This window comes from Thamnophis elegans, chromosome 2 (assembly GCF_009769535.1).
Source record: "Thamnophis elegans isolate rThaEle1 chromosome 2, rThaEle1.pri, whole genome shotgun sequence".
In the NCBI taxonomy this organism is placed as follows: domain Eukaryota; kingdom Metazoa; phylum Chordata; class Lepidosauria; order Squamata; family Colubridae; genus Thamnophis; species Thamnophis elegans.
In genome coordinates this window covers 28,089,756-28,233,934 of record NC_045542.1, presented here as the reverse complement: position 1 = coordinate 28,233,934, position 144,179 = coordinate 28,089,756, and the positions used below count along the sequence as shown (strand labels likewise).

At 42.7% G+C, this 144,179-nt stretch overlaps 3 protein-coding genes and 2 non-coding genes across 9 annotated transcripts; all 5 read left to right on the top strand.

Annotated features, from left to right (window-relative positions):
• The first annotated feature begins 37,835 nt into the window (after window positions 1-37,835).
• ATG101 (autophagy related 101) lies at window positions 37,836-45,065 on the top strand. 2 transcript variants are annotated; one of them, XM_032211531.1, is made up of 3 exons: window positions 37,836-38,117; window positions 40,032-40,291; window positions 44,308-45,065. In XM_032211531.1, exons 1-3 carry the CDS (start codon window positions 38,024-38,026, stop codon window positions 44,710-44,712), a joined length of 759 nt encoding a protein of 252 aa, XP_032067422.1. In that variant the 5' UTR covers window positions 37,836-38,023; the 3' UTR covers window positions 44,713-45,065. The 2 variants fall into 2 exon arrangements, with proteins under 2 accessions (XP_032067422.1, XP_032067423.1); XM_032211532.1 differs by lacking the exon at window positions 37,836-38,117 and adding an exon at window positions 39,046-39,140.
• A 2,395-nt stretch (window positions 45,066-47,460) lies between these two features.
• ATP5F1B (ATP synthase F1 subunit beta) lies at window positions 47,461-54,816 on the top strand. Its single transcript, XM_032210247.1, has 10 exons — window positions 47,461-47,664; window positions 49,258-49,440; window positions 49,993-50,167; window positions 50,632-50,753; window positions 51,013-51,197; window positions 51,676-51,834; window positions 52,000-52,122; window positions 52,354-52,566; window positions 52,812-53,013; window positions 54,003-54,816. The coding sequence occupies exons 1-10, from the start codon at window positions 47,532-47,534 to the stop codon at window positions 54,098-54,100; spliced, it is 1,593 nt and encodes a 530-aa protein (XP_032066138.1). The 5' UTR covers window positions 47,461-47,531; the 3' UTR covers window positions 54,101-54,816.
• Window positions 49,483-49,554, top strand: LOC116505122. The gene has a single exon (XR_004254904.1). It is a non-coding gene; the product is annotated as a small nucleolar RNA SNORD59 (small nucleolar RNA).
• On the top strand, window positions 50,873-50,945 carry LOC116505120. The gene has a single exon (XR_004254903.1). It is a non-coding gene; the product is annotated as a small nucleolar RNA SNORD59 (small nucleolar RNA).
• A 19,004-nt stretch (window positions 54,817-73,820) lies between the features above and the next one.
• BAZ2A (bromodomain adjacent to zinc finger domain 2A) lies at window positions 73,821-141,389 on the top strand. 4 transcript variants are annotated; one of them, XM_032211332.1, is made up of 29 exons: window positions 73,821-73,954; window positions 104,706-104,843; window positions 107,645-108,187; window positions 108,914-109,078; window positions 111,358-111,579; window positions 112,303-112,488; window positions 112,585-112,645; window positions 112,759-112,867; window positions 114,353-114,454; window positions 115,568-115,778; window positions 117,812-117,873; window positions 118,542-118,622; window positions 118,728-118,970; window positions 120,187-120,441; window positions 122,571-122,785; window positions 123,501-123,575; window positions 124,149-124,314; window positions 124,789-124,848; window positions 125,041-125,185; window positions 126,498-127,078; window positions 128,136-128,361; window positions 128,904-129,059; window positions 129,143-129,306; window positions 130,094-130,377; window positions 132,512-132,644; window positions 133,048-133,194; window positions 136,245-136,492; window positions 136,732-136,875; window positions 137,582-141,389. In XM_032211332.1, the coding sequence occupies exons 2-29, from the start codon at window positions 104,708-104,710 to the stop codon at window positions 137,748-137,750; spliced, it is 5,289 nt and encodes a 1,762-aa protein (XP_032067223.1). In that variant the 5' UTR covers window positions 73,821-73,954; window positions 104,706-104,707; the 3' UTR covers window positions 137,751-141,389. The 4 variants fall into 4 exon arrangements, with proteins under 4 accessions (XP_032067223.1, XP_032067222.1, XP_032067221.1 ...); XM_032211331.1 differs by lacking the exon at window positions 73,821-73,954 and adding an exon at window positions 92,338-92,731; XM_032211330.1 differs by lacking the exon at window positions 73,821-73,954 and adding an exon at window positions 92,439-92,521 and having other exon boundaries at window positions 126,501-127,078.
• Window positions 141,390-144,179: the final 2,790 nt, after the last annotated feature.

The window sequence follows — 144,179 nt, the reverse complement described above, 5'->3', positions numbered from 1 at the left end:
CTGGGGCTTCCCGCCCCCCCCCCAGCCCTCTGAGGCATCCCAAGCTCTAATGACTGCAACGAGAAGAACTGAGATTGCACGGGTGCCTTGCTTAACAACAGCAACACATTATTGCTATAATTCTGGGCTCAATTGTGGTTGTACGTTGAGGACTACCTGTACGTGCAGAGGCTAAGGGGCATTCTCCTCCCTCTCCCACAACCTTCAGCATCGTGTTCCTGATGACTGCCTGCAAGCATTGGTTAGAATGCAGTTCCCTTCCCGCCACCCCAGCAACAGGCAACCATGGCGACAGCTGGGTGGGAAAAGCACCTGGCAGCAAGATTGCTGGCCTGCTATCCTTTTCACCAAAACTGCTAGCAAGAACCTTTTAGTTCTTTGCTGTGTTATTGCATTTCTATCTTCTCATCCTCCCCCCAGCCCCAATTTCTCCAAGAAATAAAAGTGTGGCATATGGGGGAGGGGGTTTCTAGTCTCCCACCATTTTATTTCCCCAACCATCCTATTCAGGAAATGGGGCTTCTAAATAGAGCAATGTGACAGAGGAATGCTGAATAGGTAGGTAGGTAGGTAGTGATGGGTAGATGGATGGATGGATGGATGGATGGATGGATGGATGGATGGATGGATGATAGATGGATGGATGATGGATGGATGGATGGATGGATGGATGGATGGATGGATGATAGATGGATGGATGATGGATGGATGGATGAATGGATGGATGGATGGATGGATGGACGGACGGACGGACGGACGGATGGACAGACAGACAGACAGACAGACAGACAGACAGAAAAAATTCTTTATTGGCCAAGTGTGATTAAACACACAAGGAATTTATCTTTGGTGCACAAAATAAAAGATACATTTGTCATGAATCATAAGGTACTACACTTAATGATAGTCATAGGGTATAAATAAGCAATCAAATCATGCTAGGAAAAAATCAGTGTAAATCGTAAGGATACAAGCAACAAAGCTACAGTCCTGCAGTCATAAGTGGGAGGAGATGGGTGATAGGAACGATGAGAAGACTAATAGTAAGAGCAATGCAGCCTTAGTGAATGGTTTGACAGAGGTGAGGGAATTATTGGTTTAGCAGAGTGATGGCGTTTGGAGAAAAACTGTCCTTGTGTCTAGCTTTTCTGGTGTGCAGTGCTCTATAGCATCATAAATTTGAAATAACTTATGTTCAGGATGTGAGGAGTCAGTAAATATTTTCACGGCTCCCTTTTTGACTCTTTTTGATTGCCCCTTTATAGCAATTACTTAAATATCTTTTCTTCTGCTCCTCAAATAACCAGACATTCACTAAAATGCATTGGGAACATGGTGGGATGGGTGGGTTGCCTTTTATTTCCTGCCTCCACAGTGAGGGCGGGGGTGGTTTTTATTGCTTCCAGGACCTGCAGTAGTTAAAGTGGCAAATCATGGATATAATTCAGGGTTGAAATCAACTTGCCTTCACTACCAGTTCACAAATGTGAGTGTGCACGCATGCATAGGACCTTTCGCACATATGCAGAGCATCAAAAATGGGATGTGATGATGTCTAAGTTGGTGGGCAGAGCCTCCCACCACCACTGCTAGAGGTTCACCCAAACCAGATAGAACCAGCTGAATTGCACCACTGATATAATTCTTATGGAGTCTCCTATTGGTTGACTGGACAAAGAGCATTGATTGGCTTGTAGACCTGTCTGTTTTTACCTTCCATGGTAAGTTCATAAGCTGTCTTCAGGCTGACATGTGAGGATTAAGGGAAATGTCATAGTATGAGAACACCCCAAACCATGGTTTATTCAAGTAGCCCAAATAATACAGTGCTCCAATAATTACACATGGACTGAGCCTTTACAGCAGGCTATCTAAGATTATGTCTGGCTAATTGTGGTTCAGTGTATGATACAAACCGAAGAATTTCAAATCTGTTGAAGAGATTAGTAAAACGTGATTGATGGGTGATCCCTAATGAAGCCATTCTTAATTCATTGAATGTTAATTGTTGATAGGCAGTATTAACGAACGTGCACATTAGTCATAAATTTCTGAAGCAAAACACGTTTCTTATTAGGTGACACAAGCGTATGCATATTATTGCAGGCATAAGTATCGGAGCAGCAGAAGAAAAAATGCTCTTTTTACTTGCCAGTTACAAGTACTGTATTTACTTACTTAAATTAAATTAAGAAAAATCAGCTGCTTGGGTAATTGGGGACACATTTTTGGTCAATTGAATTTTGGGCCGGCAGCTGTCCTTTGGGATGGTGTCCAAAATTTCTACTCCAAAATACTCTGCCACCAGCGCTCTGAAGGCAATTAGGGTAGGAAGCATCCGAGGGTGGAAACTCTGGATTCACTACATCCTTTCCTTTCCTGGGTAAGAGAAAAACAGGTGGAAAATATAATCAGCCCTAGGGTTGGCAGCTAAACTGAGAAGGATATAACATGATGTTATAGCATTGTAGGCCACCCGGAGTTGCACATGGGCACCAAGAGGACAAAAATGTAATCAGCTCCTTTCTACAATCACTTGCATAAGGGTTTTAAAAGTTATAGTTCTTCTGCCATGGACTAACACACATGCGCACCCCAAATTAATCTGATTCTGATTAGAAAATAAGATTTGCCATTATAATTTTATGGAAGGTCCTACTTATCACTTAATCTAATACAAGGAAACCCATACATTTGGCCCGAAAGATACATCTGCAAGTGTGTGAATATAAGCATCCTCATAAAATGGTTATCGTAGGAGGGAGGGAGCACTCACAAAATGCGCAGATAATTATGAAGTGGAATGGGCTGTGAGAATAACCCTGAGGAAGAGCCAAGAGTCAAGGCAACCGTCGGATAAGAGAAATCCTAATCCAAAGTAGGAATGGAATTGGAAAAAGCCTCTCAGGCTGAACCTTTCCAAGATCTCTTTAGGATAAAGGCAGGGAGGGGAGAGACACATTCAGGGTTGCAAGATTCTGCACTGCCGCCCTGTAATAAAAGTAGTTTTAGTATTCATGACTTTGGTCTTCAAAGGTCCACTTTGAAAGGCTGACACTAAGCTCAGTTTCTATACTTTCTGTACAAGAGTCGGCTGCTACAGGTTCGCCCGGGTTCAGGAGAACCCGTAGCTAATATTATGGCCGGTTTGGAGAACCTCCAAATCCCACCCCTGGCTGTCCCCCCAGCCCCACCCCTCCCAGGAGTCTCCACTCGGCCTGTTTTGGATGCGAGGTAAGTGCAGAGCACACACAGAAGCTCAGGGAGAAAGAAAAATGGGCCTCTGGAAGTTCCGGAAGCCCAGAAATGGGACTGTTTCCGGCCTTCAGAGCTTAGGGAAAGCAGTTTTCACCCTCCCAGAGGTTTGAGGAAAGCCTCCAGAGGCTGGGGAAGGCAAGAAAGAGGCCTACCAGAAGTTCCAGAAGGCTAGAAATGGGGCTGTTTCTGGCCTCTGGAGGTCCTCTGGAGCTTGGGGGAAGCAATTTTCGCCCTCCCAGAGGCTCCAGAGCTTAAGGAAGGAGAAAAAGCCTGTTGTGATGCAGGAGGCCAACTTGGCCACGCCCACCATGGCCACGCCAACCCAGCAATTGGGCAGAGAACCCCTTGCTGAAATTTTTGATGCCCATCCCCTCTTCTGTACTTCCTTTCAATATGTCCTCCAGTTTCCTTTTTTATAGAGTTCTTCCATTCAACCATTCTTCAACCATTCTTAATTTTTACACTTAAACAATGTTTTTCTAGTCTGGAGGACCCAGAGGTATTCTTAGGTATAGGGTTATTTGTTTCACTCTTTTAAAAAGAAAAATCTAAAATAAATGCATACTAGTGCACTCCAAAAGAGGTGTCACTGGACATACTGATACAGTACCCAAGATCTAGTAGCAGACTCAAGATCATCACAACTAAAACCAGAAGCGCTTTATATTGAGAAGGTAGTAGGATATTTTAGTGAGTTCTGGTGTTTACAAAGCAATGCATCATTTATTTTTTAAAAAATCTAGCCCAGGTATTACTGAGCAGGTTGTGCTAGAATGCACAGTGGCAGCTGAAAAAGCAACAGGAAAATGAGAAAGGAGGAGTATTCCAAGAGAGGAATGGGGTGGTGGTGGTAGTTAGAATGCTGATCAGAAAGTACTTCTATTGGGAGGGAAGATACTGTGTAATATTTAGTTGAAGGACGGGTTTTCAATTTTGCAGTGTTTAATAGCAAACTCACGGGACGCGGTGGCTCGGTGGCTAAGATGCTGAGCTTGTCGATCAGAAAGGTCGGCAGTTCGTTGGTTCGAATCCCTAGTGCTGCGTAACAGAGTGAGCTCCCGTTACTTGTCCCAGCTTCTGCCAACCTAGCAGTCCGAAAGCACATAAAAAATGCAAGTAGAAAAATAGGAACCACCTTTGGTGGGAAGGCAACAGCGTTCTGTGCGTCTTCGGCATTTAGTCATGCTGGCCACATGACCATGGAGACGTCTTCGGACAGCACTGGCTCTTCGGCTTTGAAATGGGAATGATCACTGCCCCCTAGAGTCAGGAATGACTAGCACATATGTGCGAGGGGAACCTTTACCTTTACAATAGCAAACTCAAGGAGTGTCAGGACTTAGATGTAGAATAACTTTATTGTCACTTTAAATGTACACTAATCAGCATACATTAAAATGAAATTTCCTTGCATATGGAGAAAGAGAAGCAAAGCAGAATCATTGGTATAAGGAATGTACCCACCTGGATGTGAAATTCAGACAAAAACTTTCCCATGTGTTCTTCATGTTAGGGTCCATGGGGAAGCATTGCCATTACCCTTTTGGGCTTTTGAGGTGCAGAAGAAAAGCTAATCATGGTCGGAGCCCATAGATACGTTTAAGCCATTTGGTTCCCAGCTTCAGAACTGAAGGTGACCTAAGACTAGCATGAAAGAAGCATCTGCATGTTCAAAAGTGATGCAATCAGCAGGTTATTATTTTGAGCCTAAGATATTAGTCACTCACGGTGTTGCTTTACTCTGCCCGGCAAAATGACGAATGGTGCCCAGAGGTAGTCATAGCTGCAATCAAACGTTTGATCCATGCAAACTATACTGTCAGGTGTAAAGTCTACCACCCGAGTCAGCAGATTTTGGGGACAAATTTCCTCTAGAGGGGTGTCACCGGGAGGCGCTCTATGGCTTTGAGAGGGAGCAGTCGGATGCCTTGCAGGAGAAATGGGCTTAAATTACAGGAAGGCGGATTCCAACTGAACATGAGCCAAGACTTCCTAAGGGGAGAGCAGCTTGACGGCCTAACCAGTTATCCAGGGAGATGGTGGACTCCCATTCACTGGATGCAGTCAAATGGAAGGTAGTCAAGGCATTTGTTGCAGAAGCTTTTATTTGGCTTACCGTCCTGAGTGGGAAGTTGAGTCCGATGACCTCAGCGGTCCCTTCCAACTCAGTAATTCTGTGATTCAGAATTGCTCAGTGGTTAGCATTGGTTGTAGCACAGGGTGAGTACCCATGGTACTCACTTACAATGGTTTCTCTGCAAGCACCACTGACGCCTAGGAAGCTGTAAAAGCCTCCTCTTTGCTTCTCCTCGTCTCCTGATGTTCAACACAGAACAGCAGGGGCAGTGCCGAAATCACACCAAAGGGAGAGGGCGCCTGCCCTCCGCTGGCTGGAATGGCACATTTCTTTCTCCCCTGCCGTGTGTCTGCAAGATAATCATATAGGGAAGGGAATGATTCTTCCTGAAGCCACATTCCACACGTTTTGGGAAATCCATTGTTGTTTCTCCATCCTCCAAAGATGGCTTTTAATATTTGTGGGGCAGACTTAAGGGGGAAAATAAGATGGGCTTTAAGGAGCCCTGCTGGAATAGCCAGCAGTACAGTTTGTGTTAACCACCCTGCCTCTCCTGCCATCCTTGGGCACAGTGGGTTATATTTAGCACCAGGAAATTATCTGGGTGTGAAACCTAGGTTACAAGTGTGCATCGAGCAGTGTATTTCACCCTCTGTGCTAAAAAAGTAACACAGAGAAAATAACGCTAAGAAAGCAAGCCAAGGCAACACTAAAGAGAGGAAGGAAGGGAAAATATTATCAGAGAGTTTCACTTAATTTAAGAAGGAGGGTATTTCTGCTCCAGCTCGTCTATGAAGTCAGGCGCCAACTTTGGCTACATTTTTCTCACTCTTTCAATCTTTGGCACAGAGCAAGTGAAACTCATACCTTGGCACATGCTTGAAATCTAGATTTCACACCCAGTCTTGCCATGGCTATTTATAGTGTGGTATGCCCACAGAGAGTATCAACCAGCAGTTTCTGCATTCAGTTGCTATCTTGCTGTCTTTTTATCCACCCCATAGGTTAAGTTAACAATTTATTTACTTTTAACACTCCGGAAAATTGGAACTTAGGAATTGCAAATCATTCAGGGTGGGTGAGATAGACATGCACCCTTCTTGCCAAACCCTACTTGAGTTTTTTAAAACAGATTGGTCACAGATAAGAGATGAATATAATTCTTTTAATGAAGAGTAGAGACCTTTATTCATCTACGGTGAATAAAAATAAAATATGGGCAGACAGATGGACAAACCAAAAACAATTCATTTTTCTATTTCTTCAGCCATTTAGCAATGTTCATTTGGAAGAACAAATGCAGGATGGATTGATGTACCAAAATGAAACCATGGAAGCTAATTTCATCTCCCACTTACAGAATATGCATTCATTAAAAATGAAGCCTTTCATCTGTTGTGAAATAACCATCCCTGTTATGGTCGGTCATGAGATAAGTTGTATGAAGATGATGGGAAATATAGTCCAAAATCTAAAGGAAGAAAGTTCTCCATTATGTTGTACACATTAATTTATTAGCACATATGCTTACTTTTCAAAGTTGAATATAGGTAAGGGCGAAGACCAGACGTTTTTTCTAGCTGCTGCTTTCTCACATGTCAATATGTATGCTTCTTCTATCCATATTTAATATTGATGAGCAGCTTTTGTCTACCAAAAATTGGTAATCTAAAAATAAAACGGCTACTTAGAAGTTTGGGCAGGCCAGTACTTTTATGGAATCAAGTGCATTTTGATTTTCTTTGAATAAAAAGGAGGAAGGTAATAAATGTGGCATGTATTCAAATTATGTAACATAAGCAGTGGTGGGATTCAGCCAATGCGCAGCTATTCGGGAGAACTGGTTGTTAACTTTCTAAGCAGTTTGGAGAACCACTTGTTGGAAGAAATCTCATTTTGGTTTTTTTCCACTTTTCAGGGCTAATCCTGTAAGGAAGGCAGGAAGGAAACATTCTGGAGTTGATTGTAGCCTAATCTTTATTGCCCTGATTACAGAAACTGCCTCTCCAGTTAACCCTTACTACATTGTAACAGCTAAGGCGAAGCGCCCAACTACGTGAATGATGTTGAGTTGGCCACGCCCATCCAGTCACATGACCACTGAGCCACACCCACCTAGCTGGTCATTAGGGCAGAGAACCGGTTGTTAAATTATTTGAATCCCACCACTGAACATAAGGTACTTTAGATAGATAGATAGATAGATAGATAGATAGATAGATAGATAGATAGATAGATAGATAGATAGATAGATAGATAGATAGAAGTTTATTTATATGCCGCCCTTTTCCCTGGGGGGACTCAGGGCGGCTCACAATCCAAGAGGGAGGGGGAGACAAACTTTTTAACATATAAGACAATACATAATTAAAAAACACAACATTCATACCATTCGGGCGGGTTACAGTCTTAGCCGCAGGCCTGACGGGATAGCCAGATTCTGAGGGCTGTGTGGAAGGTCTGGAGGGTGGTGAGGGTACGAATCTCCACGGGGAGATCGTTCCATAGGGTCGGAGCTACCACCGAGAAGGCTCTCCTCTGCGTAGTTGCCAGTCGGCATTGACCAGCAGATGGAACTCGGAGGAGGCCTAATCGATGAGATCTAATAGGTCGCGTGGAGGTAATTGGCAGTAGGCGGTCTCTCAAGTACCCAGATCCACTACCATGTAGGGCTTTATGGGTGACAAGTAGCACCTTGAAGCGCACCCGGAGATCGACAGGTAGCCAGTGCAGCTCGCGGAGGATAGGTGTTATGTGGGTGAAGCGAGGTGTATCCACAATCGCTCGCGCGGCCGCATTCTGGACTAGCTGAAGTCTTATATATTTTATTTGTTTACATATCATGTAAAAAATCATCCATCTCCCCCATACAGCAGTGTACAAATAGACATAAAAACAACATATAAGTATTGTAACAAAAACAATTAAAAGAGAAATATAAATAATTAAAGTTCATGATTAAAAGGTGGAGGAGGGCCTTAAGGATGCTAACCAGCCCCATGGCTATGTGCGCTTCTATGGGCCCCAAGCAAGTCGACAGAGCCAGATCTTCAAGCATTTACAAAAAGTCTGTCTTTCTCAAATCAAATCAAATCAAACCTTTACTGTCAATGCACAACATGTGTACAATGACATTAGATGAGCCTTCCTTGGTGCAGCACACACACACCCCCAAAAAAACACAGAATACATAATAAAGAAAAAAGCCGAGGTGGCGCAGTGGTTAGGGTCCAGTACTGCAGGCCACTTCAGCTGACTGTTATCTGCAATTCAGCGGTTCAAATCTCACTGGCTCAAGGTTGACTCAGCCTTCCATCCTTCGTAAGTGGGTGAAATGAGGACCCAGACTGTGGGGGCGATATGCTGACTCTGTAAACCGCTTAGAGAGGGCTGAAAGCCCTATGAAGCGGTATATAAGTCTAACTGCTATTGCTATTGCTAAAAAAAAATCCCTAAACCCAAATAAGTAATAATTAGCACACATTCCCATATACATATACGTATATAACATTATGTTACACTGATATAAATATACTGTACATTGAGCTGGCCCTGCAAGTCTATCATATTAAATAGTGGTGGGATTCAAAAAATTTGACTACCGGTTCTGTGGGCGTGGCTTGGTGGGCGTGGCATGGCATGGTTTGGGGAAGGATACTGCAAAATCCCCATTTCCTTCCTCTCAGCTGGGACTCAAGAGGCAGAGAATAGATGGGGGCGGGGCCAGTCAGAGGTGGCATTTACCAGTTCTCTGAACTACTCAAAATTTCTGCTACCTGTCCTCCAAAACTGATCAGAATCTGCTGAATTACCACCTCTGATATTAAACCTGATTACGGTGTTACGTTGCATTCAGAAGTCTGACGGCCCACGCATAAAAGCTATTTCTCAGCCTATTCATCCAGCTGGCTATGGTTCTATATCTCCTTCCCGATGTTAGGAGAATAAAGAAGTGCTGACGAGGGTGTGAATCATCCCTGAGGATTTTTCTCACTCTGCTAAGGCAGTGGGTCCTGGCGATTTCTTATGATTTACAAGTGGGAGCCTGTCTCATGTGGGAGAAGTATGTTCCACATGGCGGAAAAGGCTCTTTTCGTGGACTCCGCAGCTGGAATTTTTTAACTGACGAGGCCCATGACATACCCTCCCTCCCTGACCAAGTGGTACGGGCTGATGTAATGGGGTGAAAATGGCTCTCAGGGGAATCTGGCCCCATGCCACGTGGGGCTTTAAAGGACATAACCTTGAACTGGACTTGAAAACAAACCAGCACCCAATGCACCTCATGTAGCAGTGGTGTTAAACGTGCCATCCTTGAGGTACCCAGGATTAGCATTCTATACCTCCTGAAGCTTCCATATATTTTTCCAGAATAGCCTCGTGTAGAGCATATATACCTTGTTTCCCCAAAAATAAGACATGGTCTTATTTTATTTTGACCCCCGAAATAAGTGCTTAGCCTTATTTTCGGGGAGGTCTTATTATTTTTGAGGTGCAGGAGGCGGCGAGCGTGGTCACCTCATGAAGAGCTGAGGTGGCGCAGTGGTTAAATGCAGCACTGCAGGCTACTTCAGCTGACTGCAGTTCTGCAGTTCGGCTGTTCAAATTTCACCGGCTCAGGGTTGACTCAGCCTTCCATCCTTCCGAGGTGGGTAAAATGAGAACCCGGATTGTTGTTGGGGGCAATATGCTGACTCTGTAAACCGCTTAGAGAGGGCTGAAAGCCCTATGAAGCGGTATATAAGTCTAACTGCTATTGCTATTGCTATTACTATTGCTATTGCTATTGCTATTGCTATTGCTATTGCTATTGCTATTGCTATTGCTATGGCTGCTGCTGTGTTGCAATATTTTCGGGGGAAGGCTTATTTTAGCACATGCGCCCAAAAGCGCGATTGGGCGTATTATCCAGGGAGGGCTTATTTTTAGAGAAAGAGAATAACACATTCCAGTAATAAAACGCTCCACAAATATGTTTCCATATTTTGTAGTGTTTTTAGTTTTTAACAAAACAAAGAAAGAAGAACTGCTACTAAGCAAGGGACAATCCTGCCGTTATTAAAGAAAAGTCATCTATTGCTTCCTGCGTGGCCTAGTTTTGTGATTATAGCATAACAACTTGCTTTTTACGTGTGTTGTATTGGAACTCCCATTACTTCCAACCAGTGTATACCTTCTGGTCATGCCACCTGGGGAATGGTAGCAATTGTAATCCAAAACATGCTGAGTGTGCCAGGGGAAGGCTATTCAGATGGGATTCCACAATTCTTCCCATTATGACGATCCAATGAAAAGCCAGCATACTCTCTTCTGTTAAAATGAATGGGTATTACTCTGATAGCTCGATTTTTTTTTCTTTAGTTGCCAGGTGAATTCACTAGAGCTTTAAGCAGTAGTTTTAGTTTTATGGTGGTGTAGGAAGTTAGCACCCACCCCTCCCCATGAAAGTGAAATATTCTAGGAAATATTAAAAAGGAAAAACATTGTATTTTCTTTAAAGGAGAAAGGTGTTTCTAACAACATATACTCAGAGCATCAGCTCCCTGCCCCCCCCCCCCAAGCAGATATTTTGGTGCCAACCTATCTACAAGACAAAGGCTGGGCCAGCTTATCTACAAAACATAAGACCTTCACCCTCAGGGCATGATAGGATTAGCCCTCACTCAAGATCCAAATCAGGACAAAATAATAGGAATTGCCCAAAGCCCCTTCTTTACATCATCACCCAGCAAGATTCGACCAGGCCTGGGACTCAAGACAACCTACAAAGTTACCCCTGCATGGCCCCATGGGAGTCTGACAACCAATCAGAGTACATTTCTTACACAGGAACAGGAAGCTCCAAGGCAGGGCCCAAGAGAGGGTATAAATCCCATCTCCCATCTCTCACCCTTTATTGCCCAGGACGTCAAACCATGTGGTCCTGTCCACCATTAAACCATCTTTCCAAGCAGCCTCCACGTTTCCAGTATCTTTCTTCCCACTTGGAGCTGAACCCAGATGGACATTTCTTCCAACAGTGGTTTACTGAATAAACAAATTGATAAGAATTTTTATTTTTAAAAAACCAAGTCAGTCATATTATAGTGCACCGTGTATGAAACCAGTTATGATAAAGCATTCTAAATCATCTAGTTATTCCTTGGAAGGAAACATGATATAGATGGGAATGGGGGCTCAGAGCAAATTATCTGAATATACTGAAAAAATAGCTTCTGACTGGAGAAAGAGAACGCCATCATCCTGTGGTGCAAGACATGAGCTCATATCATCAGGTGACACCGGCCAACCCAAATATATAGTTTCCCCTGTTTAATAATTGCCAAAACTGCAGCGCAAAGTCTGAAGTGCTAGCTCCCTCTGCTGGCCAGCTTCTAACTATGACTGGCTTGCAATCACAAGAAGGCAGGAAAAGATGAGTTTGTCCTACCTATTGTAAATAGGTATAACCTGGATGACCACGTAAGTACAGGAGAAAACAGAAAAATTAGTTGTACAGAAGGAGGCGTTTAACCAGAAATCCTTATCCTAACGGAGCAGTGCAGTTGAGCATTGCCTTTTTTTAAAAATCCACATTTTCTCTTCAACCTTGTAGAAAAGGTACGTATGGTTTCCTCAAGCACTGACTTTAGATGTGACAAATCAGCTTTTCTTTTAGGAAATACGATCTCTTCCAGTACGATGGTTAGAGATCCTTGCAAGCTGTTCTTTGAAATGTTCGTTCCCACTTTGATTTAGCAGTGTGACAGAGCAAACCAGTAGGCAGGAGATCAATTTTCAATTTGTAGCATGAATTTCCAGCTCACATTTCAGTGGCTCAATAATTCAATGCAAGTGATGAGATCTGATTCCACCGAAAGAAATTCAGGAGTATTTCTGAACGTAACTTTCTCAAGCTTTCTTTAGCTGGAGCCACAGGTGACGCCCCAGGCTATGTCTGATCTGCTGCCCATGTCTCCACAGCAGTCATATCCTATATAATTCAATGGGCAAACTAGTCTCATCAAAAGCCTTCTTAGCTGCATGTTCTGCAGCTCTGTAGTCAAGACCGAGAGACCCTTCTTAGTCCCCCCAAAAAATGGTTGGGATTGGATGGGGTGGTTGGGATTGGATGGGGTTAGATCTCATGTAAGATCATGAATGTTTGAATGTTTGTTTGAGTGTTTATTCAATTTGTATGCCGCCCTATTCCCGAGAGACTCAGGGCAGCTAACAACCAGGGGGGAAGGGGGGATACAAACAGTAAAACAAAAGACGGACAGATTAAAACACAGCAACAGTCGCAACAATTCAAGTGGGGCTGCAAATTCATCAGCCCCAGGCCTGCCGGAACAACCAGGTTTTAGTGGTTTTGCGGAAAGCCGGAAGGGTGGTGAGGGTCCGGATCTCAACGGGGAGATCGTTCCATCATACATGATCAACTGCAACTGAATTTTACATATTTATCACTGCAAATTTAATTTTACATTTTTAATTGCACCTGAGACTTTGAAAATATTTTTATGGATCACTTTGTAAGCAACGTGTACATAGTCTATATAACCTGGTTTGAAAAAATACTATTTACTAATAAAATACTCTCACTGAATGAAACCAAGGTTAAAGTGTTCAAAAATGGAAACATACAAAATAATTATGTCTGATTTCAGATATATTGATGTAATATTATGTTAATTTTCATACTCAAGCCACAATAGTTACATGAAGTTTATTCTCAGATACCAGTAGCTTTAGAAGTACTAATTTTATTTTCTGTGCACTTATAATAAAGCACAGTACAGAAACAAAAGAAACAATTGGAGCAACAATACATGACACACAAAGTCTTAAGAAGATGCATGTTTGATATAATGCACTCTGTTTTGAAACATTCTAATCAGTTTCAATTAATAAACACTAAACAAAATGTGACTCCATACAAACTCAGAAAACTTACTTAATTGGTGCATGACATAAAGCTCACTAACATAGTACCGATGTATCAATGGTGGGTTCTGGCAGGCACTACTGCCAGTTTGCTCGTGTGCGTGCTTTACACGCATGTGTGTGCTTGATGCATGCTGTGCACGCATGTGCTATGCAATTAAAATTGCTCTGCACATGTGCAGAATTGAAAAACAAGATGGCGGCCCCAGGGCCTCTTCCCAGGGAACCAGTTTGGGGAGTGGCAGGCCGCCAAATCACTACCAGTTCGGCCGAACCGGTCTGAACCCCCCACTGCCATGTTTCCCTGAAATAAGTCTGGGTCTCATGTTCTTTTGTGACCTCAAATAAGTAATAGGGCTTATTTGTGGAGGTTATTTTTCCCCCATGTCCAGGAGCTCCACTTCTGCTTGTTCACAGCGGAGGAGGAGACCTTGTGGTGCACCAGTGCTTCTGCTGCAAGGCTGGAGGGTGGAGCTGCCCCACACACTCCACACTGGCTTACCTCAGGGCCCTTGCAGCCAGGCCACTCATGCCCCGACACCTGTCTTTCCTAACGGCGGTAGCTCCAATAGCCCCATCCAGCAGGACTCCTGCGTGGCCACCAGCCCACTTCTTCTTCTTGCTCATGGTCCCAATGGAGCAGGAGGCCAAGCAACATGCTGGTGCCGCTGCCACAAGGTGAGGCAGGGGAATGCTGCCCCATCCGCCCCGCACTGCCTTACCTCAGGGCCCCCCGCAGCCAGGCCATCCACACCCACCTGCCTCGCCTTGCAGCCATGGCGCCAACACACCACTTGGCATCCTGCTCCATTGCCGCCACGACCAAGCAGGAAAAGTGGACCGTCAGTCATGTGGGCTTCTGCTGCACATGGCTGCCGGTGCTGCAGCCTTGAAGTAGGTGTCAGGGAATGGATGGCCTGACTGGAGAGCCCTCTGGTAAGCCAGTGTGGGCTTTGTGGGACAGCTCCATCACCACCACCCCTCACCTCACGGCCATGGCACCACAAGCAATCAGACAGAATGGGCGGGTGGGCGGCCAGCTATGCAGGCTCTTAAATAGGGTTTATTTTGGGGGTAAGGCTTATATTAGGCTCACATGTGGAAAAACATGCTAGGGCTTATTTTGGGATAGGTCTTGTTTTCAGGGTAACAAGGTATATGCTAAAATGGTGCATTGTTTTAAATTATATTTAAATAATCATATCAAACTTTGGTTATTCAAAAGTAAATACTGTTGAATTATTTGATTTCTCCCCTAATAAACATACTAATAAAGGAGAATATTTGTAGCTCAGAGCTGAAATGCAGGGTCCTTGGTGCTCTCTGAGCTTTCTTTCTTTCTTGCAGATGTTTCATTAAGTAGGTAACGTCATCAATGCTAGTAAACATATTAATTTTGTAATCTGCAAGTCTAATCCCGAACTTGTTTTTCAAAGAATAACCTCCCATGAATTTTCAAGTATACGCTAATTTGTAAACCTAGCCAATTCAAACCATATTCCAGCCTGCCATAAAATGTACTACAATATTTATAGTTGATCATAATGTACAGCATTTAAAATTGTCCAAACAGATGCATATGGTTATCGCATACAATATTTCAATGTCTTATAGAGAACTATCATATATTCAACCGTGACCCGTCAAAACCGCGCTCGACTAAGCCGCGCCCGATTAAACCGCGTCGCTGACGTCATCAACAGGGCGACAACAGCCAGCGTGGAGAAAGAAGGGCGCTTTAAATAGCGCTTTGAAAGCAAGCCGATTCAACTTAAGGTAAGGGTTAGGTTTAGGGTTAGCTTTAGGGTTAGCTTTAGGGTTAGGTTAAGGGTTAGGGTTAGGTTTAGGGTTAGGTTAAGGGTTAGAGTTAGGGTTAGGTTTAGGGTTAGGTTAAGGGTTAGGATTAGGTTTAGGGTTAGGTTAAGGGTTAGGATTAGGTTTAGGGTTAGGTTAAGGGTTAGGTTTAGGGTTAGGTTTAGGATTAGGATTAGGTTTAGGGGGGTTAGGTTTAGGTTTAGGGGTTAATTTTAGGTTTAGCGTTTACAGCGTGCTTCTGTCTCGGCGCTGTTGTCGCCCTGTTGATGACGTCAGCTACGCAGTTTCGTCGAGCGCGGTTTAGTCGAGCACGATTTTGTGGTGGAACAATATTCAACATGCCTTCCGTACGTTACCTTTATCACTCGGAATTTTTCAATGAATCTAGGAAAGATAAAATGCAAAGCAATGCTTACATTTTGTTGTCCAAGTGGCCATTTTTGGCACCTGGTGTGCGAGCAAGATCTTTCTTACAGACTACAACAGGCGGGAAAAGAGAGGTGTCAATATTGGGTGCTTGTCTATTCATTTTGTTTCAGTCACATTAGATTTCAAAATGTCCTTGACTTTCAAGAATCTTTGTCAGAAAAGAAATAGTTTAGCAAAGCATCACTACTGAAGAAGCAGGGAGGGAAAGCACTCCCATACAGTACACACATGCTTATAAATTATACAGAATGCAATAGGATATGCTTCAGGGGGCACACAGCACAGGGTGGTGCTACAAGTCAGTGGTTGGCTTAGGTTCCTTCCAGGAATTTTCCAGGAAAAGTGAAAATGCTACCAAATGGATTGTTGAGATGTTCTATCGATAGTCATGGAATCCAGTACCCCCAAAGAGAAAACCATCTAGGACAGTGTTTCTCAACCTTGGCAATTTGAAGATGTCTGGACTTCAACTCCCAGAATTCCCCAGCCAGCATTCGCTGGCTGGGGAATTCTGGGAGTTGAAGTCCAGACATCTTCAAGTTGCCAAGGTTGAGAAACACTGATCTAGGATGCAACAAAGCATGTCCCAAAGCAGCCTGGGTGGTAACTAAGCAACCCAGTTGTCTCCTATGTAAGGACTGAAAGTGGGCCAAGAGGAAAACTAATTGATGTCGCAAGAATGGCAGAGCCCTTGTCACAATGATGTTTAATGGCTCTGCAATCAACCACATCGCATTTTTCAGTTAAGAAGCCTGTGAAAAATTAACAAGTGGACAGAGTCGACAAAGCCCGGCCTTGGAAGATTCCTTTAGTACGTCTACATTAGGCAGCCTAGTAACAATTTGGCACGGGCAGAAAGCTGCTCACAGCCCAATTTCTTTCTTTCTTTTTTTTGAAAGGTTAGGCATTGATCAGTGTTTTATCTGCTACTGCTGTAAGTGAAAGACACAGGAGTGGTATTTTTCCCCCCCAGAAACATTAAAACCTGCCTAAGATCAGGGGTGGGATTGAAAATTTTTAGCAACCGGTTCTCTGCCCGGTTGCTGGGTGGGTGCAGCCATGGGGGGCGTGGCCTACACCTGCACCACAGCAGGGGGGAGGTGTTTTCGCCCATTCCCAAGCTCCAGAAGCTTTTCTTGAGCCCCCAGAAGGGCGAAAACAGCCACCCCCGGGCTCCGGAGGCCAGAAACAGGTTCATTTCCAGAGTTCCTGAACTGTTGGGACGCCCGGTTTTTGCCCTCCCCAGGTTCCGGAGGCTCTCTGGAGGCCAGAAAAAGGCCCATTTCCAGGCTTCCATAAATTCCGGGAGGCCTGTTTTTTGGCCTCCCAGAGCCTCCATGCGGGCCCTGCACTTACTTGGCATGATGAACAGGCTGCATGGAGACTCCTGGGAAGTGCGGGTGGGTGGGAGGGGTGGGACAGGGTGGGCATGGCCAGCCAGTCTTTCCAACTTATGGGTCAAGCCGACCAGATGCACAATTAGCATCCAATTCACCCAAACCTGCCCAAACCGGCTGAATCCCACCCTTGCATAAGATGCAGGCAGGGAATTCAAATTCTGTCAGTAGAGAAGACACGTGTTGAACAGATAAACATACAATACATATATACAGGGAGGGAGGGAGGGAGAAAGAGACCCTGACTTCCCTCTTAGGTTACATGTATTTTTCTGTCCACTTCCTAGTTGGGCTGTTTGGTTAAGAGGTCTCTAGTTTTGCATGCTCTGCCTAAGGCTGGAACACAGGAATTGACACACAGCTTTACTGGATTTGCAGAGGGATCTCTCTCACACACAAATATAGCTGTGGACATCCAAGAATGACATCATATGATGCTGCCAGTTGTTATATATATTTTACACGGAATACCCAGTGCTGCAATCTGTTACTTTTTTTTTAAAAAAATGTAGTACAGTCCCAACCAAACAAGCTTGGAAGTACAAATTATGGAAGCAAAACTACAGTATGATCATATTTAACAGCGTGTTAAGAGCCCAGCTGTAGCTGATGGGGGTGATGAGAAATTGGACTATACTCCCAAAGCTTCATCGAAGAAGAAGAATTTCTAAAATTCCAGATGCCCATCCAAGAGCCTGTTATGTAATTTGTAAGACTCTTTTCTCCAATCTGGTGCCCTCCAGATGGTGGTGTTCTGGCTACGTTTCAACAACTATTCCCAAGGGAGCATCTGTCTTAGCTTCTTTACATGTGCTTTTTGAATGGGCCTTTCATATACAATGCCAAAAGCCTGTTGTTATTTTTAAATAGCTCCTGGAAAGTCATTCTTCTTCTTGCCCAAACCTCCTTTTTTTTCCTCAATCTGACTGCAAGGGATAGTTGTGCAATTAAGGAAACCAAAGATGGCAACTGGAGATCTAAAATCTGCAGCAATCACTGTGTAGTTTATTCCTGTACAGGCACTTGTTCAAGTGACACAAAGACACATGTATATCCTTGCAACACCCCTATATTTATCAATAATCACATGCTACCTAAGCCGGGGAGCCCAAGGCAATTTTTGTGAGCATGAGATAGGGATGTTCCCTGAGTCCAGTTTTGGCTGGACGCCCAGCTGCACGGAAAGATTGGAACAGACACCTCTCTGCTGTCATAGCTACTGGCACACACAACACCCTGGCGCTGTTGCAGATCAGCAGTTTGGGGTGAAAAGAGGGCCAGCTCTTTTTTAATCTGTTCTTGCTCCTGGGCTTTTAGGGGAAGTCTAAAACAGGGAAAGAAAAGTAGCCTTTTCCTACCCCATGTTAAAAGGTGGCCTAGATGCTGAGCTTGTCGATCAGAAAGGTTGGCAGTTTGGCGGTTCAAATCCCTAGTTCCGCAAAACGGAGTGAGCTCCCATCACTTGTCCCAGCTTCTGCCAATCTAGCAGTTCTAAAGCACATAAAAATGCAAGTATAAAAATAAGGACCACCTTTGGAGGGAAGGAAACAGTGTACCGTGCGCCTTCGGCATTTAGTCATGCCGGCCACATGACCACAGAGACGTCTTCGGACAGTGCTGGCTCTTTGGCTTTGAAATGGAGATGAGCACCGCCCCCTAGAGTCGGGAACAACTAGCACATATGTACGATGGAAACCTTTACTTTTACTTTACCCCATGTTACTATGTCAGAAAAGATTTCACATGTTAAAGTCCTGTGTGCTTAAAGTTTGAATTCATAGGACAGATGCCCATCAATTAGCCACAAAGAAGCTATAGCTCCTGCGGGGACTTTTGTAATATGGAAGACAATCACTAGATGCTCAATTAACAAGGAAAGAAAACAGCTCAGGCTGTGATTTTATGTACAGCAGTCCAGAAAAATCAAATCAGTGATCCCTGTGGTGTACAGATTAAAAAGCTTATGCTGAAAAACATTGGCATATGCTGCAATGGTAATGCCTGCAGAGTTTAAAACAGAAAAGGGATTTTGACTGAAAAATCAGTGCATCGTTGTGTGGAAGCAATGTAGCCTGGCAAAAAGAGACAAGAGATTGCTTGATCTCTGAGGAGGAGAAGTGTGTCAGTGTAAAGTGGCAAAAAGTCAGGAGGAGCCTGGTAGCACTTTTCCAACTAACACATTTTCTTAAAAAGCAGAAGCTTTCGTGAGTTCGCTTCATCAGATGGATCCTGAACTGATCCTTCAGCAGAATTTCACCTGCTAAAACGGAAAGAGTTCATTATTTCACTGATGTGCTATAACCATGATGGCGAACCTATGGCATACGTGCCAGAGGTGGCACGCAGACTGCAATGTTCATTCCTGTAAGCCGCCCGGAGTCCTCCGGGATTGGGCAGCATAGAAATTTAATAAATGAAATGAAATAAATGAAATGTTCCCTCTAATTTTTTTTCAATGTGAGCAGAAATGTATAGTGTTTGAGCAGCACATTTTCATGCCTGAGTACCTGATTTTTTTTTCACAGATGTCACCTAAGACAACAACGAAATCAGTATTATTTGAAACTCAAAGTTATGTTTATTCAAGTTACCCGCTTAATTAAAAGTGTTATATAATATCAGTATCACTTAACAACGCTCCTGCTTAGCAACCAAAATGTTGGCTCAGAAACTCTGGCATTTGAAGCACGCAAGTCTTAAAGCTGTCAAGTTACAAGACCCTTGCACCCCTAACCCTTTAGAAAGAAAAAACAGGGGTGTTCAAACTTGACAACTTTAAGACTTGTGGACTTCAACTCCCAGAATTCCTCCTCCAGTCATGTAGCTCTTTTGCCTCGGCACCGCTCTGGCTACCTCCGTCCGGACCTGGCAGCTGCTCCATCTTCAGGCCGCCACTGAAGACGCTGACGAGCCCCCGCCTCCACTAGAATAACTGCTGCTGCCTCCTCCTCTTCCTCCAACAGCACCGCCGCATTTGCCGCCTGGCGCTGCGGCTGAGGTGAAGCTGCCAAAGCTCCCCCTGGCGCCCCTGCCTGTGGCAGCGGCGCCTCCCCCTACTCTCAGAGCACCTGAGCTGGGCACCGCGTTACCCTGCCACCTCCTCCTCCTCTGCCGTGCTTTTGAGAAGCCATGAGGCCTTTTTTTCCCTGCTCCCGCCCCCTCCACTGCCTTCCTATTGGCTCCCATGATGGGACCGCCATCAGGTTCCTCCTCGCCACCTCACCTTTGCTAGCGCTCCAGCGCCCTTTTTCCCTCCCACGGTCAGTCCACACCTGCCGTCCAGCTCCCGTCCGGCAGGAGAAAAAGGCATCATGGCTCCTCAAAAGCACGGCGGAGAGGGGGGGAAGGGGTAATGCGGGGCCCAGTTCAGGTGCTCCAAGCAGAGCAGGAGGCACCGCTGCCATGGGAGGGGCACTGGTGGGAGCTTTGGTGGCTTCACCTCAGCCGCAGCGCAGCGCAGCAAATCTGGCAGTGCTGTTGGAGGAGGAAGCAGTTATTCCGGTGGCGGGGGGGCTTTGGGGCTTCACTTCAGCTGCAGCACCGGGCGCAAGCAGCTAGGACTGACCACCCACAAAGGACCTCTGTTACATATGTGTTGTGTGAGGGATAGACGCAGGAGCCATGGAATCAGAGAGTAGATGTTTATTGCGAGATGACAGCGATTCAGAATGTGTTACAACTGTCACAGTATTTATACTCCCAGGTACCAACTGTCATTTAACTGTCATTACAACCACCAATCACAGGCTGTGCTTCGCCCGACCAATTAGAATGCAGCACAGGCTGTTGTTGGGCTATAACACTCCTTCCCCCCAGTTATTTGCATACGTGTATTTTATTTGCGGCTATAACACTCCTTCCCCCCAGTTATTTGCATACGTGTATTTTATTTGCATTTTCCGTATTGTCAATTTGCGTGTTATTTGTTTGCATTTTTGTGTTATCTGTTTATTTATTTGCATTTTTGTGTTCATGTTCAACATTTACAAGTATTTGCATTTTTTGTTTTTGTTTTATGTTCAACATTTACAAACTCTTTTACAAACTTTCCTTCCCCCCAGTTATTTGGCACATTTTCATATTCACATTTGCATATTCACATTTGCATATTTACATTTGCATATTCATATTTGCATATTTAAATTTGCATATTCAAGCTCTGCGCATGCTCACAAATCATGGAGGCTGGAGAGCCTACACGGAGGGAAACCCAAAGAAGTCCTGTTGGTAACTTTTCTGTTGGGCTTTGTTCGATCGGCATGCAGGCAGGGTTCCGCTGTTGCTGGAAGGTTTAGCTGACAGGATTTCTGCTGACTTTTGCTGCAGAGAATGGTAGGCTTCTGAAACGGCTGTGGAGGCTTCTGTTAGAGAGCGGAGACCGGCCCTGGAGGCAGCTGAGTTGTTCCTGGCTCATTAGGAAGGCAGCAGGCAGGCTTTTGAGTGGCCAGAGTTGCTCCTTGGGAGGCAGGCAGCTTTGTAATGCATGTAGCAGGCTTCTGACAGGCTGGTAGTAGGCTGCTGGCTTTGGAGGAAGAGCAGGCTTGTCGGAAGCTGCTTCTTTGGAAAGCTGTATGAAGAGTCAGAGGCTTCTTAGGCAACAGTATCCGTGTATTGCAACACTAATGTTTGTAACAGTAGCAAACAGTGGACCGGATAGACTCTAGAGTTGTGTCTGGTAGATCTTCGCAGCAGAGAGGCAGGCAGACAGGCAGCTTCAGCCACGGTTGAGCCAACGCGATTCGTAGCTCGTCCCTGAGCAGAGGCGACGGCTCCAGCCAAGGTTAAGCATAGGTTGCCCGTCCCTTTGACTGAAGGAGTCCGTGCCTGTGGATCTACTCAGGTTGGCTTGATCGGAGGCGAAACCTGAGGCAGTGGCAACTGCTGCTGCAGCTCTGACAGGTCTTCAAAGTATTTTCTGTTCGCGTTTGCTTGGTTGCGTTGCGACTGGCTTATTGTTTAGTTTATTCTTATTCCAGGCTCTGCGGAATCGCGATCCCATCCTCGTCGCCAGTGTTACATATGTGTTGTGTGAGGGATAGACGCAGGAGCCATGGAATCAGAGAGTAGATGTTTATTGCGAGATGACAGCGATTCAGAATGTGTTACAACTGTCACAGTATTTATACTCTCAGGTACCAACTGTCATTTAACTGTCATTACAACCACCAATCACAGGCTGTGCTTCGCCCAACCAATTAGAACGCAGCACAGGCTGTTGCTGGGCTATAACAACCTCCCCGGGTTGCTTTGCTGAACACGGGGCGACTGATGGTAGTTTGAGTGGGTGCGGCCGGCACCTAGGAGGTCCTAGGAGACCGGCCGTGCTGCGTAAGCTCCTGCCGCCGTCCCCACCCCCCTGCGCCCATGCTAACCCTAACCAGAACAGAAAATCTGAGGCCCCTCAGCTTCCGGAGCCTGTGACATTAGAAATCACTGCACAGCAGTTGGAAACTGCTGCACGGTGTTTTCTTGCCATGTGTGCGGCCAAGCAGCCGCGCACCTTAGAGGGAACATTGACGCAGAGCCCTCTCTGTGGGCACACGTGCAGTCGCCAGCTGCTGTTCTGGTTTCCGGCGCAGCCAATTGGTCTTTGCAGGCGCTGGCATGGCAGAAAACGGCCTGAACACGGCTCAAAAAATGGCCTGTTCTTTGGGCATTTTTAGGCCTTTTCTGGCCTAAAAATGCCCCAAAAATGGCTTGAAAACAGTCTGAAAACCAGCCAAAAAAAGAGGCACGCACACTGGCCAGCTGGTCTTCGGGTTTCCGGCACTCCAGCGCGTGCACGCACGAAAATTCATGCTCATTCCAGTTTGGGCACTTGTGCTGAAAAGGTTCACCATTACTGTCCTAGAAGGCTAAGTGAAACTGAGTCCAATCGCCTGCCATAACACATGGCAGCACCAAATGGTCATCCTGTGTTTTTCTACCACTTATTACAAATTTTTCCCTTAACCACAAAATAAATCATGGGAATGTTAGAATATCTATTTCTTTACTGTATTTGTATACAGGTAGTTCTCAACTTACGTCCACAATGGAGCCCAGAATTTATGTTGCCAAGTGAAAATTTTGAATTTTGCCTTCATTTTAGGACTCTTCTTGCTACATTTGTTCCAAGTGAATCACTGCAGTTGTTAAATCAGCAACACAGTTGTTAAGTGAAACTGGCTTCATAAAAAATGGTCCCATGATCCTGGGACACAACAACGGTCATAAATACAAACCAGCAGTCAAGCATCCGAATGTAAGTCAGGTGACCATGGGGATGATGCAAAGGTCACATGTGTGAAAAATGGTCATAACTCACTTTTTTCAGTATCATTGTAACTTCAAATGGTCACTAAACAAACTGTTGAAATTCAAGGACTACCTGTACTGTCTTTATATATTTGTATAGTGTCGTGCCTTTTTCTGAGCTCTCCATAGGCTAATGTGAGACCCAGAGAGTAGTAGCCTTTGGACTACTAGCAACAGACCATTTTGAAGCATACTAAATCCCACCCTGCGTTAGTGTGTGCAGGAGATTTAATTTTAAAACCACTAGTGTAATCACACACGCCTGGGATTAAATAGGCCAGGAATAAACTGAATAAACTCCTTTCAGAGTAGATTTCTAAATGTTTCAGCAATTGCATTTTTAGTCTCTAACAATTTTCAGGGGTGTCAAACTGGCAGCCCGCAGGCTGGATGCGTCATGTGCAAGCCACGCCCACCCCAGCTGCCAAAATGGGGAAAACATTGCGAAATGTCACGTGATGGCAACGTGACACTGTGAGTTTGACACCTGTACCTAACATCTTATTTAAGGTCTTTAGCCTTGAGGAGACAAGAGAATATTACATGGCACTCAGACACATGAAAGAGGGTTGGCCTACATGTAAGGTGACCAGACGTCCCGCTTTTGGTGGGACAGTCCCGATTTTTAATAATTTGTCCCACGTCCCATGGCGTTTTTAAAAAGTCCCGATTTTTGTAGAAAGGGTGCCCCGCCCCTTTTTTGGCTCCACCACGTGGCTTCCTCTTGCAAATATTTTCACTCATTTTTCCAGGTCTATCTTTGTCTATAGTGGCTGCGCACCGGGAGGGCGGCCTGCGGGGCTGGAGGCTGTACAGCGGCTGCACACTGCCAACCACTAGCAGGAGTCATGGGACGGGCTGGCCGAGCGGCCTCGCACGCAGCTCGCCTCACCGCCCAATGGAGGCTGCCCGGCTGCTGGCGTTGCTGTGCTTGTGCTCCACCACCGAAGATGCCACCGCCACCCCTTGCCGGCCCTTCCCGCCCGGACGTCTGCTGCCCAGGAGCCGCCCGAAGCCTTCCAGCCCACCCGGGGCAAATCAGACACGGTGCAGCCGGTGGTAGGCATCAGCCAGAGGATGAAGATGAGGCCAGGCGAAAAGAAGGACCTGGGCACGCTGGGCTACGTGTTGGGCACCCCTTCGATTCCCCCCTCCCACTTTTCTCCTTGAATATTGAACTAGGTGGTGAGTATTTTAACTTCTTGGGCCTAGAATGTCCTATCAACTTCCATAGACCAAATTTTTAATCAAGAAACCCCCCCCCCAGTCAATGGTGTCCCGCTTTACCAATTTTAAAATCTGGTCACTTTACCTACATGGCCCTATCCAATCTGCTTCTAATTAGGAAAAGCACCATTTTATATCTCAATAAGGGACGCGGTGGCTCAGTGGCTAAGACGCTGAGCTTGTCGATCAGAAACATAGGTAGTTCAGTGGTTCAAATCCCTAATGCTGCATAACGGAGTGAGCTCTCATTACTTGTCCCAGCTTCTGCCAACCTAGCAGTTCTAAAGAATGTAAAAATGCAAGTAGAAAAATAGGGACCACCTTTGGTTGGGAAGGTAACCGCATTCCGTGCGTTTAATCATGCCAGCCACATGACCACGGAGACGTCTTCGGACAGCACTTTGAAACAGAGATGAGCACTGCCCCCATAGTTGGGAACGACTGGCACATATGTGCAAGGGGAACCTTTACCTTAATTACAATTATTTAGTTTTAGCAAAAAGCTTAGCAACTGAGACTTCTTGAGGGTTTTTTACTGTAGTAAGTAACCCAGCTTACTGCAGGAAGTGTTCTGTATCTTCCATTAACATTGTTGACCAGAAGGAAGAATTGAGCAACCAAGGTACTCAGTAAGGCTCTCTCCGAACCATGCAAAATTAGATCTATTTTAAAAAGGATCCCTGAGCCTCTACCGCCCTCTGTGTATGATAAGTCATCTGCTTAAGAGGGGCCGGAGCTCAATGGAAAAGCCCCGTGTGGAAAGAGCCCTGTGTCATGGGAAAGGCATCCAGAGTGAATTGACACATTTCCTTGCTGCAAGTTTCTCGGGGAAGGACTTGGCAAACATGCCGGCCAAGTGGAATAATAACCTGGTCTGGATTTAGCAGTGTCCTTGACTGTAAAAAGAGTAGGCGAGTAACCCATACCATAAATGTCCAGACACAAAGTCATTTTGGACCACAGGCAAGACATCTGAGATGCTGCAAGCTCACTCACACTTATTATGCCCCTCTTTGAACCCTGTTCAAGTTCAGGCGGTAGCTGACAAGAAGGGTGTGTGCACCTCTAGTGGGGAGGGAAGAGGGATCAATAACACAGGAGATCCACTTTTCACTTTTGGAAAGGATAGCACATTGTCAGCTGATGCTGGCTTAGATCTTGTTAACAGGGCAATTCTGTACGTGTTTTCTCAGAAAGCTCCAATGAATCAGTGTAATTCACTCTGCCCGAGGTAAACACATAAAGGATTACAGGTAGTCCTTTGCTTGACATCCATCCGTTCAGTGACCATTTAAAATTATGGTGGCGCTGAACCAATTATATTTATGACTGATCCTTGAAATCCTCACCTCCACTTCACCTCCCTAGATCACGTAATCAAAATTCAGATGCTTAGCTTCGAAACGCATACCCTGTTCCCCTGAAAATAAGACCTCCTTGGATAATAAGTCCAATCGAGCTTTTGAATGCATGCGCTAAAATAAGCCCTCCTCGAAAATATTGCAACACAGCAGCAGCCCTGAGGTGACCACGCTCGCTGCCTCCTGCACCTCAAAAATAATAGGACCGCCCTGAAAATAAGGCCAAGTGCTTATTTCGTGGGTCAAAAGAAAATAAGACCCGGTCTTATTTCAGGGGAAACACGGTAGACGGGCTTCAACTCCCCTCATCCATCTTTCTCCCCTTATCTCTGGCCTTTTGGCTCTCCTGCACTTCGCTGTATTCCCCTGCTGCCCTCCACCACTTCTGCCCCCAGCTGAATTTCACCATTTTCTTTCTCCTGATCCTGGACTTAGAATCTAAGCACTGGGTTAGAGGGGGTGCAGCTCTGTGACATGTAAAGAGAGACGCAGCACAGCCTTGTTTGCTGAAGGAAGCACCTATCCCCACTTACAAAACCAAACTTCTCTGCTCTCTGGGCCAAGGGAGCTGCAGTTAAACGAAGCAATGCTATTGATATGCTTTTATCTCTATTAGTGCAATTGTCTTTAACAGACTCGCCAAGGTTCCTCACTGCTTTTGTCTTGGGCTTCAAAGAATCCTGCTAAGTTTCCTGTAATTTCTGTAATTTCTTTGTTATATAAATTAGCCAACCTTTTCTCTTTTCCTGCCTTCGTTTAGACGTTGTAGCATTTCTGTGCTCTGTTGTTGTTTTGTTGCAAAAGTTATGCAAATAGTCCTCATGCAGCATAATTGGAACTGTTGAAATTGCTGTCACTAAGCAGGGCAATCACACAATGTTTTGCCAATGACCCCTTTGCTTAGTGATGCAAATTTGGGTCATTAAGTCTGTTCCATTGTCGAAGGAGGACCTCACACTTCTCCTGCCTTGGTGTGCTCACCTCCACTTCAATTCTCCCACCCCCCCATGTCTGCCCATTTGTCCACACTGTACTCTGTAGGTTACCCCTGTCACCCCCAGCTGACTTTGCCATCCTTTTTCCTCCTGCCACTGGGCTGGGACCAGGAGTGAAATCCAGCAGGTTCTGACAGGTTCTGGAGAACCAGTAGCGGAAACTTTGAGTAGTTCAGAGAGCCGGCAAATGCCACCTCTGGCTGGCCCAGAATAGGGTGGGAAGGCAGATTTTGCAGTATTCTTCCCCTGGAGTAGAATGGGAATGGAGATTTTGCAGTATCCTTCCCCTGGAGTAGGGTGGGAAGGGAGATTTTGCAGTATTCTTCCCTGGAGTAGGGTGGGAAGGGAGATTTTGCAGTATCCTTCCCCTGGAGTAAGGTGGGAAGAGAGATTTTGCAGTATCCTTCCCCTGGAGTAGGGTGGGAAGGGAGATTTTGTAGTATCCTTCCTCTGGAGTAGGCTGGGAAGGGAGATTTTGCAGTATCCTTCCCCTGCCCCGCCCACCAAGCCACACCACAACCACCAAGCCACGCCCACAGAACCGGTAGTAAAAAAAATGAATTTCACCACTGGCTGGGGGCCCGGCACTAGGTGAGGGTGCAGCTTTGAGATGAATGTGACAAGCAGTGTAGGGGCGGCAAAGACCTGTCCATTGAAGGGAGTTTGCCAGGCCCAACTGAGGAGGAGGTGAGATGGGATACTGAGATATAATGTGGTGCACTTCATCCCAGAGTGAGATAGGAAAGGCGGCACCTCCAAGTGAAGGTGGAGTCTGTGAGGAAGACACTGTTTGAATTGGCAATAGAACTGAAGGAAGCAGAAAGAGAATGGCTTCCTAGGGTCACAGTGCACGCTCTGCAGCTCATGTTGGTAATACACCTAGAGACTTGGCCTAAAGGCTTCAGGAGAAGTAGAGGCAAGCTCAGCACCGCACCAAGAGAACCTAACCAAAGGCCCTCGGCTTCCTCTCAGTCCAGCCTTCCTTTTGCAAAACCTCAAAAAGGGAAATCTAATATTCTGCCTTTTTGTTTGTTTGATGTTTATTAACATTTGTAGGCCGCCCTTTTCCCTGAGGGGACTCAGGGCGGCTCACATGAAATCAGGGAGGGGAAGTACAAACAGTGACATAGACACATATAATAAAAGTAATAAGCAACATACATTCATCATTCAGGAGGGGCAACTATCCTTGTCCACAGGCCTGACGGGCTAGCCAGTTCTTGAGGGCTGTGCGGAAGGCCTGGATGGTGGTGAGGGTACGAATCTCCACGGGGAGTTCGTTCCAAAGGGTCGGGGCTACTACTGAGAAGGCCCTCCTCCTTGTAGTTGCCAGCCGGCACTGGCTGGCCGATGGAATACGGAGGAGGCCCAATCTGTGAGATCTAATTGGTCGCAGGGAGGTAATTGGCAGGAGGCGGTCTCTCAAGTATCCAGATCCACTACCATGCAGGGCTTTATGAGTGACTAATAGCACCTTGAGGCGCATCCGGAGATCGACAGGTAGCCAACGCAGCTCGCGGAGGATAGGTGTTATGTGGGTGAACCGCGGTGCACCCACAATCACTCGCGCGGCCGCGTTCTGTACCAGCTGAAGTCGCCGGATGCTCTTCAAGGGCAGCCCCATGTAGAGCACATTGCAGTATTCCAGCCTAGAGGTCACAAGGGCCCGAGTGACTGTTGTGAGTGCCTCCCGATTCAGGTAGGATCGCAACTGGCGCACCAGGCGAACCTGGGCGAATGCCCCCCTAGTCACAGCCGTCAGGTGGTGGTCAAACGATAGCTGTGGATCCAGGAGGACTCCCAAGTTGCGAACCCTCTCTGAGGGGTATAAAATTTGACCCCCCAGCCTGAGTGATGGAATATTGGTCGAATCTTTGGGAGGGAAACACAACAGCCACTCGGTCTTTTCTGGGTTGAGCACAAGCTTGTTAACCCTCATCCAGTCCATAACGGCCTCAAGGCCTCGGTTCATCACGTCTGCCGCTTCATTGAGTTGGCACGGGGCGGACAGATACAACTGGGTATCGTCCGCATATTGATGGTATCTGATCCCGTGCCTACGGATGATCTCTCCCAGCGGTTTCATGTAGATGTTGAATAGTAGGGGGGATAAGACCGAGCCCTGAGGCACCCCATATGTTAGGGGCCTAGGGGACGATCTCTGCCCCCCCACTAACACCGACTGCGACCTGTCCGAGAGGTAGGAGGAGAACCACCGCAACACGGTGCCTCCCACTCCCACCTCCCGCAGTCGTCACAGAAGGATACCATGGTCGATGGTATCGAAAGCCGCTGAGAGGTCAAGGAGGACCAGGATGGAGGAATGTCCTCCATCTCTGGCCCTCCAGAGATCATCGGTCAATGCGACCAAAGCGGTTTCTGTGCTGTAACCGGGTCTGAAGCCTGACTGGAAGGGGTCGAGATAGTTTGCTTCCTCCAAGGACCGTTGGAGCTGAAAGGCCACCACCTTCTCAACAACCTTCCCAAGGAAGGGAAGGTTGGAGACTGGGCGATAGTTATTAAGAACAGCTGGATCCAAAGATGGCTTCTTTAGGAGGGGTCTCACCACCGCCGCTTTCAGTGCGGCGGGGAAGTTCCCCTCCCGAAGAGAGGCGGTCACAACCGCCTGGATCCAGCCTCGTGTCACCTCACTGCTGTTAGTAACCAGCCATGAGGGACACGGGTCCAGTACGCAGGTGGAGGCACTTACAGCCCTCATGGCCTTGTCCACATCCCCGGGGGTAACATCCTGAAACTCAACCCAGAGATGTTCCACCTGATCCTCTTGTGCCTCGGCTGGAACTGCGGGGATGGAGTCCAAGTCCGACCGAAACCGAGCAATTTTGTCCGCTAAGAATTGGGCATAATCCTCAGCTCTGCCCTGCAAGGGTTCCCCCGCTTCCCTTTTATTTAATAGGGAGCGGGTTATCTTAAACAGGGCGGCTTTTTAATATTTCCTAGAATATTTGATTCGTCTAGGAGAGAGATGGGTGCTAACCTCCTACAGGTTCAGCAGCTTCCAGTGTGCTGAAGCCCATAGATCAGTTCTTTAGGGACCTTCTGGTGCATGCCCTGCCGGTCACATTGGAAGCTGCTGGCTCTCCTCCACTTCCTCTGGTGATACAAGTTTGGCTCCAGTCTTCACTCATCTTAGTGCACAGGTCTAAAAGCAATCTTTAATCAGGAAACATTACAACTCCTATAAGGTTAATGATCTCTTAAAGTACAGGAATATATTTCCTCCCAGAAGGATATAATTTAGAAGTTCAAGTTGCTTTCCTCAATTGATGCTCTCCAGATGTATTTAATGAGAATTCCCATTCTCTTCCCCCCCCCCCCCGCTCCCCCAATAAATATATCAGTTGGAGCCAGGGATGAGTTGTTTCCGGTTTCACTACCAGCTCGCAACCCGCCCACCTGCCAGACATGCACTGCACACGCGTGCGCTGTTCAATGTAAATTGTTCTTCACGCATGTGCAGAACAATTTACAGGGAACTGCGCACCCGCAGTCACTAAAAATCAAAATGGCAGCGGCCCAGCAGCAGTAAGGGAACCGGTTCGGGGCCATGGCAGGCCTGGGTTGCTGCTGGTTCTGCGACCTAGGCCTGAATTCCACTACCGTTTCGGCCAAACTGGGAGCAACCTACCTCTGGTTGGAGATAAGCCAGCATATTGAAATGCAAAACATCATATTGATAGTTGATGCTTTTAGGGAGGCAGTAGTCTCCCCCCCCCAAAAAAATATCACATATACCTTAATTTAAAAAAAAACTGAGCACTAATGCTGTTTATTAATAGTATTTATAAATCAATTTGTACTTACTAAAATAGTGTCAATTTATTCATTAATATAAGTTAATTGTTTTATATAAAATTCCAATATTTTCTCACCATATTGATTGCTTTATAGATCTCACTTTGGAGACCATTTCTTTAGAATGAGACCACATTATTTTCTAGGAAACGCAGTACATTTTCACAGCCAAATCAAGTCCAATGCATTTGAAAAAGCAAATTTAAAATACAATAAAACCTATGTTAGTTAGCCAGTCAATAGGACCACAAAAACCATATTGCAAATATTACAAAGTCTATCCTGTGTGATTCTCAGTATATATAGAAATACTTGCAACAGGTAGCCAACCTCTCTGGTGCTGAGTACCTTTGCAAATATTCTTTTATATATTGATTGCATTTTTAAAAAAATTTAAAAAATATTTTGAAGTTCAGAACTGTCCTGAGTTCAGCAATGTCTGATTTCTGCAGAAGCAGAAATATTGCAAGTTCAAAGAAGGTAAATATAGTTCCCAACAGCAATATAAACATTCCTTTTTTTCCTTATAGCTTTTTCTTTCCGGTTCTCAAAATACTGAATTCTATCCTATTCTCATTTTCTTGTTTACAAAAATGCAACTGCAGAATCTATCAGTTCTAAAGCTTGGAATTTTCCCTTACACATCAGCCCACACTGCACAAAATAAGCCTTTTGGTTTCAACCAATTTCCTGTGCCTCTCTGGCTACACAAGCAGACTTATCTGCTATGGGCTGAGCCGTTTCCATACATTCCTTGTTTCTAATTGATGGTCCTAACTCGTTCCAATATTAACAGTCATTTATTTTGCTCTACTTATCACAAGAGTAGATCATGCTGGTTTAAAAGACAGAGAACTTTCTGTATTTCTTGCACCACCACTATCCACGGCTGACCCTTCTGATCAGAGCTGAGCCAGAGTCAGAGTATATTGGCTACATTATTATAATAAGGGACTATATTCTAATGAACCTTGAAGAAGCAACTATAAGCTTATTTAACCATGAATTAAACCCAACAGCTGGGCATTCAGATTGATGGTATATAGGACCATGCCATTTATATTTTAAATTTACACGTGTTTATTGAGGAATATGTTCAGTGAGGCAACCTAGCAGTTGCTGATAAAATATGGAAGCCAGCGAAGTCGTTAATCAGACTACATACACAAGATCAATGGTTGCTCTATTTCCAAGTTTCAGTCATGAATAACATGCTTGATTTGTGAAGAGTCTTTTCATAGAAATCATTGCTGTATAAATCAAGTGCACAACCACACACACAAAGAAGTATTGGACTTTTAATACACTTAATATAACATGTCACAAGCACTTATTTCCAGAATGGTACATGATCAGCATGTTTTGTGGATGGGTCTAAGTGATGATAAATCCATCCTTGGTGAAAGGGATGTTTCAAGCTTCTTTTAAGGAGACACTGGTATACCCCCTCCTCAAGAAGCCATTGCTGGATCCTATCATTCTGGACAATTTTTGCCCAGTCTCCCACCTCCCCTTTTTAGGGAAGGTGATTGAGGAGGTGGGGGAGTGGCAACTCCAAAAGATCCTGGAAGAAATGAATTATCTGGATCCTTTTCCGTCAGGTTTCAGGCCCGGATATGGGACTGAAATGGCATTGGTCATATTCATGGATGATTTCTAGAGGTAGAGCATCCATCCCTGCTCTTTTTGACCTCTCTAGTTTTCCTTTGTTATCCTTTGGGGCCAACTTAGAGTTAGAAGTGAGTGGCATAAATCTGTGCTGATTCACCTCTTTCCTCCGACATCAATCCCAATCAATATTGACAGAGAGTGAGAGGAACACCTCTCACTACATTGCTTTGTGTGGTGGCACAGGTATAGGTGCTCTCTCTGCTATTTAATATCCGCATGATACTACCGGGCAAGATCATTTGCCACCATGAGTTGAGGTATCACCAGTACGCTGATGATACCCTGTTTATATATATTGACAGATGATGGAAGCAGTTAGCTTCCTCCCATAATTGGGGCTTACCAGGGGTTGTGACACTAAATATATACCTTCTTCCCTAGCTTCAGCTGATAAGGAGGAGACCTGTGGCATAATGGCTAAGACGTTTGCCTAAGATGCAATACAGCACAGGTTCGAATCCCAGTAAGGGTATGGCTAGCTGATGAAGAGCTAAATAGCTTGAAATAGATCTATACTAGTCCCCCTTTATTTATTTATCAGCACAAATTATATATATATATATATATATATATATATATATATATATATACACACATACATACATACATACATACATACATACATACATACATACATACATACATATATATATATATATATATATATATATATATCCCATGTGCAGTCAGTGACGTTCTTTCATGGTGCCTGGAGGCTACGGGGGCCTGGCTGGGGAACAACAGACTTCAGCTGACACCTGACAAGACAGAGTGGATGTGAGTGGGTTCCTCTGTACCCAGGAGTTATCACCTGTGGTCTTGGATGGGGTTGTACTAACCCAGACAGACCCAGTGTATAACCTGGAGGTCCTCCTGGATTCACAGTTCCTGCTCAAAGAGCAGAAGGCATCTGTGGCTAGGAGGGCCCTTTGCTGTGCACCAGTTGTGTTGTACACCAGTTATGCTCTTTCCAGGATAGGGAGGCTCTCCACTCAGTCACTCATGCTCTGGTCATTTCCTGCTTGAACTACTGCAATGCGCTTTAATGGGGCTATCCTTGAAAAGTTCCTGGAAGCCTCAACTGGTACATAATGTGGCCACACATTAGATACCCCAAAAAGGGCGCATGTAACACCTATGTTCTTCAAACTGCATTCAGTGCCAGTTTATTTTTAGATCCAATTCAAGATGCTGATTGCGACCTTTACAGGGCGTAGGGCCAGGCTACCTACAGTATTGTCGTTGCCCTGTTACATCAGCCCGTCCCACTTACCCAGGCAAGGAAGGAATGTTGAGGACCCCTTTAGATGAAACAGGCCCTCACTCTCCTGGCCTTCCGAAAAAGAGTTAAGACATGGCTCTGTGGCCTTGCATGGAGCACCGCCAGGAGCAGGCAGCCATGGGGCTGGTTAGTCCCCTGAAAGCCCATCCTTCTGATCTTAATTAATTTTAATCTCTTGCCTCTTTTTAATCTTTTTAAAATTTGAGAGAGGGGGTGGGGAGAGAGAGGTTTTAAATTTTTATTCTACACTACCTAGAGCAGTGATGGCGAATCTATATGGGCACCTGCACTGTCGCCAACTGCCCTTCTGGTTTCCGGCGCACCAGTTGATCTTCGTACACCAGAATGCCGGAAACCCAAAGACCACCTGGCTGGCACTCGCATGCACACCGGCCAGCTGAATTTCAGGTTTCCAGCACTCCGGCAGGCACACGTTCTGGTTTGGGCACTTGGTGCCGAAAAGGTTTGCCATCACTGGCCTAGAGTCTATTTTTGAGAAAAATGAAAAGATCAAAGAAAAAGAAAGACATGAGCAAAGCACCAATATTTTCTGTTGGCAAGCATTTGTCTATGGAAATTTGTGTATGTATTTGTCAAGGCAAGTGGGTAAAACACGGATCACTTCACCTTAATTCTCAAGTTTATGTTTATGTCTGCACATATGTATGTACAGTATATAGAATGTTAATTTGGAAACTGTTTAGAGCTGGAGAGAAAAAATTAAAAGCGATGTGGGTCTATCCTGTGAAAACTAAATCTCCCCATAATTGGAAGCAGGCTGTGGCCATGCCATGTATTCAGATATTTGTATTCCCTTTGTGTAAGGTTGAATGCATAATAGAAATTAGGAAATCTCTTGTTTGCTATCTGCCATTTACTCTTCTTTGTTTGAAGTCTGTGTCCAATAAGTGAACAACTTCTTTTTTGCCCACCCACCTAAAAAAAAGCTTTGTGGGTATGCGTTTAAGACCTGCACATGCCCCACTGGGCTGGGCTTTTGGGATCCTCAGTAAAAGAATGAGCATTGTTCTATTTAGCCTGAGATTCTATGTATTCTTTTGTTATTGAACACATTAAGAAAATCCTGAGTAAAACATATTGCTGTTGAATTGAATAAAACTAATCAATGTTACACTAAATCTTTTTGTGGTCCTTCAGAAAGTGTGGGTTCCTATGATCTGTTAAGAATGCTGTCACTCCAGAGAAGCTTCATCTCTGAGCACTCAGAAAGATGAGATTTATTGCTATCTGGCTTCATGATCCATGTTTTCCTGTAGCTCAAACATACCCTCTTCTGACATTAAAAGGGGAGGTGGGGAAGGATAGGAACCAAAGTAGCAGAAGCAATTACAAGCATGGAAAGATTCCTTTCAACATTTGAGCAGTTTTTTAAAAATCTGAGGAAAAAAGTTACTGTTTTTATTATTAAAGAGGACAGTCTTTACAGCTGCAAATTCTGGGATTAACTCAGTTAAATTCAGTTGTGGCCTTGGATCAGTAATATACTGAATATTTAGCATGTAATGTACACCCAACTATGGGTAAACATAATTTATTCAGTAAACCATATTTAAACAAGCAATGTTGTATGAGATCAGCCACTTTTCCTCAGCCTGAAGTAGAATGAAAGGAATCATATACACTGCCTGCACATTTGGAGAAAGAGTAGCCTAAAACAGAATACAAGAGATACTATATAGAAGTTCTTAATGCATTTGTTCAGCATTTCCATAGCAATTCAGACAAATAGAAATGAAGTAACCCTATGACTAATCAAGTTTTCATAAATGTCAGAAACAAGTAAGCTACATTTATAGCTATCAGCAGCAGAGACAATTTTAAAATCTGTATGCTATCATGAGTCATTTACCTTTTCAATAATTTTACTGAAATACATTCCATAAAAGAGACAATTAGAAATACCATCAGTAGAATAGTTCCATTCTCTAATTGCCTAAGGGAGGAAAAATGTCTCGCAGGAAGGCATGAGAACAAGCCCCCTCAAACATTTTGTGGGGGAGACACTTTGGATCAGCCATTAGAAAGGGGGTGGGGGGAGAAAAGAATCCAAAATCTCAAGAACTGAGCTGAAAAATAAAAGCTGGATCAATTATCACTTTTAGTGGTTCACTTCCACTAGACTCAGGGTAGGATTTTTTTTTATTTTAGTCTCTAATAATTTGTTTTAGGCTGCCTTTTAAGATTGTGGAATTGAATCCTTATATATGCATGTTCTTATGTCTTCTGGGGGCAAAGATATGTGCATATAAAAACACCTTTCAAGTCTCTTTGATAGTCTTTTTAATTCTATTTTGTAATTAGATCAACCTTTGATGGCTGATAAGAATTACATTTCTACAAATGTTAAAATTTATGTAAATTGTGACAACCAGACATGAAGCTTCCTAAACAACTGGACTGAACAAAATTATTTTGCCAGCAAAAAAATAAGACACATTACTGTAACTTTTATTACCAAAAAGAAAAAGAAACATGAATAACACGGGCTACAATGCAAAGGCACCTTATTTGTAATAAGTTGGTTTAGCTTCTTTGTATTTATATATTGACCGCTTGTAAATAATTAATTAATAATAATTTTTCTTTATTTTATATTTATACAGGTAGCCCTCAACTTACAACAGAATAAAGCCCAACATTTCGATTGCTAAGTGAAACATTTGTTAAGTGAATTTTGCCCCATTTTATGACTTTCCTTGCCACAGTTAAGTGAATCATCACAGCTATTAAGGTAGTAACATGATAGTTAAGTGAATCTGGCTTCCCCATTGACCAGGTGGTCACATGATCCAGGACATTGCAACTGTCATAAATGAGTCAATTGCCAAGCATCCAAATTTTGATCGTGTGACCTTGGGGATTCTGCAACGGTGGTGAAAAATAGTCATAAGTCACTTTTTTCAGTGCCGTTGTAACTTTGAACTGTTACTAAATGAAGTGTTGCAAGTGGAGAACTACTTGTATTGTAGGCTGCTCAGAGTAATACTTCTTTGAGTTGGGAGACCTTGTAAAACTTGAAATGAAGGCAGATGGAATCGAGATACGCTAAAGACAATCTCGCAAAGCATTGCTGCAAAAAAGAAAGAAACGGGAGAAGGGCAAATGAACAGCAAAATTGGGATTGAAATAACACGGCAACCGCCGTTTTTATTCAAAGAGATTTAACCACCGTGCGACCCTTCACCCTCCCCCATATCGTCGCTCCACCGACTTCAGGATTCCCGCTTCGCGTCACTCATCCGCTTTTTGCCCGCCTCTTCCGGTACGCTGCGCTTGAATGATGTATAATGGCCTGAATAGGCGAGGAGCATGCGCACTTGCGGCCGCGGCCTACATAGTTTCGGTTAGCATAAATTACCGATCGGTATTGTGCTCAAATGTTGTTGATGATGTAACGAGGGACGTAAAATTATGCCAAATCAGCTGTTGACTCTGCAGTAATAAGACTGAAGATGTTCCGAGAAATAACTTAATTTGCCGTGTGTCTGCCGTACTAGAGTCCTGTTAATAAACAACGCCTTCTCAACAGTCAGTTTGAACCATCAGTTTACAAGGTGTGGGGGGAAATGCAAATCCTTTGCCGGTGGAGTAAATCGGTCCAGGGAAATTAAAGGGAGATTAAAAGGGACGATCGGGCTTTATTAATGTAGAATAAACACGCAGATGCAGCTTTTTTTCCCCTTCCCCTGCTTCTCCGCTAATTTTATTTTTTAAAAGATATTTCGGGACTATTCTGGAATTTTCTGGACGGAAAGGGGAAACCGGTTACATCTTCAAACTCCCCAAAAATTTACCTTAAACTGTCTACCGTCGACCTCACCCCATTCCTAAGAGGTCTGTATGGGGGCATGCATAAGCGCACCAGAGTGCCTACCGTCCCTGTCCTAACAACCCCATTTATTCGTACCCACTTCATTCATACTCATGTTTATTCTTATACCTGTTATCTTGTAAAACGATTGACAAATCAAATAAATAAATAATCTGCATCTTGTTGCGCAATCTCTCAAGGTGCGAAACAAAAACAAACACACCCCCACAAGCATCTCGTGCTTTTTAAACCAATGAAATAAAACGCCATTTCAAAAAAAAAATGAAATAAGCTTTCTTTTTTAACCAGTAAAAAGCCATCGCCAAACTTTCAAACCTTTCACTGCATAGCGCCCCCTTTAAGCCTCGCCTCTCCAATTTGCCAGAGGGGGGCAGCAAAGGGCGAAACCGGTTCTCTGAAACCCGGAAGTTTGACCCTTTTTTGCGATTGCGTCGGTGGTTTGCTTTCTTGGACCGTACCAAGAGCGGCGAGAGGGAGGACAAGGCTACCCGCAATTTCTATTTTAGAAGCCTTGGAAAGGGTTAAAAGCCTTTATGTAAATGAAATTTAGGCGTTTTTCCCAACGGGCGGGCAGACGAGACCTTGACCAAGAATTATTACTTCGGGGTCGCCCTTGAGGATGGTTTTTCAAATCCCTCTCTCCCATGTTGCCTTAGTTGGGCCGGTCCGAAGATTAAGTTGCCTGTGTAGGGAAGCACCCAGATCCGGGACAGGTGAGTTGCCAGCTGTTATTCCCACCGGGCACCCCCTCTGCCTCTTTATGGGCCCCCCTCCCACTTCTCAGGAGGCGCGAGCCCTTGTCCGGTCGGTTGTCTTAGTTACCGAGGGCTTCCTCCTCCGCCCCCCCCCCCGAAGAAAGCCTAAGGAGTGTTTTGGTCACAGCACTGCGGAAGTCGCAAGAGGTTTACCACCTCACCACCACCACCACTCTCGGGGCTGCGACCTGCGTTAGGAACAAAACATGTTCTTTCCCTTGGTGGGGTTCAAAAGCCAGCGTGGTGTATTGGTGAAAAGACTGAAATATATGGGTTTAAATGTCCCAACCAATCGGATCATTCGGAAGTAATTCAAAAATAAAAAAGTGATCTCATGTAGGTCACTCTCTACAGATTAACAGAGTTGGAAGGGACTTTACATTTACAGGTCATCTAGTCCAACACCAACACCACCCCGCTCAAGCAGGAGACCCTACACTATTTCTTACAAATGGTAGTCCAATCTCTTCTTGAAAGTCTCAAGTGATGAAGCTCCCAGACTTCCGAAGGCAACTTCTATTCAATTGGTGTGCTTTGGAAAATAGCATGACCCCCCCACCTCTCTGTGGCAGCTTCTCAAATATTGGAACACTGCTATCATGTCTCCCCTGGTCCTTCTCTTCATTTCACTATCCATGCCCAGTTCCTGTAACCATTTGTTCTTCATGTTTTAGTCTCCTGTCCCTTTGTCCCACTTCTCTGCACTTTTTCTAGAGTCTCAACATCTTTTTTTATAATGTGGTGACCAAAACTGGATGCAGTACTCTAGGTGTGGTCTTACAAGGGCTTTATATAGCGGTATTAGTATCTCACTTGATCTTGATTGTATACCTGTGTTAATGCAATTTAGGATTGCGTTGGCTTTTTTTGGCTGCTGCCGAACACTGCTGGCTCCTATTTAACTGGTTGTCCACTAAGACTCCAAGATCCCTCTCACAGTTACTGCTGTGAATTTCATTTTGAGATGAAATTCAATATAATGTGAGAATATGAGGACAAAAATATCCATACTTTTATTGTTGGGTCCAGGGGGGCGGGGGGGGGGGCTTACTTGCAATTTGTTTTCAAGTTACAGTGCTGCTGGGTTGAGGACTACAGTATTCTCCCCAAGGTGCTTTTTCAAAAGGCAACTGGATTTCTTTATTTTTCCTTGAAGACATTTTGATTCTCATCCAAGAAGCTTTTTCAGTTCTTGGATTAGAAGTGAAAAGTCTGTAAGGAAAACAAAGAAAGTCCAGTTGCCTTTGGAAAAAAACACCTTTGGGACAAACATGATCTGGATGACTCCATATATGTTGAGGACTATTGCATCTTTCAAAATTCTTGGAAAATGATGGGGTTCTTTTTTGTTTGATGATCCGTTTAAACCTCTTGCACTTGACACAAGATACTGGGTTGTTACCATTTCGGGCTCTATTTACTGATTTTGTTTCCAAAGAATTAATATTGGTTGAAAAGTAACTTGTTAAATTGGTTGGAGGAATAAACCGAAGCTTTCTAGCATTATTGTTTCGGACTGTCTCACTTTTCAGAATGTTTAAATTTTAAAACTTCTGTGAATTTAAAACTGATTTTGATTTGCCTCAGAGCGCTTCTTCATAATTTATTCACTATCAGCATTTTTATTAGAACTTTGTAGTTCCAGAAAACTAGGACAATTTGGAGCAGTTCTGAAATTTAAGACATCGATTTAGTATGGAACTCAGAAGAATTGTAAAATCCTCAAAATGGACCGTTTCATGCTGTTTTTTAGAACAGTTTGGAACCAGACATTTTCCACCTGCTCATATCTATCTTCTATAGTTGCTACAGTTTTCCAGTCTGCTCATGTAGCTTTTTTTCAAGAGTGCTTGCTTATTTTTTCCTTTGCAGAAGTCACAATGAACTGCCGTTCAGAGATGCTGGAGATATCAGTTGAAGGTCGCCAGATTGAAGAAGCTATGCTAGCACTTTTGCACACCATATTACTTCATCGCAGCACAGGGAAATTCCATTACAAGAAAGAAGGAACCTATTCGATTGGGACAGTTGGCACACAAGATGTTGATTGTGACTTCATTGATTTCACCTATGTCAGGGTTTCTTCTGAGGAACTTGACCGTGCACTGAGAAAGGCTGTTGGAGAATTCAAGGTAAAAGTTAAGTGTATTTATTTCAGAATATGTGTTTCCCTGTTGCTTGTTCAGAATCATCCTTTGGCCCAGAATACAGATTCCAGACAGGCTGTTTCCAGGATTAATCCAAGATGTTGGCTTTATTTTACAGAGCCCAAATCAGATTGGGATTGGAACGTATCTGGAATTAATGTCCACAAATTCTGTTTCTTTGCTAAATCCGTTTATTATTTATTGATCAATAAGTGTTCCTAAAAGAGGGAGTCTTCTCATGTAGATTATAAAACAGTTTAGGAAAGTATCCTTGATTCCATCAATGCAGTTAGCAAGCTGTGAAAGCAATATTATTTCTATATTATTTAATTATTTATTCTCTTCATTTAAATTGCTGCTCCAGTTCATATTAAAATCTCAAAATGATTTACAATTAAAATTATAATTAATGAAATACAGTCAGTTTACAAATTTTAAAACTTTAATTAAAATTAAAAAATGCAAAATTAGCAATATACTGTTAATGATGCATAGAGAAAAACAAATTGAAAAGTTTAGGATCATAGCATAGTTAACATAGTTTTGAAAGCCCTACCTTAAGACAGGGTCTTATTTTCTTTTGACTCCCAAAATAAGCACTTGGCCTTATTTTCGGAGAGGTCTTATTATTTGTGAGGTGCAGGAGGCAGCGAGGGTGGTCACCTCATGGCTGCTGTTGTGTTGCAATATTTTTGGGGAGGGCTTATTTTCGGGGGAGGGCTTATTTTAGCGGACACGCTCAAAAGTCCAATTTGGCTTATTATCTGGGGAGGTCTTTTTTTCAGGGAAGCAGAGTAGGAATATAAAAATGTCTTTGCTTGGCACTAAAAGGACAATAAGGAACCATGCTAGGCCACATATTTAATCCTTTTGAAAAATGTAACTCCATATAAAACTCTTTGAATTCTGCTCATCAGGATAGGTAAACTATCCACTAACAGCATCCCTATTTTATCTGGAGTGATCTTCAGTTTGTTGGCCCTTATTCAATCCATTACTGCATCCAAGGACTGATTCAGCAATGTCTCGCATAGACCCCTGTGAAAAAGCAAGGTAGAGGTTAATATTGGTATGCTGCTAATTTACTTCATATCTCTGAGTGAATGTATTCAGTGGTTCCGTGTAAAAATTGAACCGCATGATGGATAAAATTACACTAGGACTAGGCAGCATAAACATCATGAAGAAGACTATCTAGGTACGAGTTAAACCACTCAAAGCCCATTTTACTCACTTTTAAAGTGAACAATCTTTCCCATAGAGTATCATTGTGGTGGCATTAAGCAAGCGATCCAAGAGAATCAACAGGGTTGCACTCTCCTTGTCTCTTTCTGAGAAAAAATCATCCAACATGATGGCCAAGGTAGTTTCGGGACCAAAACTAAGTCTACATTCTTACTGAAAGGGAAATAGATTTCATCCAAGAATGTCTGGATGTGATTAACCACCATATGCTCAATCCCCTTGGTCAGGAGAGGGATAAGAGCTGTGGTGGCATAGTGGTTAGAGTGCAGTACTGCAGGTTACTTCTCCTGACTGCTGATTGCCAGCAGTTTGGCAGTTCAAGTTCACCAGCTAAAGGTTGACTCAGCCTTCTATACTTCCGAGATCAGTAAAATGAGGACCCAGATTGTTGTGGGCAATATGTTGACTCTAAATGCTTAGAGAGGGATATAAAAGCACTGTAAAGTGGTATATAAGTTTATGTACTATTGCTATTGCTTTTGGCCTATAAATGTTTACATTTTTTTCAGTAATCTCACTGCAACCTCCTTTAATAAAACTTAAGACCACTCCTTGTAACAACACATTTATAATCTTCTGGTTCTAGAAAATACTCCCCATCTACTACATATACTAAGCCATGAGAAGCAAAGATCAAACAAGCAGGTTTTGCCAAACACAATCAAGTACCTTGTCTGCATCACTGAAGCCTTAAGAACTGAAACTCATCCAAAAAAATCTGACAGGTCCTTGCCAAATTGGACTGATTTTGTCCTTGAAGTATCTAACTGACATGTCCAACAACTATGGTTTTTATATATATATAATTCATATGTGAGACAGACCCTTGAATTCCTTGCATCACTCAAAAAAGTTCCACTGGTGCTGAGGGTACACAACAGAGGGAGAAAATAATCCTCCAATGTTGTCACAGTATAGGCTTGATAATGAGTTTTTACTAGCATTCAATCAAATTCAAGATGAGTTTTCTTCTACTTGTGTTTTAGTCTTCCTCCAACTGCCTGCTTTGCCCTCAACTGAGATGTATACCAAGGGGCTGAATTGGGAAGAGATTGAAGAGCAATTGTTTCAGCTGCTGTCATCATCCCTGTAGCCAAAAATTTGACAGAGATAATAGAAAATGCTTCGAGCCTTCTGGAAGCCATTGGAATCTATCATCTTCTGAGATGATGGAGTTCCTCACCCCTGCAGTGAAAAATAGTCTCTGCAAGCGTCATTTTCAATAGAAAATAATATATGACAGAATAACAGATATAAACATAGCCCTCTTTTCAAACCACCATCCACTTGCCCACTAGGAAAAAAAAATCCAGAGTTTGACTTGCTATTTGTGTTGGAACAGTAACAAGTTAAGACAGATTCATCATTATCAAGAGAGTTATGACATTTTGAGTGGTCCCTTTAAGGCAGTCCCAGTTTAAATATAGAAGACTTCTAGAACCAATATTCTAGAAGTCCTACACATTAAATCTGAAACCATCTCTAACAGCTCAGGCAGGGAGCATCCTGATCAGCAGAATGGACAGTACCAGTACAAACTCCCATTTGAAATGTACAATACAAAATGCAAACATTCTAGATTGCCATTTGAATAGATTGGGGGTGGGGGAGAGAATTTTAAAGGGAGAGAGTTCTTTAAAGAACTTTAAATTATATAACACTTATGATCACAATTTCAATATTGTGTTAGGAGTATCATTATTGAAGAATGTGCATATTGCTAAGGTCCTGAGGATGTTATCATGTACAGCTTTCCACTGCAAAAGTACATTATGGTCAATAATCATTTTATAAGTGGCCACTTTTATAACGCAATTATTCTTGGCTATATCTTTTACGTTACATTGTTAATCTTTTCTTTCTCTTCTGCTGCCATGAAAGTAAATATACTACAGGGCATGCATCTGATGAAATTCTTGGTTCACATGAAAGGTTATGCCATAATAAATACATTCTTTAAAGTGGCGCCACAAGATACTTTATACTGTTGTGACTATATGGCTATTGTTAAAAAAAACTGTTATATTTCTATCTTTTTTTCAGTAAATTGGTAATTGCTTCTTTTCCTCCCCTAGATAACAATTTGAGTTGCCACTTCTGTAGCTGTATAAAAGCTGTAATTCATTGCAGTTGCAAGTCACATGACTGGGCCTGATGTTTGGTTTTTTACTTTTTTTGCAGTGGTCATAAAATTTCTGTTATAGGTATTTTTTGTTGCAAACCAATAGTAAATGCTGGAAACTGGCAAAAATATTGCAAAAGGTCATGTGATTGCAGGAGGCTGCAAATAGCCATAAGGATGAGTGGATTGCCAAGTGCCCAAAATGCAATTGTGTGTGTGTGTTTGTGTGTGTTTGCTGTTGTAACTTCAAAAAATAGATTATAGGTAAGTCTGGAGAAGTCAGTTGTAACTTCGAAAGGTTGTTAAATGACCAGTTGTAAATTGAGGTCTACCTGTATTAGAAACAAGTATTGAGAAAATAGTCTATGATTGAAACAATACCCATGTGTTAAGACCTACTATATTAAGGACTCTTCTTCAAGCCTTTTTTTAAGAGGGTGGCATATGAAAACAAAATTGTCTTTGTGTCATTAGTGAGATTTTAGTTTTAGAATATCTTCTGTACAGAAAAAGAAAACATCATTGAGCATGACATAACTTTGTTCCAAATAAATATTCATAAGATTTTATTATAAATATACTGAAAATATAAAACTATTCCAGTGAAATATGGAATAATGCTTTTCCCCCCTAGGATGCATTGCGAAACTCAGGCAGTGATGGGATGGGCCAAATTTCCCTGGAGTTTTATCAGAAGAAGAAATCACGCTGGCCTTTCTCAGATGAGTGCATCCCTTGGGAAGTTTGGACGGTCAAGGTAAATGTAGTGAGTCTGGCTAATGAGCAGGAACGGCAGATATGTCATGAAAAGGTGGGTGAGAAACTTTGTGAAAAGATTATCAACATTGTAGAAGTGATGAACCGACATGAGTACCTGCCCAAGATGCCTACCCAGTCAGAGGTGGATAACGTCTTTGATACAGGGCTGAGGGATGTCCAGCCCTACTTATACAAGATTTCTTACCAAATCACTGACTCACTTGGGACCTCTGTCACCACCACCATGCGTCGCCTCATCAAGGACACCCTGGCGCTCTGATGTCCCAGGATATCATGGACCAGACATTTTTGAAAAGCAACATAAGCAACTGGTTTTCTGCTCTCACCTAGCCCCAGAGCAACACATCCATTATTCTTGGAAAATTTTGGACTCTTGACATCCATACATCCTGTTCTCATTCACTAACTGTTACAGGTCGAGGCTAGAATTAGCTTGTCCACCAGTTCACCAGATCCCAACTTCTTTCAATTGCAATAGAGACGAGAAACCAAGAGTCCTCTTCAGTGTCCGTTTCTGTTAAACTAAATTCCATTAGATGAACTACAGTGTGTCTATGGGAAAAGATGGCTTGCATGCTTCATAGGTATTTTGGTAACATCTAATATGCATAAAAGAATACCAACATTTGCACTATCAATGAGCCGTAAACTAAAATGTAAACTAGAGGCCCTGATTTCTTGTTTTTGAGATCTTCTACAAGGTTGCCAAGGCTGACCTTTCTTGGCAAAAAGTGTGCCTTCCTTTCCTGATTACCTAATTGTTAGCTCATCTTTGGCTTTGGAATAATTAAATCTGTTAACAGGACGTTTTTGCTTCTAGGTGCATGTCTTCAGGGTGGGAATATTTAAGGGTTTCAAGCCTTCCCTCTTTTTTGTAAATGAAAATTACAAAAAAGGACCCATTCCACCATACTTATTTTTCAGTAGAGTTTGAAATCTGTAGCCTGTATTTCTAGAGAAAGATATTTCATGTTTTGTATATATTTCACCAGTGTAATATAAAATAATCACCAGTGTGTATAAAATAATCTGAGAAAAGAAAATTCATGTCTTTTGTGACATAACTTTCTACAATACGAAGTAGCTTTGAACTAACCTATACTCAAAGAGATCTAAATTATTCCAACATGTTTAACTTTGGTTGATAATAATTGAAATCAGTGTCAATCCTGATTTCAATGTTGAATTCAGTTATTCTTCCTGATTGTTTCTGAGTTTCATTTGGCAGAAGCGAAGCTTGGAAATGCCACAGAAATTCACATGATATGATAAATTTGAGTTATTTCTGTCCTCAAGCTAGCTTTCTTATTAAGACATAGTAAACAATATAAAACCAGATATATATCCGGGATTTCTGATAATTAGGAAGAACGTCTAGATTTATTTCCCACTAAAATCTTGGCTTGCGAATATAGGTAGGTATTGTAATCCAAATAACATGTATTTACATAATGAGGTGAACTATTAACAACCCGTTGCTTATCCAGGTATATGCATTGTAGAAGCAAGTTTTTCATTTGCACAAAATTGCATTAATAGTGCTGAGATTAAATCTTAATCACTGAGTTTAGGAAATTATGTTTACTTTTCTGGACAACATGTGGCAGGCATGGCTGAAATATACCTTGGAAAATTAGATTTATCCCTAGTTATTTAGTCCATTGAAACAGTGAATTCTAATGAGATAGTAGAGAGCCACTTTGGATTAGTGGTTAAGCCATCAGGCTGGAAAAAAGGACAACCTGAGTTCTAGTCCCACCAAAGCCAGCTGGGTGATCTTGGTGACATTCCCTTAACTCTTAAGGAGGCAACAGCAAACCATTCTGAAGAATCTTGCCAAGAAAACTGCAGAGACTTGTCCAGGCAGAATCAAATATGATGGAACGGAAGAAGCAAGGAAAAAGTGAGACAAACCATTACTGTATCCCATAAATGGACAATTGAATGATAATACACACTTATAGTTTTGCAAACTTACTAACTGGTATAAGGAATATTCCTCAAATTATCATGGAAGACCAAGTATCAGCTTCAATGTGGAAAAGAAAGCAGGATGCACTGGTTTGTCCTAAAGTTTAGAATATGGTTTAATCTTCTAAATTGATCCCAAAATGCAGATGTTATATATGCTTTTTGCTACAGTGTTAAAGTGAGCCCATGATCTTTAAAATACAAGAAATCTTGGTACTGTACGTATAATTTTATGGAAACTCTAACATACACCCCATCTTAAACAACTAGCTTGCTTCTTCCTAAATAGGGATTGTAGCTGTTCATTATCAAATTTACACAGATTTGTTAAGAAGCCTACCTGTGTGTTATGTACCACTGATTCTCTGGAGAGTTAATATTGTTACATCAAAATCCTTTGTACAGTTATACTGGAAATTTAATGACCTAATTAAACTTCGATCAGAACCATATTTTATATCATTAGTTCACTAGGTTTAAATATGGTTAACACTGCACAGGATCATAACTTTTCAGTTAAATGTAAATCTAATCCGAATAATTCTTAACGCACTCCACATTTCGCAACGCAATAGCTGCCACTCGGACACCCCATAATCTCTCTGATCTACCAAACTGCCGAAGCTTTCAGTTTACACAAGGACAAACCTAGGGCATCTGTTCTGCCTTCAGTCTAGAAAAGAGCGCTAGCTCTTTTACATTCCTAATCGCTTTTTTCTATTCAATTGGTAGAAGTTCCTTTAGAGGCGTGGCTTGTAACATCTGTTCAATTAATAAGCAGGATTTCTTTGAAATGCATCGATGCCCTCCAATAACGAGAGGCCCTTAGCGAAGCGCGTAGCTCCCGCCCAGGAAGCTTTTTAGTATTGGGAGAGCGCAGCATGTGCCACAGCTCCGCCCTTAGACGCCTGAGCGAAGCAGAGGGAGTTTTTAAGCCTTTTCCAATCAGCAAGTCCTCAAGCGCGTGAGTGACAGTAGGGTACCCAATGAGATTTTAAGAAAGACAAGGCTATTGACCAATTCGGATCCAGAATTGATTTTGCGAGCCCTTTAGAAGCCGATCTGAGTCGGCGGTAGGGCTGCTCTTCCACTTCGCCGGTGGCAGACATGTTGGGGCTCGCGAGTCGCTGCTGCGCCTCTTCGGCCTCCTTTTTGCTGAGGGGAGCGCGGGGCGCGTCGAGTCCCCTCAAGGACCTGCTGCAGCTGCGGAGCGGTGCGGTTGCCGCTGCCGCCGAAGCCCGTAAGTGGGTGGCCGAAGCCACAGAAGGAGCTCGAGGGCGGGGTCACCTTGCGGCCTAGCGCTGGGTGGGGGTGGGGAGAACCGGCCGTTCGGAACGGTCCTAGAAAAAGGCACCTGCACCAAGGGTGTCGCTCGGCCCGGATGGGGGGCTGGCCTTAATCCTGCCGAGGCCTCTCCTCGGAGAAGGGGAGCGGGGAGAGAAGCAGACTTCGGCTGCGTTCTCCCGGCTAAGCGAGCCAGGCGTTTGGCCTGGGAGAAACCCCAGCAGGACACGCGGGGCTTTGATTCGGTGTCTATGACGGCGGGACGGCGCGTCGCCCTTCCTCTGCAGAAACCCCGATGCCCAACCCCGGTCGTTGCTTACGTGTCAGCGGCCGCATAGATGGGGGTTTGCGCCACCTTAATCGGCTTTTGCCCACCCCGTTAGATACGGTTTCTGGCCTTTTCTGCATGGGCGAGGAAGGCACTTCGCTGCGGCTGTTCTTAGCTGGGGGGGGGGGCGAGCTGTGGCGATACAGCCCCTGCTTTCGTGTAAGACGATCTGTGGACGATGACGGTCGCATCGGAAGCGAGCGAGGAGGAAGACGACGACCTGGGAGCACGGATCTTGCTCGATCGGCTCCTTTGCCTAGGACAAACATGGCGCCCGTCGGCACTTAGAGGGCATGAGAGGAAGCATTGCGGAACGCGCTCGGATCCTGCACGCCGCTTGTCATCCCCTTCCTCTGTGGCTGTGGTGGCGAAGGTGGGAAGAAAGGCGCAGCAGAATGGGCCAAGCAGGATAAAAGAGGATTCCCGCTGGTTCGCTGGGATCTAGGCACGAACCTCCTTCATGTGGTGCACATAGAGACTGTTTTAAATTGCGCTGACAGGATTCAGGAAGGTTTTGCGAGAACTAATGCTTCATCGGCTAGGAGCAGAAAAACGAATTTTAGGCGGATGCTTGTTAGGGTCATAGGTTTCATGAGTTTGGGGGAATAAAGATCTTTAGTATACCTTGACTGGAGTATTTACAATCCAGACTTTGTGAGGAAGAAATTATTTTATCAGTAATTCGATGGTAGTGAGTCAGAGAGCTATTCAGGCATCTGCATTTTGATTTTTTTCAGAGCCTATTATTGGTCTGTGAGAATTCCAGTTGTGATAAGGGAGTGATGGTTATTGATCTCTCCTGGCTGACCATTGCAAAAGCCTGGCCTTCTATATAGCTCATACAGGGTCTCATAAAAGTTATTTCTAAGCTTTTCTTTAAAAGCTTGGCACTAATGTATTCTTAGAATGAAATCCCTTCAAAACATTATGGAAAACCTAAGACTCATTTTCCTCCAGAGTTCTGTATTTGACGAAAAATATATCTGACTGGATTGCTGCTTTGAGTAATTTTATATAATTGGCAGAATTCTTTATAAAATGTATGCTGCCCAACTCATGACAACTCTGGGAATGAAACTACAAACAATTGAAATTATCTTGGAAAGAGGAGAATCTCAATCTTACATCTTTTTCGGGAAGTAGGGGTGTTTATACATTACTGATTGTGAAGATGTATAATTAAGCATCTAATTTGCCTGCTGATTGTACTTTCTTTTGTAGGCCGGAACTATGCTGCACAAACATCTCCTGCAGCTAAAGCTGGAGCCGCCACTGGACATATTGTGGCAGTCATTGGTGCTGTGGTTGATGTCCAGTTCGATGACGCCCTGCCACCAATCCTCAATGCTCTTGAGGTGCAAGGCAGGGATACACGCTTGGTGCTAGAAGTGGCTCAGCATTTAGGTAAATGTCATTGATCAACCTGGCTTTCATTCTATTAATGCTCCTTGTGATGATAAATAAAAATGACTTTCGTTCTTCTGAACCTAATGAAGTCATATTTATGATCTGAAAAGGAAGTCTTTTAATCAGAAAACGTTTGGTTCTGAGGCCAAGTAGGCTAGCATCATTGATTGATATTGTGGACCAGTCTTAAGCTTTGATGAGACTCCTGTTATGTTTCCAGGTTCCGTATGTCTCCGAAGCTCTCCAATAAAAGAATACTTAACATTTTGCATGTCTAATTGGGCATTCGATTCCAGTGAATTATTTTTCCAAAATTATTTCTGTTAATTTTTTGACTGCATGAACTTTGTGGATCTCTAGAGCTGGTATTACCTACATAATAAAAGGCACATTTTTATAAACAACCTTCTACCAACTTTCCTAGAAGCTATTTGGATTCTTTATTTTTACACATTGGTAAAAAATAACTTTTGAAATTACAGTACATTTCTGTTGCTCAAGCATTATTTCAGAGTAAAGGCAGCTTCTGTTCTATTTCTTCTATTGCAGGTGAGAATACTGTTCGTACCATTGCTATGGATGGTACTGAAGGTTTGGTGAGAGGCCAAAAGGTGTTGGATTCTGGAACACCAATCAGAATTCCTGTAGGACCTGAAACCCTTGGCAGAATCATGAATGTGATTGGAGAGCCAATAGATGAAAGAGGGCCAATAAAGACCAAGCAGTAAGCACAAATTTGGGGGAAGACAGTGAGGCAACCATCATTCATTATTTGGATGGCCTTATTTACCTGGTATTCCTTTCCACTAGAAAACTATATTTCAAGCATAAAATCCTGTCAGTGAAATAGAAAAGGAGAGACAACATGTGTACCCACTAATTTCCATGCCATTTCCTAAATGTCTGAAGGGGCAAGAAAACTTAATTTTGCACATATGTGGTACCTGAATTATCTAGCTAACTGGGGAAAATGGTCTAAGATGAGTCCTAGTGGATGGTCAATCAAAATGGTGAGTTAGTACATAGTTGCAGTTGACGAGAATATTCCATATTAGGGATAATTTAAAAAATATGCCAACATTAATATGAAATATGACACTGAACTATATGTCTACATTAAGGGAACTGTATAGTTTTGGTCATCTTGGAAAAAGATATACTTAACATATGACCAATCACTTTTTTCAGGTTTGCTGCTATTCATGCTGAAGCACCTGAGTTTGTGGAAATGAGTGTTGAACAGGAAATCCTTGTGACTGGCATTAAAGTTGTGGACCTTCTTGCCCCATATGCAAAGGGTGGTAAAATTGGTAAGTTAAGTGAGGTAGAAGGGTGATCCGTTGTGTTTCTGCAGCTTCCTTGCCATAGCATGGACTTTAAATCATTAGCAGTCTCAGTGTTTTACATACAACTGATGTTGGCTGTCTTTCCTTCACTGATGAGCAAAACTCATTGACTTTCGTTCTTCTGATATTGCTGAAGCAATTCATCCTCTGAGAAGGAAAATGGGAGATTGAAGAGGAGCTCCTAATCATTCTCTGGTACTGAAACAGCTTTTTTCTTCTTCAGGTCTGTTTGGTGGTGCTGGTGTAGGCAAGACTGTATTGATCATGGAGCTGATCAACAACGTTGCCAAAGCTCATGGTGGCTACTCAGTATTTGCTGGTGTTGGAGAAAGAACCCGTGAAGGGAACGATTTGTACCATGAAATGATAGAGTCTGGTGTCATCAACTTGAAAGATACCACATCCAAGGTGAGCAAACAAGTCAGGGTTTTAGCTGTGGCCCTAACCTTCAAAAGTGTGATGTGGGTTGGCTTAATCTGCTGCCTTGCTTGCACCAGAAATTGGCCATTATTCTTGAGGGCATGCAGTTTTGAATTTCCGCTCTTGATGTTCATGTGTTGACAATACCAGAAAAAAATTCAAGGACTGAAAGGATTTCTAGTTCATCAGGAATATTTTGAACAAAATATGAAGTGTACATATATTAGATAGTCGCTTTATGAAAGAATTACATAGACTGGAAGAAAAGTATATTATTAGAAGTAAATCCCATTAAGTTTCAAAAAGACATTAGAGTTGGTAGGATAATAAATCAACTAGGATATTTCTGGGTATGTATCATAATACACCAATTTATTGCAATGGAGCAGGAAATTTTTAGCCATACGCTAATGAAATGGGACAATTAATATTTTGTGTAATTTTAAGTTTCTTTGCTCTCCCATAGGTTGCTCTCGTTTATGGACAGATGAATGAGCCACCTGGTGCTCGTGCCAGAGTTGCTTTGACAGGCTTGACTGTTGCTGAATATTTCAGAGATCAGGAGGGTCAAGACGTGCTGCTCTTCATTGATAACATCTTCCGTTTCACACAGGCTGGATCTGAAGTAAGCTTTAAACCAACTTGTCAGTCAAAGGAGAACATTTTTATAATAAAATTGGGATCTTCCCAAATTGTGGGCAGGGGAAGCGTAGATGCCTTGTCTGAGACTTTCTGTATCATAAAAGAAGCAACCTTGGCAACTGCAGAAGACTTTAATCTTCTCTTCCAGGTATCCGCTTTGCTGGGTAGAATCCCCTCAGCTGTGGGTTACCAACCTACTTTAGCTACTGATATGGGTACCATGCAGGAGAGGATCACAACAACGAGAAAGGGATCTATCACCTCTGTGCAGGTAATTTGGTATAAATGTTGTTTCTCCAATTATATTTTCTACCAATTCAGGGTGTACTATGTTACTGTCTCTTTTATGGAAGGCAATTTTATTATTCATCTCCATTCCCTATGTGGGATCTGATGGAATTGCTTCCCTGCTATATAAATAGCTACACAAAGTTACTGATGGTTAGCATTAAAACTGTCTATACAACTGGACTGTTAATGTAGTAAATCATCTTTTTCCAAGGCCATCTATGTACCAGCTGATGACTTGACAGATCCAGCTCCTGCGACCACATTTGCCCACTTGGACGCCACCACTGTGCTGTCTCGTGCCATTGCAGAGCTGGGCATTTACCCAGCTGTAGATCCTCTGGACTCTACTTCACGTATCATGGATCCTAATATTGTGGGACAGGAGCATTATGATGTGGCCCGTGGGGTGCAAAAGATCTTGCAGGTGAATTGGGTGTGTGTGTGGTGTGTGTGAAAACCATAGAATTCAAACTTATGAATTAGTAAATACTTTTTTGTATTCTTTTTAATTGTGTGTGTATAATATGAATACATTTTTATAGCAAGTATAATACTGCAAGCCAGCAGCAAAGCTGCTTGGAAGAGGCAAATGTAGATAGGATGACAAGTGGCTTGATCCACTCCACGGTGCCCTTGCTGTCTCAACTCACCTGCAGGTTTCCTCTCTAGGACTACAAGTCCCTCCAAGACATTATCGCCATTTTGGGTATGGATGAATTATCTGAAGAGGATAAGCTGACAGTGGCACGTGCCCGTAAAATCCAGAAATTTTTGTCCCAGCCCTTCCAGGTGGCTGAGGTTTTTACTGGCTATCCAGGCAAGCTGGTGCCTCTGAAAGAAACGATCAAAGGATTCCATCAGATTCTGATAGGTATGTATGGCAACTGGAACTGGAACCCCCTGAAGCTAATGGCCGCCTTGTTGCCATCTTTTCTCATGGCTAATTTTCCCTATTCTAGTCACAAGGTATCTACTGAACTACAATCTAATTGCTTTCCAGATGTAATGTAGGCTGTTTTCCCAAATAATGGTCTAGTGATTAGTGTCAACATTTTTCCATTCAAACCTAGGAAAAGAATAGCCATCTGTAATGAAACTACAAAGAATTACAGGTAGTCCTCAATTAACAAGTTCACTGAACACTGTTTTTTAGTGACAGTTTGAAATTATGACAGTGCTGAACAAGTGACTGGTCATTGAAAGTCTAAGGATGTGATTATGATGCAGGCATTTGGCAGCCAGTTTGCGATTAATGATGGTTGCAGCAGCTTGCAATCATGTGATCACTTTTTGCAACCTTTCCAGCCAGCTTCCCACAAGCAAAGTCAATTGGGGAAAGGCGGCAAAGAAGGTCATCCCAAGTTGATGCTTTTTCTCCTGAGGAGCCCAGCTAAGGAGTACAAGGTCCCAAGTATCTTGTACTCTGCTCTGGGTACATATGTCCACAGCAGCCATCCCCAACCTCGCCATGCTCTGCCTGCCACAGCCACGTGTCCACCAAACTGCTTGCAAACTGCCTGAGACTTGCAGGTAGTTTTACTATTGGAAACTGGCAAAATGTTTTGAGGAGGTCCTCATTTAATGACTCACAAATCTTCACAAAGATGGCAGCAGGAATTACTGGGTTTGCCATTAAGGGATGTGGTCACATAATGTTGTGCTTTTATAATAGCATTACTTAGCAATGGAAATTCCATTCCCAGTTATCATTAAGGAAGGGCTATCTGTACAGTTAAACCATGGTGCTCAGCTACTATTTGTTATTTAGATCTTGATAGAATGGGCAAAAAGGGCATGTAGTTGTGATCTGTTTCTTCCTAACAATTTTACTGATTCCAGTTTTTGACTTTGTCTCTGCAGGAGAATATGACCATCTCCCAGAACAGGCTTTCTATATGGTGGGGCCCATTGAGGAAGCCGTGGCCAAGGCTGATAAGTTAGCTGAAGAACACTCATGAGTTTACCTTTGAGGCAAACCTTGTATGCTTTCAAGTGTCCAGTGGTTCACTTTGTCCCACCTCACAGTTCTTGAAACTCTTGGAAATTTCTTGAAAATATTTAAACGTTTCCAATAAACGGTCTGGTGCGATTATAAAAGTAGTTAATGATACTGTTGCGGCAAGAAGAGAAGCTATAGCTTTGAAATAGACCAAATTTGTTCATTCTGGGTTCACTGACCAAGAGTAAGGCATTCTCGCTGACTATATTGGAAAGCAATGTTGTGCTGCTTAATTCCAATGTGATTGCCCAGAATATTCCACAGAGAGAATTGATGTGAACTGGTTTGATGCAGAAAATCCTTCTACACTGTAAAGATCATTAAGTACTGACAGTTACTGATTCCTTCTTCTAAGCATTTGGCAAATAAGGCAGATTAGCATAGTTAATATGCTGGCCTATAGCCAGCCATTCAGGCAGGCTGAGATTCCTTGGACAGCAGTCCAGAAATGCCTCTGAATATTCTAGATAGTGTGCATTTAAATTTTGATCTCCCAGAACAGGCATGTTTGCTATGAATTTCAAAACACTGTTCAGTTTTTTGTAGGCACCTTCACCCAGGCTTTGGTTAAGTAAGTGCCATGTTCTCTAATGCAATGGAATGGATGCAACTTGGAAGGTTGGAATGGGAAGATTTTGACTGCATAAATCTTTGAATAGACCATTATTGAAAGAATGCTCAAATGTTGTTAAATCTTAATCCTAAAACAGAATCTATAGATTCATCCACACTCAAACCCTCTGTGTTTCCACAACTTTGTATCAAGTCACAACACTGCCTATTAGGTTTTAGTTTAATGTATCGTATGACTCCCAGTGATGTCGTTGCCATGTATAAACAGTTTGTCATCAGACACTCATTTTAAAGGCGTTATGCCTTGATGCTCCAAGAAAGAATAGAAATCGATAACTTGCTGTAAAAGGAAAGTAATTGGGATTAATTGGCTAAGGCTCAGGGGATAAGTAATTTAGTATCAATTTCTCAAGCTTATTGCTCTGTTTATGTCTGGCAACTTTGTGTTACAGAATCTCCTGATACCTTTTCAAAAACACAAAACAAGTCAATTTGGCAGAGGTTAGTTGCAATGAAGAGATCTAAAGCAAGTCGGGCTTTTATTTAAAAAAAGACTTTCAGAGGGTCATATGTTTGAGAACTCTTACCAAATGTAGATTGTGTCCTGATAATTATGTGCTATTTATTACACATCTACCATGCTGCAATTAGAATTGACAAAAGATCCATGGCAAAAGTTATAATAAACATTGGGAATAATTATAACAAAATCACATCCTTCATATAGATGAGAGATTTCTATAAATCTAGCATGTATTATGGTGCAGAACAGTTTTTAAAGTTATTCTAATGCAGAGCTGCCCAGTACTTAATTAAATGCCATATACGGTATATTATACCTGGCCTTACATTTTGTAACTTAAATTTTTTTAGAATTTAAAAACTATATATTTAATACTTGGAAATATGATTTCATTTTTCATACCTTGACATGCTGTCATTTCTCACTTTAATTTCTTTATTAATTACCAAAATATAAAATACCAAAAAAATGAAAATAATGGGAAAGTAAGAGAAAAAGAAAAACATTGACTTCTAACTCTTTAGTGCAGTAGAATAAGATAACATACAGCCTCAATTTTTAAATTTACTTAGTAATATATATTAACTGTTTCTATAACAAACCAGGAAAATCCTATTTTGTTTTTCCCTCCTTGAGCACAAAGTCAGAAGCTTTGTTTCCAAATGGAAACAAAGCTAGGTGTATTCTTTAAATAAAATAGGCAATTTATCTCTGCTAACTCCCATCAATTTTTTATAATCAGTAAAATATCTTTTTATTTTCATGCATAGAGCATTCTTGCTGATTTCAGTATATACAGTGGTATCTTGGTACTCAACTGCTTTGGGACTCATCACCCTAGTACTCGATGCATTTTGACGCAAAAATTTAATCCTGGTACTCGTTGTTTGTTTGATATTCTGTGCACAAGCTAGAACATTAGTATCAGCTGCCTTGTGACTCACTACATAATCCTTATGGGGGAAAATTGTTTAGTACTCCTCAGTCTGGTACTTGGATTTCCCAGAAACAATTGATGAATACTAAGATACCACTACATAACATCAAAGTTCTATTCCCCCCCCCCCAAGTTCTTTGTCCATTAAGCCTAGGAGGCAAATTTGATTTTACCTTTATGTTCACTTTAAGATTCTTAGGTATTACAATACGAATCCCACTCCCAATATTTTTTTGCTTTTTGTCACAAGTACACCAGAGATGGTAAAATGTTCCTTTACATTTCAAATCCCTTTATACATTTTTTACCATGTATCCAGTGTTAAATACCATTGGCACATCATGCTATAAAAAAAATTCTTTTGAATTGTAGTTTAATGGAAGTTTTAAACCCTTCGTCCTCATATTTTCCCATTGTTCAAGCATCATATCCAAAATTCTTTGCCCATTGGATCATACAATGTTTCATGTATGAAGTATGTATTCATACTTCTGATTCCAACTCTTCTTTAGAGTTGGAGATAGGTTTACCTTGACTGAAAAATTATTAGACCATAGGTCCACCAGTCTGACTTTGCCATCCTTTCTTTTCTACAAAATGCTTCCTGGTACAATGCCTTACTTTATTCCAAACCGTCTTAACAAAATGGTTGTTGAAACATTTAACCTTGTATCATAAGTAAGCATGCCATCTAAATCTTAATTCATGGCCCTCCAAATCGAATAACTTATTTTGGACAGACTCTTTAAGCCAGCCAAACAGCAAGCATTGAAGTACTTTTTCAAATTTAGTAAACCCAAACCTCTGAGTATCTTGCAATAACTTATATCTAATTTGTTTTTTCCTCTTGCCATATAAACGTACCCATTTGCCACCTTTTCAAATATTTTTGATGCCATATGATCTGTTGATAGCCTATTGTTTTCATGTAGCATACATTAATGGTCATCTTTGAGTCTTAATTACAACTAGCTAATTTCTTAACTAGGATCAGCTGGATGGGACAGGTTATTTGCAATTGACTTAAATCAATAATTAATAACCGTATGGGTCAATCAATCCTTTGGGACCATTCTTTTCCCATGAAACTCATGCCCAATAGGATTCTACTTGGCACTATTAGCATAGCAGATCTAACCGCATTAATCTTGCAATTTTACATACTCCAGCAGCAAAATTTGCTTGTGCACCTTTTGCAATGGTTTCCTTTGTAACTTAGTGGTCCTGGAAAGGATCCAGTTTTCTTTCAGCTTTTTGCATCTCTGTCCTATTATAGTCAAATGATGAACCTAAATAAAAAAGGCTTTGCAAGATGCAAAATAATTACTAGGAGAGCTGTTCAACTGCTAGATAATCAACATAAAGACAGGTGACAGGCACTGAATTTTTTACATCATTTTTGTTATCTGTTGTACATTGCCTGGCCTGGGGCATAAAAACATCAACTACAGTACAACATACCAGTGAGGATGTCAAACTAGTGATGTAAGCAGGTGGGTATTCCTGGTAGTTGCCATTGAATGTGGGATAAAACAGGAAACGAGAATTCTGTGCAAATGTGGCTGAAATATAATTTGACATACTTCACCATGGTCCACAATGCTGAGGCTTCTGGGAACTGCAGTTCTGACTTGAACTCACATCTTTACCCATGGAATAATGATTAAGATCCTTGACTGAGCTATGGTAGAAAGCCAAGTGGGATTATTATTAATCTGATTAATATTTGGATAGGAGAGTTTAGAATTGTAGGTTAAGAGATGGCCTGAAAAAGACAATAAAATCACTATCACAATTCTGTTGAGTAAACTCAATATGTCTCTGAACTTAACCAGGAGAGGAACTCAAAGGAGACTTGATCCATAAGAAAGTGAGCCATGAAGAGTAACAATCTTTTGACTGGCTGCCAAAAGAAAAACTGGGTAGAAAAGGCCATTGGGTTTGAAAACAATGCAATGCATCAGGCTACAATCTGCTTTGTTTAGGCTGTGTTGCAACATTTCAGCTTGCATGAGTAGCAGATAGTAGGTTGTGTTGTACTGAGCCCAGCGATTGGGTGAATGGCGCAACTGAGTCAACTATACGTAGTCATGCATCACAGCTTCTCGCCTTTAGAAAAGAATAAGTGAGAATGGCCTTCTCTTTGGAAGTGTGGGGTCATGAAAGACTGGGGTGTGAAGTTAGCTTACTGTGCCCTGACATGCTCCTGATGGATTTGTTTTTTTTAAAAATGCTCTCCTTTTGTTTCAGCAGTCACTGTAGAGCAGAGCAAAAGGTTGTCATCTGCATATGAAGGATGCTTGGCATTTAACTGCACTTTCTTTGAGTAAAAAAAGAGAGAGGGGATACAATAAAGCAATTGCTGAAGGAAACATTTAGCCAAGATACTGTGTTTCTTTAGGGCAAGGCAGGTGGGGGAGATGGAGGCAGGAAAAGTCCAAGCAGTTAACTGGAGCAGAATGGCACTTTCCTGTCTTTGCTTATGCAAATGTGATGGTCTTCCTGGTGCCCTCAAAAGAGAAGACAGGATGCAAATTCACACCCGGAGTTCAAGAGGAGAATTGAATGCAAGCTGCTCCCTTATCTTATCAAGTTCCTTTTTCTGGACTCTCCAATATCACCACTCCTTGCTTTATGGGTCTATACACCCCCAGGATATCAGTCAGATATATTCTCTCTAGTTAGCCTTTATATATACATGATAAAGCTGAGATACACCATATTGAATACTATCACTTTTGTGTGGGTGGGGAATGCCCCCCACATCGACTTCATTGAGAAAAATTGTTGACTTTACTTCCAAACCCAGAGAGTGCCAACTTATGTCTTCAGGCTTACATGGAGCCTATGAGGCTCAAAGATAAATCTCACCCGCGGCTGGCTCACTGCTGCTTGCCTTGTTCACCAGCAGGGTATTTACAGTATTTCAATGCAGTGATGCCAGCTTGCTGGCAGCATCACTATTTCCACTGATGAAACAAGATTAAGCATTGTTTTTTTGTGGTCCTTGGAATACAGAATAAAGTGCCATTACATTTTTTTTTAAACCCGAACAATAAAAAGTAATAAATATGCAGAATCTTGTACATACAAGACTTCAACAATTTCAGATATGAAAACCATTTACTTCCTGCAAATATCAGCATGGGTGCCCAGCAAGGAACAGCCTCAAACCCCACTTTGCCATCTCTCCCTTTCTTCAATTTCCCCATCATTCCTCCAGCTCCCCTTTCTGCTCTCTTCTCCCTTCCCAATTTTTCCTTCCCTTCCTCCTTCCCCTAAAACAAGAAGTAACTATCCAGATGTACAATAATGTCCTGATCCCTATGACCTCACTCTGGCTTTGGTTCTTCCAGGACCAAGTGAGTGATTGCATTAAAGGAAGTAACCAAGGACAAATATATCCCTTCCCTCATGGAGGTGGATGGGTTAAGTATTGTGAAGGCTTAAAAGACGGCTAAATGTTGTCTTTTTAGTGGGGGAAAAAACAGAGTGGGTGAATCTAGGCATTCCTTGAAGGGTACAAAATGGTTCTGAGGCCACATAGGCTGCACACACCCCTTTTTTGAAGGAAGACATGAATTTTATCTTTTTTAAAATAAAGATTGTAAGGCTTTTCCTTTGGAGACTTCTGCATTGTTGGGACCTAGGCTTCTAACCACAGGTAGGTCTATTCTCTCTCCCTCCCTCCCTCTCCTGCCCCCCCCTCTCTTTCTCTCCATGTGTGCATACTGCAAAAATCTGGACAGTCATTAACATCAGCAACATGTTCGATCTTTCTATATCACTTTACAGCCAGTCATGACCATTCTGATTTTTTTATCTCCCTGAGGCACTCAAATGTGAAAGAAAGAAATGTGACAGTTCTCTTCCATGAGGTGGTCTGCAGCATCCGATTGTCTAGATCAGATAAATCCCATTTGCTTATGGAGATTTGTAACTGTGATAGCCATATATTTTTTCATTTGACCTAACAATTTTTTGAAAGCAAGCTGACAATGTAAACTGCCACAATTAAGTTATGCCTCTCCTGAAGAAATGCTTCTTTTTCTCTGTTCTGAACCCATCACAAAAGAAGCTGGTGAGGTGACCGTAAACTCTTGCATTATTAAATAGGATGAAAAGCCATATTCTGGTCTATAAACTAAATGTACAATGTTAGAAATGCATTTCTCTCCCTCTCTCTCCCCCTCCCTCCCTCCCCCTCCCTCCCTCCCTCCTCCCCCTCTCTTTCTCCCTCCCTCCCTTCTTCTCTCTCCCTGGAGAGCTGCTGCTCTTAACAGTAGGCGATACTGCACTGCATTAGACAGCTCTGGTTCTGTTTAAAACAGCAGCCTAAACGCCTGCCTCCTTTTGCCTTTCCTCTGCAGAGCAGATTAGTTCACCCCGCAACTAACTGCAAGCAACAGCCCTTCTCAAAATGGTCTGATTGGTGCAAATTTTGACGTGGCTCATGTAAGAGTGCTGGTTGGGCTGGCCTGGTTGCGTGCAGCAAACGCACACAATCATCAGGCAAACACATAAGAAGACCCTGGGATTGCTGTTCTGTGCTGTCTGTCTCACTATGGATATAGCCACCGATCATCAGCTGCAACATCCCCCCTTTATCCCTTGTGCTTATTCCTGTTCTTTGGAAATTTTCTGCAAAGGCCTTCCTTCCTTCCTCCCCTTAGGGAGTTGCTAGGGTACCAGCTAGCCGCCAGGGCAGCCCTCAACCTTCAGCTCCGCCTGGTCTCTCTAAAATCCTGGCTTATTACAGGCAGAGCTGTGGCGTGCCACGTGGTTCTCTTCCGCCTCCACTCCCCTTTAATTAGCAAGATGAGGCGGCCTGTGTCATTCCCATCCGTGGGGAGAGGTCAGGGTGCACTGTCTTCAATGCAGCAGCAACAGAAAAAGGGAGGCTGTCTTATCTCTCCCCCCCCACCCCGCCTTCCACCTCCAGTTTCTGAAATCTTCTCCACTGAGCACTAGAAGAATAAGAGAAAGCGTCCTCTGTTAATTATTCTCCCCCGCCTCCTTGTCAGTGAGGAAATGGCAGAGAGGAGGAGGAGGAGGAAGAAGAAGAAGAAAGGAAAAGGATGCTAGCTCTGAACAGCACGTCAGAATTGACGCACATGTCCTTTATTTATATTCCTCTAGTTCAGTGGTTCTCAACCTTCCCAATGCCGCAACCTTTTAATACAGTTCCTCATGTTTTGGTGATCCCCAACTATAAAATTGGTGTCTCAGTTCCTAAGACCATTGAAAATACATGTTATCCGATGATCTTAGGTGACCCCTGTGAAAGGGTCGTTCGACCCCCAAAGGGGTCCCGACCCACAGGTTGAGAACCACTGGTCTAGTTCATTACTTTTTGTCCCTGGGGATGTTGGTCCTCAGAGCCTCCCTATCCCAATCAGTATAATTCACCAAAATAATTGGAGGCAGGGCAATCGGGGACAATATGTACCTGTGACTGATGAAATGATCCAGTGTAGGAGAGAGGGAGTTGTTGTTTTCTCTGAGGCGCTCTCTAATAAGGCAGCACCCTGTGTTTTGCTTCCTTTCGTTATAATTATAATGGAGGACAAGGGACTTTCTCAATAGTTTCAACCCCCACCCTCCTGTTTCCGCAAGCTGCACTGGTTACCAGTTTGGATCCACTTCAAGGTGTTGGTTATCAGCTTTAAATCCCTTCATGGGATGGGATCCAAGTTATCTGAGGAACCTTCTCAACTTGAGGGGATTAGCCTGCCCCCCACCCCCACCCTCAAGACAGCAAAAGATGCTGAGGATCCTGTGGGCCAAGGAATTTTGGATGGTGAAGTCCAGGGGAAGAGCCTTTTCTGTCGTGGTGCCCACTCTCTGAAACATTAGGCATCTCCAGATGAGATCCACGCCTTCCATTTTGGGATTTCGGGAAGGCCTGGAAGACCTGGCTGTGGCTGCTGATGTGGGGCCCCAATGGGGAGGTAATATCTTGGAGGTGGCTAATGGATTAGACAGAGCCCCCCCACCTCCTCCCCATGTACAGTTTGCTCCCTTACTCTCCATCTTCGTCAATTGAATTTTAAATCTATGGTCTTTATGGTTCTAATGTTTTATATGATATTTTTACTGAATGGCTGTAAGCGGCCTAGAATTGCCTTGACAAAATTGGGGGGGGGGGTAAATAAAAGTTTAATAAACAAACAAACAAATAAAGAAACAAATAAGCAGGACTATGGAACTTCCATCCTTTGTTTCCTCAGTGGAATCGGGGGTGGTGGACGACTAATTTCTCCTTTATCTCAAAGCTGTTGCAAGAAACTCCCATTTTTTTTGGTTCATTGGGAATCTGCGGCCTCAAAATTCTTCTTCTGACATGAAGGTTTAGGAGGCCCACCTAAGAGTTAAATCACATATTAGGATGTTTCTTGCAGCTATATTTTTTCCTTTCCTTACTAAAATGTAATTTTGCATATGTACATATGCAGGGAACTTTTAGATCAGGAGTGTCAAACTCAATTTCATTGAGGGCTGCATTAGGACTGTAGTTGACCTCATCGGGGGCACTGGGAGGGCATGACCAACTGGGTGGGCATATGCCAGCTTGATGCCACTCCCCAAACTGCTGGCGTGCTACGCTGGCCTGATTTTTCCTCTTCGCATTGGGTAGACCGGGCCGAAGCTATGTGGGCCTGATCTTTCCGCTTCGCACTGGGTAGGTGTTGTGGCAGAGCTGACAGCAGATTCAGACAGTGAGGAAGTTGGGGAGGAACATGGACCCATCCTGGAGTCTGGGGAAGGCTCTGACGAAAGCTCTGTGTCGGAGGCAGAGAGGGGGCCTGGGCCATATGCCAGTTATCAACCGCCCAGAGTCAGACGTCAGTGAGGCAGACGAACAGCTGGAGCCTGTTTCCAGTGTGCGCATGCACAGAGTTGCCAGACAAAGGAAACAGCTAAAGAACAGGGGTTGACTTGGGACTAAGGCCACAGGTGGACGATGAATGGCCCCTCCCAGTGGAAATAAAAGAGGAGCGAAAGGGGAGTGGAGTTCGCAGGAGACAATTAGTTTGCTTAATTGGTTCGTGACTCTCCGAGACTCCTTGCCTAGTTTTGCAGATATCGGTCTGGGAGCTCTCCAAGTCAGATAAGATCTGTGACTGTAAATCCTCCCTTGAAAGACTTTACTGGATGTGAATGAGCAGAATTCACAGTAAATTAATAAAATGGTTTTTTTGTCATGACATGGAGTTTGCTTCATGGTCTTGGGAAGCCTAGGTCAGAACAGGTAGACCGGGCTGAAGCCATGGTGGCCCAATCTTTCCTCTTCACATTGGGTGGACCAGGAAAAGCCCGCAGGCAGAATCCAACCACATTGTGGGCCGCATGAGGCTTGTGGGCCTTGAGTTTGACACCCTTGTTCTAGATTTAAAGAATCACAGGGATAAGTAGAGGCAACTTTAATTCCTCTTCTCCTACTGTAACCCAAATTTGGGAGTAGTGGGGATGATTCAATCTGCTTTGTCCATCCTCCAGTCTGTTTGTTTTCAACCTACATCTATCCGATAAGAACAACAACATGAGTGAAATATTCAGTATTTTTATAGCTAGATCTCTTGAATATCTGAAATGTATGTCTGATCTTATGCATAACAATTTCTACAGGACACAATTCAGTCATTTTTATTATATTTCAAATCAGAAATGGGAAAAAATGCTGTTATATGTGGGTGTTGGGAAATTGTACTTGATATAATGGCTGCATTTATGCAACATCCTGACTCATGATTTGTTTAACCATAGTTTATTGAGTAAATTACACTTGAATTCTGAATGTGTTCTGTACATGGCATATATAGAGTAAACCGCAAACCACACTTGCATGCTGAGAATGTTTCTGTACACTCCATGTGCTCCTTAATTAATGGGCTGTGGGCAACAATATATTTATTGTAAGGTAATTATTAGCCTAATTTGCATAATACAGCATAAGGATGCTGGGGAAAACAGCTTAGTTTCCACTTGTGGAATTCTAGTCAAAATGTGGCCGAACTGGCCCCTTTGTCTCCTGCAAGAAGACCTCTAAGGTCCCTTCCAACTCTGTTATTCGTTATTCTCTATTAATATTAATATTGCGTGTGATATAGAATGACAACACTGTTTAGAAGGGACTGAGTTACCAGCAGATGTGAAAGTTTCACTTGACCAAAACCATAATGATTCATGGTGAGCCCAATCACAGCATATGGAACAGTGTGACTAAGAATGGAAGAGGATTAAATGGTAAAGAATATGAATTAACATATGAAATTATAGAATAAAAACAAAAAAAAACCATGTTATGTCTGTGAAGCTAAGAGAAAGGGTAGGGTGTAATTGATCTGAATGAAAGCAGCCAGATTGTGTGGCGTACAGCTAATGAATACATTAAAGGAAATGGTTTAATTATGAATGAAAGAACTAAAATGTTCTGTCTGAAAGTCATCAAGATTGTTGTAATTGTATATGAAAATAGGAATTCATGGGATGGTGATAGTCACATGATGTGCTGTAATGAATAGTTACCATTAAATAAGAATGAGTTGAGGAGGGAATGCACAGGGTTCTAAATGTATGTGATCCAGAAAATATAGTTATATGACATGAGTAGATGGGAATGGGCGAGAGAACAGAAAAAGTGATCGAGCCATTTGCAGTCCTAAGAATTAATGAAAATGGTGAGTGATAGGTATCTGCTTAGAAATAAAGGTTTGCTTTAACTGTGAAGTCCTTAGTGCTCTCTGAGCTTGATTATTTGCTTCCAGACATTTCATTACCCAACTAGGTAACATCATCAGTGCTAATGACTGTGGGGTTTTCTTCCTGTTTATATACAGTAGCTTGTCCTGCCAGTGTTGGTGGGAGGGTGGTTTTGTCTTTGGTAGTTCCTGATTAGGGTATTATTTTCTGCTTCTAAATAGCCATAAAAAATTAAGTTGGTTCATACAGTAGGTACACATCAGAGGTGGTATTCAGCCAGTTCTGACAGGTTCTGGAGAACCAGTAGTGGAAATTTTGAGTAGTTGGGAAAACCAGCAAATAGGGTGGCCCCGCTCCCACTGCCTCCTAGCCTGCGAGCTAATCTTCTTTTGTTGCCCTCAACAGGAGAATGGAGCTGGAAAGCAGGTTAGTGGGGTGGGGTGGGAATGGGGATTTTGCAGTAACCTTTCCCCCAGAAGTGGGGAGGGAATGGGGATTTTACACTATCCTTCAGCTGCCATGCCCACAAAGACACACCAACAGAACCGATAGTAAAAAAATTTGAATCCCACCACTGGTACACATGGCAAAGGTATGAATATAAACGTAATAGCATGGTTAATATCATGGTTTATGATGAAAGATTGATTCAGTTATAAAAATAAGGTGACAATAATTCTGACTGTGGGAAAGCATTAAAAATATAAGTGGATAAAGTATTTTAGATAAAAATTAAATAAATGAATGCTGAAATTTTAGAAATTTCTAAAGTATCAGAGAATGAAATTGAAACCAATGCCCTAAATGCTAGTGTTCTGAAAAAAAAAGATGAAAAGGGGGAAATTGTAAATACTGTGAACATGTTGGACACCAGTAAAGTTTTAGTTTATGCTACAGAAGAAATGGTAAAAAAAAAATTAATCTAGTTTAATTTGCTTATCAAGTTTGCTTATCAAGTGGTGTGCAACTTGTTTAACATATGTGCAAAGCTCTGTGCCTGACAGTTGGAAGGATGCTATTATTACATTAATAGGAGAAACTATGGTAATAAAAGTAAATCCAAAACATTTTTAGAAGCCTTTTGATAGTATTTTGACCAAAGGGTATGTTGAGCAGACTTGATAGCATTGTCACCCCACCTAATTAACATTTCTATTCTACAGGTTGAACAAATTAATTAGGATTCTACACTGATTAACCATTCCACCATTCCTGCAGAGATCTGTAGTGTTTGTGAGATTAAAATCAACTTTGCCTATGGCAACAAGATTTACAGAAAGCTTCTCCACTCAGATCATTAACACCAAACAAATGGCATAGCATATTCAATGGGAATCTTACAACATTAGATACCACTTCAGAAAAGACCATAGTCATCATAGAGAACATTAACCCTTGAGCTACCCCTGATTGGCAGTCTCGGGAAGGCCACTGAATTCCTCAAGATAAGCCCAGGATAGGCCCTGCGAGTCCAGTGGACTGCAAGGCAACCAAACTGGTCAGTCCTAGAGGAGATCAACCTTGACTGCTCTTCAGAAGGCCAGATCCTGAAGATGAAACTCAAGTACTTTGGCCACCTAATGAGAAGGAAGGACTCACTGGAGAAGAGCCTAATGCTGGGAAAGATTGAGGGCAAAAGAAGAAGGGGACGACAGAAAATGAGGTGCCTGGATGGAGTCAGTGAAGCAGCAGGAGTGAGATTAAATGGACTCCAGAGGAAAGCCTCGAGAAACGTCCATGGGGTTGCGATGAGTCAGACATGTCTTCGCAACTAACAACAACAAAGCTAGAAATCACCATAGCTGAGAGGCAGTAGGGTGGACAATACACTTACCATATCTTTATATTATCTGGACCATCTAATGATAATACTGAAAATCTGAAGGCTATTGGATGGAGCTGCTAGTCAATGAGATGAAATTCTTATAAACCAGAATCACGCCATCACTTCCTGCCCCATCTAAGCCATTACTTGGTGGCCAGGTTGGAACTGAAAAGTGAGAAAATGGAATGATGGCTATTTAACCTTACTACACATTGAAAAGTAAAGCACTACAGCCACATTCTAGTCTGGATGGCTAATGTAAGCAGAAATCAAGATAGAAAGAGACAGCATATATTCTTTGCAATTTAACAAAAGCTAGACAGCTTTCCTGAGTGATATAGCAATTTGCATTGCCCAGGTCTTTGCAAGATAACACACCTAAGTGCCTTTTACCATCTGCCCTGCAGCTATCGGACTGATGTTTTAACATTGCCCCAGCTGCCTCCCCTGAGATTCACAGCTTTTCCCCCCATTTCTGCTCAAACTGGAAATTTCAATCCTTATTAGCGTATAATATTACATGCTCACCAAGCACTTAATTACCCACCCGGGGAGACCGATGCATTACCTGAAGTGAAATCTCCAACCCAAGCTTGAGTCCCTTTAAAGCAGATGAAGGAACATGTAGAGGTGAATCTGTTCCTAATAATGGAGCATCGAAGGAAGAATTGCTCAATTCAAGTTCAGATTAACATATTGCAAGATTTCAAGATTATTTTCCAGGACAGGTCTCTTCACAGAATATATCAGTAATATTACAAAACCAAAGGGTGCATCTGAGCATGTGCAGTATCATTTCTTCACCACTGAGTAACTGGGGGCTTGTCTTTACATGATAGGAACTGGGAAGTAAGGTTTCCTGAATAGCACTGAATCCAGGGGTGAACTGCTACCGGTTCGGGCAAACCAACATTTCCAACTATCAGCTATGATGCATGATTTATATTAGCTAGAATCATCGGATTTCCTGCTTTCTAGCTAATTTAAATTGTGCATCACAGCTGATTGTTGGAAATTGAAGGTGCTGCACATGCGCGCATGCTCACATCGTCTGAACCAGTGGGGGGTTCCTCCTGGCCCAGTACAGTACGGCCGTATCAATAGTAGCTGGGAGCAGTTGACAACACAACAGTACAGTGGCTCGTTTCGCCCACCCGCCCACTTGGGTTCTATACCTGTTTTTAAAGCAACCGGTCAATTGCGCACATGTGCACAGCGTGCGGCACCTGCATGAGCCCCAACAAGCAGCCGGGTGTCACAGGAGTGGTAGATTGCGCATCCGTGCGCAGAGCACGTGCACAAACAGGATGCCCAGCTCCGTGAGCAGCATACTAGGAGAGACGGTAAGAGCAACCACCACTGGCCTGAACCGATAGCAAAGGTAAGTTGATTTCAACCTGACCGAATCAGTAAGGGAGAGGCTCTCACCAAAATGCAACCTTCTCTGGAACTGACACAGGAAATGAAAGGAGATCCTTCACACTTCAGAATTCATTTAGACATAGCATTGAGAAATTTTGGGTCACAGTTGCTACCTGTAATTTTGGAAAGGTACTAAGAGATGCAGAAGGCTGAGCAATAATGCAAAGTAGGCAGAACCATGTATGACTTATTAAAACAAGGCCAAGATTGGGGGTGGGAATTTTCTTGGGTTTGGAGATGTTTTTGAGGTCCTCCTACATTTAAACCCTGAAGTCTACTTTAGGACTTAGGCTACAGTTTGAATGAATTAGTGGTCTCAAAATGGTTGACAATGGTAAAGCCACATTAGTTTATGGTAGCAAAAAAAACAACCAGAAACCTGGGAGTACCTTTTTCTGATCAACACATGTTATTAAAAGATTATAGCTTTCTTCATTTGACACTGCAGCTCAAAAAAAGGTTATGTCTTTGAATACAATTTGTTAGTTGAAAAAAGTGCTATCAGACACCATCCGATTTCTTGAAATGGTACGAAATTGACTTTTCTATTTTTAACCATTGTTGTTAAGAGGCAGCTACAAGAGCACAAAAAATGAAAGAAAAGGGAAAAAAAGAGTTTGGGCTCTGATTAATTAGGTTAATTATCCAAGTCCTTTTTCACAGCTACATAAGTTGGTATGTATCTCACATTTCAGAGTCTTAACATGTTTTTGTATGTGCTGGTTTTATCATCCTAGTGATATTTATTCGTTTCTTTACAAAGCAACCCATGTGGTCCAAAGTAACAACTTAGTTTTCATTCTGAATGTGTTGAAAGTTCTAGTAACACTTATTAACAACAATGGAGAATGTTAAGCATTTATTTTATAATTAGCATTTGTGCACTGCAATTCTTTACAAAAGCCAATGCATCAGGTAACATATCAAATCAGTTAAAACAAAACAAACCAGAATTAAAACAATCACAAATTAAACAAAGAAGCAAGAAATGTTCCATGGGCACATTCTGGGAGTAACTACACAAAGTAAGTCCCATTGTAAGGCTTACTGTTAAGTAAACATAGAAAGAACTGCAGTTTAGCTGACATTTAAATTGATATTAAACTGCTTAAAAGATAGCCCAAGTGAGCTTTCATCACAGATTCCACAATGCAGCATGAGAGATATCATCAAGAGGGCAAGTCTACATCCTAATAATTTAATGTCTTTAAGAGGGCTATCAACAACCCCCCCCATCAAAGCCTCTTTAATGGTGGGATTCATTTTTTTAACTACCAGTTTTGTGGGCGTGGCTTGGTGGGCGTGACTTGGTGGGCATGGCAGGGGAAGGATATTGCAAAATCTCCATTCCCTCCCCACCACACTAAGCTGCTTTCCAGCTGTTTTCTCCTTTGCAGGGCAACAGAAGAAGACCCAGCCAATCAGCTGGGACTCGGGAGGCAGAGAATAGATGGGGGCGGAGCCAGTCAGAGGTGGTATTTGTCGATTCTCTGAACTACTCAAAATTTCCACTACCGGTTCTCCAGAACTGGTCAGAACAGACTGAAAACCACATATAAAATCAGTCTCCTCCAATACCATTGGCCAAATGTGGTTCTTGTTTACAAAATGCTGCAGACAGATTCGCTGTTAGAACAACAAATCATTTTAGATGATTTAGCAACCCAACTATGGGTGGGTATCATTTTGATATTTCAACTTTGGAATAGCTCCTAAATCTTGAGTTATTTTTACAATATATAGATGATTAATAGCAATAGCAATAGCAGTTAGACATATACCGCTTCATAGGGCTTTCAGCCCTCTCTAAGCGGTTTACAGAGTCAGCATATTGCCCCCACAGTCTGGGTCCTCATTAAGAATATATTTTGAATGTATACATTCTAAGACAAGTCTACGAGTGACTGGGAGCTTGACGATTTCCCCTATCAGCTTCTCTTGGCATGGTGTATCAGAAGTTACTTGTTTTCTATAGTTTTTGTAGGGTTCCCAGATTTGGACAGCAAGAATCCAGAGGAACACTAGGTGGCTGCCAGGTTTATACTAGTGATCATCTGATTTGTTTGCAGCCTTCGTCTAGTTTTTGTCACATCAATAGCCCAAGTTTTTACATCTTTTTCTATGCTAGCCCTTCATTTTTGCAATGCTCCAGACCAGTAGTGGGTTTCAAAATTTTTTAGAAACTCTTCTGTAGGTGTGGCCTGCTTTGTAGGAGTGGCTTGCCGGCCATGTGACTGGGTGGGAGTGGCTTGCTGGCCATGTGACTGGGTGGGTGTGGCCAACTTGTAAAATGTGGTGAAACTCACTTAACAACACTCTTGCTTAGCAACCAAAATGTTGGCTCAGAAACTCTGGCATTTGAAGCACGGAAGTCTTAAAGCTGTCAAGTTACAAGACCCTTGCACCTCTAACCCTTTAGAAAAAAAAGCCCCAGGGTGTTCAAACTTGACAGCTTTAAGATTTGTGGAGTTCAACTCCCAGAATTCCTCCTCTTGCTCTTCATCTTGATGATGTGCAGATGGGCGGGGGGAGGGAGCTGGAACCGGTTCTAAACGGCACTGTAGATTTGTGGGACCTCTTCTATAGAAGAGGTTAGAACTGGCAGGAACCCACCCCTGCTCCAGACCTTTTTAGATTATGGATTTAATGGCTGTATGTTTTCTTTTACTGACAGGGTAGCCCTTCCATTATTTCACATATGTAATAATCCAGCCTTTGTGCATTTGTGGGCCAACCTACTCTTTCTGCCATTTGCTTAAACTTATCATGCTTCCCATTGATTTTCCTTAGGCCAGTTTGTTTTGAGGTCATTCTGCTTTGGAACTATCTTGATGGAGGTCCTTCTTCTGTTACAGGTCCCCTATTTACCATAGTCAGTTAGTGTGAACAGCAAAACCAATACTGGATACTTTGCTTAAGGCCAGGTTGCAAACATCTGGACAGCCACTAGATGGCAGCAAAGTGATACAGAATATCTACTTCTTTGCTGCCATCACTCATGCTGGCCAGGGAATTCTGAGAGCTTAAGTACGTACATTTGAAAGTTGCCAAGATTGGGAAACAATGACCTAGTGGTTGTCTGGATTTTTCCATCCCAGATATGGTGGACCCCAATTTTGCTTAGCAACCCTAACTTACTTAGAAGACAGTGATCCCCTGGAACTTTTTTTAAAAAGATCAAATCTTATACAGGTAGTCCCTGACTTATAACAGTTCATTTAGTGATCATTCAAAGTTACAACGGCACAAAAAAAAAGTGATGCATGGCCGGTTTTTTTACACAACTTTTGCAGCATCCCCATGGTCACATGATCAAAATTCAGATGTTTAGCCACTGGTCCTTATTTAGGACGGTTGCAGTGTCCCGGGATCATGGGATCACCTTTTGTGACCTTCTGACAAGCAAAGTCAACGTGGAAGCCAGATTCACTAAACACCTGTGTTCCTAACTTAACAAATGCAATGATTCACTTAACAACTGTGGCAAGAATAGCCATAAAATGGGGCAAAACTAACTTAACAGATGTTTCACTTAGATTTTTAAGATTTTTAAGATTTTATTAACATTTGTAGGCCGCCCTTTTCCCTGAGGGGACTCAGGGCGGCTCACATAAAATCAGGGAGGGGAAGTACAAACAGTGACATAGACACATATAATAAAAGTAATAAGCAACATACATTCATCATTCGGGAGGGGCAACTATCCATGTCCCCAGGCCTGACGGGCTAGCCAGTTCTTGAGGGCTGTGCGGAAGGCCTGGACGGTGGCCTGGACTTAGAAACATAAATTTTGGACTCAATTGTGATCGTAACTCGAGGACTACCTGTAAAGGCTTTTCTGAATTCAGCTAAATTTGTCCCTCATTCTACACTTTCTGAATTTGATTTAAAATACAGTACCCCTTTTCAAGTCAATAAAAATAGAATTGGTTGTTTTCTGAGAAACAACCACCCCCTGAGAGGGTTTTTTTTTTTTTTTTTTTGTTCTTTTTTAGGGACACGGTGGCTCAGCAGCTAATATGCTGAGTTTATCGATCAGAAAGACTGGCGGTTCGGCGGTTCGAATTCCTAGCGCTGCATAACAGAGTGAGCTCCCTTTAGTTGTCCCAGCTTCTGCCAACCTAGCAGTTCGAAAGCATGTAAAAACGCAAGTAGAAAAATAGGAACCACCTTTGGTGGGAAGGTAACGGTGTTCCGTGAGCCTTCAGTGTTTAGTCATGCCGGCCACATGACCACGGAGACATCTTCAGACAGCACTGACTCTTCAGCTTTGAAACATAGATGAACATTGCCCCCTAGAGTCGGGAAAAACTAGCACATATGTGTGAGGGGAACCTTCACAGGTTTTTTTTTAAATAAAGAAAAACAAAAAAAGTGGGCAAATTTAATTTAACCTGCCATTCCTAGACTAGACTAGAAAGTTAGAAAAGAAAAGAAACCCTGAGGAAACGATGGCATTGGTGCTGGTGTCCTACCATTTAATAACTTCTTACAAAATTTTCCTCCTTTTGGCAGCACTTCTGGTGGCCAGGCTAAATCTGATGCTCCCCAAAGCATTCACAGAATCCCAGCTGCTCAGGTAGGCTACAGAATTGGTTAAAAGCCAAAGTGAAGAAATAACAGCATTGAGCACCAGCCATCCTTATTTATTTGAAAAAGGTAAAGCAACCAACTTGATTGCCCAGGTGATCCACATGTATGTATTCCCTACACAGTATAGCAGAAAGAAACAGGATACTCATTGAGTCTCATTGCCATCCCATCCTCTTACACAGCAATTGAACCAATGAAGAGAGAGAGAAAAGCATTCAGCCAAACGGGGCTTTCTTGTGGGAGTGGGTTGTATAGTATCACATACATTACAGTTGTATAGTATCGTTACTATATAGGACCACCATAGTCCCTTTTGGAGCTGCTCCTGCCCAAGGAGTTATAAAAAGCGGGGTGGGTCCAATGCGTGTCCTACTTAGGGCCCCCTCACTGTGAGCTTGGAGTAGCTTGTTGACAAGGCTACTCGGTCCGACTCGGAGGTCTGGCCAGGGCCTTTCTTTCCGTCCGTGTGATTTACTTCCCCCTCCGTCCGCAAGGCGCAATTAATACTGCCCGACCTAAACGTCTTTCCCCCCGCTGGAATAAATCCTCTTGACTGCGGTAGGATTTACTTCCAACCACGGAGATGATTTCGTGGACGCTCGCAGCCTTCGCGTTTTCCCAGAGAGCGAGAGAGAGAGAAAGAGGGAGGGAGGGCCGGCGTCTCCATCCGAGGGCTGTAGGGAAAGAACTCGCGGCTGTTTGTTCCCCGGGGTGCATTAAGGTACCCAGGGTGATGTGCGTCCGCCTGCAACCAACCGCGTGACATCTACCCATTAGTGACCTCCTGGAGTACGAAGATTGAGGGTGGGTGGGAATCCCTCTTCCTAAGGATCTTTTCTGCCCCCCCCCCGAACTCGCTCCTTAGCCGGAGGGATCTCCCCGTGTCCCCATTTCTGGGTACATGCAGGAGGGGAGGCGGGCGGTAACTGGACTAGGCAACTAGGAGTAACACACACACACCGCTTTTCGATCTCCCTCGCCTTTGCCTGCAAAGCTCCTGCACCTTTAAATAATTCATCGTCCTGCCTTCGCCTCTGCCTCCTGCATGGGGCTGGGGAGGAGACAGCAGCAGCAGCAGCCTGGTGACATCAGCGCCAGGGCTTCAACAGCCACCTGCTCCCCGACGGAGACGGAGAGGAAGGGAGAGAGGAAGCGGCTGGGAACCCCCGTCGGATCCGCCGCCGCCCTGCAGCCCGGCTCCCCAGATCTCTGCCTCCGGAGAGCTTTCCTCCGCCAGGTAAGCGGGCGCGGGACGTGCGGGACGCGTGACTGGTGGGGGGGGGGGAGAGCGTGGAGGGGGGCAACCCCAGACGATCCCACCGAGTTGATCGGATCCGATCCAGGCGGAGCCTGGGAGTCCTCCTTGCTTCACCATCACTTTTCCCCCCGCCTTATTCTCTCGTCCTTCATGCCCTGCCTGCGGCAGCTGCCGCCACTCGCAATCCCCCGGGTCCCAAAGGCAGGACGATTCCGTGCGGTTTTTCTTCTTTTTCCTGGACATTGTTTTAAAGCAGTCGAGAGCCCTGGCGGGGGCGGACAAACACCGCCTCCCCACTTTCAAGAAGAGGGATTCAAACGGGGTGGCGGCGGGGGGGGCTTCTTCTCAAGCAAGTTATCCCCGACTGTTTCGTTTTTCCTTTTTGCGGTCTATTCCCAAGCCCTTTAAGAAACAGTAACATTCCTATTAAATCCGAAAAGAGATCTAAAATTGGAAGTCTGGCCAGCGGCTTAGAGGAAATCCTGGCTTCTAGAAGTCCCCTGAATGAAACGAAGCACCTAGAATGACGTGTGATCTAGTGCTTAGGCTACCCGAGCGATTCTCTTCGGATTCTGAAGCGATCCATTGGGTGTTTTCCTTTTCGTAACTTCCCTTGGCCGTGAATTGTTGATTAGACTTGGGAAGCCCAGTTCCCGTCCTCAGTTAAGAACATTTAATCGAGAACGGTGTTTTAATAGAGCTCTGAAGGCATTTGGGCATCCAGAACAGGGGTGGGGTTTGTAAATTAATAGAGGAGGATATTGGTAATAACAACCCTTCGGAGCTCTGGGGAGAGACGGGTGAAAAGCTATTCTGGGAGGCTGCGCTGTCTCGCCCTGCGTCCTGCCTGCTCTCTCAGCTGCCTCGCAGGTGAAATTGGGAGGTGGCATCCCTATCCCACCATAAGAAGGTGAATGAGTTTGCAGAATAAATGCATTTGCGGCGCAGCGCCTGGATTTTCATAGTCTTCATGAAAAACACTTTCATTGGAGCCATTTCACCCTGGAAGAGGTGGGTATGCTAATGAGACCGTCTTAGCTAGCTTCTTCACCTTCATAGGAAGAAGGGAAAAGAAATCCTTTTCTCATTTCAAGCACCAGCAAAAGTCCTCATTTTCTGAAGCTTGGTTTGGCTAAACCCTGTGGGTGGGGGTGGATTACTACTCCTGCTCTAGAATCTTCTGCTGTTGACCTTGTGTTTTGGTCCCAGGTAAATCCCAACCTTCCTGAATGGGTCTATCTGGTTCTTAGCATACTTCCAAATTGATAAATAAGCTGCTATTCATTGACTAGATCAACATACCACATTAAGCCATAATCTGTTGGGTTGTCTTGTCTTGGGTGAATTCACACATTGGGTCTATAAATGATTTGTCTTTTGGTGAAATGCATTTATACAGCTAATTGTAACTTCTTAACCAATGTAGACTAATGTAGGTAACCCACAACATGTATCTTAATTACGGTTGTGGTCATATAACATACCTGCCCATGGTTAGCCTGGCTACCAGCTTAGCTGGGCTTCAGAAAAAGACTGGACCAATTCATGAAAATCCTGGCTATCAATGGCAATGTGCCTATCTCTTAAGAAGGCCACCTTCCTGGCCAACTAGAGAGTTTTCTTAGGCAGTTGGTTGGCCACTGTGAGAACAGGCTCCTAGAATAGATGGGCCAAGTGTGTGATCCAGCAGGGCACTGCATATGTTCTTCATCAATCTTAAGAATAACTTGAGTTTCCTGGGTTCATGTGATGCAATGAACTATAAACTGATAATATGGTTTGGGTTTAGCCAGCATGCTGGACTCTGAAACATGGTTTGCTAGTTTGTGATTTCTACAGACAGCATGGCTACATATTCAGCTCAAGATCTACCCAAGTCAGAGCAGCAAATCCATACTCCTTTGTGATAGCTGTGAGTTTTGGTCCATAAGAGAGGAAGACGCACAAGATTCTCTCCTCCTTAGATAAATAAATGCAATACAGGCAATCCTTAACTTGCAACAGTTCATGTAGTACCATTCAAAATTACAACGGCACTTTTTAAAAAGTGGCTTATGACAATTTTTGACACAACCATTGCATCCCCATGGTCAAAACTAAAGACACTTGGCAACTGACTAATATTTATGACAACTGCAGTGTCCTGGGGTCTTTTGCAATCTTCTGACAAGCAAAGTCGATGGGGAAGCCAGGTTTACTTAACAACTGTTACTAATTTAAAAGCTGCAGTGTTCACTTAACTGTGGCAAGAATGGTCCTAAATAAGGCAAAATTCTCTTCATTTAGCAACATAAATTTTGGGCTCAGCTGTGGTCGGGGACTACCTGTAACAACAGAATGCTTTCTTTTCCTTTCTATAATAACCTACACAAGATGGCCACATAACCTTCCCTCTCAAAAGGTGTGGTCCTTAGCTGTGATTTTGTGACCTTGGCCTTTGCATTGTCTGAATACAGTACATCTATATAGTGCATCAAAGGTGGCTCAGTGGCTAAGACACTGAGCTTGTCGATCAGAAAGATCTGCAGTTTGAATCCCTAGCGCCGAATAACGGAGTGAGCTCCCGTTACTTGTCCCAGCTTCTGCCAACTAGCAGTTCGAAAGCAGGTAAAAATGCAAGTAGAAAAATAGGGACCACCTTTGGTGGGAAGGTAATGGCGTTCCGTGTCCCTTCGTTTTTTTATCATGCCGGCCACATGACCATGGAGACGTCTTCGAACAGCGCTGGCTTTTCGCTTTGAAACAGAGATGAGCACTGTCCCCTAGAGTTGGGAACAACTAGCACATACGTGTGAGGGAAACCTTTATCTTTAACTTTATATAGTCCATGCACCATAATTTGAAAATCCAGTGCGGCCGGAGAAAGAGTAAGTCTTTCTTCAGGTAATGACTTTTGATTCAGCACTCAAGAGTATTAGTAACAGTGCTTCCTAAACTAAATCACTTGTTCCATGAATTAGATGTCCCTGTGTTTGTTTGTTCTAGTCTACTCTTCTGTTGAGAAACATGATATCCAGTAGATTACAGGATCTTTATAAAGTTGTGTGCAATAAAAAAATTATGAGAAAATCTGATTCTTATATAATTCTCATTCATTTTAATGTAGAATTATGCAAAACCAGATAGAGAATAGAAACTGGCACTTTTCTTTATTTTGTACGATTTTAATAACTTTCTGGTTTTTCTAGAGATGAGGAGGGATGACAAATTAACCACAGCACTGAAAGTCTTGCTTTTTTAAGCAAATATTGGATAGACATTTTTAACTACATTTTAGCAATCATGGCCCTAAAAAGGATCAAAGGAATTCTCAACGTTGTACTCTATTCCCAAGACTCATGACCAAGTCATGGTTTAAGACAGGGTTTATTCAATAAACCATGTTTGGATGGGTGAATAGAAAAGCTAAAGCAAAACCAAATAAGCAATAAGAATAGTACAAAGTGCAAACATAGTTCTTATTTAACTTTTTTACTGCCTGATTTCCAATAACTCTGGGCAGCTCACAAGAAGAAAATACAGGTAGTCCTCAACATGACCACAATTGAGCCCAAAATTTATGTTGCTAAACAACACATTTGTTAAGTCAGTTTTGCCCCATTTTACAACCTTTCTTGCCATAGTTATTAAGTGAATCACTGCAGTTAAGTTAGTAACATGGTTGTTAAGTGAATCTGGTTTACTCAGTGACTTTGCTTGTCAGAAGGTCACAAAAGATTATCACATGATCCTATGATCCTTCAACTGTCATAAATGTGAGACAGTTGCTGACAGTCTGAATTTTGATCATGTAACTATGGAGATGCTGCAGTGGTTGTAAGTGTGAAAAATGGTCATAAATTACATTTTTCAGTGATGTGGTAACTTTGAAAGGTCACCAAATGAACTGTTGTAAGTCGAGGACTACCTGTAACTGTAAACGATTCATATTTATGTTTTACTCATACTGCAGCAGAAAAAAAAACTCAGTGCAACAATTCTCTTCTTTGAACCAAAACCTCAATTCTATTATAAAAATGGAATCTATTGGAGTTGGCAGCCAATAAATTTAAATAAATAATGTAAATAAAAACAAAGTTATATCTTATGGAGTTTATTTTTGTTTGGAATTAGGTATTCTTTTCAATTACTTAGATTTTTTAAGGCATGTAATATATCCAAATTATGAAAAAATGTGCCCCAGATTATGCACTTATTTATGCTTTAAAAAGTAAGCCCATTTTTATACCTTATTCCCTACTAAGGAGATTTTAATCAGAGTTGGGCATGACCTGACCAGAAATGGATTCCAACCAACCAACAAATCTACATTGGAAATTAAAGTCTGAACTGAGTTTGCTAACTGTGATTGTAATATTTGCAGTTTAGCATTTTTAGGTTTTAAACAATAAGTCTGATCTGCCTTAGCAAGATGCTAAGTAGAAAGAAGTTGGAAATAGCCGAGTTGATTGTAATTTGGTTAAAAAAAGAAAGAAAATATGATTTGACAGATTAATCCATTATTTGCATTTTAAAGGATGGAAAACGTGATGTATAAAATGAATTATGATTTGACTCCCACTCAGCTTGGAAGGAATTGGGGTCAAGAATCAGAACTAATAGAACCAAACTACCCTACTTTGTGGTTAGTTAGAGACATTGTTTGACATGACATCAGAGCTGAGCCAATAAATAAGTTCACATGTTGGTCTTACTCATTAGTTTAACCATAGTCCTAACAAAACACTGTTTTAGGATGCCTAAGCTACATGTAATTTCTCTAGTGACTTAGATCTGGTTGTCAGGTTTCAGGACAGCAATGCAATTCTTGGCTAGGGATTTCTATTATGCCACTGACATACTGTATTATCAAGCACTAATATAGACTCACTAGCTATTCCCTTTCCACTGACTTATTGAAGGACAATTCCTGTAGTATTCTAGGATTACTTACCTTAGCCAGCAGGTGCAGTGACTTAGAAAAAGAGAGTATGACTGGCTTCACACAATACCTAAGCCATACTAACAATCACTTGGTGAGCTGTGGGAACTTATCCTTTGTGGTTTTATTGATTCTGTAAATCCAGTCAACTTGTTCCATCAGACAACAGTGATAAATCAAACATTTATGCCATTGCTAGAATTTCTTTGGGAAGCATGTGTTTTAGAATCTAGGGTTGCACCTGAAGTAATGACATAGTTTACAAATTAGGTAAGGATTTCTTAGATATGTTTCAAATGTCACAAGGCAATGGAAGATGAAAAAATAATGTTTGAGATGACCACTTAATCCAAATTTGATAGTTCACTGCTCCAAATTCCAAAGCTTTTCTAGGCACTCCTTAACAACTGTTACTTATTGCTTAAGTCTCCTTTTGTCCAAACAGCCGTTTATGAAATCCTAAGAGCAGAGATGGGAAATGTGAGGTGGATTATGCTACCATTACATAGAGGTAGAACTGGTTGAACAGTTGTACCCAATGATTATACATTAGTGGCACTGCATCAGGCTAGAAAATGTTGAATAGCACATCACAGTACTCGGTTCTAGCTCTATGTTGTTCAACATATTTATATATAAGGCTTGGAAGAAAGGCTAGAATATACAATTATCAGATCCATCTGTGGATGACACCAAAGAGTGGATAGATTAACACTTTATAGAGGACCACACCAGAATTCAGGAAGACCCTGACGAACTAGAAGCCAGGAAGATGAATTTCATCAAGGACAAGTGCAAAATCCTTCATTTGGGTAGAAAAATCAGACATGAATTTAGGATGGAAGACACTATGTTGAAGAACAGCATGTGTAAAAAAGATCTGGGCATCTTGGTTAATAACAAAATGAATATACGGTGACAGTGTAATAGAGCTAGGGGGAGGGAAACAATGCAATCCTGACTGTATCAATAGAAATATAGTGTCATGCTTAAGAAGTTAAAACTCTTTTCTATTCTTTGTTGATCTGCACCTAAATACTGGGGTCAGTTCTGAATACCATATTTCAGGAAGAAAATTACCTCTGGGCATGGAAGAAAAAACTTAGAAGGAATGGCCAGAAGCACTGAGTATGTTTAGTCTAGAGAACAGGGAGACATGACAGCTACTCCTGAAGGGCTGCCATGTGGAAGACAAGGTAAATTTGTTCACTGTTGTTTTAGGAGACAAGACAAATACTGGATTTAAATGACAAGGAACACATAGTCAATGGGAGTTGGCGGCATATAAATGTAATGCATGTATTATGTTGATTTCATTTGAATACAAGGAAGAATTTCTTAACAGAACGCTTTGAAAGTGGTAGACATTTTTCTTTCCTTAGAAATATTTAAACAGGCCAGATGGACCTCTATAGGGATTGCTGCAGAAGTGGATTCTTGTACTAGGCAGGGGCTGCAGTCCTTGACTTATAACAATTGGTTTAGTGGCCATTCAAAGGTATAACAGCACTGAGAAAAAAGTGACATGACCGTTTTTTCAGCATTTGGGTCACACGATCAAAATTCAGATGCCTGGCAACTGGTTCATATTTATGCAGTGTCCCAGGGCCATGGGCTCACCTTTAGCAACCTTTATCCAACAAGCAAAGTCAATGGGGAAGCCAGATTCACTTAAGAACAGTGACAAAAAAAAGCTCATAAAATGAGGCAAAATTCACTCAACATTCACTGTCTTGTTTGGTAACAGAAACCTTGGGCTCAATTATAGTCGTAAGTCAAGGACTATCTGTATATGATTCCAAAGTCTCTTCTCGGCTTTTTAAAAGTCAGCAATCATTTGATTCCTTATCTGTTAGTATGTTATCTCACTTTGGAGGACCTCAAGATGTCAGACGTGGCATGGCCTCCTCCAGTTTTTTCCCCATGGCAACGACCCTGTCAGGTAGATCGGACTGAGAGAGTAACAGGCTCAATGTCACCTAGGTAGTTTTTGTACCAGCTGCTTAACCATCCCCATACTCTGCAGGCATGGGGATTCCTGCACCAAAGGAGTACGGTTATCCCATCCTTTCCTGCATTATATATAGAGATAGATAGATAGATAGATAGATAGATAGATAGATAGATAGATAGATAGATAGATAGATAGATAGATAGCCAGAGGCATTCACGGATTCTCACAGATAGGCTGGAGTGCAGAGGTCGTTACAAGGACGATTCCTCCTCTTATTTCTGTAAATGTAGCTAGCAGTCCTCCTCAACACAGGGGAATCTGTTAATCTGTTGGAAACTCGGCACCCACAGTTGCTGTTTGGGCGGACGGCTCAGCCTTCTGGCTGTTATGTAGCCCCTACGTTTTACCTGGCTAAAAAGCAATTTGGACTGGGCTTGAATTGAACCGGGAGGACAATGCTGCTGAATTCAAGCTCGCCTCCCCCCCCCCTTTGCCGGTCTCCCTAGTGAGGATAATTACCAGACCGCCTCACTCGGGGCGGGAAAGGCTTCTGTGCCAGTCAGTTCCCTGAGCGTGACTCACACGCTGGAAGAGAACAGGGTGGTTTGGGCTAAAAGCCCTGAGAGGGAGGGAAGGAGGCAGGCAGGCGGGCGGGGCGGGGGAAAGAGCGCGAGCGCCCACCCGCTTCTGCCGCTACTTCGCTGGATGGGAAAAGAAAACCTTTGGCGGCTGCAAGCTGGGCAAGGCTGCGGGGTTTGGGGAGGGGGGGGGAAGAGAAGAGGGACTCGCAAAACCTAAACCATCTGCCTCTCCTCCTCGCTTCCACCAGCCCTGCACCTTTGCAGCAGCGTCGTGCAGCGCACGCAGCCTCTAATGGCCTCTGGGTTTGTTTTCTTGTTTGTGGGTGGGGTGTCGACAGATCTTGGGAGCGACAAACGAAAGGGAGCGGGGGGGGGGAGGAAGAAAGGAAGGAGGAGATAAGAGAGATTGGGGAGTTTCCCAGCTGCCTCAGAGCACCAATCCCGACCCCCGTCCAGCCGTCCTTCTGGGAGCAGCAATCGACCGCCCCCACTCCCACCCCGGAGAAGCTGCTGCGTGCTTTTTTTTCCTCCTTGTGTTGTCTGGCCGCACGCAACCCGTGGAAAGTGAACGCCCCGCAGTTTGATCTCCCCCCCCCCTTCCCCGCCCGTGTGACTCGAGGAAGTTGCTTCTCTTCCCTCCCTTCTCGCGCCGCCCGCCGGCAGCTCGAGCCTTGTAAGGGAGGGCGAGGTGGGGAATCGCCTGGCAGCCGCGCGGGCGTCCCTCGGAGAAGGGCATTTGGGTTGTGGCTGCGGAGCGGATGAAGGACGCGCCGGAGGCTGCTGGCCAAGCGCCTTTCTCGGAAGAAGTTTCCCTGCGCCCCCCGCCCCCCCCTCCCCTCGTCCCGAAATGCAAACTTCGAAGTCCATCCCAGAATGCTTCTCTTTGGCATTCCTTTTGACCGCTTTGTTTTCGCTCCTGACGCAGCGAGTTCATTTCAGTTTGCAGCCTTCGAGGCGGTTTCCCCCGGTCTCCTTAAATGAGCTTCCTCACGCGAAGAAGGATAAATTGTAGAAGAAGCGCCCCCCCTCCCTTCGGAAACAAAATGCCTTCAAACACACCGAGCCGGATGAGCAAATGTATTCCATTTCTGAGTCCTTGGCTTTAAAAGAAGTGGCTTGCTTAATGAATACTTCATGTTCAAAGCACTCCATGTATGTACTTTAAGTGATCCTTGTTCTGCAGGGAGTTCAAATATGACGGTCCTCGTTTTGCTAAGAAGACTGAGGCATAGAAAATCAGGGCTTACCTCAGCTGGGGCCCAAACTGAACAACAGATTTCCCGGCTCATAGTCTTGGAGGCACTTCTGCCTGAGGTTCTGCAAGGACACAGTAGAGGTCCTTGCAGAAGCTAGTCAGTTCCTACAGAGATCCAGGTCACTATTTCCAATAGATCTAGCTTGAGATTCATTTCTCTCAGCTTGGGATCTCTTGAGTGAAGAAAGGCGGTCTCTCTGAAGTATGTTAAAAAAGACACAATACATCAACACCTTTGCCCATTCTGCACCCAGAAGAAACTTGCCATATCTTGTCCAGTCACTGTGATGTCCCACAGCCTTGTTTTATTCAGCCTTTGTTTGTTGATGCTTCTTTGACAGGACAGAGACTATTGCTGGTGAGTGGATTTATAGGATACTCCTGTCTAGAGGCAAACTCATCCATTGGCAGGGGTTCCTGTTAGTGCAGATCTTTGGGATTCCAAAGATCTTTGTTCTCCAACTTAATTCTCTCTCTCTCTCTCTTTCCCTCTCTCTCTCTCACACACCACTCCTATTTAACACAATAGGTCCTTTCATAGAATTACACTGTGGATTCATGCTGTTACTCAGTCTCTATGGTTGTCACAGTGCAGCTACCCTGAATGTTTATGCAGCAGATGTGTGGGCATCTGCAAAGGAAAATCTATATACAAAAACCTCTATATGTTTGGAATGTACAAAAAACTTACAGCTGTGTAAGGTACAGGGACATTATGATAAATGCTGATTTCTGATGTTTAATGAATTTGCAAATGGTTCTGTTACTCCCAACTGCTCAAGTGTTGGGTTTTGAACAAGTTTTAGCCAACAGCAATCTTGTGCCATGATCCACTACACACATCTTGACCCTGGCTTTTGTTTTCCTCTTTTCTGCTATGTAAAGTAAAGGCAGAATCAGAAAACCCATACATTTTCTATACAAGGACCATGTCACTGCAGTATTTTATCTGACTAAAAATAATTTGCAGTGAATGTGATAGCGTTATGGGATAGAGATGTGCACAAAATCAGTATCCTTCCTCTACCACACCCACCAAGCCACACCACACCCATCAAGCCAAACCCACAGAACCAGTAGTAAAAAAAATTGAATTTCACCACTGGGATAGATCCATATGTAATGTATATTGCAATAATTAAGGCAGGATATTAGCAAAGTGTGGACTGAAACTGACAGGATTTAACATGCCCAAAGGTACCTAGGAGCTTATTTATCTGAGTAAGAATTTGAATTCAGATCCAATTTTTACCAAAACACACATATTAACTCCGTTTATATTAAGTTTGTATGAGAGTTTATAACACACTATAAGTGTACTACACAAGGGGGCGCTGAGGGACAGTAGTTTGTCAGTTGTGAACCAATTATTCCCTTACTTGATTGTATTATTTCTGGACAGTTCCTAGGCAGATTTCCTGAACTTGGAAGAAAAAAACCAAAACAAAAACCTGAGCTAGAATTCAATTCCTGTAAAGACCAAGTATTTTTCCAAGGAGAAGCAGTGGCATATGAGAACTACTTCTTTCTAAACATGAGGTGGTTGTCTTTATATTTCCTTGTCAGACAGCCTCCCAGGTCCAATATATTTCCCACCCTATGCTTCAATGCACAGAAAGGTTCCTGCAACACACTGTAACCTACTTTTGCTTCCAGCAAACAGGGCAGGGAAAACCTCCCTTCCACTCATTGGGTTTTGAGAGCTTGCAGCTCTTGGTTAATGGGTTTGTCTGATGCACTCTTGCAGAGAGTCTGGCTCAGAAAATGCTGGACCAACTGGAAAATAGCTGCAAGCAGGTTTGGCTGCAGGATGAAAGATGAGCCTCCATGCTTTCATCATAGATAACAATATCTGTCCCGATGGAGCAGAAGTGGACAGATTCTGGTTTAGGCTAGCATTCCTAAGCTGATTATTGTTGTCCTTGTTTTCCGGCCTGCAAAGTCATTGGAACTCTGTGTAATTAGATATTTTGTATTGGCCTGGTCCATATCTTTCGTAAGCGGACAATACTGTAGTATTTTTGAGTAGCCTAATTCCTGTACTGTAAATGAAACTTCATTTGTAATTCTCCGTTAAGCCCCTAGGAAGCATAAGAATTTAGGGAATATATGTGTTAAAATGCTTTTGATGGACTTGATCAAGTATTATTATTTCAAACCTAAAAACTGATAAGATACACAGCATTGTCTCAAAATCTGTGTACCTATAACATTTGCATGCAGGCTTCTTTTCCCATAGCAATGAATTCCTTCAATCTCCCCTTACATAGGAGAGGCCTAAGGCGGCCTTGTGGGAAAATGATGGGGCTTCAAACAACATTTTTGTACTGTATTTTGAGTGTTTAGAGTGTTTGAGAGTGTTTATTATAATTTATAGGCCGCCCTTTTCCCTGAGGGGACTCAGGGCGGCTTACAAAACACGGGGAGGGGGGTACAAAGACAAAAGACATAAGACAATACATAATATTAAAAATAAAGCACAACATTCATTCATCATTCGGGAGGGGACAAACTAAGATTTTTATCCCCAGGCCTGACGGGATAGCCAGATCTTAAGGGCCGCGCGGAAGGCCTGGGCGGTGGTGAGGGTGCGAATCTCCACGGGGAGATTGTTCCATAGCGTCGGAGCTGCGACTGAGAAGGCTCTCCTCCGCGTAGTCGCCAGTCGGCACTGACTGGCGGATGGAATTCGGAGGAGGCCTACCCTGTGCGATCTGATGGGACGCAGGGAGGTAATTGGCAGAAGGCGGTCTCTCAAATAGCCAGATCCACTACCATGGAGCGCTTTGTGAGTGGTAAGTAGGACCTTGAAGTGCACCCGGAGATCAACAGGTAGCCAGCGCAGCTCACGGAGGATCGGTGTTATGTGGGCGAACCGTGGTGCGCCCACGATCACTCGCGCGGCCGCATTCTGGACTAGCTGAAGTCGCCGGATGCTCTTCAAGGGCAGCCCCATGTAGAGCACATTGCAGTATTCCAGCCTAGAGATCACAAGGGCTCGAGTGACTGTTGTGAGGGCCTCCCGGTTCAGGTAGGGCCGCAACTGGCGCATCAGGTGAACCTGAGCAAATGCCCCCCTGGTCACAGCTGACAAATGATGGTCAAAACTCAGCTGTGGGTCCAGGAGGACTCCCAAGTTGCGGACCCTGTCTGAGGGGTATAAATTTTGTCCCCCCAGCCTGATTGATGGAACATTAGCCAAATTATTGGGAGGAAAACACAACAGCCACTCGGTCTTTTCCGGGTTGAGCACCAGTTTGTTAGCTCTCATCCAGTCTTTAAAAGCCTCAAGGCCCCGGTTCATCACTTCCACCGCTTCATTGAGTTGGCACGGGGCGGACAGATACAACTGTGTATCGTCCGCATATTGATGGTATTTTATCCCGTGCCTCCGAATGATCTCGCCCAGTGGTTTCATGTATATGTTAAATAGTAGGGGGGATAAGACCGAGCCCTGCGGCACCCCATAAGTAAGGGGCCTCGGGGACGATCTCTGCCCCCCCACCAACACCGACTGCGACCTGTCCGAGAGGTAGGAGGAGAACCACTGCAAAACAGTGCCGCCCACCCCCACCTCCCGCAGTCGTCGCAGAAGGATACCATGGTCGATGGTATCGAAAGCCGCTGAGAGGTCAAGGAGAACCAGGATAGACGCATGGCCTCCATCTCTGGCTCTCCAGAGATCATCGGTCAATGCGACCAAAGCGGTTTCTGTGCTGTAACCGGGCCTGAAGCCAGACTGGAAGGGGTCAAGATAGTTAGCTTCCTCCAAGGTACGCTGAAGCTGGAAGGCCACCACCTTCTCAACAACCTTCCCCACAAAGGGGAGGTTGGAGACTGGACGGTAGTTATTAAGAACTGCTGGATCCAAGGACGGTTTCTTCAGGAGGGGTCTCACCACCGCCGCCTTCAGCGCGGTGGGGAGATGCCCCTCCCGAAGAGAGGCGGTAACAACCGCCTGGATCCAGCCTCGTGTCACCTCACTGCTGTTGGCAACCAGCCAGGAGGGACACGGGTCCAGTATACAGGTGGAGGCGCTCACAGCTCGCATAGCCTTGTCCACATCCCCGGAGGCAACATCCTGAAACTCAACCCAGAGATGGTCTGCCAGATCATTCCCTTGTGTCTCGGCTGGATCTGCAAGAGTGGAGTCCAGGTCCGATCGAAACCGAGCAACTTTGTCCGCCAAGAACTGTACATACTCCTCAGCCTTACCCTGTAAGGGGTTCTCCGTTTTGAGCAAAACATGTAAGGAATTAATAACTTGATTGTAACAGGATGTTAGCTGCTCCTTTCATATTATCCAGAAGTATATCCCACAACTTCACAAGCATTCTCACTGCACTTTTAGCATGCAAGCTTCCAACCTTTTATTTTGCAAAAACATAAGTGTTGCCAATAGCTTTATTAAAATTTTTACCAGTGCTTTATGATCCTGACAGCTTTGAAAGTTACAATATAATTTTAGCAATTATACTCTTCCATGTTTTGTGGAATTGAAAATGTATGTGTAATGGGCATTATAAAGATATTAAAGGCAATAAAAATAGCGGTTTTATTATTCAAGGAGGCCAGCCTGCCTGCCTTCTTCCCGAGGTGGCGCAGTAGTTAGGGTGCAGTACTGCAGGCCACTTCAGCTGACTGTTATCTGCAGTTCAGCGGTTCTAATCCCACCGGCTCAAGGTTGATTCAGCCTTCCATCCTTCCGAGGTGGGTAAAATGAGGACCCGGATTGTTGGGGGCAATATGCTGACTCTGTAAACCGCTTAGAGAGGGCTGAAAGCCCTATGAAGCGGTATATAAGTCTAACTGCTATTGCTATAACTGCTATATAAAATCTTTGAATACAGACCTGATATAAACTATAATGATATGAAGGGTATCTAAGCTTTTTATGGCAGAGATGGTTTCCATGATAATGCAGAGCGGGCAATTTCTTGAGAGGGAAAGGGTGCTTTTGGCCATAAAGGATTGAAAAAAGGCTGTAAGGTTTTTTAAAAGCACATTGTTTTAAAGGGAGATAGCAGAGCCAATACAAAACATGCTGTGAGAGGGAGCATTTAATGCTGCTTGGCCCTGATGTATTCTCCTCTGCTGACTTACTTGAGAGTAATGCTTCATGTCCCTTTATTTCCCCTACTGCAGAGTATAGCTAAGTCGTTATCAGTGGTTAATTAATAAGAGCCTTTCAGCATACGAGGTGGGAGGCTGAGCTGAGGGATGATAAGAATAATGAGTTGTTTTGCTGCGTCTGGCTGACTCAACCAGCTGGATTCAGCACAGAATGGAGGGAACTGGGAAATGAGGAAGATGTGTTCTGCTTCATTTTCTCCCAATCCATTTGGATCTAAGTCCCACTCCCTCTATAGATTGTAGCCTTTCCCCATTATAGTCTCTGGGTTGGGTGCACAAGCATGTGTGCTTCTTCCGTTCTCCCCTTGGCTAGCGGGATTTTTGCATTTGTGTTTTCCCCGTGTCCTCCAGCTGCCCTCTGATTCCTTCCCCCGCCCTCTGGCTCAGTTTTTTTTCCTGCAGCCACAAGAGATGTATTTTGTGGGCATTGTTGGCGTCAGCTTCTGTATCTCAGAAAAGGAGGGGTGGGTGATTTCTTGCAGTTCCAGTCTCCTCACACAACAAGCAGCTAGGAAAGCTGAACTTAGCAGTGGGCATCTGCACCGAGGAGCTGCTGCTCTTGCAGTCTGATTACGCTACATGCCTCTTGTGGTGTGGGCTTGTCAAAAAGAGCAGAGGTGGGATTCAGCCAGTTTGCACCACTTTGGGAGAACTGGTTGTTAGGTTTCTGAGCATTTTGGTGAACTGGCTGGTGGAAGAAATCATTAGGGCGGAGAACTGGTTGTTACATTGTTTGAATCCCACCACTGAAAAGGAGTTTGGTATAGTCCTGCCCTAAAGAATTGTGTGCCCTGCCCCCTCCTCCAGGTTTGTGAATGGTTTTAATGCTATGGATGAGTATGCCATAAAGTAAACTGGACATTCATAAATGGGATTACAGGTCTTATATTTTTAGAACATTGCGCTCTGTAAGGAAAATTTAATTCCCTCATTTGTTTTTTTTTTAAATAGGGGAATTTGTGGATGAGGAAATCCAGATAGCTGTAGCTGAAAGAATAAGGGTCTGCAAGAGATGTGTTCTTGACCCCTCCCCCAATTAGTGGGAGAAAAATGCAAATGGTTGTCAGTTACATTTTTTTCCATTTTATCCTTACAAAAGTACTGCTAGTATTAATAGGGAGAAGTGCATCAGGAAGAAATACTGTTAGATTGCACAAGTGAAGTATAACACTTTCATAAGCCCTTCTCAGAGTGGCTCCATCCCATAATTCCCCTTCATACCAGTTAAGCATGATCAAGTCAGTTCAACTCATCTGAAAAGTATCAAGTTTTGGGATACTGTCTTACATTAATAAAATAACCTAGACAGAGGGACCACAATTGTACATAAGGTCTGATTGATCTTTCATAGGAATTGTCATTATAAATCCCTGATAAAAGCCATGCCAGAAAATTGCTGCCAGTTAAAGTAAACAAGTTGATGCTGACTTTGTATAACAGGGTTGCATTTAGTCATAAAAACGCAACAGAGCTCAATCTTCACTACAGCAGTAGGTAACCTGATGTTCACTTTGTTTTGGACTTTAGCTCCCTTTTGCCCAAATCAATGTGACCAATTGTAAAACATTGTGGAAAGTGTTTTACAGTATTAAATATCTGAAGGCCACAAGATTCCTTACTGCTGCTTTATTGGAACCAACAAAATTGTTACATTACTCTATATGATTGTGACACTTCAACTCATTCAAAAATAACTATTGCCCTCCCTTGCTGTTTTTGAATTGGCTGCTCATGCACCAACACAGCTACCTATACCTTCCATACATCCGGACAATTATTTTTAGCGATTTCCCTCTTAATAATACTATGAAGGAGAGCCAGTCATGTGTAGTGGTTAAAGACATGGAAACTAAAAACCAGGACACACTAAATTCTAGCCGTGCCTTAGCTTAGCCATGAAGCTAGTTGGTAGCTTTGCCCTAGCCACTCTTTCTCAGTGCTTTAAAAAAAAAGAAAAAAGAAAATGACAAACCACTCTTAAAAGTGTTGTCAAGAAGACTGCATGTACTTGTTCAAGTGGTTGCCTGAGTAAAGATTGACTCAAAGGTGCGCAAATAAACACACACAAACACACACATCTGAAAAGATTCCTCATTTGCTATATAGTTACATGAAATATGCTGCTGCATGAACCAGTGAGGGGCTGGTCACTTTCAAAGGAAATTCAGAATGATTAAAAAAAAAATGGATTGAAATGGGTAGTTTTGAGGATGGGGAATCTTACAATGTGTGGGTTGTTTAAAAAAATAGCTAGATACTGTTGCTAGTATAGGACAATACTGGGTTCAATCCAGACATACTCCTATGTCCTCTCAGTAGATTTACAAAAACTCAAACCAGATTTTGGAATATAATTAGGACAGATTCCACTGCCATTTCAGTAACAGAACTGGCCATCTACCGGTTTACAGCAAACTGCTCGTTTTTTGTCCCTTTGCCCAGCAGATCAACCTTGAGTGTTCCCAGGTCCCCCCTGGTTTGCATTGTTAGTATAGACACAAAGCCTTGTAACATTGGGAGCAGAGTTTCACAGATTCCCAACCTTGGCCACACAATCTTAACTTCCAAGAACTACTCTTCATTTCCATTAAGAATTTATTTCATTGGCATCATGTTCTTATTTTGATAGTCACAGATCAGACTAGGATCCAGCCCCCCTGCCCACTTTGCATGCCTATTCCCCCCCTCCCCAATTTAAGGGGTTTTCTTTACTGGTGGCATTATAGAAGTCAGTACCCCATTGTCTGATAGTCACCATTCTACTAAGCACCCTTGATCACCAGAAACCCTTTTTAGCTTGTCTGTATGAAATAAGCGTTTTGTGATACTCTTTCCTGTTCCTTATTGTGTCAGCTTACAACAATCTAAGTTCACTCTTTGACAATCATACTTCTGTAAAATCAAAGAATTGGTGTCTTGTCATATAGGGAGAGGGACGTGGTGGTTCAGTGGCTAAGACGCTGAGTTTGTCAATCAGAAGATTGGCAGTTCAGCGGTTCAAATCTCTAGCGCCGGCTAATGGAGTGATCTCCTGTTACTTGTCCCAGCTTCTGCCAACCTAGCAGTTTGAAAGCACGTAAAAAAATGCAAGTAGAAAAAATAGGAACCAACTATGGTGGGAAGGTAACAGCGTTCCATGTGCCTTTGGCGTTTAGTCATGCTGGCCACATGACCATGGAGAACGCCTTTGGACAGCACTGGGTCTTCGTCTTAGAAACTGAGATGAGCACCGCCCCCTAGAGCCTCAAACGACAAGCACAATTGCTTTTAAGCACATGCATTTCCATACTTCCCACAAGGTGTTTCACATTGAAGATAGCTTGAGGCCCCTTGCACAACAAATGTATTACAGGTAGTCCTCAATGTATGACCACAATTGAGCCCAAAATTTCTGTTGCTAAGCGAGACAGTTGTTAAGTGAATTTAGTCCCATTTTACAACCTTTCTTGCCACAGTTAAGTAGCAGTTGTTAGTAACGTGCTTTTTAAGTGAATCTGGCTTTTCCATTATTTCACTTGTAAGGTCGCAGAAGGTAATCACATGACCCCGGGACAGTGTAACTGTCATAAATATGAGTCAGTCGCCAAGCGTCTTAATTTTGATCACGAGGATGCTGCAATGGTTGCAAGTATGAAAAACAAGTCACATTTTCCAGTGCTGTTGTAACTTTGAATGGTCAGTAAATGAACTGTTGTAAGCGGAGGACTACCTGCACTCTATTTCTCATCCTTTGATAACCTGACAGTGGTTGGAGGAGCCAGCCTGGGTTGCAAAAGGCCACAACGAGGCAAGGAAGTGCTGGTTTAGATCCTCAGCCACTCTACGTGGCTCACCGAGTTCCTTTCTCTTCATCCTGATCTGTTGTGAAATAGAAATGAAGCAACGGGGGAACCCTGCCCGGGTTGCCTTTTACTTAATCAGAAAACAACACAACCTTCCCAAATCTGCAACGTGAGCTGAAGCTGCCCGAGGCTAACCATCTTCCCGTGTCTCTCATGGCCGTCCAGAGTTGGAGACCAGCAAGGGTCCTTTTTCCCCAAGCCCAGCCCAGACGGGCCTGCAGAGCATAGCCCGAACCCAGCAAGATTCCCTAGCTAGTCTTTTTTTACACTGACCTCCCAAATCCCTCCGTCGCCTCTTTTGCAGAAGAAAGTAGATCTTGGGTACTATTTTTTTTTTTTTTGCCAGAGCTTCTTCCGCCTCAGAGGGTTGGATCCTTTATTTTAAATTTTATTTTATTTTTTGCACGGGGAGGGCGATCTCGGACCGGCTCGCTCTCCCTTTGAGGCCGCGCGCCTCCTCTGGCGGCGGAGGTGGCGCTCGCGCCTTCCGACTCCCATCTTCAGCGCGGTCTGGCGGGAGGGCTCGCTCTAGGACCCAGCAGCGGTGGCGGCTTGCCGTCGACCGTGGTCCCGGCGCTCTCTCTCTCTCTCTCTCTCTCTCTCGGTCCTTCGCAAAGCTGGCTCGGCTTCCTGGCCAGGGACGACGACGACGAGGACGACCAGGAGGGAGGGTTAACCACGACAACGGCCGCTGGGCCTGGCTCCGGCCTGCCTTTGCTCGCGGCTCTCGCCTCGGCCGGCGGCCCCTTCCACTCGCCGGCCCCGGCAGGGTCTTCTCCCCCACCCGCCCACCACCCGCAGGGCCCGACCCCGCTCCTCCGGCGGGCCATGTGAGGGGAGCCGGCTGACACCTCCCACAGGTGAGGAGGGAGCGGGGGGAGGGGGGAGAAAGAGCTCCTCCAGGAGGCCGCGGGGCGCCTGGGACGCGACTCCGGTTCTTTTTCTTCTTCTGAGAGGAAGTGAGGGAAGGAAGTTTGGGCCCGGATCCCTCAGGAGCAGCGGCGGCGTTACTTCGGCGGCGCGGACCAGGGACCGCCGGGGAACGAGTCCGTCCTCGCCCCGCTCGGGCGGTGAGGAAAGACGCGGGTGTGGGATAATGAGGAATGGCTATGAGGGGAGGGATCCGTAATGGCCCCGGCGCTCTGATGGGAAGTCCTGGCGGCCAGCCCTCAGGGGTGGATGGGTGCGGGAGAAGAGAGGCCGGGGCTGAAGAGCCGCCTCCCGAGGAGCGGGGAAAGAGCCGGGGAAGGAGGAAAACGTGGGGAAGCCCAGACGGGTGGGAATGGGTTTAAAGTCATGGTTCTCCCGTGTTTAAAAGGCGGCTCGCGTGTGCGTGTTGTGTGCGTGTGTTTGTGGGAAGAAAAGACTCGAGAGCTTTCGGCTCGGGGGCGGAGAGCGTTGGGAAGCCGGGCGGCCGACCGGGGAGGCCTGGCTTGGTGGCTGAAGAAAAGGCGAATCGTTAAGTCACCGCAGCAGCCTCGTTTGTGAGGCGAAGGACCTCGAAACCTTGGGGGAAAGGGGGAGGGGTTCCGCACTTTTTTTGGGGGGGGGAGGGAGAGGCCGGTGATGAGCCTCGAGCGAGAGGAGTTGGGGAGGCGAGCGAAAAGCTCCCCATCTTTTGGCTGCTTTTAAAGCGAGGAGGAGGAGGAGGAGGGCTGCGGGGAGGGAGGCCATAGTAGGGGCTTTCTGGGGGATGCAGCAGGACGAGCGTGGTCTCCGACCAGGGAGGAGGTTAAGGAAGACTTTATTGGGGAGGTGGGAGCAAAGGAAGAGGTGGGTCAGCCGAGAGTCTTTGCCCCACCTCTCAGGGATCCTTCCCTGCCGAGGAAGCTTGGGAAGAAAAATGGCTTTAGGAAAAAAGAGAGAACAAGTAAAGGGCTCCTGTATTGGCCGATGGGCATCCATTGGTACCTCGAGTGAGATTGGCGCTGGCAAGAGAGCTTTTTCGCTGGGCATATATGAGAGAAGAACCCGGGTCTCTTTACGGTGGCAGAGCTTGAGGTTCTGGCATCACCGCTGACATACTTAGGTGGGGGAGGTGCAATCTGATGCCGGGGAATCTCCATGGGCGTATCATGCCTATGAGAAAGAGTCTCGCCTGGAAGATAATCCGAGGTGATGATCTATTTCGTGACAATCTCTTAAATTCTTGGAAAGGCCAATATACCTGTTTTGGGAGACGGAGATCACTGAGTTCAGGTAGATCATGGCTAAGGCTGAGAGCCTTTTGTGTGGGTGGAGGTGGGATGCAGGCATAGTGAGAGAGAGAGCCTTGAGTGGCTCTAGGGTGAATGAATGCTCTGAGCTGTTGTTTTCCCTTGCTGAATCATGTGTGCCTAACCTGATGCAAACAATCCTTTTCTTCTGCTCCCTCCCCCATCCTTGCAGGAAGTGGCCTGGAAATGGCAGCTGTGTTTGTTGCTTTTTGAAATTTTCTTTTGAATCAGAAAGGGTTTCGCTTTATAACTTTCCCTAAACTCCCTGATTAGATTATCCCTGTTTCTCTATGAAGCACTAAGGCAGTAAATAAAATTCCTGCTGTTGGAGAATATCACTTTTTAAAGACATTATATCATACATTATATTAGACAGTCGTTTGTGTATCTTTTAATCTAGCAAAATGGCAAATCTTAGAAAGTGATCCATATCTAACAATTTGCTCAAAGACGCCAACCCTTTCAGGTAGACATATTTCTGTATTTAATTAAATTTTAAAGGATTAACTACTATGTTTCTCACATAAATATTTTCTCATGACTCCTAAGTTGTTTTTAAGACAGAGGATGGTAACCTTGCATAAATATAGCTTCGAAGGTGGCCAGATGGTAGAATGATTTTCAATAAAGATATACTTTTTAAGACTTTAAATAATGTACATTTGAAATGAGGAGATCCTGAAACCTTCCTTGGTGTCTCAGCAGGTGGTATCACCTGACTTGACCTTGACTTCTGATTTCTGGAACTAAGTCAATCTTGGCTAGAATTTGGATAGACTTTCAAAGAATGCTTCTGCTGTAAAATAGATTAAAAAGTCAGAATTTTGCTGCTAAGAAAACTACATAAAAACTATATAAATATGACCAGGAGTTGAGCTCAAATTGAAGGAGTCTTTAACTCTTCATTGGTATCTGTTAGAGCAGGGGTGTCAAACTCACATTGTCATGGTGGTATCAGGTGACATATCAAACTCCCCCCCCCTTTGCTAACCCAGATGTGGGCATGGCCAGCAGGTGACGCATTTGGCCCCAGGGGCGGGAGTTTGGCAGCCCTGTGTTAGAAGATACCCTAAATTGGTCTTTGTACTAACTAAACCAGAGGTCTCCAACCTTGGCAACTTTAAGACTTGTAACTTCAACTCCCAGAGCAGAGTCCCAGCTTTGCTGGCTGAGGAACTCTGGGAGTTGAAGTCCACAAGTCTTAAAGTTGCCAGGGTTGGAGACCCCTGAACTAAACCATATTCTTTTTAGTTATTATTACAATTTTAATACTTTACATTTGCTCTTCGGTTCATACATTCGGGGAATAACTGGGAATATATGAATGCATGTAAATGATCTTACATAGGAAGAGTTATATCAGGGCAGATAATGCTGGGAGAAAATTATTTATTTTTCCCTTCAGCAATTTTTAAAATTATTTTTCAGCAAAAGGAAAAATGGTTTTGTCAGCCTGCGGGATAGTTTCAAGCAATTCAATGTCTAAATATACATGTTTAAATTTTTGTGTGAAAATTTAATAACACAGCTAATAGACAATAGGTAGTCAAGGTAGTCCTTGACTTATGACCACAATTGAGCCCAAAATTTATGTTACTAAGCATGACAGTTAAGGGAATTGCAACCCATTTTATGAACTTTTTATCACAGTTGTAAAACAAATCACTGGTTGTTATTGAAGTGAACCATGTTATTGAGTGATTCTGGTTTCTCCCATTGACTTTGCTTATTGGAAGCCAGGTGGGAAGGTTACAAAAATGATCACATGACTCTGGGATGCTGCAATTGTCATAAACACATTCCAATTACCATTTTGTTCAAGGGACCATGGGAACGCTGTGATGGTTGTAAGTGGGAGACCAGTTGTAAAGCAACTTACACTTTTTTCAGTGCCATTGTAACTTCAAACAGCCACTAAATAAATAGTTGTAGGTTGAGGACTACCCGTACGATAATTGTGCGCTAATAATAATGAAATGTCACTGAAGCAATGTTAGAATAGTCTTCCCTTATGCCCTAACAAAAATCCAAATGAGAGGTAGCACAGAATTATTTTATTTCACTTTGTTTTGCTCCTAAGCCCAAACTTCTCGGTCTGGTTTGGCCAGAATGCTTAGTTCTTTTTCATTTGCTGCTTGACTGGAAAATGGCAGCTCTGCCCTTCTTTTCTATCTGGCTTATCACATATTTGTGGAGGGGAGTTGCATTATTTCTGTACATCATCAATGGTATGCATGCTACTGATTTAGAAAATACTAGTCCAGAATAAGCAATTTTCTTATAGTGGTTAGTAAACCATTCCTGGTTATTTGTTTTCACTAAACATTTTGAAGAGAAGTGGTTTTGTGAGGCAAATACTTATAGAATTATTTTATTAACAATGATAAATTTGTGTATGCTATAAATGAAAGAAACTCCTATTTTTTTAAAATAAGTTGAGCCATGTTTTTAAATAGAGATGGAAGGACCCATATGATCGCCTTTGTAGCTTTGTGGAGTGGTTTTTTTTTGTTTTTTTTTGCAGGAAGTTCAAATCATAAGGTTGAAAGTCTTAATCATCAATCCTGTATCCCAGGGATTGGAATCTATGGTTCATGGGCCAGATGTGACCACTAACTGAAATCAACTTGTCTATAGTCCCAAAAAGAAATATTTCCCCCAGCGCACGAGAGAAGGGAAAAGCAGCGCTCCATTTGGCTGTTCCTGTGACAGTTCACCACCTTGGACAACCAGTTTGATGACAGTATCACCAGCTGCCTTAGCACAGGTGGAGCAACAAGTCCCATGCCTGATGCTAGTTAGAGTGAACTGTGAGGCAGAAAAGGAGGAAGAAACATCAGTAGCAGCAGCATGGCCTCTGATTCCTACGCAGATGAACGTTGCCGACCTTTGTCCTATACAGGAGTATAGATAGCATCCTTGACTAATGACCATGCAGCCTCTGTTTAAACACTTCCAGTGCAGAAGAATCTATTATCTCCAGTCTTTCCCGCTGTTGAATACTTAGGAAATTTTTCCTGGGGTCCAACCAAAATCTCCTTATAATTTAGATCCATTTCTTGCTTCTTGAAAAACTTTGAACAATTTTGTCCTGTCTTCTATATAAGAGGCTTTGTTATAACTGAAAATTTTGCACTTTTCTCTAGGCTAACCGTATGAACTGTTCCTCAAATGCTCACTTTTCAAACATCCTATTGTTTTGATTGTTCAGTTCTTAATATATTCCAGTTTGTTAGTGTTCTTCCTAAAATTTGAACATAATATTCTAGACAGTCTGGCCCACTGTTGATGCAATCCAGAATTGCATGTATAATAATGATGCCTCTGATTTTTTTTTCTATCCAGTGTAGGATTCTGCATTTGTCCCTGTTGAAGTTCATCTTACTGTCTTCTACTTAGTGTTTCAGATTTTCAGGATGAATCTTGATACTAACTTGTAAACCATTTCTCCCCGCTAGCCCCTTTCATCTTTGTCTGGTCCACACTTTCTTTATTATGTTCACTTTCCATTTTCCAAATTTCCTCTTTTTTAATAGTATTCATTAAACTGGTGTGTGATGTACTTTAATATTTTATTTCTGAATTACCAACCATTCTGTGCTCTCTTTCACCAAAGGACTTCTCTTGATGAATCCTAAAATCCTATCTACTACTTCTCTAAGCTTTTGAAATTGATTAAATAGATGACTAGGTTTCAATTTGTTTCTGTAATGTCCTGAACCAGAAGATTATGTTACTTCCTTTCAAAGTTCTCACTGCTCAAGTCTATTGGGTAGTATGAAATCTAAAAGAATGGATCCTCTTATTTCGTCTTCAAACTTCTGAAAAATAAAGACAAATAAACCAGGTGCCTTAAACTTTTAAACTCTCCCCAAAACCCAAGTTGGGAAATTCCAAATCTTGGAGAGTAAATAAAAGGGCTTGAAATCTGTAGAACAGCGGGCAAAACTGGGAGCAGAGTTAAACAAACCATCAGTTTAGAGTTGTTGAATTGCTGCAAGAGATCCAAGTCCAGCCCCTCTTGAGTTCCCCAATTTAGTGCTGACTAGATTCCTATCTAAACTTTGAATAAATTTTCTTTGCTGCAACTGTATGAATGGTCTTGATTCTTTACACCTAACAAAATCTTGCTCTTTGCTCCATCTAGTAACAACAATAACAAAAAGGAAGCCCCAGGTTACAAAAAAGACATCTGTCTTTAAAGCAGGGATATCAAACTAGATTTCTTCGAGGGCTGGATCTGCATTGTAGTTCTCTCTCTTTTTTTTTTTTTTTTAAAGTATTTTATTCATTTTCACATTCCATTTTACAATCACTTATATACAGGGTATTTGCTATAAAAGAAAAAAATATATAAAAAAAAATAAAAAAGAAAACACAACTCATCATTCACAACCCCACCTGACACTTCCATCCTCCATACACCCCATCTACCCCCTCCAACTTTCCTTTCCTCCCTCTAACGCTCCCCTCCTACTTCCCTTTCCCCTCAAACCTTCCTTCTCCCCTTACTCCCAACACGCCCTCCTTGCATTGTAGTTCTCTTTTGTGGGCTAGTGGGGGGGGGAGATGGGACGGACCCCTCCTGCAACACTTTACCAGCCAAAATGGAACATGGGGGGGCTGCGCATTGCCCCCCAGCATCGTTTTCGACCTCTATGGCCTCTTGCAGCACTCTGCCAGTCAAAAATGGGCCTCCCGAGGCCCCCACATGGCCCGTTTTTGGCTGGCAGAGTGGTGCTGGAGGCCGTGGAGGCCTGTTTTCGGTGGCAGAGGCACCACGGGCCAGTCCTTTGATATTCCCAGGCTGGCCCTTCAGGCTGCATTTAAGCACGTTTGACACCCTTGCTTTAAAGGATCCAGTTAAATAAAGAGGTTTTGTAGTTCATAGTGGCTGAGAACAGATGTTGCCTAAAAAATTGTATGTTCTTTTTGTACTTTTTCATTTTTGATGTTGCATTACTGGTAAATTGCCTTGCACTGCACATAACTGGTTATTACTTTTTAGAAAGTTCTGACTTTCCATTAATGTATCTGGGATTTTCCTTATAAAAGGAAAGCCTCAATAAAATAAGTTCACACTACTTAAATCAGGAATTCTCCAGTTTTTAGGCACATGATTTCTTGTTTCTTTGAGGATGTGCAGGATTATATAAAGTCCATAAATCATTTGTTAAAGGGTAATCAAGAATAGAAAATGCTATACCTTCTCAAGACTATGCCTCACCTAAGTTACTTGCAAATGCCATTCCATCTCCACATGGAAACAACCGTACCTTTAGAAGATGTAGAAAGGGGAAAACCTGGACAATACCTTGTTTATAAAGAAGGTTTAAATATGTAACAAAAAATTTAAAACAAACTTTTCTTGGAAATAACTGTACCTGAGCTAAATGATAGTCCGCTTTAGACTATCAAGCTTTTATTTAAACATGCACTGTTACAGTGTCATAAAAGAAATATAGTTTTGATATAAATGAAGTCTCTTTAAATTACCAGCTGCTCAACATTATCCCAGTGTTTCAGTTTAACCATACCCCTCCCCTTTAATCCCCCCCCCCTGAATACAATTAATTCAACCACTTTGCTTGGCCTTTTTTTTATAGCAAGCCATTCTGCCTTCCCCTTTAATTACAATGCTTTCCTAGCACCTCCCTTCAACTCAAGTCCAGCCCAGCTTATCTCTCTGCTGGAACAGCAGCTGTTTTTTCTTCTGATACCTTAGCCCTTAAAGGTGTATTCAAAGCAATGTTATGATTCTGGACACTTGTTGGGATATCATCCATTGTTGTTTTTTGAAGGGGAAACAGTAAATGGCATAGGATTCCCTTAATAGCCTTGGAAGATATGGGAAAATGATATTTCCTGTGTTCTTTCTAGCTGCTGCCCTTTCCCCTTTTTCTTTGCAGTTATAGAAGTTTACTAGTTTAGATGATAGAGCTTGATCTGACATTGCAGGAATAAAAAGTTGTATTTGTGTGTGAGAGAAAAACTCTCTCTGGTGTGAGATTTTTTGAATTTATAAAGGAATAGTTATTTAGACCAGATCAATCACATGAATAGATTTCAGGTTGCCAAGGAAAAATATATAATATTCTCTACATTTTTTTTGTTTTCTCCCTTTAAAATTGTCCCTCTTTTCAATCACCTATCTCTTTCCCTTCTTCCTATGCTTGTGAGTGGATAAGTCTCATAAGATTGTGCCTGAGGATGAGGGCACTTAAAATTGTGCTTTTTTCATGTACTTAACTATGTGCAGGTGATTTTCAGTGCCTTCTACAGGTAGAATTGGAATGGATATGGAATCTGTTTGTCAAAAGAAATGCACATTCCTAAAGAGAAAATCGTATGTTTTCCTATGTATAGTTTTCACTCATCATTCAGCAACAAGAACAATATTTTATATCAATTTAACCTAGAATAGTTGGTCCTTTATCCCCATATTTTTGAGATAGTTTGCACTTTCATTTTTATATATTTGGGTCACAGTATACTCTATTTTCCTTATTGCTACCAACAGTATCTTTTTGGTACAAGAGCTTTTATTTGAGAATATTAAAAGGTGAGGTATAAATTTTTCCACAACAGATGGCCTTGTTTGCCGTTTCCTTTGTCTTAGGGGGAAATACAGTGTACTGTACTCCTATTATTACTCCTAAAATTTTTGAAACAAAACAAACAATATGTAATAGTTTGCCTCTGATTCACATGTGGTAGAAATGTGTTTTGCCAGCATTGAAACCCAAAATTACTTTCCAGTTTGCAGTCCTGAAAGCTTCTTTGCTTTATAATATCTCTGAATTATCAGTCTGCATAGTTCTATCTAGTGGCTTTCTCCAAAGTAGTATTAGTTCATTCTCAATGATGGTCACTAACATAGATCGAACCAGCTCAACATATGAAAATCATCTGGGGCCACTATCTGCCTGAAACCCCAGTCTGCTGTCTCTTAAAGAAATCTCGATGGCCATTGATCTGCATATCAAGCAAGCAATACCTATATCTTTTATTAGAATCCTGGGCTTATGATTAAAATAATTCATGTGGTGCTTTCAGCTGTTCCAATGAGGAATTTGTTGTTATCTTGAAAAGAAGAACTCACAAACAAATGATTTACTAGATTAGAGAGAATGATTGTGAGAGTCATAAAACATAAGTAGCATTACTGTTTCTGCACTTTCTGCTGCTAGAATCAATCTGTCTACTAAAAATATCCTGAAAGAAATTGCTGGGAATTCTGCTAGTAATTGCTATGATATTAGGATATAAAAATCAGACATAGGTGCTTCTCTATAATGGCCCCCACATTAAGGAATGCTCTCCCCCTAAATAACCCCTGACAGTTTCTTTTAAATAATAGAGGATTTCCAGAGTGTGATAATGATAATGATAATGAGCCATCAAGTTGTTTTCAACTTTTAGCAATCATGGATAGATTGAAAGCATTGTTTTCTAACAAATACCATGTAAATATAGCAGGAGAGCAATTACGCACACACAGAGAAAGGGGGGTGGCTATATGTTTTTATATAGATTCTCTGTTATTTGAATAAGCAATTGAGAAACAGGACTCTGATTTGCTTTTTTGTCTATTAAACACATTTTGGTTGTTCAAATTCTAAAATAAACTAACATGTCATGAATGAAGTACACACACGTGTATGTATGTACTTCATTCATGACATGTTCTTAGTTTATTTTGTGTGTGTGTGTGTGTGTATTTTTTATATCTATATATCTATATCTATCTATCTATCGATCGATTGATCTATCGGTGTGTTTTTGTAGATTTTCACGGGTATAGGTATGTTTGTTTTGTTGTATTCGGGTCTTTTCCCATGTAAGATTGAGATTGTCTTGGCAACATTTCGGCGAGGTCTCACCATCTTCAGGCTGGTGTGGCGAGTTAGACCTCACCGAAACGTTGCCAAGACAATCTCAATCTTACACAGGAAAAGACCCGAGTACAACAAGACGTGTGTGTGTGTGTGTGTGTGTGTGTGTTAAAGTTGCTGTTGGATTCAGAATATAGCTGTCACCCTCACCAAATGCATCCGTTTCTGATTGAGTTTCTTCTTACTTTCTGGGATTATCCAGTCTTTTCATTGACTCTCAAATTAATTATTAAGTATGGCTTAGAGATGATTTGTAACCTATAAAAATAGCTTATTGGGAAACCTACCTATGTACTTGTCAGATCATAGAGAAATTGCTGGAAATTCTGCTGGTTATTGCTGTTTGTAGCTTGTTTAGAATTTACTGTAAGTCTACTTCTAGAAGCAGTTAATCAGATGGCCTTGCTGTAGAAACCCAAACAATCCATGGAAAATTATCCTACAGACACAACTAAATTCCAAAGGAGCCACAGAGAGCATTTTTCTAGCTGAGCTTCTTGTGGAGGATGAAGAGAGATTTTCCAATAAACCATCTTTATTGTGCCATAGGACAAGTTAAAAACTCTTTGCTAACATTTTAAGTTCTTGAGAATTAATTTTTGAAGAAAATCACCCACAATCTTTTATATGAAATTTGAGGCTGATTTACTTCACATAAATGGCAACCCATCACAAGAAATAAGATTAATTTTATATGTAAAAATAAATTTTGGCAGGAAATTTGAAAATGTTTATATTTATCCTCAAGTCTAGTTGCATTTCTTAACTATTCCTTCTAATTCTAATATGCTGACTCTGTAAATCACTTAGAGAGGCCTGGAAATCACTGTGAAGTGGTATATAAGTCTAAGTGCTACTGCTGTGTCATCGATTTTTCATTCTAGTTTCTTTTTCGTCTTGCAAAATAGTAATAAAAAGAATCAGTTCTTGACAGTTAAATTTACAGACAGCGGTAGTCCTCGCTTAGTGATAGCCTTGTTTAGCAACCATTCAGAGTTATGGTTGGAAACAAAAGGCATTGCAACTGATCATCACAATTATAGCCGTTGTAGCTTTCCACAATCACACAATTGCCATTCAGGCATTTTGCAACTGGTGTGCATTTTACAGGTATTACACTGTCCCATAGTCGTGTGATTGCCATTTGCAAACTTCATAACCGGCTTCCAATAAGCAGAATTAATGGAGAACAATGAAGTGAAATTGAAAGTCATGGTCACATGGTATCTTACCTAATGACAAGGGTGATTTACGTAACAAGGGAAGTGAAAGTAGCATGGGTCCAGCACAGTCACATTGTTTTTCGTTTAGTGACCATGTTGATTAGTAATAGTGAACTGCTGGTTCCAGTTGTATACGGTAAGTGATGACTCGCATCACTTACTGACAGAAATCCTAGCAGGCTGGTAGCCATTGTAACCCTAAGACTTGCTGATTTTTATGGGGGAAGAGGAGTCCTAGTTAAGGAGCATATGGGAAGGCTGCAAGGGGGTGGAGTGTTAGAAAGCACAGGAGGGTTAGCAGAAGCCGTGAGAGGGCCTATAAGATGATTGGCATATACTATGGAGCACAAGATCCGAAACGAGCTGGGGCAATGGCGTGTGTTGCCCACACAGAGGGCTCTGTGTGCCATAGGTTCACCACCACTGCACTTGAACATTGTAATTGTGACCCCAACACTTAGATCTTGATCACATTACCGTGGGGATGCAATGGCTGGAATTTTTTCAGCGCTGCTGCAACTTTGAACAGTTGTAGAACAAATAAACATAAGCCAAGGACTGCCTCTGTTGGCAAAGTGGACTGCAGCCAAGTTTGCTTTCATTCGTAGTTGAAACATTTTCCTCTTAAGATACAGGAGGGGAAAAAAATCCTACATCAGTTGGATAGAATTGCCCAAATTGTGAACATGTGCTTGTAGGGTTTTGATTGAGTACAGGTTGTAAATCTGAATCTTTATTAATTGACTACTATAGGTAGGCTCCACTACAGTTGTAAGACAAGGACGTACAACTGTAGTGGAGCCTCCCTATTATGGTCGTAGGTTGTGATGGTCATAAAGGGAGCACCCACATGACTGACCCAATTTTGCAACATTTTTTGCAACAATCCTTAAGTGAACACTAGTCATTAAATGAACCCATTTTTGTTATGGGGTATTTTTGCCAAAACCCAAAATAAGTGCTGATTTTTGGGGGGAAAACAAATCACAGACATGTTGCTGTAAATACAGTTGGTTGCTGAGCACCTGAAATATAGACATGTGACCACGGGGCAGGGCAGCTGTTGGAACTTTGGGACCAGATTATAAGTACCTTTGGAGGTGGGGGGGAGCTTATGATAACATAGAACAGTTGCTATGTGACCAGTGATAAGTTGAGGGCTACCTGCATAACTTTTCAAGGAGAAGCAACATTAATAAAAGCATACAATAACAATAAGCAACAATAGGTGAACTATATAAAAGGCATGAAACAAGAAGAGAAAACTTATTTAAAACTCATTCCAGGTGTTTATCATCCAGACAAATTCAAAGATACCGTAATTGATTCCTGCCTGTTCATCTCTGCCTGTCAGCTTTCGTCAATTGGGGTTTCAACCTAATGTTTTCTTTTAGTAAGGCAGAGAGGGTGTACACTAGGTCACCAGTGCCACATGCTGTATATTGATTGCTAACTATGTACAGTACAATATCAATCATTTTTGGCAGACTTCAGCTGATATGCCAAATGTTCTACCAAAACTCAGTTTTACCCCAGGTACGCTCCTGTTATTTTATGAAAGTTAAGGTTTCAAATCTCTAATTTATCATGGAAACCAACATACTGTAGTTCACATCCATCAGCTAGGTGGTATATGCAGTATACCGATGCACACTTAAAATGCATTTTTGTATTATCTTTAAGTCTTTCTTGAATGTCTTTTTATTTTAGAAATGGAAGCAAACAACCATTTTAATTTCACTGGCCTTCCCTCTTCACCTGCTGCCTCAGGACTGAAACCTGCTCCTTCCTCAGGGGACAATGTCTACACAAATGGATCTCCTATGAACTTCCCCCAACAAGGCAAAAGTAAGTGAAGACCAATGGACTTGGCCGTTGCTGTGATATTAATAGTAGACTTGACCCTTGATTATACAAGATCCAGTGACTAATGCTACCAGCTCTTCCCTTTATGGTATATAGTTCTCTGAGTACGGAATTATTACTTTGTTACTTTGCAATGAAATGTGAGGTTCAGCAGGTCTTAATAGAGATGGATAATTCAGTAATAAGAAAGATTTTGTGTATCCTTACATCCATCGAGATAACAGAGTTGGCATACAAAGTCTGAGCTTTCATATTTTATTATTAGTGGAGAAAAAGGTTTAGACCTTATAATACTTTTTTTAAGTTTATGTTGAAAATATCTATATACCACAAAATATCTTATATCTCCCTGAAATCTTCAATTGAGAAAAATGGTGCATCATAGGGTAATAATTTTTGAACCAAACTACCTCAAATAAGTTGGGACCCATTACTTCCCTAGGAATGACATTTGGGAAAGTGACTGGTTCAACACTGCCACACTGTTGCCAGTCAGCCATGTTACATGATGTTATTTCCACTATTCTCTCTCATAAGTCAATGGGGAAGCAAGCCGAAAGTATAAACTCAATCATGATTGGCAACACTTCCGCCACCTCCACAAGAAAAATATTTTATTATGGAAAGCCGGGAGGGAGTGTTGGCACTGGGGAAGCTGGCAGGGAAGGTCTCAAATTGCTTGGTTAAGTCTCCCCCATCTTTGCAACTTCCCTAGTCCCTCTGTACTTATGCTGGACATTAACCCATTCTGCACCCCTGTGCCCTCTCCACTCCATCTCCCATCTACTCCATGTGCCCTTCCTGATATGTGGGTCGTCTCTCATGAATACTTGTGCATTCTTCCTGACCTATACAATATCCATGCATACCTCCCTGTGAGGAGGAGGAGCCATGTGGGTCGCAGGAATACAAGTGGGTTTACGAGAGGCACAGTGCGGGTTGGGGACATTGTGCAAGGTTGTTAGGAATTGCACAGGGGGCAGTGCAGGGACGGGGAATGTGTGTGGGATGCATGTTGTGGAGGATGTGTCAGGATACAAGGATGACATGGTGAGGAGGGGATTTGCAAGTGTTAGGTAAGGAAATATCTCTGAAACAATAACCTAACAAGGCTGTCTAGTGAACATCTAAAGGTAATCATCTTGCTATGAATAGAAATCTAAAATTGTTAATCAAATGTAATTTTCCTTCAGCATATGTTAAACTTCACATTATTTTGAAAGGTTTGGAAACATTGCTGCTATTGTTTTGCCTTGTTGCTAAAAGATAAACAATCTCCAATGGTGCAGCCTCACTCATGATCACATGATTACATTTTGGGCACTTGGCAACTGGCTCAAGTTTGTGGCTGTTGCAATTTTCCACAGTCATGTGACTGATTTGTGGGGTTTCCACCCCTGATTTCCAGCATTCACTTTTAACTTATGGCAAAAAGTGCCCATTGAAGAAAATAGGTTCACAACCATGGCATTTGCTTAACGACTGCCACCAAAATGGTTGTAAAATTGTGTGTGATCATGTGATGATCCTCTTAATATCCATCATGATGTATTACACTGGGCTCAATTATGATCATGTCAAGGACTACCTATATAATAAAAATCAGCACAATCCTTGAAGCCATTCAGTTTATGGAAGAATTGTTAAAGGAAAAATGGTAGAACATAAATAACAGCTTTTCTCATACTGAAACAATTCCATTTGACTGCATAGAGCAGGAGACTTCATAAGTATTTTATCATTCATGATTATCCTCAAAACCATGACATAGAATGTGACAAATCTTTGGAAATTAGAACATGACATAAAAACAGAGTGCTTATTCTTCCTCTTCCAAAATCATATAGAATATTTTTCCTTCTCTTTGCCTTCATCGCTCTTCTCCTTACCTACATCCTTTGTTATACTTCTTTTTCAGCAACAACTTCCACCCTTGAAATTTAATGCAAAATAAAAGTAGATAAAAGTACCCTCTCTGACTGCTCTTTGTGTGACAGAAGTGGGAAAACCTTTTTTTTTTCCTGTTGTGGTGTACATTGCAGGGATAAGCATATTTGTAGCAGAAAGTCAATTGAGCCAGAAATGCATGGAATATGGCTGTGATTCAAAATGCAGTACAAAAAGAAAGAATGAAAATACAATTGCACCCATGCATTTTTTAAATGTCTTCAGGCAACTCTGTAGTGGGAGAAATTGAAGGATGGAGTTGGAAATAGTCAGAAAATGATGTGGTCTGAGAAAATGTGCGAGGATGTTGACTTGCATTAATGGAGCAGAGTATTCAGCTTTATTATTTTGCTGGTTGTACTTTTCAAAAAGAAAGCAGGTCTAAAAGAAGATAATCTTGCTCTTAGTCACTGTTCCTGGTATTTATTTTTTATTGATTTATTAGATCTTTTTAATACCAGCTTTATTACTTCATAAGTAACTCAAGATGGTGAACATACAGAACTACTTCTTCCTTCTCCTGCTTTCCCCACAACAACCCTGTGAGGTGAGTTGGGCTGAGAGAGAGACTGAGTGGCCCAAGTCCTAGCCTAGTCTTGCCCAGCCGGACTAGAATTTACAGTCTCCTGGTTTCTAGGCCAGCATCTTAACTACTGCACCAAACTGATGGTGATATTATCCATTCCGACTCTTAGTGATTCTGTGGGCCGGGTCTCTCCAATCTTCAAATATTGCACTGCTTCTTTGAGTTTTTTAAATTTCTGCCTGGTATCAACTTTGATGATGACCAAACTAGCTCTTAGTATTTGTTCTCTCTTTCTTTTTCCTCGTGGCAGGTTTAAATGGAGACATGAATGTTAATGGCCTAACTACTGTATCTAATGCTAGTACTTCAGGGACCCGTTCCTCAAACAACTCTCACCTCCATCATCCCTATGACTATCTGTGGAATTATTCCCAGTATCCCTCTGGCAATGGCAACAATCTCAAAGATGGTCCACTGTTCTCCCAATACCCATTGAATGGCACTGTTGAGAACAACCGGCAGAACTCACCTGGACATAGCACCAGTCTGAGGGGAAGCAGTGGGCAAGAGTTCTGGGCCAACGGTACCCCAGGGACCATGGGATTAAATTTTGACTCAGCAGAGCTCTATGACTCTTTCCCTGATGATCAGAACTTTGAAATCCTACAAAATGGCCCATCAAGCTTCTACACGTCATCTCAGCCTTCTCCCATGCTTGCTTCAGGGAATCAGGACTTCTCACCACAGCAGGATGAGCCAGGCAATGAAGAGGCTGTAAAAGAACCACCATCTACGGTTTCAGAAAATGGCACCAGATTGTTGGGCAGTATGGAGCTGGAAAACGCACAGCCAGGTATAATTCACAAATGGTCCTCAGAATTTTTATTCAGAATGGACATGATGAAACTTGACTTCTCATAAGCCCAGTGATACCTTATGATTAATTCCAATTTAAGCTGGAAGAGTAGGTACTGTACAAATCTTGCTTACTGTTAAAATTTCAATATCTGCCACTTCTAATTATTTTTTTAAATTTCTAGAAATAAATGGCTGTGCCTCCTACACTTGAGTATAGTAGTAATGTATCTACCTTGGCATCTCTGTGGTTTTGAAATATGTCTTCTCACAATAGTAATTCCCAATGTTTGGTTCTTTACTGTAGTTATAGACTACCAAGAGTCAGATTGCTGTAATACATTGGTTTTCCAAGTTTGGCCGAGTGACATGGTTTTCAGGTTTACCAAGGACTATGGCCTTCTATTAAATCTATATTGCAGGTTATTGAGCTTGGGGCAAGGATCTGCCAGTTTTCTTCTTGTTTTGTTAAGTACCATGACATGAATGGCATTTGTAAAATAATGATAAAGTATCTTTTTCAGGCAGATGAAATCATAGGGTTAGAATTACTGAGATAAGGAATGAAAAGTTCTTTGATTAATTTAAAATGAGATGTGTGTGTGTTTGCTGTGAGATTCTGCTTATTTTTAAAGTTTTCTCAAGTCCCGAAGTGAAAGATAATTTTTAAAATCACAATTTAGAAAGTTCAATGTGACATTTTTAATAATAATATTTCCTGTAGAGTTGAAAATATGTGGCTACAATGGTTCTTCTCCAGTGGGTGAGCCTCTTAGCCAAGAGGCCTCTGTCTTGGAACCTGATGCTGGAGCTGGTTGCCTTGAAGATGCTTCTCGGATCCCTCCTCCTCTGGAAGACTCTTTGGAGCCTTTTGAGTCCTTAGACAGAGGTAAGTGGATGAAATTTTTCATCTTTGCATTTTTATATCTATACAATTTGAGCAGGTGTTTCTTCCAAATCTTAGAAATGATGTCCTTATAGAGTGAAAAAAACATTTAAAAATATAAGGTGTCCACATACCAGAGGTGGGTTCCTACCTATTTGCTCCGGTTCTCCCGAATAGGTAGTAAAAATCTGGCGTACCTTTTTGAGCCAGTAGTAATGGCAGTCTGGCCATGCCCCTGAACAGGTTCCCTTAGTCACCACTGGCCTTGTTGGCATGTTTTGTGGCTGAAAAAGGAGGCAGAGAGAAACAGTCCTGTTGCCAAGGTACGCAACAGGGGGGGGGGGAAATTCCAACTTCAGCCTCCTGGTGCAGTACAAGGCTTTGGGTGAAGGTGGGTGGGAGGTTGAGCAGCAAGTTGAGTGAGAGGTGGGTGGAGGCATTTTCCCTTCTCCCAGTCTCTAGAAGCACTTAGCAGGCTTCAGCAGGGCTGGGGGAAGGGGGAAATGCCAGTTTTTGCAAAAAAACACCCCTTTTTTTCGCAAAAACGGGGGCGTTTTTCCCTTCGCCCAGCCCTGCTGAACCCTGCAAGGTATTCCTGGGGGCTGGGGAGGACAAAAAGCCCACCAAACCGGTAGTAAAAAATTTTGAACCCCCCTCCCCTCCGCCACATATCTAAGTAAAAGAGAATTTCAGCAAATGAAGCTATACATACATGGTGAAATTTCCCTGTCTTTACTATTCAAAATGCAAAAAGTTCTTTTGCAGAAATCTGGGTAGCCCATGTTTTACCAATTGTCACAGTATTCCATGCACTTCACGGGAAATGGTGGGAATAAGCTGTGAGACATAAAAGGTTATTCCATTGTAAGCTGGGTTAACTTTTAAGATGCACAGTGACTTTAATCTTTCTGTAAAAGACTAACATGGCTACCCTTGTGGGAACTATTTTGTTGACAAAGGTTCTCTTAAGGCCTTACAACTAGTGATAATGAAGAAAACTTTATCTTGCCCAGATGTAGCTCCCATATAAACATTTGCTATTGTTGTCATTGTGCAGCTTCTCCAGCAGCAGCATTCTTGTAAATGTAAACACTTATTTTAGCCCTAATCAGCAATATACAAAACAACAAACAACACCGCCACTGCCCTTGCAATCCTGTTACTTTGTTCTTTCCTGTCTTATTATTGTTCATGGCTAGAGGCTTAAGCAAGCATTTTACTGATGGTAGAGGCAGTTCCTTCGTGAATTTATGGTTCAGTTATATTATGTATTGTGTTAGGGGCTTGATTCAATGCTTATGGATTTAAAATCCAGTTTTATAATTTAATTATAAACATCAAAAAAGACCAATACTATGATGGAGGCAACTGGATAGATTTACAAGGCAAAACATTAATGGTCAGTTCTGATTTCTCCCTACAGTTTATGTCTAAATGATCTCTAGTTCCAATAGTTGCTTTTAGTTTCAGTAATGTGGGATCAGTGGGAGAAAGAAGGACAAGGGAGAAAGAAATGTTTTGAGTAGTGTTTTTAAGTGAGTAAATAAATAAAGAGGGCATATCAGTGGGTATGTGGATATATGAGTTCCAACCCAACAACGTGAATGCCTCTTCCTCCAACTATATTGTCCAACCATTCTGTACATTCTGCTTATTTATTACTAGATTTATATCCTAAGTTTATTTTGTCCAATTCAAAATGGCATGCATAATATTCCCATCTTTTGTTTTTCTCACAACAACAATCCAGTGACAGGGGGTCTGGGCTGGGAGAGAATGAGTGGCCCAAAGTCACCCAGCTAGCTTTCATGCCTAAGGGAGGATCAGAAATTGCAGTTTCCCAGTTCCTAGTCCAACATCGTAACTACTGTGCTCTTTGCTTATATGTCTTGTAGATGTAAGCAGTAAAAACAGATCTAAATGTTGCTATTAACAGGCATATTTTTCTGTCTGACTTAGCTTTTTTCCTTTCCTAAAATGGATTTTTAAAATATGTACAATGGCTCGGATTTGGAAGTCGGTGTAACAAATAATTTGGATGCTAAGCCCCAAGCAAGTGACAGTCTGTTTTCTTAAAAATAACCAAGAAATTTATTTAAAATATCATTAAATGTTTCTTTGGTACAGCATATCTAAAGACCAGTCTAATTACATAGAGAAGTGTAAAGAGCACTCTGTATATTTAGTGTTTAAGTTATGAATAGTAATGCAAAGACATATTGTTGGGATTAAATTGTTATTTTGAACAGTGTATAAGAACTTTACAAATGTATGGTTTGTAGACCCAGGGACAGGAGACTTATATGAAATGGATACATCTGAACTTGTGAGTGGCAAGTCTCCGCTGGAGGATCCTCCTGACATTTCTGCCCTGGATTGTCCTGGCAGTCCCTCTCTCAACCACTCTGACTCCTTCAGCCTATTGGCAGATGACAGTCAGCCTGATACCTCTCTTTTTGGAAGTGCCAGTTTGCCTCCTGTTCTTGGAGAGTCAGTTTTGCAAGGTAAGTAAGACCTATCCATTGGTCCAAACAATTCTCTGTCTTCAAATAACTTTTGCTCAGTACTTTTAAAAGGAGTTGTGGGATCTGGAGGTACATATTTCCAAGTAATAAATTGTATAGATCTGAGGGAGGTGAAGCTAATTTATTTTGCAATTATAGGGGACAAAGAAAAATATCTTAACACTGTAAATGAGAAAGAACTCAGCAAATGTGCAGATCAATTAAAAATGTGGTGTGGTTAGAAATTTAGTTAGAGGGAGACAAATCAAATTTAACTGTATAGAACTTTAGAAAGTATATATTGAAATACCTCATACAATATATAGCTGCATAACTGAAGCCTTGGTAGCTATTTTATGCAGGTGGAAGTTTACATTTTGTAGAAAATCCTTCTCTAACAGTATGTAGAAGAAAAGATAATACTGCATATTAATCCTGAGTAGATACAAAGGACTATGTTGTTCACATAACAATTGTAATTATCATGTGAAGGTCTAAATTCTTGAAAGAACTTCCAAGCAATGAGGCTCAGTACTTGAAATCTATATTCCAAGTACTATATGCTGTTAACGGCTTGTAGCATGCCACTAAGTGACTGGAATGCAACAGAAGTAATTGTAAGCATTGTCTTACTCCCTGCAATGCTCAATGAACTCTTTCCATTGTGGGTTCATTCTCTTCTCTCTGCCTTTCTATTTTTCTGTTACTTCTCTTTTGTTATAGAGCTGACAGGTGTTAGTGAAGTAGGGCAAGAGGGCACAGAATTTCTGGATTCTCAGGCACCCCTTGAACCAGAATCTCTAAATGCCTCTTTGGAAGAAGCAGTCAAGAGCAGTGGTACAGACAATCCTGTATCTGAAATAGACGGGGACAGCAAAGAAGCTTCACCACTAAATGTATCTGCCAAAAGTAAGTACACTTTTTTCTTCATGCTTCTTAGCTACCTTGGCTGCCTTTAAATGTGATTTAGTTGGTAGCAGTGATAATGGTTGTTTGTTCTGACAGGTGATGGTCCAAGAAGGCGAATAGCCACAGTAGAAGAGGTGTACTACCCCTTGAAACATGGGTAGGTAGTCCCATTTTCCTTGCTTTTGTATGGTGCTAGTCCATGCACAGCAAATTATATTTCTGAGTTAGGATGCAGGTTTCCAATCTTTGATTGACTACCTTTGTATTCAGATGGCGAAGGGAGGTGCGCATCAAGAAAGGGAACAATCGATGGCAGGGAGAAACTTGGTACTATGGACCCTGTGGCAAAAGGATGAAGCAGTTTCCAGAGGTGATCAAGGTAAAACAAAAGTTTCCCAGATAGGAAGCGGTGGTGGCTGATTTCTTTTGTAAGTGACTTCTCCATTTTATATGCTATTCTGCAACCCAGTTTTAAAATCATTCTTGAACATTAATTTAGTTTACTGAGAATAATGTTGCTTTTTTTTCTGGCTCAGACAAAGTTCCTCTTTCTTCACTATTTCCAAAGAAAAGACATACTGTGTCAGAATATCTTTTTTTACCCGAATCTGCATCATTTGGTTTGTTTGTTTGTTTGTTTGTTTCTTTCTTTCTTTCTTTCTTTCTTTCTTTCTTTCTTTCTTTCTTTCTTTCTTTCTTTCTTTCTTTCTTTTCCTTCTTTCTTTCTTTCTCTCTCTCTCCTTATCTCCCTCTTTTTTTCTTTCTCCTCTCTCCTCTCCTTCTTTCTTTCTTTCTTTCTTTCTTGCTTAAAAAAATTGGTGCCAAGTCAAATCCCTGATCTGCAGTCACTTCATTGCATCCCCAGACTTGAGGGGGAAAGACAGGTCTTCAAAGGTTTACATAAGGCTCGGATGGTAGAGGCCTGCCAGACCTGAGAATAAAGAGTGTTCCATCAGGCAGGGGCTGCCAGAGTAAAAGCAGCCTTCCTAGCTCCCTTAAGATGGCAATATTTAAGGAACGGGACTAGGAATATTTCCACCCCATCTGCCTTGGTGGGATGGGCAGGTGTCTTTAGGAAAAGGAGGTCATGCAGTTAACTTCACTCCATGAAATACAGGGCTTTAAAGGTGATGACCCAGCACTTGAAATGCACCCAGAAAGATACTGGAAGCAAGAGCAGCTTGTGCAACAGAGGTGTTAGATGGGCAAACCTAGGAATCTCAATTACTGGGTGCTCTGGAGCATTCTAGACCACTTGAAGCTTCTGGATAGTCTTCAAGAGCAGTTCCATGTAGAACACATTGCAGTAATTCAAACGGAGGTGACCGTGAGCAAGCTCTCCTGGTCCAGGGAAGGGCACTAGACAACTAGGCAACCATGGCTGCCCCTCCTGTTCTTAAGCAAAGCTGTAGCGAGAGGTTCAACACTATTCATCTGCTTGTATTATTCTTTCATCCCCCTATTTCAGATTGTGACCTCCTATTATCCAAGACTCCTTCATTTCCTCCTCATCTAGTTACTCTCAGACCTAACACGCACCATCCACTGCCATTTGTTATCAAGTAGCTATCTTCTTCACCATCTCCATGAATGTAGTTCCTATCTGGAGCATTTGGCTAGGAATAAGATTTGCTTTGCCTTTTTTGGATACTTCTTGTAAGATATCAAGAAGAACCTAAGACTGTTAATCAGTTGTAATGGATGATATCCAATATGCATGTTTAGATTGTATGTTTCTCTGGACACCGATTTATTAGAGTATTTCTGTGGTTCCAGAGATACAATGATCACTTCAGAGAGAGCCTCCATCTTAAAAAAAAACTTAAGTGCTTGATTAATGTTTTCGTGGTTTATTCCCTTGTAGTATCTGAGCAGAAATGATGGGCAGAACGTCCGCCGTGAACACTTCAGCTTCAGTCCCCGAATGCCAGTGGGAGATTTCTTTGAAGAGCAAGATACATCTGAGGTAGATCTTGTTCCTCTTCTGAGGAATCATTGGCATCTTTTGCCAAGACTGGGCTAGGAATCCTGGGGCCAAGTGCAAAGGACGTTTTACAACAGAATATCTACATAGATCCTACTTTCAATATTTTAAATGAGGGAGGACATTCTCACAAACTACTATAGCTCTTGAAGCATAGTAGGTAGTCCTTGACTTGATTTAGTGGCCGTTTAAATTTGCATTGGCATTTGAAAAAAAGCGACTTAAGGCCATTTTTCACATGTACGATCATTGCAGCAGCCCCATGAATGCATGATCAAAATTTGGACACTTAGTTACTGACATGGTATTTACGATGATTGTAGTGTCCCTGGTTACATGATCACCTTGCGCGACCCTCTGACAAGCAAAGTCAATGGGGAAGCTAGATTCACTTAACCGTGTTACTAACTTAACAACTGCAGTGATTTGCTTAACAACTGCAGTGATTCATTTAACAACTGTGGCAGACAGTTTGTTAAATGGGGCGAAACTCAACTTGCTAAGCCACAGGAATTTTGGGCTCAATTGTGGTTGTAGGTCAAGGACTATTTGTATCTGGCATAATGGCTTAGTAAACGGTGAGTTTGAAACACATAGTCCACTCTTCGTCCTCTCCCCAAATTGTTTTTCTACCCTGTTTCCCCAAAAATAAGACCTCCCTGGATAATAAGCCCAATTGGGCTTTTGCACACATGCTCTAAAATAAGCCCTCCCCTGAAAATAAGCCCTCCCAAAAAAAAATATTGCAACACAGCAGCAGCCATGAGGTGACCACGCTTGCCGCCTCCTGTATCTCAAAAATAATAACACCTCCCTGAAAATAAGGTCAAGTGCTTATTTCAAGGTGGTGGTGGGGGTTTCAAAAGAAAATAAGACAGGGTCTTATTTTCAGGGAAACACAGTACTTCTAGACCAAAAACATGTTTACAGGTGTCAATGAAAGGATTTGTTTCTGTGGCTTCTGAGGATCTGCCCTTTTGCCCTGCAGATATTGTGGTCTTCAATTCTCATCAGCACTAGCCAGTATGGCCAGCAAAAAGGCTGCTGACCTGTGTAAACTACAACATCTGCAGCATCCTTTTCTTCATTTCACAGGGCGTGCAGTGGGTAAAATTGTCACATGAAGAAATCCCTTCACGCATCCAGGCCATCACGGGTAAGCGTGGCCGCCCTCGAAATATGGAGAAAGCCAAGGCTAAGGAAATGCCCAAAGTGAAACGTGGACGTGGCCGACCTCCCAAAGTGAAAGTGACTGATCTGCTGAGCAAGACGGACGCCAGAGTTTTGAAAAAGCTGGAAACCCAAGGTACCAGTTGGACCAGCCCTTTTTGCATGCTTGTAGCTTTCACAAGAAAACGTTCTAGTTTGTGGCAGTGGTTGTTTGTCAGTATCTGGAGGAAAGGCTGTTCATTACGTGCAGCAAGAAAATTCAACTTTTGCTCTCAAAAATAAGGCCAATCAACAAGATGCATGCAAATCTGCTTATTTTTCATTTGCATGCCTTTTCTGGAAACTGATGTGTGAGTTTTTGCAAAATTTGGAATTTCTTGTCAAGGAGCGGTGTGGCAGCAGGAAGAGAGGAACGGATAAGCAAAGGGCAGTAAGAATATATAGGTAAGAGAACATGACTGGAGAATTTGAGGGGAGGGGCAGGTAGCTATACAGAAAATAAGAGCTGTACTTTTCAGAACTGGAAGTACTTGGCAGGTACCATCTTCTTCCTAGCTGTCCCTTGTGTTTCCACTGCCATGGGGCTAGAACTTTGTTTTGTTTTGTTATTTAAAAAGCAGAAAGATTCAAGATCAGAAATGTAAATAGGATTCTTGTGGACTTCATCCATGGGTGCTCCATCCGTCCTGTCTTATTATAATCAGGTCACTCAATATCTTTTTCATAGCCTTAGGACAGTGATGGCGAACCTATGGCACACATGCCAGAGGTAGCACGCAGAGCCCTCTCTGTGGGCACACACGTCACTGCCAGCTTCTCTTCTGGTTTCTGGTCTTCGCAGGTGCGGGAGTGCCGGAAAACTGCCTGAAAATGGCCCCCAAAACAGCCTGAAAATGGCCAAAAAACCAGGCATGCATGCGCCGGCCAGGTTTCCAGTGCTCCAGTGCGTGTGAAGACCAGCTGCCCAGCATGCATGGTGGAAACCTCAAAAGCAGCTGGCTGGTGCATACATGGGCACCGGCCAGCTGGTCTTCGGGTTTCTGGTGCTCCAGCGGGCGCACATGCACACACATTCCAGTTTGGGCACTCGGTGCTGAAAAGGTTCGCCATCACTGCCTTAGGACCATAGTTGGTGGGGCAGTGATGAAAATTGGGTTGGGCTAAATTTTATTGGGGTGGGGAATGGATTTTGTGTGGGTTTTTAATATCTTAAATCTATTTTAAGCCCATGTCGGATTCATCACTACGGTTTCCATTCTGACTCAATATGGTGAGGAACTATGTTCTTAGTATTCAGCAAATATGAGGAGAGGATGTTCTGATGCCACACAGAAGGGGTCACATGCTGTTCTGGGACAGAGATAGCCTGCCTCTGTTTTAATTGCAAGAAATTTGAAGCATCCAGGGTGTCTTAGTCTCCGTAATTATTATACTTTAAGCAGTAAGATGCTCTCGCTATCATGAATACTGAATGCTTCCTAATAAAGCTACAACTCTGCCTGGGTATTGTTGGGGAGAGCAATTTATCCACATTGATTTAATTATGACTGTTCGGGCTTGCTGCCAGTTTCATGTGGTGAAGCCACTGTACAGAATACATAAGAGATGGAGGCAAATAGGAAGAATTTTTAATTCATTATACAATGGACTAAAATCCTCAGTGCCACATGTCAACATTATGTCTTGTCTGCACTTTATCTGACCTTATCGTCTATAGAAAGTTTCACAGCAAAAAGTATTTTATTTTTATTTATTAAGCAGTGCTAAAATCATTCAGTAGATATGGAACTGGGCAGTGTCCAGATTCGTATTTGCTGTCGGGCCTGTTCAGTGTTTTGTGCTCTTAGATTATTTATATTCTTCAAAAAATATCTTAAAAAGAGCTCATTAGTTTATATGCGGGTAGAGTATGAAGACCTCATTCCTCATTATGGATATTTTAAAAAAAAATCATGCTCACCAAAGCTTATTTAATGGCTGAAACAATTAAACCTGAGAAAGGAACAAAGCTATGAAAAGAGATTGGGTTGTGTTCATGCTGAGTATATTTTTTGGGCCATGTCAGCAATGTCTCTTAGAAAATTAATACTTTCTTATAAAGAATGAAGATATTGTTAGACATTAAGTGTAGAGCTAGTTTAGTCTCATTCTCCCTTTTTGTGTTTGCAGAGGTTCTGAGTGATGAAGATAAGCTGAAGATGACCAAGATCAAGAAGAAAATGAGACAAAAGGTACATAGAGTAGAAAAAGCTGTGCATTCTGCTTAAGAAGGCTCGGTCATCCTTGTGGGCGATATTTGAGTTAGAACAGGCATTCCTGATCTTGGCAGATGTAGAGGATGGAGGTGATATTGTAAGATCTTCTGTCTTGATTACTAGTAAGATACACAGAGGTTTAATAAAGCCTCCCATATTGAACTGGAGAAAATCCAAAACCGAATGTATGTTCACAATACCTTTTTCTTATTTAAAAATAATGTGACATGGGGTGTGTGTGAGAGAGAGGTTTTAGTGAAAGGATTAGAACAGCAAAAAAGAATTGAGAATCAAAATTACCTGAATTTCGACATTGGGAAGGAAGGAATTCCCCAGTATTTCTACAGCTGTTTCTCTACAGTTGTAGGGGGAGGAGATATTTGTTAAAATTAAAGTACTTAAATGCCAACTCCTGCAATTCATTTCCTGGTGAATCTAAGCAATGTGAAGTAGATCATGTCTTGGTTAGCAGAATCTTGGGGGCTTAGAATGTTTTGGTTAGTATGTGAGACAGGCAAAATATGATGGATAAATATATGCTGTAGAAGTTGAGGGAAAACCACTGTTTTATTTTAAAATGGAGCAATTATTTTTCTCCTTGGTGTTTTTCTCTGTGTTCTGAGCATGGTTGATTTTCTCCCTAGGTACAAAATAAGCAGAAGCAGGAATCCAAGACCACAAAGCCCAAGGAGACCAAGTCTAAGGAACCAAAAAAGAAACCTAAGGTAGATAGTGATTATGAGGGATTTCTTGAGAAGGAGGAAAGTTGCCAGCTTGGGAATAACTTTAGGCGAAGTTAAACAACTTATTTTCTCTCCCCTGCCTCCCAGCCCCAAATCAAGAAGGAGAAGAGCAAGCCAGAAAGGACCAAACCAGAGAAGCCAAAGGAGAAAGGGAAATTGAAAGAAAAAGTAAAGCCCAAGGATAAGAAAGCAGCACCATCAGGGAAAGTTCCCCGGAAAGCTGAAAAGAATCTCCTTGCTCAGCGTCGTCAGGAAGAACGGCAGCGGCAGCAAATGATTTTGGAGGAAATGAAAAAGCCCACTGAGGATATGTGTTTAGGAGACCACCAGGTACATTGACTTGCTCAGCCAGTTTCATGTTATTTTTTTGGGGGGGGGGGGGGGGGGGGAGGGAGGGAAGGAGGTACTGGTTCATCCATCCTTCTGTTTCGAAAGGATCTTCTTCAATAAAGAAGAGATTTCTGCACCAGAAGAATGTGAATGCTGTATAAAAAGAACCTTCAGCAGTATGCCACATATACATTCTTATTGTTTTACTTTTTAAATCTTTAGAATATTTGTGAATGTATTTTGTGGTCTTTGTCAAGACTCCAGTTCTTAGAAAACATTTGATGTTTTGGGGAATATAGGATAAATAGATCGGGAAAATAGAGGAAAAAAATAGTAATAGAAAGATTAACCTATGCAAATTGTTAAAGCTATACCTAGAATAGAACCCTTACTCATTTGGAAGGTGTCTTCAGCTTCTTCATGCAGCAGCCAGTGATAAAAGGTGCCAGAAGGGAAATACCTTCTCACATATGTGGGAAGAAATGTGCAGTGCACATAGTATAATGTATCATATCAGGTAGTACCAGGATAAAGTTCTTATTAAGAGGAGATGGGCATCTGAACTTGTGCAAGTGGAGTTGCACATGTGAGCACGAGCAGCCCCTGCTTGCACAATTGGAGCTGCATGTGTGCACATGCTCCCTTGCCGCTTGTGCGGCCTGGCTGCAAACGTGCTGTGGCCAGGGAGTGGGCTAGGGCTGGGGGATCATTTCAGAAATTTTTCCTCACCAGGTTCTTCAATGCATTCATATGTGATTCCGTTTCTAGTGTACTGAGTTTCATTGGAAAAGTTGTGATGCGTTCAGTGATAGATCTGCCTTGAAAACAGCGCATATTGAACAGTTCAAACATCAGCACAAAAATGTCTTATGGCATTTTGTATTATATCATAAACTATTTTATGGTAATGTTTATTTATAAAACATTTTTTTTAAATGCCAAATTCCAATTTCATGGGATTCATGGGTCATAATAGACTTTGGATATATTCTGTAAGTTGGTCCAATTGAGGTACCCTGGTTCAAAAATCCTTGTCCTGTGGTACACTGTTTTGTCCAATTAAAGATTGTGGGAACAAGAGTTTTACTAGTATATAAATATCCTTGGGCTCTACCTACTGGAACCAGTAATTGCTATTACCTCTCTTATGTCAGTTTGGGCCACATCTCCCTTTTGCATTGTGCTAATATATTTGCCTTTCCTCTATTTTGTACAGCCTCTGCCAGAATTCTCTCGCATTCCTGGATTGGTTTTGCCCAGCCAAGCCTTCTCAGATTGCTTAGCCATTGTGGAATTCCTACATAACTATGGCAAGGTGCTGGGCTTTGACGTAGCCAGGGAAGTTCCCAGTTTGAGTACCCTCCAAGAAGGCCTCTTCAACGTAGGAGATAGTTTGGGTGAAGTGTTGGATCTTCTGGTAAAGCTGGTGAAAGTTGCATTGTATGACCCTGGACTTCCTTCATGCTGTCAGGTATGACTGTATCTGTGTTGACTCTCAAGCAATCCAAATTCTTTACCAAGAAAAATGAGATAATATTGCATAGTTTTCTTACCTTGCATAATCCTGCAAACTTAAATTATTTATCATGTAAATTTATTTTGTCATCAAGCAAGTCAATGAACTGAACTGAAATAAACGAACTGAAGCTATAATTCAAATGTTGAGCATCCTATTTAGGCCTTAAGAATACTACAGCCACATTTTTAAACAGTGTCCTAACTGTTAGAAATAAGGGAGTCAAGAGTGAGAAAGCTGCACATAATGGTTCTTTCTCTGCTGTGGGAATGAGGAATACATGCACGGTTGACTTTATTTCAACATATATTCTATTAATAGGATAATGACTGGGATGGCTTGTCACCAAATGCCAACAAAGAAAGTCAGACTAAGAGATTCTCCTATGTTGGTATCTATTGAAAAGGTCTACCTATTAGCATTGATCATCAGCTGACCTATAAATCCCAAGAGTAGATTGCTGTATAATGCTTTGGATTCAAAGGGAGAAAAGTGTTTTAGAGCACATGGCAGCCCCATCATAATCCTGGTTCGTGAGTCAGGTGGTCTCTTCCCAGTTTCTGCTGCAGAGTCCCATAAACAACCCCATGAATAGATGCAGTGGCTTTAAGGAGTTGTTGACAATAAGCTACCTGACTGCCTCTGCATTCTGTGGACTATTTTTTCCCTTCAAATCCAAAATGCTGCACAGTCCTGCAAAATAAGTATAGCTAACTCTGTCCAGGGACTACTTCTGTACTGATGATCTGATTTTATGCAGATTCAGCTAATAATTAAAGTCAGAATTGAATGACCCGGCTTACACTTTGCATAATTAATGATTTACCATAACATGTGAACCTAGCTAGCTGTGGTGGGTTCAGTAAACTACTGATAAGGAAGCTACAGCTTATTTATTGGGTGTACACACATAATTTGATAGCTGCCATACTGAAACAAACAGCTAACAAAGGGTTACAGAGATGTAGCAAGCAATTCTGCTGTTTTCCTTATTAGAAACCCAGAGTTTTAAGTTTTCTTTTCCAACTAACACAATAGAAATCTTGGGCAAAAAAAATAAAAGAAGTGTTCAGAGATTCAAGGGAGAAAAAAAAGATATATTTAAGGGGAAAAGACAAGTTTTAAGTGTTGGTGTTAAGAAGTCCTTGGCTAATGTTCAGATAGTTTTCAGACTCTTTTGCCTTTCATAGTGGAGAAAGTGTGTTTGTAATGTAAATTTTGAATTACAATGAAGGGAAGCTGGAATGTTGCTTTTGTGGGAACCATTGCTTGCTTTATGGGTTCAATTCTAATGCAAAGGAACTCTTAAGGCATCCATAAGGTTCCCTGAACCTGTTGTTAGCTTGCAGAGTAAAAGTAGATGCATTTTATGAGAGGAATCCTTGAAAAGGAAAGTTGACTGATTATGCTGCCAGTTGTTTTTTTTTTTTTGTATTCCTTCATATTAACCCAAACACAGCTATTTTGTCTGCTGCCATAAGTTGTGCATCACTAAAAGTGGTGGAGAAAGATAATAAAATAACAATGCTGTATAAACAAGAATAGTGCAAAAACTAGCTGCCCATTATACTTTTGATATACCTCTAGTAACATAGGGAGAAACTGTGCAACATGTGCAATTCCTTTGATCATTTGCAAATTTATTTCCACCCCACCACTGGCTTTGACGTTTCACCAGGTGCAGTCAGCATATTTTCATATCTCTCCAGTCAGTTTGTTTTAGATTTTGTTCTTTTAAGTGAAAGTTGGCTTTTTTCAAGACTGCTGGACTGTGTTTATCCCATACCAGACATTGAACTACAAAGTATAACATAACTAAAGAGTTCACAAGATCTTTCTTCCCTCCTTTTCACCATTGCTGTATTTTACATTTATGGCAGAAAACGCAATCTAGTTCAAGTTACATAGATTGTAGAATTTTTAAAAGCTTGCTTGGTTGTCACATAAAAACTTGATTCCTCAGCAAAGGTGATATGATTATTTTTAAAACTTTGTACTCGGTGTCCTCCATTTCTATCTGTTGTTGATAGGAGGAATTGGGATATATGTGTATATCTGTGGTCCTTTCTTGCTTTTGCTTCCAGACTTTGAAGATCCTTGGTGAAAAACTCACAGAAATAAGCCTGAACCGTGACACTGTGTCTGAGGTCTTGCGCTGCTTCCTCATAGCCTCTGGGGGGGATGAAAGCCTGTGTGCCAGCCTGAGAACTAAACCCTTCCAGGCACTGCCTCCGGATAAAAAGGCTGCTATCCTGGTCTTCTTGGTGAACGAGCTCAACAGCAGCACCCTTATCATCAAGTAAGTGATGCCAGGTTAGGTGACTCCTGCAATTGTGCCTCTCATAGCTCGGTGTGACTTATGTAGCAAGAGAGCCATCTAGCGTAGGGCAACACATCAGATCCATTCTCCAAAAGCAGCTTTGGAGTGTGGCTATAGCACCAGCTTGCAGTACCTAAATGTAATATTTCCCATTTCATATTAGCTTAAAACATTACAATTTGGCAACAACTTTTGGAAATTTCCAAGGTGGCCACATTCAAAAGCTGCAGGGTGGGAGGGCATGCGTGCATGCACACATGGCCCTTGGCATCAGTTTCTCAACATATGTGCCGTTTAGGTTTAGACATATGTACTAGCCACAAGAATTCTGTCTGCCACATGTCAGGATACATCTTTGATCCACAGGAGAATCAATTCGGACACTTGCAGTGACCTCCTCTGAGACAGGTAGAGAAAGTATTCACAGTGTAGAAGTGCTGCCACTGATACTCAAACTTAGGAAACCATAGTAAAATAGTGTTGATGAAGTGGGAGAGGAAGCAGGGTCTGTATAAGCCGGGGGTATCTGTCCTAAAGGAAGGAGTGATTAATCTCCTTTGTTATAAGCCAGATTGCATTTTCAAATGTCTCTTGAAATTAGCATTACACACAGACATTGAAAAAAAAGCAATGCCATTCTTCTGTTGTATATGTCCTCCCCACTCCCTTAACAATTTTTTTCTACATCCTGCAGCGAAATTGACAAAACTCTGGAGAGCATGTCCAACCATAGGAGAAATAAGTGGATCATTGAGGGAAAGTTGCGCAGGTATGGATCTGTAGAATTAATTTTGGCCTGCTGTATTCTATCTATGGGAACACGGTGACAATAAGAGGAATCCAAAACATACTGATCATAAATCTATTTAATGTGAAAATCACAGTAGTATGCAATCTTATTGTGACCCTAGGAATCTACAACATTTCATCTACCAGAGAATTTAGGAATAACAACTTTTTCTCCTGTTCTTCCTTTTTACTATATGGATCATCTAAACCCTTTGTAGTAGGGCAGTAATGGCGAACCTTTTTGGCACCGAGTGCCCAAACTGGAACATGTGTGCATGTGTGTGTGTGTGTGCGCGCGTGCATACTGGAGTGCCAGAAACCCAAAGACAAGCTGGCCCATGCGCACATGCCTGTTTTGGGGGCATTTTTCAGGCATTTTTCCAGCACTCTGGCACCCGCAAAGAACGGAAACCAGACAAACAGCTGACCGCTGCGCCTGTACCCACAGAGAGGGCTCAGCATGCCACCGCTGGCATGTATGCCATAGGTTCGCCATCACGGTAGTAGGGTAATGTCCCTTTTCTTTACATTTCCTGTTCTTGTTGTATTGAAGATTAAAGATTGCCCTAGCTAAGAAGACTGGACGTCCTGAATCAGAAATCACTGGTTTGGAGGAAGGACGATGGCGACGGAGCTCCCGCATCATCGATGAAAATGAGGACAAAGAAATAGAAGAAGAGGAGAGAAGAAGAGCATGCAAAACCCGGAGAGAGAGTGAAGTAGGTTTTAGCACAACTGAGTCAATGAGGAATATGATGTGTTCTTGAATCTTTGCTCTAATAATGATAACATGTTTGGACAGAAGTATCTTACTCTCTTAACGCAACAAATACTGAATAATTGAAACCCTATATTTATGTCACAACTTCTGACATAAAAATTATTTTTTTTTAGGAAAGGATGTTTGAGGATTTCTACTGCAAGCACCATAATATTCTTTTTTTAAATTCCTAGAAGGATTTTCTGCATATTCTTTGTCTTTAAATGAAATTTGCCTTTTCCTAAAGAGTTATAGCTGTCAACAAATACAGGTGTCATACTTCCCTCTTGGCCTTTTAACGGGAAACATTTCAACTGCCAAGAGAATCAAAAGAGTTAATGTTTTACGTTTGGGAGGTACAATGTTTTCAAAACAAAACTTATTTGAGGAGGTAATCAGGAGTCTGGTTTTAATTTGTCTCCTCTTTCCACAGAACGAAAGTTTGATTTCCAGCGTGCCAGAGCTAGAGAGGCAAATTGAAAAAATTTCCAAGGTAAATGTTTGCTGTTGAAAAAAATAAATAGAATAGAATAGAAGACTTGTAGCTTCTGCTAGATGTAGCAGTGAGTATTGGGATTTCCTATAAAGGTGATAGGTGGAAACATGTCACTCTTTTCTCTGGTAATTAAAGTTTAAAACAATAACTCTTTCTTTTACATTCTTGGTGTTCTGATTTTTCCTGCAGCGCCAGATGTTCTTTCGCAAAAAGCTGCTCCATTCCTCACAATTGTTACGCGCATCATCACTTGGGCAAGATCGTTATCGACGGCGGTATTGGGTCCTGCCCCACCTAGGTGGGATCTTTATAGAAGGCTGTGAGGCCTCAGAAGGTATGCAGAGCATAGAATGTGGGTATGGGTGGTTCCTTCTTAAGGGAGGGAGGATTTACTGGATCTCATCATTTGAATTCTCAGTGGTATAATTCAGTATAGGTAGTCTTTGATTTTACAACCGCAAGTAGTCCTGGAATTTTGACTAAGTATTACAATCATACATTGAGGCACGATTGAGTGACTGTTTTTATGGTGGTTCTTAAGTGAGTTGCCACATTCGTTAAGCAAAACACATGATCATTCAGTGAACCACATGGTTGTAAGTGCGAATCCATTTTATCCATTAGGCGGTATTTGCTGCAAAATGGCAGAAAGCATCACAAAATGCTATCACGTGACCAGGGGATGCTGCAACCAGTCATAAATGTGAGCCCGTTGCCAAGCACCTGAAATGCAATCGAAGGACCACAGAGGTGGTACGGCAGATGTATCTTTAAGGACTGATAACTTTTTTTAAGTCTGTCGTAACCCCGAATGATTGTTGATTGACCAGTTGTAAGTGGAGGACTACTTGTATACAATACATCTTTCATTACTGGTACTCAAGGAGCAGAATGGCTTCTATTGGCAATAGATAACAACTAATAAGACAAACTTAAAGAAGTGTAATGTCAGTCTGGTATTTAGGATAGAAGAAGAGAAAATAAAGAATAGGGTGTTACAATGCCTCCCTTAATAATTCCACCACTGAAATACATTATTGGTTGACCAAATTGCTCTCTGGATTTTGGTTGTATGTACAATTAGACCATAATGCTATCAGTTGAAAAAAAATGTAAGAGCATACTTTATTATGGGAAGAAGAAAGAACTTAATATTTTCTTAGTCCCATTTTCCCCTTTCTGGAACATCCTCTGTCTTTTGTCTAATCTGATATCTACCTTGCAACATGTATGTGGCAACTGGAGTCTGGGCTGTGTGTGTGTTACTTTCATTGGCATAGATCTGTTGGTAGTGAATAGCATGGTGGCCTAGTGGTGAAGACACCTTCCATTCAGGAGGTTGAGAATTCAATCCTTGGTAGCAGCAGGTACTTTTCTTCTAGGAAGCAAAGAAAAAATAACTGCTGTTAACTTTGGGTGGCGTCAGGAAGGGTATCTGGCCAGCAAACTCTCAGCTCTATCCAGTCATCCTGACTCTATCCCAAATCAAGGGATTACAGGGTCGTAAAAAGAGGGTTTAGATGCTGTTGGTAATGTACTGTGTTGCTTCACTGGGACATCTAGATTCTGTTGCCTCTTTCACTTCAGTAGGTTTGAGCACCACCTAGTGGTGAAAGTTACCCAACTTTCTCTGTTGTTTCCCTAAGCAGCGTCCCTCCCGGTGTCTAAGAACGCATTGGAAAAGGGAGAGGCTCTGAAAGAGGAAGAACATGAAGCACCGTCAATCAAAAAGGAGAACACTGACACACCCTCAGATCCTGATTATATGAACTGCACAACTTCAAGATCGTGGAGTTGGCCGTGGAGAGGCAACGTAGGCATGTCACTGCCAGAGCATCTGGAATCCAAGTTGCCAGAGCCCACACCCTTGTCTGTCAATGGATTTTTGGAAGATCCAGTGTCCCTGGGCCAGTCTCAGCATGACCTCAGTCAGTCAGCCTTTCTATCTTGGCTCAGCCAAACACAGCAAGCCTCTTCGTTGTTTAACAGCTCTGTGCTCACCCCAGACAGTAGCCCTGGCAAAGGGGATCAGTTACCCCCGGACGAACTGCCGGACTCTACAGCAGATGATGAAAGTATCACAGAAACACAGGTGACCTGGTTCAATTTGCTGCCTAGGACGCCATGCAATGACTCTTCGCTTGCTCCTTCCACCGAGCGACCCTCTCGAACGTCACAGCTCTGCAAGCCACCTACCAAGGACCCGTCCAAGACTTTAGCTCAGCAGGTAAGTGCTGCCTTAGAAGCTTCTCCTTAGGAAATGCAAGCTCCACTTCTAACCTGGGGTGAATCAGCAGAAGGAAATTGTTCCTGCAGATATGGAGAAGTTCAGGGTAAAGCTTTATTCATTTCTGAGACAGAGGCTTAGACCTTTTTGGGGTTGGAGATCCCATCATGTAAGATTCATTTCCTTAAGAATGGTGTGGCTTTTGTAGGGAAGACATTTAACGTTTCTTTTCTTTTTTTAAAAAAAGGTCTTTAGAAGAACAAAACAAGTTGGAAAATTCTATGGCATAAATGAAGAGTGGGAGAGCCTTGGCTTGGCAGTAGTACCCGTGAAAGACTTTTGAGTGTCTTTCTTGACTGCAAGTTAAACTTGAGCCAATAGTTGATACAACTGCTAAAAAGACAAATGCTGTCTTGGGGTACATCAACAGAAGCATAGAGTCCAGATAACAGAAGAGAGTTGTTCTACTCTACCTTGATCAGACCCCATGTGGGGTACTGAGTTCAGTTCTAGAAGAACCAGTCAGAAAGGGCAGTGACAAATTAGAGCAAGTTCTGAAGAAGGCTACCTTGATGGCAAAGGATCTGGAAACCAAACCCTATGAGAACCCTTAAAGGTTATGGCTAGGTTTAGCCTAGTAAAAAGATGACTGAGCGGGAGATACAACAGCAGTCTTAAAATATCTGAAGAGCCATTAAACAGAAAAAGGAGAGGACTTATTTTCTGTAAGCCTTTAAACGTGGGTTAAAAATACGTGGATGGAGGGTCAGACTAATATCAGGAGGAACTCCCTGAATCTATCAGCTGTCAGCCAGTGAAACAAAACACCAAATAAAGTGGTGGTGGTGGTGATGATGATCACTAGCAGTCTTCAAACAGAGTCCAGGTGGTCATCTGTCAAAGATGTTTTAGAGAATCCTGTACTGATCAAGGGAATGGACGTGGCATCCTCTAAGCTTCCTTCCAATTCTCTAATGATGTTATTCTTTTGTAAACGTTGTTATGCTTCTTGTAGCAATGCGTAATGCAAATGCTTTTTGAATTTTCCCTCCCACAGCTGAATGGCTATTCCACCTCTAGCCCAGCATTGCCACCACTGTCCTCTACTCCATTGCATTCCAGCTCCAGGGTTCACAGCACCTGCTCCAGAGCCAAGGATAATTCCAAAAAGACCCTTGAACCTTTGGGGCAGCCAAGGCGAAGGGGGCGACCCCCCACTAAACTTTTTAAACAAATTGAGCAGAAATATTTGACACAGCTGACAGCACAGCCTATACCTCCTGGTAAGTCACAAACACATCTGCAAGTTTTTGGTCCATATACTGGATTATTTGAAGGCATGACAGAGAAAGAGAGTGTGAAAAAAATAAGTTTTATGTTTTGCAAAAGCACAGCTGGGAGAATTAGTTCAGTGTCACGCGTAGATGATGCACAACTAAGTTTTGCCCCATTCAGTAACTAAGGTAGAATAAACTTTTTATGATGGGGAAACATGCTTTTTTAACACACACACACAAATGTATACATTTTTGTCAGTATATACAAAACTGTGGATAACACTGGATATGCCATGATGTCAAGCATCTTGATGAAAGTAGTAGTGGTTATTTGGTTGCTAAGTGGATAACATCTTCACTGCACTCTGATGATGAGATGTAATTGGGTAATGAAAACATCTGCAAATGAACAACCAAGCTCAGAGAGCACCAAGGATTCCACGGTGAACATCCTGAGAATATCCTGAGCCATAGATATTGGCTTCTATTGGCATTGGCAATTTTGGGAAGGTGTTAGGCTCAGAGCTCGTTCTGTTCTTCCCTTGCAGAGCTGCAGAGTGGCTGGTGGTGGTTGCAGGATCCAGAGCAGCTGGAAGCTGTGGTGGAGGTACTACACCCACGAGGCATCCGGGAGAAAGCCCTGCATAAGCACCTTACCAAACACAAGGATTACCTACGGGATGTGTGTGCCCGAGCTGCCAATGGTAAGAAATATCCAATCAATGGTCCAGTGCTTATGAGCGCAAGTGTGATCTTTTTGATTGACTTTTATGACCTTCCTACCTAGATCCCATCTTCCGGATTCATTCTGAGGTTGCCAGTCACCTTATCTCTCAAGAAGCCCTTGTGCAGTGGTCCATGTCTGAGCATGCCCTTGAGATGGACCTATCGGTGCTTCAGTGGGTGGAAGAGCTTGAGCAGCGGGTACTCATGGCTGATCTGCAGATTCGAGTAAGTGCTAAGATTCTGTGGAAACCGCGCTTCTGTTGACAATAGTATACCCTTTTCACCAGGGTCCCAAAGGTGCTTTTTCAAGAGGCTTTTCAACTGGACTCTGGTTTTTCTTTGAAGATATTTTCGCTTTTCGTCCAATAAGCTTCTTCAGCTCTGTTTCTTGGATGAGAAGCAAAATGTCTTCAAAGAAAAACCAGAAAGTCCAGTTGCCTCTTGAAAAAGCACTTTTAGGACAACAGTGACCTGGATGACTGATAATCTTCATAGACACCTGACTAGGGTATTGAAGGATGCTTAGATTCCAAAGGTTAACCTGAAAATAATCATTCAGTGCTAAACGAAATTAAGTTTGAGGATTAGAACTCAGAGGACTAGACTAGACATCTAGGCCATCTGAAAAAAAGTCATTCTTAACTTACTGATGTACTCTCTTGATAGATAAGTTGCACTGAATTAGAATCTGTGCAGCTATATGAATCTGCAAAATATGACTTGATTTTAGATTCTAAGTATTTTGAATATAGTTACTTTTCAAGTGTAATTTACCTTGGCAAATTACAGTTGCATGAACACTTGCTTCCCTTAGTCATAATTTAGGTTTTCTTGTTTAGATAAATAGACTTTATTTTGGAAGTGTTTTTCATTCTAGAATACTAGAACTCCTTCTAAATCTTACTGAGAACATTCCAAATTGCTTCTGACAGTTCCCAGTTTGTGGTGTAATTATTTCTTCTGAATATTTTTTGTTTATCATTTTGGTTTGGATCTTTTGCCTTCTCTCTAGGGCTGGACGAGCCCAGATCCTGATTCTGTTAGGAAAGACTTGCGGTACTGTGAACGTGAAGTAGAACTCCTGGAAGACATCACCGTAAAAAACAGGCGAGAGGGACCTGCCCTGGAGCGTGAATCTAACAACCCTCTGGATCTTGCGGTGCTCCGTCTTGAAGACCTGGAGCAGAACTTGGAACGGAGATACCTCAGAGAACCTCTCTGGCCTGCGCATGATGTAGTGGTAGAAAAAGCTTTGCTGAATAACCCTGATACCTTGGAGCAGGGTACCACAGAAATGTGAGTGTCTTCTTTTATGATTATGACTGTATTGGCGAATTTATAAACATGATTCTATATCCCAAGTTGTTAAAAACAGTGGCTTAGGAATCCCAAAATCAGTTATTTGGGTTTTTACCATGTTTTCCCGAAAATACTCAGAAAGTAAGTCCTAGCTTGATTTTATACATGCACCCAATATAAGCCCTATCCCCCCAAAATAAGCCCTAATTAAGACCACCATCACCCCACCCACTGCAGGGTGCACAGGTAAAAATTAAGCTAGGGTAGGGATGGGGTGATGGAGCTGCCCTGCTACTTACCTTCAGATAGTTGCAGCCAGGCCTTGCACACTTTGACTCATTTCTTTTGCTACCACCAACAAGGCTTCCCTGAAGGCCTCTGTAGCCGATAACAGAGCCCCGTATTGATCCGGAGCTCTATTATCGGCTGAAGAGGCCTTCAGGAAAGCCTTGCTGGGCTTGCCGGATGAAGACGTTCCTGTATATAAAACAGGGTCTTATTTTTGGGAACACATGGTATATTTCAGTAGACTGGCATGGTATGAACTTTTTAGAATGATTGATTTTCAGACCAATTGCCAGATTTAAGATTATAGTGGGATATGAAAAGACAACACTGCTGGGTTTTTTTTGGCAAAGTCAGCTAATTCACAGAGGAGCAGAATTTATTGGGATAGAACCGAGTACAGGTAGTCCCTGCTTAACAACCAGTCATTTTATGACCACTTGAAATTATGATGGCCATGAAATGGGTTCTTAATGGACTGAATAGCATCCACATCTATCGTAAATGGATGTTTCCCCCACCCTGGCACAATCACATGACCACATGTTGAGCAAGTTAACTTGATGACCATGGTGTTCTACAATCATGCGACTTCAACTAGTTTCTAGTTGAAACTAGTTTGCTAGTTTCCAGAAAAAAATGCCCATTCAAATAAAGTTCTCCAAAAGAGCATGGCAATCACTTAAAAATTGTTATAAAACAGGTTGGAAAATACATTAGCACCAGGTAAAAACAATGGAACCTTTCTACTGAATGTATGAAAGTAATACTTGTATGTTGATAATGTATGTTAAATAATTCAGTAGACTGTAGCATTTAATTTCGTAATATTTTAAATTTGCCAGAAAATGTTAGCATTCTTCAAATGGCTAACATTTACTAAAAATATACATGTTCATGAGCTAAGGCATTTTAGGAACTAATCTTTGGAAGATTTTGGGAGCTAAAAATAAAAGGAAGTTTAAGTGACCAGACAAGGCAATCTCTAATCTAGTTCTTTGTGGCCTTTGGAACACAAATTGTATTGCTGCATCTAAACAGAGTAGGATTATCTACCTTATTTTTTGGAATATAAGACATACTTCCCCCCCCTAAAAGCGGGTTAAAATTTGGGTGTGTCTTATACGCCAAATGTAGTCCCGCCCACTCTTTGGCCTCTGCCTCCCAGCAGTTTGCTTCCTTACAGCAAACAGCCTGTTTCAGCTTCAGCACAGCTTGATTAGCACAAGCAGCTGATTGCTGGTTGGATTGGCCATCGCCTATTGCTGCCTCCATGCACCCCATTTTTGGCCTCCATGTGCCCCATTTTCCACCCATTCTTATCCCCACCACCTGAAATGGGTGGAAAACGAGGCATGCAGAGGCCGAAAATGGGGCATATGGAGGCTGAAAATGGGGTGCACAGAGGCGACAATAGGCAATGGCAATCCCTGCAGCCTGAAACAGCTGATCATTGGGAGGCCGATCCAACCAACAATCGGCTGCTTGTGCTAATCAGGCTATGCTGAAATTGAAACTGAAACATGCTGTTTGCTATTTGCTGCAAGGAGTCAAATTGTTGGGAGGCAGAGGTAGATTTTGTTTTGTTTTCCTCCTCAAAAGCTGGGTGCATCTTATAATTTGGAGTGTCTTATACTCTGAAAAATACGGCATATTAAAAAAAAAACTGTACTCAGGCTGTGGGCAACCCACCAGCATCCTTTCATTACCTCTTAGAGGCTTCCTAGGAATAGTTGGGCCAAAATTGACCTTCTACAAAGAAGATTCTGTGATGTCACTTCACTAATCATATATTTTGTTGACTGAAATTGATATTCCTCATTTAACAATGATTTTTCTTCTTCAGCACATATGAAATCACACCACGGATGCGAATGTGGCGCCAGACTTTGGAAAGATGCCACAGTGCAGCACAAGTCTCTTTATGCATCTACCAACTCGAGCGCTCTATAGCATGGGAGAAATCGGTTGTCAAAGCGGTAAGGAAGGGGTATTGGGCTGAGAGAGTTTTAGGGTAGGAAATATAACCAAATCTAAAAGAGATATCCAAGCCAGTAAGTCACCTGTGAAATTCTTTGGTGCCGAAAAAAGTATTAGTGATTCTTCTTCTGGCTTGGTTATTGGCAGGTATGTGGCTGAGCCAATACTAACTGGAAGTTTTTTTTAAAAAAGTTGTTGGATTAATGGGATGGTATCTTTTCGAAAGAAGTGTGCCTCAAGCAAAGATTTAGCCTGGATGAATTTTATCTGGAAGGAGCTCACATTTGGGGGTGAGAAGGTGCTTCACTTTAGGGAAAGAGAATAGGAAATCCTGTTAAGAGTGTCTTATTCACCCCACAAAGAGATTTGGGGTTATCCATTTTTGTCTTCTCTACTTTCCAGACTTGCCTTGTGTGCCGAAAAGGGGATGATGATGAGAATCTGCTGTTGTGTGATAGCTGTGACCGTGGCTGCCACCTCTACTGCCATCGACCCAAGATGATGGAGGTGCCAGACGGGGATTGGTTCTGCTCTCTCTGCATCGCTCAGGTACTCACTCCGTATGATACTTTTTGTCTTGTCTCCGTGATTTTTTCTGGGTTGGCAAGGTTTTCTTTTGTTTCTACTGGGTGCCTTCATGTTCCAGAGAAGGCATGTAGTGCGATGCTTCCCTGTCAGGAAACTGGCATGTTTACTAGCAGATAGCATTGATGTTGTGGCCTGTCGGCTGCTGGCCCCACCAACAGCCGAATCAGAGGGGAAGATGGAGGCGTGGGAGTCAGGATCAGCATCTTGAGGGGGAAGAGGGAATGTAGCTGGCAGAGAGAGACAGAGATGGAGGAGCCTGGGCCATCCGTCAGCCCTCAGATGGAGAGTCAATGCCTCCAGGTCTGGAGGTGACTGATGAGGAAGAGGAAGAATAGCTGGGTCCAGTGCAGGGGTGGGTTCCTCCCGGTTCGCACCGGTTCGTGCGAACCGGTTCGTCGGTGAACCCGGAAGTAATTAACTTCCGGAACGCCGGTACCACTCCTGGCCCCTCTCGCTGGGTGCCTGCAGGGTTTTTATTTTTAAAAAACGCCTCTCCGGATGATCTTGAAAACCTACAAGGTTGCTTTGGAAGGGGATAGATGGGCAGCATTTCCCCCTGCCCCCCTCCCCGGGAGCCTGCAGCCTTAAAGCAAGCCTTTGCACAGTAAAGAAAATCTCACGAGCGAGAGATGTTCTTAATTGCTTTTACTGTGAAGTTGCAGAAGCTTCCGAGGCTGCAGGCAACCAGAGATGGGGTGGGGGAATGCTGCCTGTCTTCCCCCTCCCAAAGCAACCTCTTCCAAAGCAACCTCTTCCAAAGCAACCTCTTCCAAAGCAACCTCTTCCAAAGCAACCTTGCAGGTTTTCAAGATCATCCGGAGAGGCGTTTTTTAAAAAGAAAATCCTGAAAAGGATTTGGAGAGATGGGCAGCTGGTCTTTTGGGGGGGGGGGGGATCCCCAGAACCAGGAGTGCAACCCGCCGGCTCCTCTGAGTGCAGCCCATTCCCCCTCCCAAGGAGACAGTTTTCTTTTTAAAAACGCCTCTGCAGAAGCTTCTCTGCGGAAGCTTCCGAGGCTACAGGCAACCAGGAATGGGGTGGGGGAATGCCTCGCAGGTTTTCAAGATCGTCTGCAGAGGCGTTTTTAAAAAGAAAACGGTCTTCTTGGGAGGGGGAATGGGCTGCACTCAGAGGAGCCGGCAGGTTGCGCTCCTGGTTCTGTGGATTCTCCCCCCTCCCCCCCCCCAAAAAAGACCAGCTGCCCATCTCTCCAAATCTTGTGGCTTTTCAGGATTTTCTTTTTTAAAAACGCCTCTCTGGATGATCTTGAAAACCTGCAAGGTTGCTTTGGAAGGGGACAGATGGGCAGCATTTCCCCCTGCCCCCCTCCCCGGGAGCCTGCAGCCTTAAAGCAAGCCTTTGCACAGTAAAGAAAATCTCACGAGCGAGAGATGTTCTTAATTGCTTTTACTGTGAAGTTGCGGAAGCTTCCGAGGCTGCAGGCAACCAGAGATGGGGTGGGGGAATGCTGCCTGTCTTCCTCCTCCCAAAGCAACCTCGCAGGTTTTCAAGATCGTCTGCAGAGGTGTTTTTAAAAAGAAAACGGTCTTCTTGGGCGGGGGAATGGGCTACACTCAGAGGAGCCGGCGCTTGGGGCACCCTGAAACAACACATGCCCGCTGCCTCGTTCTACTCAGCAAGCGGAGACATCCCGTCTGTGCCCACTTCTGCTGCCACCACCTCTGCTCCCAAACGCAACTGTCAGCTGCGAGCAGGTGACTGAAGCTGCTGCTTGCAGTCATTTGCAGCTGCAGATAGATTGTGCCTGTAGCGGGAAGCTCTTCGCCCTGTGAGAGCTCCTCTCCAGCACTCCTAGTTTGGTAACATCATCAGTGCTAGAAGGGAGTGGGGTTGGGGGGGGGAGGAGGAGAAAGTTAGGACAAAAAAGAAAAAGATAAGGAGGGAGAGGACTGTGGGGTCCTTCGGTGTTCTCTGAACGTGGTAGTTTTTAATTAGTTTAGGGAATTTTTATTTATTTATTGTTTATAGAATGTTTATTACAAGAAATGTTATTCCTTTTTGCAAATGTTTTATTTGTGATGCAATATGTTGCTTTTAAGTGTTCAGACCAGATTTATGTGTCTCAAAGTGGCTGATTTTCTATGGGCAGGCCAGGTTTGTTGCAAGGCAGTGTGTTTCACCCTCTTTGTTTAGGTAATTCTGAGGTGGTTGATGGTTCTGTGAGTGCCTGTCCTTTATAATTTTCCACATTGCCTTGATGGTTTTTATTCCAGTGATTTTGTCTTTCCTGTTCTTAGGCTTAAGGAAAAAAAACTGGTTTCATTGGCAGTCTTTTTTGGGGGAGGGATTTTTATTTTTTGGGTGTTTTCCTAGCACTGTCATAGTTTGTGGGTGTGGGTGTGGGTGGGTGTGTAATGTCCCGCAGTTATCTATGCATTAATAATGATCTAGTAATATTAATAATATCTAGTAATTAGTAATATTTAGTAATAACATCATCTTGGCCACTCCCACCAGGTCATATGGGTGACAGGCCACTCCCATCCAGTCACATGGGTGGCAAGCCACTCCATCCGGTCACATGGGCAGCAAGCCACTCCCACAAAGGAGGCCACGCCCACAGAGTAGGTTCGAACAATTTTTGAAACCCACCCCTGGTCCAGTGCCTGAGGTGTGGATGCGCAGAAGGCAGAGAAGAGGAGAGCAGTGAAAATCCGTGGGTTGATCCTTGGGAAGGAAGAGCCACCGCTGCTAACAAAGCTCCACCCTAGCTCTGGGGATAAAAGGCAGGGGGCGGAGATGAATAGATGTGGCAGACAGCTATTCATCTCCCTGCTGGACAGACTTGTTAGCCTCCGGTGAAAGAGAAACTTTTTGCCGGGGCTGCCGGCACTCCTAATAAAGGAATCTTTGAGTTAACTTCAGAGGTTTTGTTGTGTTTGGAGAGCTGGGTCAGAACAATTGACTTCATTGAAGTGGACTCCTACTCTAGGACTTGATGATAGTTTCTCTCTTCTCTCTTTCCCTTCCCCAACTTTTTCATGATGCAGATGCAAGGGGGATATCAGGATGAGTATGGCTCTCCACGACGGGGAAAGAAGCGGAAAAGTGGTACTTCTGGGCCTTTTGGGGGAAAGGAAGAGCTCAGCCCTCGATCTCGGGCAGCAGCCGCAGCCGCCTCCCAACAGCATAATGTCCTGGCAAATACATCCCCTCGCTACTCAGGAGAAGGCCTTTCTCCCTCCAAACGAAGAAGAGTGTCTCCCCGAGGCCAGAGTGCTGACCTGACCTTCTGCGAGTAGGTGTTTCTCCTCTGCCAATTAGGGTCAGGGAGAGGCTGATGGGGCATTTTTCCCAGAGAGTGTTGGAAAAGGTGGGGACGGGTTCGGGTTATGCATTGCCAAAAGTTAATAGGAAGGAAGAGAGAGATAGAGAGACAGAGAGAGCTGTCACTTAAAAGAGGGCAAATAACTCTCCTTGCTTCTGGCCAGAATGATGCCCTTCAGTGGCACTTAGTGTTGGCTCTTCTGTTGTCAGGATCATCTTGATGGAGATGGAATCCCATGAAGCTGCTTGGCCTTTTTTGGAGCCTGTTAACCCCCGGCTGGTGCCTGGCTACCGGAAGATCATCAAGAATCCCATGGACTTTGCCACCATGAGGGCCCGGTTGTTGCGTGGTGGGTGAGTACACGGCAGGGCAAAGCATTTGGAATTGCCAAACGACCCTCCTTTTCCTTCCCTTTCTTTCCCTATCAATAGATATGGCTGTCAGTAAGTGACCATTTAAGTTACCGACTGTTTCAGTTAACATAAAGGAGCTGCAGGGAGCACATTTATATCATAGTTAAGTGATACCTTTATTCTGGTTGGAGCTAGGATATGCATTTTGTGATCCCATGCCTGCTGGCTTGTTCCTAGTAAGTGATATAACTGCTGTTCCCTCAAAGAATATGCACACTTCCCATCCGTTTCAGGGCTGTGCAACTGGTGGAGGATGGAGGATAACCCTGGGGAGATCTAATGAGACCAAATGACTGGCTTTCTGTAAGGATGGGGGGGGCAGGGATTTCCATTTCTCCCAGTTTGGGAGAGGAAATGTTAGCTATCTTGGTGGTCTAGCTTTTAGAAAGAGTGATGCTGTGGCAAAAACGTCCTAGTGCCTATTTGAAGAGAGGCATATCAGACTGGGATTGTTTGGGGAGTTCCTAAATATAATTATATATGGCCTACTTTAAATTCAGAAAGATGTGCCAAAATTGGCAGCAGTTGTGAGAAGACATGAAAAGAGGAGGGTGGGGCTTTTGAAAAATGGAGATTCTCGATAATAGGCATTGCTGTGTCTCAGTGCTGTACTTTTACGCTCACCCTTGCTTTTTGTCGTCCACAGATACAGCAGTTGTGAGGAGTTTGCTGCCGATGCTGTCCTGGTGTTTGACAACTGCCGGACCTTTAATGAAGATGAGTCAGAGGTGGGCAAGGCGGGACTGGCCATGCGCCAGTTTTTTGAGAGCCGGTGGGAGGAATTTTATCAGGGAAAACACGAGACAAACCCATGAAGCTGGCAGAACGGGGAGAAGTGCAAGGAGCCAAAGGGGAAAGTGCCTCCCCTTTTACCCTGGGCTGCACACTTGTCTCTTCTGGAGCTCATCTTGCTACCTGCTGATTTAATTTTTTCCCCTTCACAATGACTGGACTTGGATTGGCATCTAACATCACGCCTTGATTCTCTTCACTCCAAGCAACACAAACTCTGACTGTATAAGCCAAATAAAATATATATATCTTTCCTTTTTTCAAAATGGAAAAACAACCACCACCACCACCCACATCCCCACCTTAGCTGGGGCTATTTAATAATAGCAATAGTTCTTAGTGAATGTGTAAGAACACTTTTTTTCTGTGCAGTGTCAGTACCATGCATTAATGGCCAGTAATGTGGACGTTAGGTTCTCCTCCTTTTTAGATTCTCATTGAAATGTATAAAAGCAGATCACTCCTGCCTCTGGGAATGACAACCTTGGCAAAATTAAAACATGCTGCTTCTCTTCCCCTTGCCCCTCCCAACTCTGCCTCACGACACACACCCCCACTTTCCCCCCCTTTCAGATGAGCCTTCATTTCTGCGGCCAACCTTTTTCTTTCTAGCCCAATTTCCTTTTCTGAACCCGAGAGTAGAGTTTAGAGTTGGTATGTGCATTGGGAAGGGATGTTGAGGGGCGCTGCCCGTGAGGGTGCACTCCCTTTGAAAGTGCTCAGTCCTTCAAGTCAAGGAAGATGCCCTCCTTCGCTGGAGAGGTAGCCAAATACGAGCCTGTGTATGAAAAGTTAGGAGTGGGTGGGGTTATATCCCCCAATTAGGTTAATTTCCATCAACTATCACATTTAACCCACTGTTGCTCAGAGATACTGAGTTACTCCAAATATTTCTAAGGAAAAATGCAACAAAATGGAAATAACCCACACAGCAATTATCCACTAAGCAGCCAGAATCACTCAGATTGTATTGGTCTCTAGGTGTGCAAATGATGATTAACTTGGACTAATCTTTACACTCTTCCCCTTCCTGATCTCTCCACAGGGGCAGTCAATGAAATTACTATAGACAGAAGTTCCTCTGTCTAATGTTCATACAGTTCATTTCCCCTCCAATAGTGGGCAATATGCTGGAATGACTCACTGGGGTTATGGGGGACCAAAGTACCCAAGCTTGCAAAACTGGGCTGCTCCAGTCAGCATCCTTAGAGGAACTGGCTTTTGGATGGTTGGTGCCAGTTCTTCTTATGGGATCTCATCCTTATTTGAATGTCCACAGCTCTCCCCATCCAACTCTGCCCCAGTGTTATTCCTCAGGGATGGCTTCTGTCTACAAAGCTTGATCTGCCCTCTGTGTGTACGTGTGGCAGGACTGTTTGTTTCCTGCCGTGGCATGTGACTACCATAATCTATTGTAAGGTTGCTTCCCTTCTGAGAAAGTTGTGAGATTGTCTCCATTGTAATGGGAGGAGTACAATCCTTTCATTCTTCAGTAGCTATCTGGACTTCAACAAGATGATAGAGGATTGTCACTGTTTCCTTCTATGTTAGGTTTCTATTTTGGCACCATATTTTAATATAAAGTGCAGCTTTCTTTGATTATCAAAGCTAAGACTTAGCCTAGATGCAGCTTTGGGTTATAAGGCAAGTGAAGGCAAAATGGAAACCTTTGCATCTCATGATGTGGGATATAAGTTATTGCTTCATGCCTTTAAACAGGAAGCAGAAAAATTGGAAATGGAGCAGTGCTCAGCTGGACATCTTTGTGTAGTACCCATAGCTGACTTGTTTAAAGATCCAGACCTGTTCATACGTGTTTCCTTCTCTTTTTGGTCTACATTTTCTATATAGTATTTAATTTATACACAAACCACTGGTGAATATTTCAACCTATTCCATATTCGAACATTGTCTTGAATGTTTTGAAAGGAGGAAGAAAATTTTTGATTTAGTTCAACCATAATTTTTCCTGCACATCCTTTTTACCAGTTTGTCCTTTGTTCCTGTGCACTTGGGTGTCTGGTGCTAGAGACTTGCCAGATTCAAATAGTGGTTGAAGCCAATCTCCTCTTAAGTCGTTCCCTCCCTTGTTTGTCTCTTATTGAAGCAAGAAGTAGATTGTGGTCACAACAAAGGCTCCATCTCCATATGTGCCTGTGTATGTATATGTGTGTCTATACACACATGCGTGCCAGTGCATTTGCCAGTTGGCTGGTTGGTCCTTTAAAAGGAAAAAAAAACCTGTCCCAGTAAAAGAACTTTTATTGAACGAAAGGCAAGATAAATTGGCTGATTCTTTTTCAGTCCCAGTGTAACCTCTCTCTCTCAGTCATTCTCTGATGATAGGTTGAGTCCTGTTTGCAACCTGTGTTCCAATATGATCCAGGAGATCCCATCCCCCACTGAATGCCAGAGTTGCCAGAGCAGCTGTTCCCTGGCCTGGGCTCTTTTCAGGAGCTGCAGACTGGGAAAAACCCATCGCCCACACGCACTACAAAGAGGGCCCTGCCGTTTGGCCCTTGGCCAGTTTCTGCTCTCAGAAGGAGGGGATTGGGCAAGCCCTATTCCGATGCCTCTTCCAGAAGGCATCGGTTGACTGTTCAGAGGAAACAACTTGGTTCTTCCATTTTCCTTCCACCGCTTCCGGTGGATCAGAGGCGTTAGAAAGCCACCCCCTGGAACCTTTCCTCCCTTGCTGCTTTCATATCCAGCCTGGCTCCTCAAACCATTATAATTACGGGTATCACTTGGGGCAGACACTTGGCTGGCAGGGTCCTATTAGGAGATGGCTTTCTCCCCGATATCCACCTGTGCTACATCGGAGTGACATATAAGGGTATGTGTGAATGTGTGTGCACGTGTGTGGGTGCTTTCGCCTCAATCCGCGTCAACCAATCCAATTGCAAGAGCACTGATGTAAGTATAATGTAACCACAGGTGATGTAAACCTGGAGACGGAAACCTCCCTTACTGTGCTTCCTCCACCCCAGCCTCACTTTCCCACCCAGTTGTTTTCAACAAAAACGTAGCCTTTTTATATCAAATAACCTCAATCTTTATTTTATTTTAAATTTGGGGATTTTTTGTTTTTGTTTTTTGGCTTTTAAAAATAAAGAGGTAGAGTTGAAGTCTATTTGAAACTGACTTTATATTATGCATAAATATTTATATTTTATCTAAATGTGCTGTAACAAAACTTCTTTTGGTGGGTTTTTAGTATTTTTTTCCCCCTGGATCATTTGGGGTTTGTTTTTTTTCATCAGTCATGAGAGAACTCTAGAGTTGGAGGTGTTAATTTTTTGGTTTTTAATTTAGAGTTTCATGGTTTTGGTGTTTCTTTTTTGTTATAGAAACAATAGATTTATAGATTCAAAGCCTCACACTCCTTAAAAGAAGGAATCCAGGTTTGACCTAATCTTGATCGTCATTAAGGGATATGGTCTATTCAATCAGTTTATTAAAAAAAGAACTTGTTTATTGAAAGTTACATGGTTTTTGGAATTTAATTTAAGAATTGCAATTAGAATTGGCCTTATCATTCAACCACTGGCTTTTTCTTCCCCTTTCATCTTAATTTGGTATTGGAAAGGAACCAACTAACCCATCATCCTGTGAGATGTTCTGAACAGCAGGAAGGGGAGGGGGGAATCAAACTTTTTTATATGAAATAACCAAATGTGTTTGTTTTAGTGAATTTTTGATAATGTACAGTTTTTTGTGAATTTAAATTGATTTCTTTCTATATTTTTAGGACCAACCTCATTTTTAATAAGGTTTAAAAGGAAGAAAAAAGTCTAGAATTCTTGTTTGTTTCCTTGTGATGTTTCCACAAGTACAGATGTTAGAGTGCTTGTCAAGTTTCAAAGAATAAACAAAAACAACCCAATGTTTGATAGAGAAGAAATCGCCTGAGAATGTTGTCTTTTCTCTGTGATCATCCCTGCTTGGGGGGGTGCATCCGCTTGGTCCTCCCCTCCTCTGTTCTTGTGCCATGCATCCTGGGGCCAGTTAAAAGACAGCTAGGCCAATTGGATGAGGGTTCAGTCCTGGCGAGACTTCAGCATATTGTTTTTGAAAAGCTGTTAAAGTTGAAGCGAATGCTTGATAAATTCATAACTCATGCCTGGCAAAACTGCAGGGGCCCAAGAATTTTTTTAAAAAAAATATAGTAAATATAATTGGTTTTAAACTAGGCTTTTGTACATACGTCTCAAAAAGAAGTGCCATCTTTGCAGTTAGCCTCTGGTTTTTCTTCTGTCTTCCTGCCTTTCGAGTTGAAACAAAGAAGATCAGACTGACCTTCCATCTCTTCCCTCTTGAGAGGCGGAGAAGGGAGCTGGGTCTGCCACGCACTTACCTTGAGGAAGCTTCTCAGGCACCCTGGCAGTTATCAAGCATCAATTGAGCTCAATACATTTTGTTGCCCAAATGAGGACTGGACAGGAACTGCTCTTGGTTTGTTGGAGGGGGGAGTGCAGTGGGCAGGCAAGGATAGAGAATAGATGGATGAAGACAGTTCAGGCTATTTTCATGTTTTCCCTGGTTTTTATGGTGCATAAAATATTTCAATTTTCCACAACCCAAAATATGTTTTGAATTCAAAATGGCCTGCAAGGCTTTTGGAAGTTTTGAGTTCAAGAGCTATTTTAACACTTTTTGCGTAATCCAAATTCTATTTTAGGGCTCAATCTTTAAGGCACGTTTCTCCTGCATTCCATGCTAGGAATGGCTAAAGAATTATAATTCTCATTTTCTACTTTTCTGGCCTTGAATTTCCAGAGGCAGCCTCAGGGCCTGCATTTCTCCACCTGTTCTCAATGGTATCAAAACTGTAGCATGAACTACAGAACTGGCATCAGAACTGTAGCCCTTCATCTCACGACGATGATGTAGCTGCCTGGAACATACTAGCAAATGTTGCTCATTTTGAATGCTTGGGGATCAGTATACTACAACATTTTTGAAAGATTTGGAGGAAGAGCATGAGTGACTCTTAATTTGGAGACAAATTAACCTCTGCAGGCACTTAAATCCAGTCCTATTCTAGATTCTCCAACTTCATCAAATTTTGTCTTCATCCTTTAGAATTTGCATTGCCAATTACAGGTGCTAAAAATGTCCCCTCCCCACCCCCCAAAATAAAATCTGCAGTTTTAAGATTGGCAAGAGCTAAATCCCGTGTGATGCCAGCGGCTGCACAAAGCTCACACTGGTTTGCTCACTACCTTTGCAAAATCTCAGGCTGTGTTTGTGGACATGTTCTCGCATGTTACTACTCCCACAAGAGAAAATTTCTGGTAGAGCAATGGATGTTTAAATGTCCCATTAAATCTCATTTTTGTGTGTGTAGAATCTCTACCAAGCGAGTCAACAAGCAAAGCTGTGTACAATAGTACGATAGTGGGATCTAAAGTGACTGGAAAGATTCAGGAGTGGACCCTGACCTTTAAAGGGGTTAGTGGCACTACCTTTAGCTTTTTTTTTTGTCCTTTTATTCTGAGAAGGATTCCATTTAATGGACGTGGTATGTTTAAAAACATTTTTATTGTAAGAGTTTGTCAAGAAAAATAGTTCAAATGTTATCCTTTCCTCATAAATGTTTCCCAGATGGTGGACTAGCTTTCAGGGTATAAGCACATTGTTTGGGATAGCTTGCCCCGCCTCCTTCCCAGGGCTGAGAGAGAGGAATTGGTCTAAAATCACCCAGCTGGCTTTGTGCTTAAGGCAGGACTAGAAGGCCCAGTCCCCTGGCTTCCAAGACTGCAAATCCAAAAGTGGAAATCTTGCCCTGTGTAAGGGAAAAAAGCTATGCCATCACCTCGTGTTGCTATTGGATTTCCCCCAACCCAGGATAAAAATTATCTTTTGTCAAAATAATGTTCCCTTTTTGTGGGCCATTTTTCTTTGCCTGCAGAACAGGCTCGCTGACTTTTCCCCTTAGCAGCAGAAGCTTTAATCATGCAACCTATGAAAAAGAAATCAGATTTAACAATGGTGGTTCTACTACGAGAAAGGTATTTTCACCACAAATAGTTAATGGCTTGATTTTGTCCTACAGGGAAAAGCCCTGCCAGAGCAACCCACCCTCCCCGTCTTACCATTTTATTTCCAATTAGTGTGGCTTATAGGAAACCTTTGGAGAGTTGCCAGCAAAGGAAAGATCTCCTTTACTAGCATCCCTTCCCACAGCAGATACTTAATGGCCTGCTGACTTTGAATAGAGAGTTGATAGCTGCAAAAAGAGCTCCAAAAATATAGCTGTTTCTCCTTAAAGTGGTGCTTTCACACCCTCCTTTGCACCATCAAGTCTATAATTTGCCTGGGGCAAAGTACTTCCATTTGGCCAGAAAGGATAAGTGGACTACTTGAGCACCTGAGATATTCCTATAATGAGGTTTTCTTATCCACATTCTTCACACAGTAAGCAATTTGACATGTTTTCATAGCTCTGA

Bases quoted from the DNA above. Each gene is read 5' to 3' on its own strand.
- ATG101 (XM_032211531.1), top strand. From the start codon at position 38,024: ATGGTTTTTCAAATCCCTCTCTCCCATGTTGCCTTAGTTGGGCCGGTC. The intron at 38,118-40,031 runs GTGAGTTGCCAG...TTTCCTTTGCAG, and splicing joins AGCACCCAGATCCGGGACAG to AAGTCACAATGAACTGCCGT. The intron at 40,292-44,307 runs GTAAAAGTTAAG...TTTCCCCCCTAG, and splicing joins AGGCTGTTGGAGAATTCAAG to GATGCATTGCGAAACTCAGG.
- ATP5F1B (XM_032210247.1), top strand. From the start codon at position 47,532: ATGTTGGGGCTCGCGAGTCGCTGCTGCGCCTCTTCGGCCTCCTTTTTG. The intron at 47,665-49,257 runs GTAAGTGGGTGG...TTTCTTTTGTAG, and splicing joins TGCCGCTGCCGCCGAAGCCC to GCCGGAACTATGCTGCACAA. The intron at 51,198-51,675 runs GTGAGCAAACAA...GCTCTCCCATAG, and splicing joins TGAAAGATACCACATCCAAG to GTTGCTCTCGTTTATGGACA.
- BAZ2A (XM_032211332.1), top strand. From the start codon at position 104,708: ATGGAAGCAAACAACCATTTTAATTTCACTGGCCTTCCCTCTTCACCT. The intron at 129,060-129,142 runs GTAAGAAATATC...CTTCCTACCTAG, and splicing joins GTGTGCCCGAGCTGCCAATG to ATCCCATCTTCCGGATTCAT. The intron at 133,195-136,244 runs GTACTCACTCCG...TTCATGATGCAG, and splicing joins GCTCTCTCTGCATCGCTCAG to ATGCAAGGGGGATATCAGGA.